General features: G+C 51.4%; 5 protein-coding genes across 6 annotated transcripts; 1 reads left to right on the forward strand and 4 right to left on the reverse strand.

The window, feature by feature from the left end:
- Positions 1 to 7,786: 7,786 nt before the first annotated feature.
- APLNR (apelin receptor) lies at positions 7,787 to 9,459 on the reverse strand. Its single transcript, XM_068556450.1, has one exon. The coding sequence runs from the start codon at positions 9,303 to 9,305 to the stop codon at positions 8,154 to 8,156; it is 1,152 nt and encodes a 383-aa protein (XP_068412551.1). The 5' UTR covers positions 9,306 to 9,459; the 3' UTR covers positions 7,787 to 8,153.
- A 47,095-nt stretch (positions 9,460 to 56,554) lies between these two features.
- TNKS1BP1 (tankyrase 1 binding protein 1) lies at positions 56,555 to 81,069 on the reverse strand. Of its 2 annotated transcripts, none has more exons than XM_068555498.1 (12): positions 80,962 to 81,069; positions 77,696 to 77,803; positions 75,989 to 76,622; positions 74,418 to 74,487; positions 69,037 to 70,395; positions 64,907 to 67,029; positions 59,260 to 59,626; positions 58,892 to 59,042; positions 58,653 to 58,780; positions 57,799 to 57,956; positions 57,490 to 57,562; positions 56,555 to 56,991 (listed from the first exon to the last, which is right to left on the reverse strand). In XM_068555498.1, exons 2-11 carry the CDS (start codon positions 77,787 to 77,789, stop codon positions 57,502 to 57,504), a joined length of 5,145 nt encoding a protein of 1,714 aa, XP_068411599.1. In that variant the 5' UTR covers positions 77,790 to 77,803; positions 80,962 to 81,069; the 3' UTR covers positions 56,555 to 56,991; positions 57,490 to 57,501. The 2 variants fall into 2 exon arrangements, with proteins under 2 accessions (XP_068411599.1, XP_068411598.1); XM_068555497.1 differs by lacking the exon at positions 80,962 to 81,069 and adding an exon at positions 78,129 to 78,310.
- Positions 81,070 to 82,125: 1,056 nt separating this feature from the next.
- On the reverse strand, positions 82,126 to 91,463 carry SSRP1 (structure specific recognition protein 1). Its single transcript, XM_068555499.1, has 17 exons — positions 91,306 to 91,463; positions 90,674 to 90,809; positions 90,060 to 90,245; positions 89,318 to 89,423; positions 88,833 to 89,023; positions 88,497 to 88,727; positions 88,253 to 88,356; positions 88,041 to 88,169; positions 87,580 to 87,801; positions 86,753 to 86,825; positions 86,205 to 86,343; positions 86,042 to 86,087; positions 84,446 to 84,575; positions 83,843 to 84,013; positions 83,608 to 83,696; positions 82,877 to 83,063; positions 82,126 to 82,627 (listed from the first exon to the last, which is right to left on the reverse strand). Exons 2-17 carry the CDS (start codon positions 90,725 to 90,727, stop codon positions 82,556 to 82,558), a joined length of 2,130 nt encoding a protein of 709 aa, XP_068411600.1. The 5' UTR covers positions 90,728 to 90,809; positions 91,306 to 91,463; the 3' UTR covers positions 82,126 to 82,555.
- A 1,893-nt stretch (positions 91,464 to 93,356) lies between these two features.
- Positions 93,357 to 120,632, forward strand: P2RX3 (purinergic receptor P2X 3). The gene is made up of 12 exons (XM_068555488.1): positions 93,357 to 93,475; positions 100,133 to 100,268; positions 100,717 to 100,788; positions 100,960 to 101,023; positions 101,739 to 101,832; positions 102,052 to 102,129; positions 102,762 to 102,903; positions 103,456 to 103,592; positions 118,761 to 118,854; positions 119,106 to 119,171; positions 119,769 to 119,846; positions 120,273 to 120,632. Exons 1-12 carry the CDS (start codon positions 93,357 to 93,359, stop codon positions 120,384 to 120,386), a joined length of 1,194 nt encoding a protein of 397 aa, XP_068411589.1. The 3' UTR covers positions 120,387 to 120,632.
- A 6,128-nt stretch (positions 120,633 to 126,760) lies between these two features.
- LOC137772320 (proteoglycan 3-like) lies at positions 126,761 to 130,264 on the reverse strand. Its single transcript, XM_068556177.1, has 5 exons — positions 130,131 to 130,264; positions 129,378 to 129,685; positions 128,558 to 128,689; positions 127,625 to 127,730; positions 126,761 to 126,819 (listed from the first exon to the last, which is right to left on the reverse strand). Exons 1-5 carry the CDS (start codon positions 130,189 to 130,191, stop codon positions 126,761 to 126,763), a joined length of 666 nt encoding a protein of 221 aa, XP_068412278.1. The 5' UTR covers positions 130,192 to 130,264.
- Between the last annotated feature and the right edge of the window lie 10,402 nt (positions 130,265 to 140,666).

Consider the following 140,666-nt stretch of genomic DNA (forward strand, 5'->3'; position numbering starts at 1 on the left):
GAATCTTTGTAGTATAGTCTGAAGTCAGGGAGCATGATTCCTCCAGCTATGTTCTTCTTTCTCAAGATTGGTTTGGCTATTTGGGGTTTTTTGTGTCTCCATATAAATTTTTTAATTATTTGTTCTAGTTCAGTGAAAAATGCCATTGGTATTTTGATAGGGGTTGCATTGAATCTGTAGGTTGCCTTGGGTAGTATGGTCATTTTAACAATATTAATTCTTCCAACCCAAAAACACAATATACCTTTCCATCTGTTTGTGTCATCTTCAATTTCTTTCACCAGTATCTTATAGTTTTCAGAGTACAGGTCTTTTACTTCCTTAGGTAGGTTTATTCCTAGGTTTTATTAGTTTTTTTTTAATGTGATGATAAATGGGATTGTTTCCTTTGTTTCTCTTTCTGATAGTTCGCTGTTAGTGTATAGAAATGCAACAGATTTCTTTATATTAATTTTGTATCCTGCTACTTTACTGAATTCATTGATGAGCACTAGTAGTTTTCTGGTAGCATCTTTAGGATCTTCTATGTATAGTGTCATGTCATCTGCAAACAGTAACAGTTTTACTTCTTCCTTTCCAATTTACATTCCTTTTATTTCTTTTTCTTCTCTGACTGCTGTAGTTAGGACTTCCAAAACTATGTTGAATAAAAGTGGCCGAGTGGGCATCCTTGTCTTATTCCTGATCTTAGAGGAAATGCTTTCAGATTTTCACCATTGAGAGTGTTAGTTGTGGGTTTTTCATAACTGGTCTTTATTATATTGAGATATATTCTGTCTATGCCCACTTTCTGGAGAGTTTTTTATCATAAATGGATGTTGAACTTTAGCAAAAGATTTTTCTGCATCTATTGAGATGATCATGTGGTTTTTATTCTTCTATTTGTTAATGGTATCACATTGACTGATTTGTAGATACTGAAAAATCCTTGCATCCCCTGGATAAATCCCATTTGATCATGGTGTATGATCCTTTGTGTGTGTACGTGTGTGTGTGTGTGTGTGTGTGTGTGTGATCCTTTTAATGTATTGTTGAATTCAGTTTGTTAATGTTTTATTGAGGATTTTTGCATCTATGTTCATCAGTGATATTGGCCTGTAATTTTCTTTTTTTGTGATATCTTTGTCTAATTTGGGTATCAGGGTGATGCTGGTCTCATAGAATGAGTTCAGAAGTATTCCTTCCTCTGCAAGTTTTTGGAATAGTTTGAGAAGGATAGGTGTTAACTCTTCTCTAAGGAGTGAAGTGGGTGGTGCATCCTTTTTCCAAAGGGCAAGAGTTGCCTCCATGCTCTTCAATCCTGGCACCTTGGGATAACAGTCCCCAAACTCTGGGTCACTGTTGTCCCTGCTGCTGAAGTCCTTTCTCTGCCAAAGAGACAAGACCCAGCCCACATAGAGTGAAGCCTGGGTCTCTCTCTCTCTCTCTCTCTCTCTCTCTCTCTCTCTCTCTCTCGTCATCAGAGGCCACTTCATCCACATCATACAGGAAGACCTCTTGAATTTATGGACATATTCCAGACCCAGAAAAAGATTGCCAAATCTTCTTGGATGCCCTTAAACCCGGCCCAGATTTTCTCAGGGACCGGAAGAGAAGTTTTCCCTGAGTATTTTTATAGAGGGGGAAGTCCAAGATTTTATTTTCTATTCAATCAGTACATCCCCACCATCATGAGAGTGGATGTCCAGACATAGATTCCCAGAAACCGTTTGACTCAGTGCTGGCTCCAGTTGGCTCAACAATAACTTCCCCCGGAAGCCAGCCAGCGTTACACAGCATCGTCCAGCCGAAGAGGCTTGAAGACATAATTTCCAACACAAACACTGAAATGGGTCACTGCAAAGCTATAACTTGAGTAATTCTGCTTACAAGAATATCAGAAGTGCCTCCCAGGACATGGTCCAAACAGTCCTGTATTCCGACTCTGTGGTTCCTAAGTAGCAGCTCTAAGAGGACTGGGATGGTTTGAGTCAGTGGTTAGTAATCATAGTATTCATCAATCCCAGTGCATCTCCTCTGGCACCGGTATTTAATTCATCTTTCTGGGCTCTTTAAAAAGCAATCAGTTTGTTTGCTTTAAACAAAACTCAGTTTTTCTCACTTTCCTCCCACACTTTCTTTATCCAGTTGTTTGATCATTTAAGCAAACACCCTTTGAGCACCTGCCACATTGCAGGCACTGGGAATACAAAGATGTGTAAACACATCGCCTATGATGGGGAAGATGTCCCTAGAGCAGAGGAGACAGGTAAGTACAAAGAGCTGTTACAGTGTAGCCAAATCAGGGCTCTTCTAGAAGCAAGTTTCCGGTGCTCAAGGGGCATCAAGTGGAGGAGCAGGGGTCTGGCCCAGTAAGATAGTTCAAGCAGATTTGGGGAATCCACTTCTGATTATCCTCTGTCCATGTAAGAAGCAGCCTCAAGTAGGCAAGAGATGAGTCATACAGCTAAATAATAAAGGACAGAGTAACATGGGGTAAGATGCCCGTTGGACACAAATATGCTTTTGACTGATGTCCCCAGGTTTCCAGTTGAATAAGAAAATGAGCCCTGGATGACCGTGAAGGTGGGACAGAATGCCAGGCATTGGAGCCCTGTGGCACTGAAGGTGGATCTGTGCGTTCAGCCCGTGCATTAGCCCTCTGTGATGACTCCGGGGGGCACACCGGGAGACGCGTGTTTGCCTGCACGGCATCCTGCACTTCGCCTGCGACGATGCCTACCACACTTTATTATTCATCGTTGAACTTCAAAAGAGCAGAAGACACTGGTATGTTATTTATCGCTCTAACCTTATCATCCAGCATGTGCCTGGTATATGGAAATAAAAAGAGATTTGTTTAAAAAAGCACATGGAACAAAATACCAGACCAGTACTCAAAACTGTCAGGGTCCTCAAAAACAAAGCCCGAGAAAGTGTCACAGCCAAGAGGAGCTTAAAGAGACACGATGACAAAATGCAATGAGGTATCCTGGATGGTATCCTAGAACAGGAAAAGGACATTAGGTAAAACGTAAGGAAGTCAGAATAAAGTATGGACTTAGTTAATAGTTATTGTATCAATACTGGTTCATTAATTGTGACAAGCATGTCATGTTAATGCAAGAGGTTAATAATACAGGAAACTCGATGTGGAATAGATGGGAACTCTCTGTACTAGATGAGCAATTTTTCTGTAAATCTAAAACTCTTCTAAAATAAAAAGTTAACAAAAATATGGCTAATCATCTTCATGCACCTTTGTGCCCTCCCCCTGCCCAGCTGGCCCTCTACCATTGCTCTGACCCTTTCATAGTCTCCATAAAAGACCTTCTCTCTTTGCTAAGCCTGGAGCCATGGAACATGCTCTTGCCTGGCAGTGAGAAGCCCAAGTTCCTTTGCCATCATCCCACTGTATGACTTTGTATAAATCATTTGCCCTCCATGGGCCTTAGTTTACCCATCTATTCAACGGGAAGGTAAGACTAGAAAGCTCTTTCAAGTTGCTCCATGATGACAAAGATGGTGTCTGGCTCCCCTCAGTATCCACAGCTCCTAAGAGAGCCCTAGGCACATAGCAGGCCCTGAATAAAAGTTTGTTGAATGAGTAAATCAATAAACATTGCTTAATATTCTAAATATAAATGGAAACTTCTAAAGTCAGCCCAACGTCTCCAAATCTCCTTTCTTATAAACTTGATTTTAAGCTCCCTTTGTGTCTTCTGCACATTGCTCATAGGGACTTTATAAGCATTTGAGCAGTAATTGAGAAGAGTAATGGAGAAGGTCAGGACCCTCAAGCTTTGAACTCCCTGGGGTTCAGACACAGTGGTACCAGCTGAGATGGCAGGGACTTCGCATCCAGATCCTGTCACGCTGAGTGTCATCCGGGCTTCGGGGGCTGGTCTCCCCAAGGAATCCACTGGCCCCTTCTCAGCCTCCTTCCCCAGAAGTCCAGCTGAGAGGGCCCAGAACACCCAGCCCCTGTTTAGGAGACCCTGGCAGATCTCTTAGAAGAAGACAGCTCAAGCCCAGGGAGGAGAGAAGCTAGAAGTCACCCAAAAAAAATCTCTGCTCCCCCCGCCCCTGCCAAGTGATCTAGAGACCCGGATTTTAGTCCCAGCCCCCAATCTGCTCCCCAGACACACTCGGAGATCTGGGCAAGTTTGTCTCTGCCCGGCTCCCCTCCTGGAGCTGGGGTGGGGTGGGCACAAACAAGGATGAGAGCTCTTTCTAGCTCCTGGGAGGGGCTGCGTTCTCTCCTACCCCTTATCTCTGGGTTTTCCTCTGCACACAGCACTGTCTCCACTCACCACCCACCCTCCACCCTTCAGAGAGCAGGCTCCTGGCATGCCCCTTGTCTCCAGTCCCCGCTGACGCCCTGCCCAGGATCATTCATTGTCTCCACTAGGCCCTCAGAACTCTTTGTACATTCCCTCTCTCAGAACTGACCACGCTCCATTATAACCATTCATCCAACTGTCTGTCTCCACCACCCAACCGGGAGCCCACGACGTCCTGTTCCCCATTTGATCCTGTACCCAGCATGCTGCCTGGCACATCGGTAATAAATAAGGACTCATTGAGTAAACAGATGAGTGAGTGAACAAATGAAGAAATGTGTGTGAACAAACAAAATTATGAAGTGCTCTATAATCTTATAATTTTGGATAATTTACCTCAAATTTCCCTGGAGAGTTGGTGAGGTTCTGTTACAGGATCTGTTTAAAAAAAAAAAAAAAAAAAAAAATCCAATACCTTGTTGTTACAGTTGTAAATTCCTGCAGGTTTTCCCTGGTGCGTTTCAGAAGAGGGAAAACAAACACAGATACCCCGTCCTCCAGCTCCCTCCCTGCCTCCCAATTTCTTCTTCCCACCTACCTCCTCCCTCTCTCCGTCTCTACTCTTTCCTCATTCTCTATCTCTGTTTCTCTTTTGCTGTCTCTGTCTCTATCTCTGTCTTCTCACTGTCTCTCTGTCTCTCTTTTTCTGTTCTCTCTGTCTCTCTGTCTCTCTCTGTCTCTCTCTCTCTCTCATGCATTTTCCACCATTTTCCCTCCCAGCCCCCGTTCCCCTTCACTGAGGGCTCTCCACATGTGCCAGGCGCCTTACAGATGAGATCTCACTTTCCATCCCAACCACCTGGCACTGACTCATTTGGACTTTTGGAGAAATTCTGGTTAAGAACGTGGGCTTTGGAGTTGGACAGAGGCAGCTGTCTCCAGGCCTGGTTCTTCCATGTACTCGCTGTGTAACCTTGGTCAAGGTACCTGACCAAACTCTCTGAGCCTCCACTCCCTTATTAGCAAAATGAGGTGAAAATGCCCCTCTCAGAGGGCTGCAATGGTTCAAGGAGAGAATGGTGGTGAAACGTTACTCTCTGTTCTACTATGGCTATTGCTTTGGGGTCATCTGCAAACATCATTAGTACCTGGAGGTCTTTGTGGAAGATGGTGACCACCTGAGGACGGCATGGATGCTCATGTGATACTGAAATGAGTGAATGAATGAATGAGTCAGTAGCAGATGATAAATGAATAAAGGGGCAAATGAATGAATGAGTGATAGGTCTTCCTCCATGGGAAGAAATGTTGGTATTTCTCCCCTAGGCCCGTGCTCTGGGCTCCAGCATGTGTGCCCACCGATTCCACGGCTTTTCAGAGCACAAAGGCTTAGCTGTTCCCTGTCCCTTTATTTCCTCTGTCTTCCCTGTTCTCACTCCCATCCTGTCCCTTCTCTGGTGTCTACTTTCTCCATCTTCTCGCCCTCCACCCCCAGCTTCCTCTCCAGTTTCCCACTCGACTCCTTTTAGGTCCCCTTCTCCCCACTGCTCCCCTCAGCCTATTTGCTCCACTTCCCACCATAACATTTGCAAACTAGGGGTCCCTTCCTCATCCCAAGACACTAGTGTGAGAAAAGGCTTCGGACACAATAGTTACACACACACACAAAAAGATTTATTTGATGAACCGCAGTGACTAACAGGGTCAAAAAATAGCATAGACATTCCAAAGAAGGGGCAAGTGGGGCAGCTGGCAGCCTCCTCCACCATCTGTCCAGGATCACCGATGGGGCCTCAGGGGGCACCCTCTTCCCTTCTGGGAGCTTCCTCCAGCCTTGACTGGATGCTTTGGGGACAGCCCTGGACTGAGAAAGTGAGTCTGTGGAAGATTCTGGCCTGAGATGGGAAGAATAAGCCGAGATAAGTCCCTTCCCTTCTTCCCCTCCCTCTGCTCCCAGAGCTGGCTCCATCCCATCCAAGGTCAAGATGTCCACTGACATCAAGCTGGGCTCTTCCTGCCTCCACGGCTCATGTCTTGTCCTTCACGTCCAGAGTCCTCCGAGAACAAAACCCGGAATACACACACCCTGCCCTCAGTGCACGAAGGCCCCACAAGCATCTTCATCCTCAAAGCCTCTCTGGCGGAGTGGCTGTCATGCCACCAGTCTTGCCGTGATGGCTCCAGTCCCCGTTCCCAGCCCCCCAAGAAGCCAAGTGGTCTGATCCTGATGGGAGGTGAGAAAAAAACCCACCGGGTGCTTTCCACCACATGGCAAGCAGGTGTCCCCCTTTAAGAAGAGGGCTACTGACCCTGGAAAAATAAAGAGTGATGAAGGAGATGCTTACAAATTCAAAGCAAGGTTGGCAGGCTTGGGAAAGCGGTCAAGGGAAGCTCCCATTTCCCTCATAGAACTAGGGACAGTGGCACAGGGACCCAGGGCACAAGACTTCCCCAAGCTTTGGGCGCCAGCTGCTTTGGGAAGGGATGTCCCTATGGGGAGCCTGGGCACAAACACAGACTTCTCTCTTAAAGCGCGGACCAGCCGTCAGAGCCCCCAAATCCAGTGGGGGTGGACTCATTTTTATTCTAAATTCTTCCCTCAAGGATATTGGGTGAAGAGCAGAGACCTGGAGAGTAGGGGGGGTGAGTTCATCCAAGTGACAAGTGACACAGGCACACCGCTATTCATGTGATGCTCATCCTTGTTTACACATATGTACACACACAAAGCAAGTGCCCCACCCCCACCAAAGTGACCCTTGGCACCCATTCACACCAGTGCCCAAGAAAAACATCCTGGAGATGTCGGGATGGGGTGGAGAGACAGGGAGAGAACTGCAGCTCACGGTTCTGGAGGAGGTTGGAGGGATGAGGATTTGGGGGGGGGAACCCAAGCAGCACTTAGACTAAATGCAGACTCCCCCTCTTTCTCCATTTTCCCTTCCCAGCTCCCCATTCATATCATGAAACCAAGGAGCCTGCTGCTTCATCAACCCCATTGCGTTCCAGTCCCCACAGAAAATAGAGGATGCAAGAAAGCGTCTAAGGAAATCTGTAGAAAGCATATCTAGTTGGCATCATGGAGGGGCTGCAGGAAGGGAGGTCCCCTTCATGGATGGCTCTACCTCCAGTGCCTGAAATGACAGCAAACCGCTCCAATTTGGAGGGAGGCTCTGGACCCTCCAGCTGCAGAGACGGGAGCAGTAATTTTGCTGATACCCAGCCCGCCTCCTGCCCGGCCCATTCCCATTCCCCCATTCCCTCCCCGGGGCACTCAGGGAACAGGACAAAGAGCTTGAACAGGGGCAGTGTTTGCAAGCTTCAGGATTCTTAACCCTTAGGAGCCCTTCAGAACAAAGAAGTAAAAATGGAAAGGAGGGACTGAACGAGGAAGACCGGCTATGGGAGAGGGGGTGGGAGCCAGGAGGTAAGGATTCTGAGTGAAAACTGCAGAGAGAAAGGGGGAAACAGAGGGAGGAAGAGGGGCGAGAAACCTAAAAGGAAATGAGGGGGGAGAAAAAAGCTGGATATCCAAGAAAAATGCTGGGGGGAAATGAACTTTTACTGAGCCAGGACACACATCATTTTAGTTTCTCCATTTTCTACACGTAGAGAAACTGAGTCTCAGAGAGTTTAAGAGACTGGGGCAAGGTCAGTCTCACAGAGACTGAGTGGCCGAGCCCGGGTCTGCAGGGCTCAATCTCTCTCCACTAAACCACAAACCTCTGAACCAGAGCAAAGGGAAAAGGGGGACAAGACGCAGGCAGGAGGCAGGGAGCAGGGAAAGGAGTCAAGTGCAAGAGAGAAGGTGCCCCCGGCTACCTGACCTTCAGAGAGCAAGGGCAAAGGCTGGGGCCGGGCAGAGGGCACCAGGCTCCCGGGATCCCAGCCCTAGTCAACCACGAGGGTCTCTTGGCTGTAAGGGATGGATTTCTCCTGCGTCGGCTCTCCGCCCTTCCCGCTGCCGGGGCCGGGCCCCTGGCTGTGCCCGGAGGAGTAGCTGGCCGACTTCTCCCCGCTGCTGCTGTGGGAGGCTCCCCCGCACCTGCTCTGTCCCCAGCAGAGCACGGAGGCGCAGGCCTGGCGGAAGCGCAGGTCGAAGAAGGCGTAGAGGAAGGGGTTGAGGCAGCTGTTGACGTAGCTGATGCAGGTGCAGTAGGGGAAGACGTTCAGCAGGAAGATGTCGAAGTCACAGGGCCAGTGCAGCAGGCTGCCCAGCATGTAGAGTGTCTTCACCAGGTGGTAGGGCATCCAGCACAGGGCGAAGGTCACCACCAGCACCACGATGATACTCAAGAGCCGCCGCCGCTTCCGCAGGCCCTCGATGCGCTCCTTGCGGAAGTGGCCCGCGATGGTCTGGGCGATGAAGAAATAGCAGGTCAGCATGATGGTGAAGGGCACCACGAAGCCCACGGCGGTGGACGAGACGCCCAGGCCCACCTCCCAGGCCCACTCGGAGCTCGGGGTGGCCACCATGGAGTAGTCCATGTAGCACTGCACCCTGGTGCCGTTCTCCACGTGGAGGATGGCGCCGGTGGAGCGGAACACCATGACCGGCACGGCCAGGAGGGCGGCCAGCGCCCACAGGACGGCCGTGGCCGCGGCCCCGCTGACCCGCAGCCTCAGCCGAGCGTTGGCCACTGGCCTCACGATGGCCAGGTAGCGGTCGAAGCTGAGGCCGGTGAGGCAGAAGACGCTGGCGTACATGTTGACGAAGATGAGATAGCTGCTGAGCTTGCAGGCGAAGGCGCCGAAGGGCCAGTCGTAGTCTCGGTACGTGTAGGTGGCCCACAGCGGCAGGGTCACCACGAAAGTCAGGTCGGCCACCGCCAGGCTGGCGATGAAGATGTCAGCCGAGCGCCTCTTCTCGCGGCTGCTCCGAAACACAGTCCAGAGCACCAGGCCGTTGCCCGTGGTGCCCAGCAGGAAGACCAGCATGTAGATGGCAGGGATGAGGGCCCCCGAGGACTTCCAGTCGGCGTACTCACACTCAGACTGGTTGTCTACCCCGTAGTAGTTGTCGAAATCGCCACCTTCCTCCATGCTGGAGAGCGAAGTCGGGCAGGGGGTCCCGGGGGTACCAGCTCCGTGGCTGTGTCGCGCCAACTCAGCCAGTGCCCTCAGCTGCTGGCTGGAGCCTCGGAGGGCAGGCGGGAAGGGCTGGAGGTGTCCAGAGCCCTTCCTAGCAGCGGGAGGAGCTGCCTCTGGCTCCTCTGGACCCTGAAGGATGCCTCCCTCCTGCCGGCTTCCCTCCACCCCCTCCTGCCCTGCCCCAGCCTCAGCTCAGACACTTCCTCGCGCCCTCCTGAGTCTCTGTCTCCTCCTTGGCTGTCCCTCCCTCCTCCCACCTCCAGACCAGCCCCTCACTTGTGAGTCTTAGGATCTTGAAGTTACAGCCCACTTTTTTTTTTTTTCCTTCTTGTCCCTGGGCAAGTGGACCAAATTGACCCCTGCAGTGCTGGGCAGGATGTTATCTGTGGTTTGCAGCCTACTCTCCTCCTGGCCCAGTTTCTCTCCCTCTGGCTTCCTCTGGTGTTTGGAGAACCCCTCCCCAGTCCTCTGCACCCTCCTGTTCTCACCCCCTCCCAGCCCCTCTAAATGGGGCAAATTATGCAGATTGAAACCCAGCCTGAGCTGGAGCCGGGGAGGGTAGGGGGCGAGGAGGGTGTGAGATTTCGCAGGATGGTCTGAGCCTCTGGCATGCCCTCCTGGTAGGCCGGTCTGTCTCCTCCGTCCTCCACCCTCCCCTCCCGCCCTCCCAGCCCCACCCCGAGCAGACTTCACTCTATCCTTCCCCTCACATCCTCCTCCTTTACACCTCGGCTTTGACCCTCTCTCTGTGGGGATGTTTGTGGTCTATAGACCCAGTTATAGAGGGATTTCTCTACGATTCATAAGCTGTTAGCAGATTGCAGTTTTCAGATGGCACAGGAAGTTTTAGAGGGTCGAGGAGAGAGTCACAGAAGAAAGAATCCTCAGACTAAAGTATCTCTAATCAAGCCATTAAATCTATGGGGAAACTGAGGCTGAACAAGGTAAATGTCTTGCCCAAGTTCACAGGATAAATTTTGTTTTGCTCTTGTTGTTTGCTTTTCTTCTTCTCCAAGCACCTAACTCACTGCCTGGCAGCTAGTAGGTGGTCACTAAATGGTTGTTGAGTGAATAAGTAAGTGGATGGATGAATTAGAGAGTGAGTGAAAAGAGGAGTCCATATATAGAAGAACGGGTGTTTGAATTACTATGCAGTGAAAACACGGATACATCTCGGTCCCTGAGTTCTTACTGCCGTACATAGACCAGGCAGGGCATGTGGGGGTCAGGAAGTCATAACTGAAGGAAGAGGCAGAAAAAGGGGTAGCCATTGAGTAGATGCTGTGGGCACAATCCCATAGAAACTGACTTGGCCCTGTCTGTTGGCCTCTCCAGGACCTCTGGGCAGGAAGGAGAGAATGATGCACAAGATAAGATTAAAAATATGCACCCCTGAGAGTGGAGAAGGCCATCTAAAGTTGGGCAAGAGTGAGACGAAGCAAAATCCGGAGATGAGTCTTGGCCACATTCAAAGCAAAAGGCTTACAGAATTAGAATCTGTTATCCCAAGCAAGAGTTAGTCAGAAAATCTTCTCCAGAGGTCTTAAAACAGGGACCCCAAACTCAAATACTCACAAGGGCCAGGCTAAGAATGTATATGGGTAAAACGAGAAGTTTGAGACAATAGGGAGTGGTGGAGACTGGCAAGAGGAGCACGCATACTCTATCAAGAGGAAGTCTCCTGGGCTCCAATCTCCGCTTGCCACGCAGAAATGTGGAACCTACCATGACCGTGCCTTCTGATTTTTCAACATAATTTCAAATTCTAGATTTTATGAGAGATTTCCAGATTTGTAAATTTGGGGAATTAGTTCCACTTTTTTTTTAAATAAGAGGGCAGGACAAGTAAGACATGTCCCCAGGCCCCCATTTGGTGCTCTTTGAACGGGAGCTTACCCAGAATAGAAGGAGGCAGAAAAACAGGAAGGATAGGCCAGGAGGAAGAAACATAAAATGCAAAGATAGGGAAATGAAAACAAGCACGGCCAAAGCCTCGGAGTGTAATGGGGAGATGCAAGAAAGGAGAGGCAGAGAAAGATAAGGAAGATCCTGAGGATCTCGGATGACCTTTCCCTAAAGGCAACGTGCACATGAGAACATGTTGGTGTTTCTCATGAGGATTAAGTATTGAGCACTTACTTCGTGCTAGACATTCTTCTAAACACTTTCTGTTTTATACGTCTTCATGATCTCTTTTAATCAGCAGAACCACTTTAGAAAGTAGGTACCCTCATTCATCTCAATTTACAGGTAAGGAAACTGAGGTACAGGGAGGTGAAGTGACTTGGCCAAGGTCAAATCAGAATTTGAACCAAGGCTGTCTTGAGTCTATGAACTAAACCACTACGTTCCCAAAGAAAAAACTCCAACCCGTTTTAAATTGGGGGATTTGCCATCTGTAGAGATTATAAAAATGTAGGATGGTGCTAGGATACCTGTGGTTTACTTTGAAGTAAGCTCTCTTGGGTGAAATTAAAAATAGATTGACTAAAATATGTTCGAGATACTCCCCACTCTTGATTAAACAGAGTATAAGACACTGCCAGGCAATAGTCTGTGCACCTTAGCCTGATCTAGAAACTGCCCTGTGACCAGCTGTTCCCAAAGAGGATTTCCAGTTGCCTGATGCCAGGTAGAAAGTTAACAGGACCAGCCTCTGGAATCGTGGCAGTCTGCAACATGGTGGTCCGGGCACCCAATAGGACCCAGAGCTGGGGCTTCCTTGATCTCACAATACACAGGGTAGGAATTGCTTGGGGCCTGCTTGCTCCTGCACGTTTGTCTAACAGAAGACTGTGCAGGTGGCAGAGTGGCTGTCATTATAACCTGACAGCAGGCTTGGGTGAAAATGATTAAACTTCAGCCGTGTTAGACTTCTTCAATGGTTACCTTGACCTATCAAAAGGGACCTAGGTGTCGTGCAGGAATCAGCTCAGGTCAGGTCACAAGAGATGGCCCTTCCAAGATAAAGGCCAAATGGAAGGAGGCTCAAGAGAGAGGAGATATGGGGATATATGTATACATATAGCTGATTCACTTTGTTGTACAGCAGAAACTAACACAACATTGTCAAGCAATTATACTCCAATAAAGATATTAAAAAAGAAAATGCAAAATAAATTTTTTAAATGACCAAAAAGAAAATTCAAGACCTCCAGTGAATCCAGAGCTTCTGTGGTTTTCTCAGAAAGATGTGGGCACTTGTGCCCTTTGCAGTTAGGGACACAGAAGGAGGTGAGCAAGTGAGCCCAGAGTGTCCCCCAAATCAGCCAGCTGTTCCTGGCTCCTCCCACTTGAATTCCGAGCCGAACAGGAGCCCAGAGACCCTGTTGGGAGAGGAGACGGATCCATCTCTGTAATCCTCTGGCCTCCAGGCTCTCTGACTCAGAGAAGCACTTAATCTCACCAGAAGAACCAGACTCACTGAGATGGGAGGGAATAGGGAGCCAAGGCTGGGAGGGGGCCATTGATTGGGGCCAGAGAGGGTGGAGTGCTGATAAGGTCTGGCCCCCAGCCGAGAAGCAGCTGGAACCAGATGGCCTGAATGCCCCGCGATGGCAGCCTGAACAGAGCAGGATCTGCCAGCCCTCCTCCTCACCCCACCTGACACCCAAGGCGCCCGGTCACCCAAAACAGAAGATGAAAGTCTAGTCAATGGGACCAGTAGCTGAAGGCTGACCTTACGTGCCCCCAGGGTTCAGAAGTTAGCCCTCTCCAGACAGAAAGTACCTGGGCAGAGCCTGCTTTTCATTTCGGTCCCCCCTGAACTTGGCACTGGTATATATCTGCTGAGTTAGAACCAAAGGAATGCGCTCAGGAAAAGGATAGAAAAGGTTGGGTCTTCACCGCAGGGCTGCTCTACTACACTAACAAGGGCACCTTTTTGCTGAACTGAGCCAGAATAATCTACCCTGAGCCATCTGGCAAAGCAGCAGCAAGGCCAGACCCTTGGCCAGTGTCCTCACACGCTCCACCGGGGTTGGCCGGCCCTGGAGAGGCCGAGCGGGTTTCCCGGGGGACTTGCCCCTCTCCTGGGTGATTTCTTTGGGATACTGTGCCGAGCCTGGCAGACCAGCGCCGCAGACCTGCTGTGGGCCCCTTGAGGAGCGCCCAGACTGCTGGCGGGTCCAGTGACTCCACAGCCCTCGCCCACCCCACCTCCAGGGTTGTCCCTGGCCTAGAAGGCAGAGAGTGGCTTGGCCCTGCGCCCGGGCCGGGTGTGACCGCGCACACTTGCGGCTCGGGCGGAGCTGCCGGTGAGCAGGCAGGACCTGTGTGCGCCCGGGGTGCGCCTGTGCGCTGGGCGCGGCACTCGGGCACGTAGCGCGTGGTGGGGTCAGGGACCTGCCTCAGCAGCCTCCTCGAGGACAGGAAAGGCGGTTAATTGACTCTCTCTAAGGGCTTGGGATGAGGGGAAAGGCTGAACCTCGCCCAGACCTGGCCCCAAGCCTGGGTGCAGGACATCAAAGCAGAGGCTTGCCTTTCTCTGCCCCTTGCTGACTTCTCACCTCCTCCCCCAGCTGCCCCCCCTTGCTGACTTCTCACCTCCTCCCCCAGCTGCCCGCTGCAGCCCCCTCACTTCACAGGTCTGCTTTGAACTCAGCTTCGGAGCTCACCCCGGGCACCAGGGCCCTGTTCTCCCCTTCCCGAGGGGCAGCAGCTGTGCCCCTCACAGCTGGTGGTGTCATCTGAGGAGGCGGGGAGGGCAGGCGAGGGAAGCAGGCGGGGTGCCCGGCCCACTCCCTTTCCTCCAGCCACGCTCCCTTCCCCATCCCAGCTTATCTGACCAAAAGCAAATGGCCAGCTGCCTTCTGACCATTAAAGCAGAGCCCCCTCGGCAGCCCCTTCTCCCCTGGCCATTTGGTGCTCCTTCAAACTCCCAGGCCAGTCTCCGGAACTCCTGGATCTCCTGAGCTCTGGGGACGGCAAATGCAGGAAAACCCACAGGCCTGGGAGCCAGGAAATATGAGTCCCAATTTCATCTTGATCACGAATCCATTCACTCAGCAAATACTTATTGAGCAGCTACTATAGTGTGAACAATGCAGACCGTGTCCCCGATCTCCCGCACGTACATCCTAGAGGCGGGAACGAGACGAAATAGACGCGCAGTAAGGAAATGCAATGAAATCTATGCATAATGACAGAGAAAATACACGGAAAGGGGATGATTTTTGACAGGATAGACCACGGGAGTGCAGGGCTTGGGAGTCTCTGACATTCTAGCTGAAACCTGAATGACTAGCTTGCTGTGTGACCCTAGACAAGGCTCTTGCCCTCCCTGAGCCTCAGTTTCCCTGTTGGTACATGAGGACATCGAACCAGCCAAAGCTAGCTTTCTGTGACTCTGGAAATTGTGGCAGTGGCTCCCAGAGGTGGTTGAAGAAGTGGATTTCCTGCTAAAAAGGTCAAAAGAGAGAGGCACACTGACTCAGTGGAAGTCAGTGATGGGCAGAGTCAGATCAGAATCTGTTCTCCCCGTCATGGCACCAAAACCCATCTAATGTTTTTTTTGTTAGACTGTGAGTAAGAGGCATCTGGAAACCTTTCCTTATCTCCTCACCCACCCCTCTCACGCCTTCACCCACCATTACCCACACCCTCCCCCCGCCACATAGCATGGCACCCTGTACATAGTGGGCATCTAATAAATACACAGGGACCATTTGGCTGCAGCCAGAAGGACCAGCATTTCTATAACTTCAGAAGCCCTATAAAGTCAGGGCTTTCTTTAAGACCACCTGGATGGAGGGCTAGTTTCCCATGACTTAGAATAGAACAGACTCCCTAAATTGCATTGAGGCCATTGATTCCCAAGCTGAGGTGATGGGCCTGAAGAGGAGAGTAATGGGGGAGAGGAAGTAGCACAGGGCCGGCATCAGCATTTCATAAAACCTTTTGGAAATGACACCTTCCCCGCCTCCCCCTTAAGGAGATAACCCTCTCTACATGTCAAGCTTGGATTTTCACACCTCGAAGTGGTAACTCTGGTGACTACTTGCTGCTCAGGATGCTTTGATGAACAAAAGCTAGAAAGATGAATTCATCATTATTTAATAAACTGAGTGGGCTAGATAAACAGAATCCTCTAAAATGATAACTCATTTGTGGGGGGAGGACAGGAAAGCAGGCAAAGTGGCCTTTGCCAGTGAAAAGCTTGCAGTCACTAATCTGTTCCATGTACTTGACTTTGCCGATGAGGAAAGTGAGGCCCGTGGAGGGAAAGGGAATTCCTCCAGGTGTCCCCACGGGATCAAGCCCACTGTCCCCTGTGCCACTCTGTCTTCCCCTCGCATCCCTAAAGGTTGCATCCAGAGGAAGGCTTCTTCCTTGGAGGCTGAGAAGAGGGCTGGCAGGAGGCAGCAGGGCAGGAAACAGCGCAGAGGCCGGAAAGAGGTCAGGAAGAGGCGGACAGGACCCGACCCCCGCTCGCACCCGGCCCTATCAGCCTTCGGGAGAGCAACAGGGTGTTTCCAAAAATATTTACAGTGAGTCTAAATTAATGAAGTACTGTATCAGTGCTGACAATGGGAGGATGTGGGGCGGAGCCCTCCAGGGGAGAAGACCAACGCAATCAGCCCAGAGGCTGCACAGGGGCGACTGAGCCTTCGGGAAGGCCGGCCTGGCACCAATAGCCGAGGAAGTCAAGCCCTTCACCCTAGGGCCAGAGCAGGAGACAGCGTTGCCCATCCAGGCTGCCTGGAGTCCACGCTTCCCAGGGACAGGGAGACATCCCAGATTCTCAGAATTGCAAAGAGCATCATTATCCTGCCACCCTGCCCCAATCCAGCGCAGAAATCTCCTCGACAGCACCCTGGTCCGAGGGCCATCATTCAGGGGCCTCTTGAATACCTCTGTTAACCAGACACCCACTCCTGCCGCTGGCAGCCCATTCCCTGTCCAATTTGGGGCACCACTGCTCATTCAACAGTGTTACCTTCAATAGAGCAGAGTGGTTCAGAGCATAGCACAGCCGCTCACCAGTCACATTGCCATGGGTGAGCAGCCCAATCATTTCAAGCCTTGGTTTTCCCATCTGTACAATGGGAGTCACTATAGTATCTACCTTATGGGGTGGATATGAGGTTCAACAAGAGAGTAGAGGTAAAATACCCGACTTGGAGGGAATGCCACGGAGGCAGAAAGACATGAGCAAAAGTGCAGAGATGCGAAAGAAAGAGCTTCACATGTCATGGGGCTAAAGTTAAATAAGGCTGGGAAAGCCAACCACCATTTTGTCACCATTAAAGTGTCACCAAAGAGCTGGACCTGCACTGTCCAGTACATTACCCACTCACCACAGTAGCTGTCAAGCACTTGAAAGGTGACCAGGGCGAATGGGGATGAGCTACAGGTATAAAATATACGATGGGTTTCAGCGTACGAAGAAAAGAATATAAGAGATCGCATTAGTAAGTTTTTATATTGATTACATATCAAATGATAATATTTTGGATATACTGAGGTAAATAAAATATATTATTAAAAGGAATTTTACTTGTTTCCTTTTTTAATGTGACTACTGAAGAAATTTAAAGTACACGTGTATGTTGTGCAGAACTTTTTGCGAATATCTCTGATTTTCTTCAGAGGAAAATTCTTTTGCATGATATCACCATGTTAAGAGAAAGAACATTTGTAAGTTGTGTAATGCGCCTCCAGGAATTTGGATCAGTTTACACTCCTAACAATAGTATGTGAGAGTGCTTATTCCACTGCACCCATGCTAACAGAGGATATGACCATTAATTTGCCAATTTAATAGCAAGCAATCTCATCTCATTATTAATTTTTTGTCTATTTGATTAATGATGCTTTGATTAAGGTTGAACTTCCGTGCACATGTTCATTAGCATCTATATTTCTTTTGTGATTAGCTTGTTCATGTCCTTTGTCCACTTTTATTTTAGAATGTTTACATTTTACATGGTGACATATGAAAGCATCTATATGTAAAGGATAAAAACTCTTGTCATGTGTATTTCAAATATTCTTCCCAATTTAAAAAAAAATAGGTTTTTTTCAATTATAAGAGCAATAATGTTCATGATGCAAAGTTCAGAAACTATGAAAAGTAGAGAGACATAAATAAAAGTCATAATAATAAAAAAAAACAACTATGCTTCAATTAAAAAAAAAGAAAAAAGAAAAAGTACACGTGTAGTTCCCAATATGTTCCTATGGGGCAGCGCTGAGCTAAAGGATCAGATCTAAGCTTTAAGACGTTCACTCTGGAGCCATCTTGGAATGGGCAGGCTCATTAGGAAACAGTTGTCTAAACCAAAGACCTGTACTAAGAGGAGATCTCAGATTTTTTTGGTCCCAAGGTAGAATCGGGAGGGATGTGATTTCTCCTTACAGGAGAGCTCCACGTAAATACAGTAATAAATAAATATAGTATACAAATAAAGTAATAAGTAAAGCTTATCACGTCCTGATAGGTAAACTTTATCAGGCACTGCAAACACATATTTAAATGCTTTTCCCAATGTAATTTCACAAAAATTTTTAAAATTCATAAAAATTTTATAAGGTATTAGAAAAAAAACTTATGGTTACCAAAGGGGAAAGGTGGGGGTGAGGGATGAATTAGGAGGTCGGGATTAATACATACACACTACTGTATGTAAAATAGATAATCAACAAGGACCTACTGTATAGCAAGGAACTCTATTCAATACTCTGTGGTGACTTATATGGGAGAAGAATCTGAAAAAGAATAGATATATGTATATGTAGAACAGATGCACTTTGCTGTATACCTGAAACTAATAGAACATTATAAATCAACTATACTCCAATATAAAATTAAAATGTTTTAAATAAAATAAAATATATAGTTCTAGTAATTAGATTAGACTAATTAGACTCTGATTAGAATAAATCAGAGTCATGAAACAAAAATATTACCGGTGGGAGAAATAAAAGGAGCTTAAAAAGTAAAAAAAAAAAAATTTGTAAGATAATTTACATTATGATTCCCATTTTACAGATTAGTAAACCAAGGTTCAGAGAGTCACATCACTAGCTGAGGAGCAAGCAGCTTCTGTGTAACAGAGGGAGGATTTGCACTCTTAGCTTAGACTCCAGAAGCTTGAATGCTCTATAGCCAGGATATACTCTCTCGATGCAGGACTCTTGCTTCTGCACCCAAATAGTGTCTGCTAGTGCTTCACTGAAGGGGGATGCCAGAGGAATCTCCTACACGGGGCCAGCTTTCTCCTGCGCTGCAGCGTTAGCTCAATTGCAAGCAGCCTGTCTGCACCGTGAGGTTGAATTAAAAAAAAAAAATTCACCTAGGGCTGTCATCCAGGGCTCACAAGAATTCACAGGACTATAATAGCAAAAGGATCATTTGCAAGACCAACATGCTTTGCGATGATTTAAAAAGTAAACTCTGAAGGCAAAAAGCCTGGTTTCAACTCCTGGCTCTGCTACTGTACCTCTCCAAGCCTTGATTTCATGAACTATAAAAGGCAGGGAATAACAGACAGCAGTGGTCAGCATTCTGAGATACAAGATAAAAAGACTTAGGTCTGTGCCTGGCACAGAGCAATTGCTCAGTAAACATTGCCTTTACAGTTATCTCACTTAATCCTCACAATAACCTTATGGGATAGGGAGGGTCCTTTATGATCAATAGGAATGATAACATTCCCAGTTTGCAGATGCAGAAATTGAGGCACACACTGAGCTCTCAAGAGGACTTGGCGGCCATGGGTCAGAGGTGAGAGCCCAGAGGCATCACAGGCAAATGTAAAGAAAACTTCATTTCAGGGCCTAAGGCTACAGTTTCACTTGGTGATGGTCCAAATTGTGTTCTGGTGACTCAGGAAGAAAAAGAAAAGAGAAAGAGAAAGAAATTGAGGCACAAAGAAATTTGTCCACTTTCCTAAATTTCCAAGTATAGGAAGTAGGATTCAAACCTTGGATGGCTGTTTCCAGGGTCTGCAGTCTTTTGGGGGGAGGAAAGCGGTGGTTGCAGTCTTAATCACCATGGTATACAGTTTGTGAAGTCATATTTTTTGAACAATTTTGTGAAGTCATATTTTTTTTCTTGCTCTTTTTAAATGACATTTCCTTAGTTTCTTGAGCTAGGAAAACTGCCTGATCTACCTGCCCAACGCTTGGATAGCATCCAGTGGGATAGTCAACCACTTGCTGCGAGCACAGAGGGGTAGCTGTCTCTGGATGCTACAGGGATCGGCTGATGAGTCACCCATCAGCTCCAGGGCTCCAGTGGTACCACAGGTATCCAATGGCAACTACCTTAGCCAAGAAGGCACGAGGCAGGTGCTACAGCATCTCCCACCTTTGTGACAACTGAGGCCCAGAAGTGGTTGGGGAGATGGAAATAAGCACCAGATACGGGTGTCCCTGCCAGACAGGAGCGCAGAGCGGCCTCCTGAGGTATATCCTGGGCCCGGCTGGTAGCTGCAATGCTTCTGACTGCTGAGCGATGCTGACCTCTGGTGGTCATGAGCTGGTACTCAGCCTTGACCTTCCTCTGAGCCCGATTCCCAGCACCGGCTTTCCGGCCTTGCCTTGGGTTCAGAGACCCCACAAGCTGAGCCCCTGGGTTGGGGAGGCTCAGGTAAGCCAGACCTCTCCTTCCTCTAGGCTCCTATGGCATCTGGAATTGCCAACCGCAGAATCTTCCAGTTCTGGGGCTGTGCTAGGAATCCTTAGCAAAGAGGACTTACAGTCAAATCGGCTGAAGATTCTGAGGCTGAGCAAGTCTTAGAAACCAGCTCCGGCCCCCAGTATCCTGGAGAATCAAGCACTAGGCCCCTACACCCAGCTCAGTGTTTTAAGCTATGTATTCTCTCCTGAAATGTGATTACATTGCACTGCAATTATCCAACATCATATTATGACACTGATAGAGGAAAAGAAATGTTCTTGTCATTTTCTCTTTGGATGGTGCAGGAGTAAAACCCAGAGACATTGAATCATCCTCAATATTATTCATGACTCTCCATCAAGCATGTCACTCTGTAAAGATACACATGAAAGGGGAAAATGTAACTCTGTCTTATTAAAGAAAATTATGGACTAGAAAGAGACTAAGGAAACTTTGTTAGAATAAATAAACTGACAATTGATTAGAAAAAGGTTGACAGTCAAATCCCTGGAGGCAAGACTCGCATTGCTGAGCACCTCGCGCCACCTTGTGGTTGCTTGTAGGATAGCAAACCCAGCCTCCACTCTGCCTGCTTCATCCACTTAAGACATACTGAGAATTTCTTATCAGAACCGTTTATCTCCATCAAATTTGTACTGAAACCTCTCCTATCACACCCATTTATTGTAGCATGAAAAAAAAGTGGAAATACAATTGAATGGGCCCAAACAAGAAGTGAGAATCTAGAAATATTCTTCATTCAACCCCTCTTAACTATTCCAGTCTTAGCTACATAGAAATTTAACTAATCACATCTCTTAAAATATGCGCATGGCTTTTTTCCTCTTTCTCTCTCTGGAAATACATTTCCCTATTTCTCAGGCACCAGCCACTCAGATAAGAAGTGATCTTCAGCACAGACAGGTGTAGGGACAGAGACAGTAAGTGACTGAGCCAGGCTGGAGCTCCAGGAGCCTGTGACTCACTTAACGAAGGTTTACTGCATTTCTCCTCTGTATGCACTAAGCTCACTGGTGAGTCAGAACACTGCATGGGCCTCTACCTCCAAAAGACTGAGAGCCTTGTCGGGGAGACAAACATCTACTAATGACGTAAAAAAGCAAAGCTGCAACTGTGGAAAGTCTTACAAGAAGAGTTCCTTTCCCATAGCCAGAGTTTTAGAGTCTGGCTCTTAGAGGCTTTAAGTACTGAAAAGATTATGACCTCTTCCATAATCAATTTAGAATAAAAACAAGCAGAATCAAAAGATAAGTGTAGGGGAATTCCCTGGTGGTCCAGTGGTTAGGACTCCACATTTTTCACTGCCGAGGGCACAGGTTCAATCCCTGTTGGGGAACTAAGGTCCCGCAAACCCGTGGCACAGCCAAAAAAAAAAATGTAAGTGTAGTGAAATTTCAAAAAGTCTTGTCTTTCCCATGATGACTTCTTTGAAATTAGCATCTTACAAAAAATTAAGAGTGACTGTGTTTCACTAATGCCTGCAATACAAAATACATACTTAGTCTGCTTCTTGGGGAATCCAGGACTGGATACATATATAATAGGAGTTTGTCCCAGTCAGGAAAATCAAGAAAGACTTTCCTGAGAAAAGGTAACTGCTCTGAGAGCTTCAAGATGAGAAGGCGGGTAGGAGAAAAGGATGGCAAGCACTGGGCAGAGCATGTGCAAAGGTCCTGTGGCAGCCTGGAGCTTCAGAAAGCCGAGGCCAAAAGTAGGCAGGTGAGGCTGGAACAGAGGACAATGAGGGGCCAGGCCACACTGGCTTTGTGGGCCACCTTGAGGTGTTTTGTCTTTATCCTCCAAGCAATGGAAAGCTGTGAAGGGTTTACATTAGCAGGGCGTGGTGACAAGATCCAGTTGATGTTACAGAAAAGCCACTCAGGCTGTATGTGGGAAATGGATATGAAGGAGGACAAGAGTTCAATTAGGAGACGTTTGTCCCCACGGAAGATGATAGAGGCTCTGATTAAGAGCGTGGTGGTCCAAATGGAGAGAAGCGAATAGATTACGGAGATATTGGGGATCAGATGCAGGTCTAAGGACAAGGGAGCTGTCCGGGTGCCTCTTAGGTTTCTCACTTGCTGGAACTAAATGAATAGGGGTGTCATTCATGGAAACAGGGTGTGGCAGAAAGTGGTAAGAGAACCCCAGTGTCTATTTTCTCCTTCCTTTAGTGATTGCATCGAGTCCTCGGATGGGCCAGTTCAGATCTCCTCGGGCTCCTCTCCCTTTTGCTCCAGCTCTACCAAGGGCTCCAGTGGACCCGCAGGCACAGCCGGATAGAGGGCTCCTCACCACTGGCCCGACCACGCCTCCTCGCCTCCCACGCTGGGGCTTCCTGTTGATACGGCTGGTGCCCATGTCCTTGCAGGCAGTCAGAAAAACAAAAGGGTTAGCACCCCAGGGGACCAAATTTGACCACTGGGAGAGAGAAGCCAGTGGAAAAATTCTTCCTGCATTCTCTCCCAGAGGGCTGGTCCTCAGGGGAAGTTTACATAACTTGGAGTAGTTGTCCTACAGATGGGCCAATTCACAATATGCATCCTCCTTCCTGCCTCACTCCTCTTGTGACTTACTCCTATTCCCTGGGACTTTATTCTGTAATAAAATAAGAGCACATAGGTCCCCTGCCTCACACCCTTCTCCTGGGAGAACCCAGTCTAGGCAGTAGTATAACCCCCCGTATTTTAACTGGGGACACAGCTGCACTAGACACGGGGTGCCCAGCCCTCCCACTACAGCTCACTCCCTATCTGCAACTTCATGATGAGTCCACAGGATGTGAGTAGAAGTGACGTGTTTTTCTGGGTCAGATCTTTTAAAAAGGAAATTGCTTACTCTTCACTTTCTTTCTTTCCCCCGCTTCCCTTGGGCTGGAACATGGGCATCAGGCAGGTGAACCAGCTTTGACCATGTGGCTGAAGACAACATCTGCAGAAGGGGCAGAGCAACTGGACACTGCGTGGAGGGGAGCTGGACCACCCATCTGCCTCTCTGTCTCACATCTTAGCCTGTCCCATGGCCCACATATAGGGAATAGTGGAACAAGAACGGGTTTGGGCGAAACCCATGAGTCCAGCTTTAGACATTCTGTATTTGAGTAGCCTTCGAGAAATCCAAGTGAAATGGCAATCGATCAGTTGGACATGGGTCTGGAATGGAGAGGGAAGGTCTGTACTGCAAATATAAGTTTGTAAATCATCTCCCTCTCATGGGTGGCTGGTAATTAAAGCTAAATGTGTCCAAGGTGTAGTGAGAAGAGAAGGGAACCTGTGGCAGGCAGCTTCCAAGATGGCCCCAGTATAATCTCCACCTCCCGGTATTTATACCCTGGGCAACACCTCTTGAATGTGAGCTGTACCTACTGACTTGCTTCTAAAACCCAGAGTATGGTAAATGTGATCGGATGTCATATCCAAGATTACAAAAACTGGCTTCCATCTTGGGTGTCCTTCCTCTCAATCACTTGCTCTGAGGGATGTCCACCATGGTGCAAGCTGCCCTATGGATAGACGCAGGTGGCAGGGACCCAAGGAGGCCACTGACCAACAGCCAGTGAGCGACTGAAGCCCTCAGTCCAACATCCTGTGAGGAAAGAGTCCTTCCAATAATCACATGGCGGAGATTGAAAGCAGATTCTACAGTCTTGGTCGAGCTTTCAGGTGATGATTCAGCCCCAACCAACATCTTAACTGCAGCTTTATGAGACTCTAACCCAGAGACACCTAGCTATGTGAGAGCCAGATTCCTGACCCAGAGAAAGAGATAATAAAGGCTTGTTGTTCTAAGCTGCTAAGTTTGAGGGTCATTTGTTTCTCAGCAATGGATAACTAAGGTGGGGCCCATGCCAGAGCCTTGAGGATCCCTCTCCTTTAGTGGCTGGCAGAGGGGAACAAGCCTGCAAAGTAGGCACAAGAGGCAGTCCAGGTGGGTGTCCAGTCACAGCGTCCAGGAGCAGAGGACAATTCAAGGAGGAGGGAACAGCCAACAACGGTGAGATGCAGCTGACAGATCAAATAAGAGGAGAGAGGAATACTTGAGGGACACTGAGATGTGGAAATCACTGCTGACCTTAGAATATAAGCTGCTCTTTCAGGACACATGGGCCTGGAAAACCTGTTTAAGGTCATTGAGGAGAAAGTTGGAAAGGAGGAAATACAGAACTTTCACTGGAACTTTGACAGTGAAAGCAAAAAGAAATAGAGCAGCAGTTGGAGCAGGATAGAATTTTTTTTCTTTAGTGGCAAAGACTTGAGCTTGTTTAAAACCAGTGGGGACTTCCATGATGGCAGGATGAGGAATTCCACTTGCTCCCCAGGAAACAAGTATAACTAATGAAAATTATTAAACCCAACCATTTAAAGTCTCTGGAAATTGTCCTAAGGGAGGACAGCAAATGAAGATACAATTATGCAAGATCTAAATCTCAGTAAGAACAGCAAGAGTCTGTGAAACTTGAACCATAACACGTTCCTTCCATCCACATCTCAACAAGACAATGAAAGCTGTAATCTGAGCAGGTGTGGTTGAGCAAATGGACCTTCCTATCCCCTAAGTTCCCAGTAAAGGGGTAAAGTATTTCACTGGGAAAGGCAAACCACTGTCATTTCTCATTCCCCCAAACTCCAAGTTGCAGGGGCTAAACTCCTGGCAAAGGTGCCCAAAATATCAGGGGCTCACTTCCTCCACCTGGTCCACACTTATAGATCAGAGGCTCAATCCCAGGCACTGCAGGCCAAGAATATGGGGGTCCTGATTGCCCCCATCCAAGTTCATGTCAAGAGAGGCAAGCTGAGAAGACTTGAGGCCACCCTCTTCATTCAGTGCCCTGCTCATAAATCAGGGGTGTCACTCTGAAAGAGTGGACCGCCATCCCTGCCCCCAGCTCTGGAGAAACGGTTCAGAGATTTCACCCAGGAGGAAAGGCAGTTAGTAAGAAGGGAGAGCTCCATAAAGCCAGACAGGACTGACATATATATCAATGGATTAGAGTACAGCCTCCACAGATAAACCCTCACATTAATGGTGAATTGATTTTTGGCAAGCATGACAAGACAATTCAATGGGGAAAGAAAAATCGTTTCAGCAAATGGTGCTAAGACAACTGGATATCTACATGTGAAAGAATGACGTTGAATCCCTATCTTATGCCATATAGAAAAATTAACTCACAATGGACCAACACCTGAATCTAAGAGCTAAAACTGTAACACTGTTCATAGAGAACATAGGTGTAGATCTCATGACCTTGGATTAGGCAACCGTTTCTTAATATGACACCAAAAGCACAAGCTGTAACAGCAACAAAAAAATGGATAAATTGAACTCCATGAAAATTAAAAACTTCCATGCTGCAAAAAAACACCATCAGGAAAGTGAAAAGACAGCCCATAGAGGAGGAGCTTCAAGATGGTGAAAGAGTAAGATGTGGAGATCACCTTCCTCCCCACAAATACATCAGAAATACATCTACATGTGGAACAACTCCTACAGAACACCTACTGGACGCTGGCAGAAGACCTCAGACCTCCCAAAAGGTAAGAAACTCCCCACGTACCTGGGTAGGGCCAAAGAAAAAAGAAAACACAGAGACAAAAGAATAGGGGCGGGACCTGCACCTCTGGGAGGGAGCTGTGAAGGAGGAAAGGTTTCCACACACTAGGAAGGCCCTTCGCGGGTGGAGACTGCGGGTGGCGGAGGGGGTAAGCTTCGGAGCCATGGAGGAGAGCGCAGCAACAGGAGTGCGGAGGGCAAAGCGGAGAGATTCCCGCACAGAGGATCGGTGCTGACCAGCACTCACCAGCCCGTGAGGCTTGTCTGCTCACCCGCCGGGGCGGGCGGGGGCTGGGAGCTGAGGCTCGGGCTTCGGAGGTCAGATCACAGGGAGAGGACTGGGGTTAGCTGCGTGAACACAGCCGGAAGGGGTTAGTGCACCCACAGCTAGCCGGGAGGGAGTTCGGGAAGAAGTCTGGAGCTGCTGAAGAGGCAAGAGACCATTGTTTTGGGGTGCACCAGGAAAGGGGGTTCAGAGCACCGCCTAAACGAGCTCCAGAGACAGGCACGGGCCACGGCGATCAGCGCGGACCCCAGAGACGGGCATGAGACGCTAAGACTGCTGCTGCAGCCACCAAGAAGCCTGTGTGCGAGCACAGGTCACTCTCCACACCGCCCCTCCCAGGAGCCTGTGCAGCCCACCACTGCCAGGGTCCCGTGATCCGGGGACAACTTCCCCGGGAGAACACACGGCGCGCCTCAGGCTGCTGCAACATCACGCTGGCCTCTGCCGCTGCAGGCTCGCCACGCACTCCGTACCGCTCCCTCCCCCCGGCCTGAGTGAGCCAGAGCCCCCGAAGCAGCTGCTCCTTTAACCCCGTCCTGTCTGAGAAAAGAACAGATGCCCTCAGGCGACCTACACGCAGAGGCGGGGCCAGATCCAAAGCTGAACCCCGGGAGCTGTGCGAACAAAGAAGAGAAAGGGAAATCTCACCCAACATCCTCAGGAGCAGCGGATTAAATCTCCACAACCAATTTGATGTACCTGCATCTGTGGAATACCTGAATAGACAACGAATCATCCCAAAATTGAGGTGGTGGACTTTGCGAGCAACTGTAGACTTGGGGTTTGCTGTATGCGACTGACTTGTTTCTGATTTTTATGTTTATCTTAGTATAGTTTTTAGCACTTGATATCATTGGTGGATTTGTTTATTGGTTTGGTTGCTCTCTTCTTTTGTTTTATTACTTTTTTAAATTTTTTAATTTTAATAATTTTTTTAATTTTAATTATTTTATTTTATTTTTCTTTCTTTTTTTCTCCCTCTTCTTCTGAGCTCTGTGTGGCTGACAGGGTCTTGGTGCTCTGGCCGGGTGTCAGGCCTGAGCCTCTGAGGTGGGAGAGCCAAGTTCAGGACATTGGACCACCAGAGACCTCCCAGCCCCACGTAATATCAATCGGCAAGAGCTCACCCAGAGATCTCCGTCTCAATGCTAAGACCCAGCTCCACTAAATGGCCAGCAAGCTCCATTGCTGGACACCCCATGCCAAACAAATAGCAAGACAGGGACACAACCCCACCCATTAGCAGAGAGGCTGCCTAAAATCATACAAGTTCACAGACACCCCAAAACACACCACCAGACGTGGTCCTGCCCACCAGAGAGACAAGATCCAGCCCCACCCACCAGAACACAAGCACCGCTCCCCTCTACCAAGAAGCCTACACAAGCCCCTGAACCAACATTACCCACTGGAGGCAGACACCAAAAACAACGGGAAGTACGAACCTGTAGCCTGTGAAAAAGAGACCCCAAACACAGGAAGTTAAACAAAATGAGAAGACAGAGAAATACACAGCAGATGAAGGAGCAAGGTAAAAACCCACCAGACCAAATAAATGAAGAGGAAATAGGCAGCCTACCTGAAAAAGAATCAGAGTAATGATAGTAAAGATGATCCAAGATCTTGAAGTAGAATGGAGAAAATACAAGAAACGTTTAACAAGGACCTAGGAGAACCAAAGAGCAAACAAACAATGAACACCACAATAAATGACATTAAAACTTCTCTACAAGGAATCAATACCAGAATAAATGAGGCAGAAGAACAGATAAGTAACCTGGAAGATAAAATAGTGGAAATAACTGCCACAGAGAGGAATAAAGAAAAAAGAAAGAAAAGAATTGAGAACAGTCTCAGAGACCTCTGGGACAACATTAAACGTGACAACATTTGAATTATAGGGGTCCCAGAAGAAGAAAAGAAAAAGAAAGGGTCTGAGAAAATATTTGAAGAGATTACAGTTGAAAACTTCCCTAACATGGGAAAGGAAATAGTCAATCAAGTCCAGGAAGTTCAGAGGGTCCCATACAGGATAAATCCAAGGAGAAACATGCCAAGACACATATTAATCAAACTATCAAAAATTAAATATGAAGAAAAAATATTAAAAGCAGCAAGGGAAAAACAACAAATAACATACAAGGGAATCCCCATAAGGTTAACAGCTGATCTTTCAGCAGAAACTCTACAAGCCAGAAGGGAGTGGCAGGACATATTTAAAGTGATGAAAGGGAAAAACCTACAACCAAGATTACTCTACCCAGCAAGGATCTCATTCAGATTCGACAGAGAAATTAAAAACTTTACAGACAAGCAAAAGCTAAGGGAATTCAGCACCACCAAACCAGCTTTACAACAAATGCTAAAGGAACTTCTCTAGGCAGGAAACACAAGAGAAGGAAAAGACCTACAATAACAAACCCAAAAAAATTAAGAAAATGGTCATGGGAACATACATATCGATAATTATCTTAAATGTAAATGGATTAAATGCTCCAACCAAGAGACATAGACTGGCTGAATGGATACAAAAATAAGACCCGTATATATGCTGTCTACAAGAGACCCACTTCAGACCTTGGGACACATACAGACTGAAAGTGAGGGGATGGAAAAAGATATTCCATGCAAAAGGAAATCAAAAGAAAGCTGAAGTAGCAATTCTCATATCAAACAAAATGGACTTTAAAATAAAGACTACTACAAGAGACAAAGAAGGGCACTACATAATGATCAAGGGATCGATCCAAGAAGAAGATATAACAATTGTAAATATTTGTGCACCCAACATAGGAGCACCTCAATACATAAGGCAAATGCTACCAGCCATAATAGGGGAAATCGACAGTAACACAATCATAGTAGGGGACTTTAACACCCCACTTTCACCAATGGACAGATCATCCAAGATGAAATTCAATAAGGAAACACAAGCTTTAAATGATATATTAAACAAGATGGACTTAATTGATATTTATAGGACATTCCATCCAAAAACAACAGAATACACTTTTTCTCAAGTGCTCGTGGAACATTCTTCAGGATAGATCATATCTTGGGTCACAAATCAAGCCTTGGTAAATTTAAGAAAATTGAAATCATATCATGTATCTTTTCCGACCACAACACTATCAGACTAGATATCAATTACAGGAAAAAATCTGTAAAAAAATACAAACATATGGACGCTAAACAATACATTACTTAATAACCAAGAGATCACTGAAGAAATCAAAGAGGAAATCAAAAAATACCTAGAAACAAATGACAATGAAAACATGACTACCCCAAACCTATGGGATGCAGCAAAAGCAGTTCTAAGAGGGAAGTTTATAGCAATACAATCCTACCTCAAGAAACAAAAAACATCTCAAATAAACAAGCTAACCTTACACCTAAAGCAATTAGAGAAAGAAAGAAGAAAAAAAAAAAAAAAAAACCCGAATTCAGCAGAGGAAAGAAATCATAAAGATCAGATCAGAAATAAATGAAGAAGAAATGAAGGAAACAACAGCAAAGATCAAAAAAACTAAAAGCTGGTTCTTTGAGAAGATAAACGAAATTGATAAACCATTAACCAGACTCATCAAGAAAAAAAGTGAGAAGACTCAAATCAATAGAATTACAAATGAAAAAGGAGAAGTAACAACTGACACTGCAGAAATACAAAGGATCATGAGAGATTACTGCAAGCAACTATATGCCAATAAAATGGACAACCTGGAAGAAATGGACAAATTCTTAGAAAACCACAACCTTCCAAGACCAAACCAGGAAGAAATAGAAACTATAAACACACCAATCCCAAACACTGAAATTGAGACTGTGATTAAAAATCTTCCAACAAACAAAAGCCCAGGACCAGATGGCTTCACAGGCAAATTCTATCAAACATTTAGAGAAGAGTTAACACCTATCCTTCTCAAACTCTTCCAAAATATAGCAGAGGCAGGAACTCTCCCAAACTTATTCTATGAGACCACCATCACCGTGATACCAAAACCAGAAAAAGATGTCACAAAATAAAACTACAGGCCAATATCACTGATGAACATAGATGCAAAAATCCTCAACAAAATACTAGCAAACAGAATCCAACAGCACATTAAAAGGATCATACACCACGATCAAGTGTGGTTTATCCCAGAAATGCAAGGATTCTTCAATATACACCGTTCAATCAATGTGATACACCATATTAACAAATTGAAGGATAAAAACAATATGATAGGGACTTCCCTGGTGGTACAGTGGTTACAAGCCCTCCTGCCAATGCAGGGGACAAGGGTTTGAGCCCTGGTCTGGGAGGATCCCACATGCCGCGGAGCAGCTAAGCCCTCATGCCACAACTACTGAAGCCCGTGCGCCTAGAGCCCATGCTCCACAATGAGAGAGGCCACAGCAGTGAGAAGCCTGTGCACCACAATGAAGAGTAGCTCCTGCTCACTGCAACTAGAGAAAGCCCGTACACAGCAACAAAGACCCAATGCAGCCAAAAATAAATAAATAAATAAATAAATAAATAAATAAATTTATTTTTAAAAACATATGATAATCTCAGTAGATGCAGAAAAGCTTTTGACAAAATTCACACCCATTTTTGATAAAGACCCTGCAGAAACTAGGCACAGAGGGAACTTACCTCAACATAATAAAGGCCATATATGACAAACCCACAGCCAACATCGTCCTCAATGGTGAACAACTGAAACCATTTCCTCTAAGATCAGGAACAAGACAAGGTTGCCCATTTTCACCACTATTATGCAACATAGTTTTGGAAGTTTTAGCCACAGCAATCAGAGAAGAAAAAGAAATAAAAGGAATCCAAATCGGAAAAGAAGAAGTAAAGCTGTCACTGTTTGCAGATGACATGATACTATACATAGAGAAACCTAAAGATGCTACCAGAAAACTACTAGAGCTAATCAATGAATCTGGTAAAGTAGCAGCATACAAAATTAATGCACAGAAATCTCTTGCATTCCTATACACTAACAATGAAAAATCTGAAAGAGAAATTAAGGAAACACTCCTATTTACCATTGTAACAAAAAGAATAAAATACCTAGGAATAAGCCTACCTAAGGAGACAAAAGACCTCTATGCAGAAAACTATAAGACACTGATGAAAGAAATTCAAGATGATACAAACAGATGGAGAGATATACCATGCTCTTGGATTGGAAGAATCAACATTGTGAAAATGACTATACTATCCAAAGCAATCTACAGATTCAATGCAATCCCTATCAAACTACCAATGGCATTTTTCACAGAATTAGAACAAAAAATTGCACCATTTGTATGGAAACACAAAAGACCCCGAATAGCCAAAGCAATCTTGAGAAAGAAAAACAGAGCTGGAGGAATCAGGCTCCCTGACTTCAGACTATACTACACAGCTGCAGTAATCAAGACAGTATGATACTGGCACAAAAACAGAAATATAGATCAATGGAACAGGACAGAAAGACCAGAGATAAACCCATGCACCTATGGTCACCTTATTTTTGATACAGGAGGCAAGAATATACAATGGAGAAAAGACAGCCTCTTCAGTAAGTGGTGCTGGGAAAAGCTACATGTAAAAGAATGAAATTAGAACACTTCTTAACACCATACACAAAAATAACGTCAAAATGGATTGAAGACCTAAATGTAAGACCAGGCACTATAAAACTCTTAGATGAAAACATAGGAAGAGCACTCTTTGACATAAATCACAGCAAGATCCTTTTTGACCCACCTCCTAGAGAAATGGAAATAAAAACAAAAATAAACAAATGGGACTTAATGAAACTTAAAAGCTTTTGCACAGCAAAGGAAACCATAAACAAGACAAAAAGACAACCCTCAGAATGGGAGAAAATATTTGCAAACGAAACAACTGACAAAGGATTAATCTCCAAAATATACAAGCAGCTCATGCAGCTCAATATCAAAAAAAAAGAAACAACCCAATCTAAAAATGGGCAGAAGATCTAAATAGACATTTCTGCAAAGAAGACATACAGATTGCCAACAAACACATGAAAGGATGCTCAACATCACTAATCATTAGGAAAACGCAAATCGAAACGACAGTGAGATATCACCTCACACTGGTCAGAATGGCCATCATCAAAAAATCTACAAACAATAAATGCTGGAGAGGGTGTGGAGAAAAGGGAATCCTCTTGCACTGTTGGTGGGAATGTAAACTGATACAGCCACTATGGAGAACAATATGGAGGTTCCTTAAAAAACTAAAAATACAACTACCATGTGACCCAGCAATCCCACTACTGGGCATATACCCTGAGAAAACCATAATTCAAAAAGAGACATGTACCACAATGTTTATTGCGGCACTATTTACAATAGCCAGGACATGGAAGCAACCTAAGTGTCCATCGACAGATGAATGGATAAAGAAGATGTGGCACATATATACAATGGACTATTACTCAGCCGTAAAAAGAAACAAAATTGAGTTATTTGTAGTGAGGTGGATGGACCTAGAGTCTGTCATACAGAGTGAAGTAAGTCCGAAAGAGAAAAACAAATACCGTATGCTAACACGTATATATGGAATCTAAAAAAAAAAAAAAAAAAAAATGGTTCTGAAGAGCCTAGGGGAAGGACAGAAATAAAGACGCAGATGTAGAGAATGGACTTGAGGACACGGGGAGGGGGAATGTAAGATGAGATGAAGTGAGAGAGTGGCATGGACTTATATATACTACCACATGTAAAACAGATGGCTAGAGGGAAGCAGCCGCACAGCACAGGGAGATCAGCCCGGTGCTTTGTGACCACCTAGAGGGGTGGGATAGGGAGGGTGGGAGGGAGACGCAAGAGGGAGGGGATATGGGGATATATGTATACGTACAGCTGATTCACTTTGTTATACCGCAGAAACTAATACAACATTGTAAAACAATTGTACTCCAATAAAGATGTTAAAAAAAAAAATGAAAGACAACCCATAGAACAAGAGAAAATGTTTGCAATCACATATCTGATAATAGAGGACTTGTATCTAGAATATAATAAAGAACTATTACAACTCAGTAATAAAAAGATAAATAACCCAATTAAAAATTGACAAAGAAGGGACTTCCCTGGAGGTCCAGTGGTCAGGACTCCACACTCCCAATGCAGGGGGTGCAGATTCGATCCCTGGTTGTGGAACTAAGATCCCGCATGCTGCACGGCACAGCCAAAAAAAAATGGCAAAGGATCTTTACAGGCATTTTTCCAAAGAAGATATACAAATGGCCAATAAGCATGTGAAAAGATGATCAACATCATTATCCGTCAAGGAAATGCAAAGAAAAACCACGCTGAGATTCTATTTCACACCCACATGGAGGGCTGCAATCAAAAAAGCAAATGATCACAAGTATTGGCAAGGATGTGGAGAAAATGGACAACTCACACACTGCTGGTGGGAATGTAAAATAATGCAGCCACTTTGGAAAACAATCTGGCAGTTCCTCAAAAGGTTAAACAGAGTTACCATATGACCCAGCAATTCCACTCCTCAGTCTATACCTAACAGAAATGAAAATACATGTCCACACAAAAACATGTACACAAATGTTCATACAAGCATTATTCATAATGGTCAAAAATAATAACGGCATAGCCATACAATGGAATATTATTTGGCAATAAAAAAAGAATGAAGTATTGATACATGGTACAACATGGCTGATTCTTTAAAACATTAAGAATGAAAGCTAAGTGAAAGAAGTCAGTTACAAAGAATCACAAGGTGTATGAGTCCATTTACTTAAAATGTCCAGAAGAGGCAGATCAATAGAGACAAAGTATATTAGTGGCTGCCTAGGGCTGTCGGGAAGGGGAGGTTAAAAGGGGAATAATTGCTAACGGGTATGAGAGCTTTTTCAGGGTGACGAAATGTTCTAAACTTGATTGTAGTGTTATTTTTCTGGATTTTTTGAGCTTATAGCATTCGTCATCTTTTTAAAATTTATAATTTGTTGTGATTTGTTCTCCTTCTAAATAAATAGTCTCGTCTGTAAAAAATAAATAAATAAATAAATAAATAAATAAATAAATTTCGTCCACAAAATCAGAAAAAATTAAATAAATAAAATAAAATAAAATCGATTGTAGTGATGGTTGCATAACTCTGAATACACTAAGAACCACTGAATTGTACTCTTAAATAGGCGAATTGTATAGTATGTGAATTATATCTCAAAAAAATGCTGTTATTTGAAAAGTAAAAGTCAACAGAAAGGATCCTGTTGAAAGAAAGTAAAACAGATGAAGGCGAAAAGGGGTAAAAGATAGGGGAGGGAGGGTTCCAAGGCAGAGGTGGAAGGTTAGAGACTGCTTCCTCACAGGGTTAGGATGGATGCAGATGTTGGGAGGTCAGAAGATTTGGGTTTGATAAGATGGTTGCTGTCATCTGACAGAAGAGCCAGAAGACAGAGGTCTGAAGAGAACCGAGAGGGTATGGAGGAGCTGCTGCGGACATTAAGATGAGGACGGCTGGGCAGCCCGCAGCCTGAGGTTGCCCTCTGACTCGCCCCTTTCCTGCTTCCCCCTGTGGTCCTCACTCAAATCATGAAAGGCTTCTCAAGCATAAGCATTTATTAGGGCGTGGAGGGGAATGGTTGTCTGACCAATGAGAACTGGACAAGCTTATCCAGATCTGGGAAGCAATGAGGGGGGAGGAGCTCAAAGGAGAGGAGAAAGTCAGAGTGAAAAGCAGAGGAGAGGGTACCGCTAGCCAGCCTGGACTTTTCTGAACCAGGGGTCACCCACACACAGGACCAGCCTCCTGGGTGCGCCGCACCTTGAACAGTTGCACAGCACCCACACTGAAAGTAGCTCCACGCTTGGTTTACTGCTTTACTGTCCCTGTCTTGAAATTCTTAACAATTTGGGGGGTTTTTGTTGGGGTTTTTTTTCCATTTTTATTGGAGTACAGTTGATTTACAATGTTGTGTTAGTTTCAGGTGTACAGCAAAGTGAATCTGTTATACATATACATATATCCACTCTTCTTTAGATTCTTTTCCCATATAGGCCATTACAGAGTATTTGAAATTCCTAATAATTTTTGAACAAGAGGCTCCACATTTTCATTTTGCAATGGGCCCCACAAATTATTCTACCCCATAAAGAAAACTCTTCCATCCAGACCATGGCCAAGAATGGCTACACGAGGGAAAAATGACTTCTATACAGCTGGAAAAAAAATTTACGAAGCTCAGACGTAGATTAACCCAAGAATGAATCCCCAGATAAGATCATCTATCTCCCTACCATCTATGCATACCTCTATCTCCCTAGCCTACTTACTCTTACTTTACCCAAAATTTCAGTGAGGAACTGTGGTGCTTTTGCTGTTCAGAAACGCTTACTGCCACTCCCTGGGAAGGGAGGGTTAGGCTTCCCACCCCACTGACAACTGGCTTGGTCATACGTTTGCTTTAGTCAAGGAAATGTGTCACTTCTAAGCAGAATCTGTAAGACCCAGCATGTGGTTTACCGTGTCTTTTCTTTTCTTCTGCTACAAGAGCAGTAATGTCCCAGATATAGGGCTGCCCCCATCAGCTGATCCTAGAGTGAAAATACCCCGGGGTAGTGCTACAGTGGGTGGAACTGTGAAGTGACCAAGAGATAAATCTTTGTTGCTTTAAGCCACTGAAATTCTAAGGCTATTTGCTACTGCAACATAATCTAACTTATCCAGACTAATACAGAATAGCCTCTGTTTTCCAGGACCACATCGACTTAAAATCAGCAAATTATGAGATCCTAGAGATCTTTTCTCTAACCTCTAGAACCTGATCTGACACGTATGTATTGAATATTTGCTGAATTCATAGTCGGGGACTTCTGTTTCCTTGGAGTAATATCCAAACTCCTTTGTCTGTATTCAGAACCCTCCACAATCAATCTTTACAGCTTTATCGTCCACTACCCCCCAAAACAACTGATTTGCTCACTCATCTCCACACACTTTTCATGTTTTCATTCATTCATTCATTCTTTTACCCAATATATACTGGTACCTACTCTTTCCTGGGGATTGTGCTGGATGCAGAAATGTTCACCAGACATGCTCTCCCTGCCCTGGTGATTCTCAGGATCCCCAGACCTTTGGTCATGCCATTTCCCTCTGCCAAGAGCATCATTTTCACCCCTTTCTGCTTATTTAAGCTGCTAACCATTCTTCCAGACACAACTTAAACCCCACCTCCTTCTGCTAACCTGCCCATCACCCCACTTACTCTGCAGCACTCTGCCCCTCCCCTCAACTCCTACACCAGTCACGTTCTCACAAATTACTTGGCAATTAGTTATATCCTGCTTGACTGGCCTCTCTCCTGTTGTGTTCCGAAGGGCTATTTAAAACTCATTATTAAAAGATTTATGCTTTTTGTGTTACATCCTTAAACAGGCACATAGAAACAGCACATTGCATGATGCAGACTCAAAGTCAAGCCTCAGTTATCTTACAAGACTTAAGTTCAACCAACTTTAGACCTAGAAAAATGGCAATTTCCTATGGTTTGATCAGATAGTTCTACTATGAAAAGTGATCTGTTGGCTCTGGAGGTCTCCGGGGGAGAACACTCACCACCTGTCCTCACAAGGTCCCGCCCGCTGCCCGTTCTGCTCTGGCCTGAAACTCCCAGCACGCAGTGACATAGACCTCCCTCAGAGAGTGCTGGTAGGTATTAGGGGAGAGGATTGTTTCTGGAACATCAGCTTCTTTCAACCTCCTGACCAAGTCCTTCCCTCTTATCCTGCGCTAGGAATATTTCCAAAGATCCAGCAGAAAGACAAGAGAAAACCAAAAAGGAGGGAAAGTAGTATTTGCTGAGCATCTGCTGTGTGCCAGCGTTGCGTGTACACATGGGCATTTACTCCTCCACGAGGACCTTAAAAGGTGAGTGTCCTCGGTTTTCCGGAGAGGGAAACAGGCTCAGAGACCGGAAGAGCCAAGCTCAAGGTCACTCATCAGCAAGCGCTAGTGTCCCCTTGCCCGTGACATCCACGCCGCCCGTGTAACGGGCGTTCTCCGGGAGTATTTTCTGGGTTGCATCTCGCCGACCCCTCACTACCATCCTGCTAGGTGGATAGGGTCTCCGTGTCGCCGATGCAGAGCCAGGCCCCCCAAGACCTTGAGCCTCGCCTCTCCCATCACGCAGGGAAGGGCGGGCAGGGCAGAGAGCTTCTTCCACGGGGCACACCAGTCGTCCTGCTCAGCCTGGCGGACTTGGCACGGCTGAGCTGGCAACATGATGCTCCTGCCGGGCGGCTGAGTAATCAGAAGCAGCGCGGCCTGAGCTTTAACCACCATCATTTTAAAGATTATTATTCCCAGTTATTTCAGCTAATTAAGCCTTGAGCGCCAGCCAGCTCGGCTTTCAGCTCAGAGAGGGAATGCAGGAGCTTCATGTCGGCTTCCGCTCCAGCTTTTGTCTTGGCGGGGGGCGGCGGGTGGGGAGCGGGACGCAGAAGCAGAGCTCATAGCTGGTGGCTTGTAAGGACCAGGGGATCCGGGGATCAGGGAGGGGCGCTCAACCTCCACCGGCACCTCTCATCAGGGAAATGAGGTCTGGTCCCTGCCGCCAAACATCCCCTGACCTTTGTCATCTCTCAGGAGTGGACAGTCTGTCCTCTGCAGGTCCAGCAGGGAAGAGTCAGGACTGGCTTGAAGTCTGGGGTGAAAGCCAGGAGCAGTGAGCAGTGAGTTGGAGTCCCAGCAACCTGACTTAGTAGCTTTGAGAATTTGGAGAATCCCCTTTTTCTCATTTGCATGCTGTCTGAAATTTAGCTTTAGTGCATAAATCAGGAGACAGTATAGCCTAGTGCTGTGCCCATGCAGTACAGTAGCCATGACCACACGTAGCTATTTTAATTTTAATTAGCTAAAATTAAATTAGATTTAAATTTTAGTCCCTCCGTCACACTAGCTACATTTAAGGGCTCAGTGGGGATACTGTGGTGGACAGGGCAGCTCTAGGACATCTCCATCATCACAGAAAGTTCTACTGGACAGCACTGTCCTCTGATTAAAGGTATAAGCACCCACGTTTGACTCACGGCTGCAAACCCCAGCGCCACCACTTACTGGTAATCTCGGGCAGGTTACTTAATCTTCTTTATGCTCAAGTTTTCTCGCCTATGAAACGGGGAATTATAGGGCCCAGCTCATAGAGCCGTTCTAAAGACTAAATGAGAAATATATGTGAGACACTTAGAAGAATGCCAAATAATGGTAAGCACTTAAATATTAGCTCCTATTATGTCTGTGGGAGCGTATGTTCCCACCGATGTGAGGCTTTCATTTTACAAAGCTATTTTGCAATTGTCTCCTGATTTGCATTTCACAATAGCTCTATGAGGCCAGCAGGGGCGTGAGGAGCCAGCTGAGCCATTTTACAGACAGATAAACCGAGACCCCCGAGATTACCCAACCTCTAGAATGGCTGACAAAACTAGGACTTGCACTAAGTTAATAATTCAACAACTAACCTCTGTGGATTCTTTCATGTCCAATGTCCTGAAACATCATGAAATGTCCTATTTCAGCCTTAGCCTAACCTCATAATGAGGTTAAGAACATTCCTCCCAATTTAAGAGGAAGGATCTAAGAGGGGAGCAGTCCTAATGTTCTCTGGCACACACACAGCATTTACTCAGTCTTAATGTTCTCTGGCACACACACAGCACTTACTCTGTGCCAGGCACTGTCCTAAACACAAATCTAATCTCCACGACAACCCAGTGGAGTAGGGACACTGAGTATTCTCAGTTTAGTAATGGGGAAGGTGAAGCACAGAGAGGGTAATTAACTTTCACAAAGTCACACAGCCAGGAAGTGGTGGAGTCAGGACATGAACACTCAAGCAGTCTGACTCCAGCCTGGCTAGAGATCTTACACTTCACTCACCAGCATCCCAGCACAGGTGAAGGCAGCAGGAGAAGGACAAAGCCCCTTTGTTCCCAGGGCCTCTTTTTCTCTGCGTCCAAGGAGAGGAGAGTGAAGGCGCCTCTTCTGGCCTCAGGGGGCTGCCTGTGGGACGTGGGAGGTGAAGCAGCCAGGAGTCCTCTCTCAGGCGTGTGGCAATGACCTGTGGCCCAGGTGCCTTTCTATTCCTGTCACTGTCACCCTGTATTAGTCTGCTCAGGTGGCCATAACCAGTTCCACAGACTGGGTGGCTTAAACTACAGAAATGTATTTTCTCAGTTTGGGAAGCTAAAAGTCCAAGATCAAGGCGTCCACAAGGTTAGTTCCTTCTTAGCGCTGTGAGAGAAGGATCTATTTCAGGCCTCTCTCCCTGGCATGTAGCTGCCCATCTTCTTCCTGTGTCTTCACATGGCCTTCCCTCTGCGCATATAACCCCCTAATTTCCTCTTCTTATTAGGACATCAGCCGTATTGCATTAGGGTCCACCCTAATGACCTCATTTGAACTTGATTACTTCCTTAAAGACTCTATCTCCAAATACCATCACATTCTGAGGTCCTGAGGGTTAGGACTTTAACATAGGAATTCAGGAGTGAGGGGACACAATTCAGCCCAGAACATGCCCTATCTCTGTCCACACTGCCTGACCCAGGTCTTGGCCACCTGGAGGAGCCAATGAGAGCAGGGTTCTCGGGACAGAGCTGTGGGGAGCAGGTGAATAAGGAGGAGGGTTCCCAGAAGGAAAGCGAACATTCTGGGAACCAAATGACAGCCCAAATCACACTTCAGCTGGGATGATCGGGATGGGACCTGAGGGGGAGGAAAACGTTATTTACTGACTACCTTCTCTCTGCCGGGCCCTTTAACACATCATGTCCTTCAATCTCCTCAACAAGCCTGCAAAGTGGGTATTGTTATCCCATTTTATAGATGAGGAAAACAATACTCAAGGTGATTAAAAAAACACGGTGGGTGAGAAAGCCATGGAGTTAAGCATCATGGGTCCTAACTTCTCAGTAAAACAGCCAAATAATTTGTTCTGTTTGTTTGGTTGCCTTGCTCCTTCCCACTCTGGAACCTGCGCAGATGTGTTCCCTTCAGCCAAGGATGCTTCCCCATGTTCTCAGTTCATTTGTCCTCGTTAATTCCTGCTCCTCCTTCAACTATTAGCTCAAGCATTTCCTCTTTGGAGAGGCCTCCCCTAAATCCCAAAGTTCTTTGAAGGTTATTCGTCCTCATAGCACCATGATCCTTCTGCACTTATGGGTTATTCTGAGAAGTCTGGTCCCCCTGTTTCCACTAGACTATCAGCTCCTTGAGGTCAGGGACCATACCTGTTTGTAAATATCTGTTTGTATATTCCCAGCACCTAGCACAGTATATGACACATAGCAGATGCTCAATCAATTCCTACTGAAATGAATGAATATTACCTCCTCTAAACAGCCTTAATTGACACCCCTGTCCCTCTGAGATCCAGGCTTCCTTTCTCCAATCAGTTCCTATGACAGTTAGTTTTTACTTTATCTCAGCACATCTTACACTGAGGTATTCTAGTTATGTTTGTCACTCTCTCTAGACCATGACTCTTTGAAGATAAGGTCCAGGTCCTATTCCTTTTTGATGCCAGGAGCCCAGCTCATAAGCTGCTGCAGAGTAAGTAATCCACCGTGAATTGAGAGGAAAGGGGGAGAGTGGAAATGCATCCTGGTGGTGAGATTTCCCCCATCTAATAGTGTTCAGAGAGACAGATACGGTTTTCAGAGAACCACTGTATCAATCCGGACTCTCAAATCACTGAAAAGTTCAGCCGTCTTTCAGATATGGTTGGATCCAGGGGCTCACACACAATGGCATCAGGATGGGGCCTCTGTCTTCTCAACACTATATTTTGCTGGGTTAGCCTTAGGGAGACTTTCTCCCTGTACTTACTAGCTTCTAAAAGCTCCAGGCCCGTATCCTCCCAGCTGTGAGTCCAGTGAAAAGAGAGGTTCTATTCCCCAGAAGTTCAAACAAAAGTGCAGAAATCAAATCCCACTTGACCAATCGGGTCACTTATCTACCCCTGAACCAACCACAGTGGCCTGGAAGAACTGATGCTGTGATTGGTCAGGCCCAGGTCACTTGCCCAGCTCTGGAGCCGGAGTTGGAATCAGCATTGCTGAACCTGTGGGTTTAGAGCTGACTAAGTAACCAGCAGGCAGGGCGATAGATGCCGGGCAAAAAAGACCCACCATGTTCACTCTGACCAGTGTTTAGAGCTCAGTTCACCGGTGCTCCTAACACTCCTATGAGGCTGCCGGTAATGCCGCTGCAAACGGTGGTCCTTCCCGCCCTCCTTGGTTCCGAGATGTAACTTCAGGGAAGCACCACCCGGCTTCCCACCATCCTGCTCTCCTCACACCAGCCCAGAAACCTGGTGGACTGCAAGCCAGAGACCCCTGGACCGTAGTGCCCTGGGATGCAGAGTCCCCCCCAACCCCTCCCCACCAAGCTCTTCACACGGGGGAGGACTCGCCCCAAGGAGAGGCACTTAACCTTGATGCTGGCTTCCTGTTGCCGCCCTTCCTACCGAGACGTCATTGGCCTTGGCTCCCTTCCTGACATTTCTATTTTTTTCTAGCTCCTGTTAAGGAGGCGGCAGAACTGTAAAAAAGTTTTTTCCAGTAACCCCAGTATTTCAGCCTTTATCTCTCTATTGGTTAGAGACATCCTCGCAAGATCCAGAGAATGGTTTTTTTTTGGTTTTGTTTAGATTGTTGCAAGGATGGATGGATGGATGGATGGATGGATGGATGGATGGATGGATGGATGGAATGCAGGCCGGATGAATCAGTTTTAGGTGCCTTCAGAACACCCTATCTCCATGTCTTGTCCTATTTACCGTCTTAGGCTCCAGATTCCTGGAAGCATAGAACACACTTTTCTTTGTCCTGATATCAGTTCACATTCCTCCCTTGTCATAGCAATGACTGAGATTTACCATGGCTGATTTTTATCAGGCACTGAGTTAAGCACTCATTCAATCTTCACCATATCTCCGCGGGCTGGTCTAGGTGCTGTTATTGTCTGAAATTTATGGTTAAGGAAACCAAGACGTAGTAGTAGTTTGTCCAAGGCACACAGCCAGTCAATGGCGGAGCCAAGACTCAACACATGTGACTGTAGCTATGCTGTAGGGCCCTGTGTGCAAGGAAACTCAGCTCCATCCACACCAGTTTTGTCATTCTCCCTTTCACATGGTATATCTTATTCTTGATGCTCTACCTGGAGTAGGGTCTTCCGTCCTCCCCTCTATGTACACTGATAGCAGGAAATACATTTGTTGGGGCCATGCTAGGCTACATCGCTGAACAAATGAGTCCCAGTCTCAGTAATTTATCACGACAAAGATCTATTTCTTATAGATGGCTTCCAACAGGGGAAAAAGAGATGGAAGGGGAACATGGGCTCTTAACTGCCTCAGCCTGGAAAGAATACGTGTCATTTCTGCTTGCATTTCATTGGCCCCAACCAAGGGATATGTGGACATTTGTTGAACACATCCTGTCTCTGCCACAAAGAACCACACGGCTCCTCCCAAGGGGCAAGCAAAAAAAAAAAAGGTAAAGACTCAGCCAGCTCAGCCAACCAGTGCGGATGGGAGTAGGGGGATGAAGGCAAAAAGACCAAGATTCTGGCTGGTGGTTGGGAAGTGGGGAGCGATGGGTAGGATTCAGGGATTAACCGAGTACCACAAGCTCCACACTCCAATGCTTGGGCGGGGCCCCGTTTCTATTGTCCCAAATATCGCTCCAAAGAAGTGAGCCAATGCTGAACTTCTTGGCTAAGACTTGGAACTCTTGTTATCTAGGTTTGGGGCTGCTAATTACAGGATCTGACCTGAGTTAAGGGAACAATGTAATAAGAATAACAATTCCTGACTTTTCAGACTTTAGAGTTTACAAATCATTCTCACAGCCATAATCTCATTTGACCCTCCCAATAACCCCGTGACGTAGGCATGTTATCTCCATTGTATGGTAAGGAAGTTTAGAGAAAGGGGATATAACGGACCAAAATCACACAAAACCTGAGTGTACTAGAGTAGTTCTCGGTGCCAGTTTTCTGAACCCACGCTCAGAGATTCTTCTACAGCTCGGATGCCCCCCATGCAAATTTCTATGGAAATTGACAACGTGAAAATGAACGTCAGCAGGATTTGCACTCAAGAAACTGGGCACTCTGGATATTTGAGAAGGAGGAATTTAAACATGCAGGTATTGAAGGCAGGCAGCCTGGGTTTGAATTCCCGCTCTGCCACCTGTGATCTGGGTGAGGGTTGGCAAGTTCATCTATCTGGGCTCAGTTCCCTCATTTGGAAAACAAGAATGAACTGTGCCTAGCCCATAAGGTTATGATGGAGGCTTAATGAGACAACGAATATAAAATGCTTAGCACAAGGCCTGGCTCAACGTGAGAGCTTAATAAATACTCGCTGATGCTGCTGAGATCCTTCTTAGAAACAAAATGCTGCCCTTATCCCTTCCTCCCTCCCTAGAGCATGAAGGTGCCTCACTACACTACCCTCTTGGCTTCAGCCACAGAACAATCTGACACCTAACCAGCCTTATAGGCAGCAGTCTGCAAGAAGGGAATGTTCTTTTTTATTATTTTGTTTTTGTTTACACCACTTTTTTGAGGTATAATTGGTGCACAAAATATTGTACATATTTAGTGTGTAAATATGAGTTTGGAGGTAAGTATATACCCATGAGACCATCACCATAATCAATGCTATGCCATCAATAGATATCCATCGCCTCCAAAATTTTCCTCCTGTCCTCATTATTGTGTGTGTGTCTGAGATAAGCACATTTAATACAAGATCTAGCCTCTTAGCAAATGTTTAAGTATACAATACAGTATTATTAACTATAGGCACAATGCCATACAGTAGTCCTTAGTATTTATTAATCTTGTATAAGCTAAACTTTCTACCTCTTGATTAATACCTCCTCATTTCTCCCTCCCCAAAAGCTCCTGTCAACCACCATTCTACTCTCTGCTACTATGAGTTTGACTATTCTAGATTCTTTATATAAATGATACCATGTAGTATTGCCATTTTGTGACTGGCTTGTTTCACTGAGCATTCTGTTCTCCAGGTTCATCCATGTTGTTGCAAATGGCAGGAATTCCTTCTTTTTCACAGCTGAATAATATTCCGTTGTATGTGTATACCACATTTTCTTTGTCCATTCACCCATCGATGGACATTTAAGCTGCTTCCGTGTCTTGGCCGTTGTGAACAAAGCTGCAGTGAACAAGGGAATGCAGATATCTCTTCAAGACCCTGATTTCAATTCCTTTGGCTATATATCCAGAAGTGGGATTGCTGAACCATAGAGTAGTTCTATTTTTAATTTTTGGAGGAATCTCCATGCTGTTTGTCTCAGGATCAGCAGTGGCCATTGCCACCAATCCCTGGGTCTTCACCTCAGTTTTGCTGCCACCCAGGGGCCATTTCACGCCATGCCAGGGTTACTCTCAAAGCGTTCCTTTTAGGACAGTGGTTCTCAAAAAGAAGGTGAGGAATGGAGGAAAGACAAAAGCACATCTGACTCTCTTGGGGGAAGGTGAGGCTTGTGAGTGTTGAAAGAGTCCCACAGGTACTTCTGACATGTACCTCTACTCTACTCCACTAGAGACCCACTGATTTAGGTGGAGCTCAAGAAAAGAGAAATGAGGGGAAAGGAGAACCAGGAGGACCCTGTCTGTTTTTGCCAGCACCAGGAAAGTATGTTGCTTCCAAGAAGTGTCAGCTCTGCCTCCAGAATGAGGCAATGTTTTGTTTCTGACGCAGTTCTCCAGCCAGTAAACACTCGATCGGGGAAGTTATGAAATGGCCTTTCCTAAAGAGTCTTAAAAATCAACGAGGAGGGGCTTCCCTGGTGGCGCAGTGGTTAAGAATCTGCCTGCCAATGCAGGGGGACATGGGTTCGAGCCCTGGTCTGGGAAGATCCCACATGCCGCAGAGCAACTAAGCCCGTGTGCCACAACTACTGAGCCTGAGCTCTAGAGCCCGTGAGCCACAACTACTGAGCCCACGTGCCACAACTACTGAAGCCCACACGCCTAGAGCCCAGGCTCCGCAACAAGAGAAGCCACCACGATGAGAAGCCCGCACACCGCAATGAAGAGTAGCCCCTGCTCGCCACAGCTACAGAAAGCCCGCGCACAGCAACGAAGACCCAACGCAGCCAAAAATAAATAAATTTAATTAATTAATTAATTTTAAAAACATAAAAGATTAAAAAAAAAAATCAACCAGGGTAAGGGACTTGTATGGAGAGTGTATAGAGAACTCCTACAACTCAATAAGAAAAGACAAATTGGAAAAGGGTCCGAATAGACATTTCTCCAAAGAAAATATACAAAAGGCCAATATGCACATGAAAAGGTGATCAGCATCATTAGCCATCAAGGAAAAGCAAAGCAAAACCACAAAGATACACCACTTCACACCCATGAGGATGGCTAGAATCAAAAAGTCAGATGTTGGGCTTCCCTGGTAGCGCAGTGGTTAAGAATCCTCCTGCCAATGCAGGGGACACGGGTTCGAGCCCTGGTCCGGGAAGATCTCACATGCCTCAGAGCAACTAAGCCCGTGCGCCACAACTACTGAGGCTGCGCTCTAGAGCCCGCGAGCCACAACTACTGAGCCCAAGTGCTGCAGCTACTGAAGCCTGCGTGCCTACAGCCCGTGCTCCACAAAAAGAGAAGCCACTGCAATGAGAAGCCTGCGCACCGCAACGAAGACCCAACACAGCCATAAATAAATAAATAAATAAAAATTAAAAAAAAAAAAAAGACAGATGTTGGTGAGATGTTGGTGGAGAAATCAGATCCTTCCTACACTGCTGGTCGAATGTAAAATGGTGCAACTGCTTGGAAAACAGTCTGGCAGTTTCCCAAAAGGTTAACCCTAGAGTTACCACATAGCCAGCTATTCCACTCCTCGGTATGTACCCAACAGAAATGAAAACTTATGTCCACACAGAAACATGTACACAAATGCTTATAAAATCATTATTCAGAACAACAATTAAAAAGGGAAAATAACCCAAACCTATCAAATAAAATGGAGTATAGCCATACAAGGAATATTATTTGGCAATAAAAAGGAAAGGTACCTGCTACAGCATGGACGAACCTTGAAAACATGCGAAGGAAAAGAAGCCAGACACAAAAGACCACATGTCGTATGATTCTGTCTATATGCAATGTCTAGAATAGGCACATCTATAGAGGCAGAAAGTAGATTAGTGGTCGCCTAGGGCTGGGGGCCAGGGGAGGGTAGAAGGTTATGGCTAAGGGGTTCAATGTGTCTTTATGGGGTGACAAAAATGTTCTAAAATTGCTTAATTGTTGCACAACTCTGTAAATATCGTAAATGCCACTGAATTGTACACTTTAAATGGGTGATCTGTATGATACGTGAATTATATCTCAATAAAGCTGTTAAAAAAATATATAAATCAGACTCTTCCTTGTACACCTGCTTGAGTTAAGAGCAGTTTCCAAGCACCTGCATTCAGTCTAGATCACAGGAAAAACAGAAAAAAACAGGGCCTTCTGGGAGGCAGGGCAGTTGTACTGCAGTGCAACCTTCTGGACCCTTCAGTGAACCCTTCAGTGGCTGCAGCCTGGCATGGCCAGCCTCACTGGGGCTGGAGGGGACGCTGCAGTGGGCTGCCACCATGCCTCAGGAGAGCAGACCAGTTCTACCAGCCTTGGACGCAGCCGCGAGCCTGGGCGGAGCATGAAGCTCTGCAAGGTCACGCATGGGCTCCAGACCTACAGGCACTTGCTCTGAAGACAGAGACAGAGTGAAAGGAGCATGAGCTTTGGCCGCAGCCAGACCCGACCTGGCACCACGTCTCTTCCACCTATTAGCTCCATGACCTCAGGCCTTTTCTTCACCTGAAAAAATTCAATAATAATGCCTATCACATCAGCTCCCCTCCCCCCATTCCATTCTGTTTTGTTTTGTGTGTCTAACACTTATGGAAGGCTTACTATGTACCCAGCAAAAACTGTCCGTGCACTATTGTTTCTTTCAGTCTTCACTGCAGCCCTGGACAAAGCAAGGACTATTTATTATTATACCCTTTTTACAAAATTGGGGGCTGCAGCTCACAGAGGTCAACTTCTCCATTGTCACACAGCTAGTAAGTAGCAGAGCAACTGTGCCAAATCTATCACTTTAAGTGCCATACTCTACTCCATCCCCACAGCCAGGATGACATTTCATAATGTAGGTAAAAAGCTTGACCCAGAGCTGCACCCTCAGAAAAGAGTTCCAAGAGCCAGGGTGCCAAAGTCCTGCTCCCCAAGCAGTGTCTCCATCCAGAGGCCACAGAGAGGACCCCTGGCCGTAGAAGAGGAATTATGATGCTTTCGATACACACATCTCTTGAGCACTATGGGCCTGGGACTTGTCATGTGATTTCCTTGCAGTGGCCGGAGATTGTCTATAGCCCCAAATATTCCATGCACTCCCCTCCCTGGGAGAGTCTGACAGGAAGGTAAAGATGTGTGGGAGGAATCACACCCTTACCAGGAGAAGCCTTTGGCTTCTGGGGTCGGGGAGGCAGAGAATTAATTGACAACTGGCCTAAAACCGAGATGAGCAGGTCTGAAGAACGGACCAGACGATGAGGCCAAGGCAGGGCTGTGAAGCAGCTGGTGGGCTCAGGAAAGCAGATTTTCTTGCCATTTCCCACCCAACGAGAAAGCTAAACTCAGCCTTCCTGAATCTACTTCTCACTGTGTGCTCCAGTTATTATTGCGGTAATAAATTATCAAAACTTGGCGGCTTTTAAAACAGCCAATTTATTATGTGCCTGTATTCCGTGGGTCAGGGATTTGGTAAATGGGTCAATCGGTGGCGGGGGGGGGGGGGGGAAGCTAAGGCAGGGAATGATTGACACCTGGGGGCTGGAACCCTCTGGGGCCTATTCACTCACATGCCGGGTGCCTGGGCTGGGTAGACTCAGAGATAGAGCACCTGCCATGGCCTCCCCATGAGGCTAGGCTTCCTCACAACATGGCGGCCTCAGGTAGTGAGACTTCTTACGTGGCTACCCAGCACTCCAACCACCAGTGTTCCAGCAAATAAGGCAGAAGCTGAACCACCTTTTACGCCGCGGCCTAGGAAGTCCAGCATCATTCTTCACACTCTATTGGTCAAAGCAGTCACAACCCCACCCAGATTCAAAGGCAGGGACATCTTGCCACGAGAAATGTCAAGGAATTTGGGGGCCAAGCTCAGGGGCGTATGTGGAAGAGACTGTCTGAGGAGGGTCTGCCCTGTTTCCTGCAGAACTCAGAGGGAGAATATCTCAGGTATAATAACGAGTGTCGAAAGAAGCCGGACGCGAAAGAGTGCATCCTGTGTGATTGCATTTATGTGACATTCAAGGACAAAACTAATCTATGGTCAGAATAGTGGTTCCTGGGGGGTGGGGTGCAAGGGATACAAAGGAGGGAGTCTTCTGGGCTCTGTACGTTCTATATCTTGATCTGAGTGGTGGTTACACACACGTATTCATATGTAAAAATCCATCAAAGCTCTATGCTTAAAATTCATAAACTGGACACACCAGGTCAATAAATGATTTTTTTTTTTTTTTTTAATTATCCAGCAGAAGTACTCATCCTCCATCCCTGCCCCAGCCAGCTTTCCATGCCTCCTCATCCTGGTTGGTGGATGGAGCAGAAAGGCTCTCCCCAGAGGCAGGGGCCTGTTCCATGCCCTCAGCTGGCCCTTCTGCCCCCATTTCCTTCTCAGTTTCAGGATCCTAAAGTCAGTGGCAGAAGGGCCAGGCCCTCTGTTTTACGGAAGAGGAAGCAGGAAGCAGCGAGATGGAGGGATTTGAATGTGACAGCGTGGGACCTCATACCTCCTCCATCGACCACGCCCCCGCCCCCGGGATGGTGAAAGCCCTAAAGGCAGAACTCCACCCCTCTTCCTCTCTGTTGAGAGCATGACCTGAACTCTCGGTTGCCCATCAGACTCTGCTTAGTGAGGTCTTTGTACAACCATGCCCACCCAGATGGGATTTTCTGGAAAGCGGGAAGGTTTCCTACTTGACGAGTTTCTGCGACCCACCCAGCTGGGCGGGGCTCCCACAGAGCCCGGGCAGAGGGACAATGCTGGCCCCTCCTTGGGGAGCGGCCCCAATGACCAGCCCTGAGGGCTGTAGGCCTGAGAGCTCTCACCCCTCCCAGAATCTCCAGAGCGTTGGGAACGAGAAGATGAGATGCTTTCACTTTCCAACTACAGAACAGGCGTGTGCACCTTTAAGTCCTATAACGTGAAGCTTAACTCTGACAGTCAAGGCCTCTCCTGATCCTGCTCTGTCCACCCTCACCCCCATCAGCCTCATTTCTCCCCTGTTCCACGGGCAACTCCTGTTCTCGCAACCTGAATTGTGCCCCCTCCAGCCCCCAGAGTCACATGTTGAAGACCTTCAGCAGCTCAGACTGTGACTGCATTTGGAGATAGGGTCTTTAAAGAGGTCACTAAGTGAAAATGAGGTCATGTGGATGGGCCCTAATCCAATACGATTGGTGTCTTTATAAAGAAGAGGCGATTAGGACACAGACACACACAGAGGGAAGCCCATGTGAAGACACGGGGAGATGACTGCTGCCTACAAGCCAAGGAGAGAGACCTCCGACAAAACCACCCTTGCCAGCACCTTGGACTTCCAGCTTCCAGAACAGTGAAAAGATAAATTCCTGTTGTTTAAGCTGCCCAGCCTGTGGTATTTTGTTACAGCAGCCAGAGCAGACTAAGACAACTCCCATCCAAATTGCTCTGCACCGTCTCACACTGTACGTATGTCACCATTATTATCTCTATGGCACCATACTTTGGTTTATCTCCTGTAGTTGTCTTCCTTGCCAGAATTTGACCCTGATACGATGGCTGTACCTGACTCATCTCCACTTCCCCAGCATGAGGAACAGATGGCTCGATAAAATGTCTGTTGGATTGCATTGCACGGAGGAGCTTGCTGAGTGTCTCAGCATAGCCCCAGCAGCGTCCCGGGCCCTCAGACCCCATGGCTTCCCCTTCCGTGCCTTTGCCCTGCTCCCTGCACAAACACTAACAAAGACTTTAAGGTCGGGAGAATTAGCATTGCCTTAGAGATTGTATATTCTAAACCAAAGCCCCAGGGAGGGCAATGCTTAACCCAAAGATATGGGTTGCTAGTGATGAAAAGGCTGGCTTCCAGGGGCTGAAAACTAGCAGACTTGGGGGGCAGGAAGGGCCTTTCCCATCTTCCCAGCACCCCAAAGCTTGAGTCAATGGCTCCTTCTCATGCTGGGTGAAACCAACCCCGATCTGTCTGTGAATCTGAGAAAGTGTGTGTGTGTGTGTGTGTGTGTGTGTGTGTGTGGTGGGAAGGGGGGTGGTTATGTGTGTATCTTGGGATGGAAAAGACCCCAAACTCACCTGTGTGGTGAAGCAGGGATAGAAGCTTCTGGAGCCCCGGAGAGAGCACAGCGCTTGAAGTTCAGACAGACCTGGGGTTTGAAGTCTAGCTCCTGTGCTGCCACCAGATTAAATGAGCCAAACACTTAGATGAGAGGGCCCAGCATAGCTCCTGGCCTTTGGTGGGTGCCCTTCATCCCAGATGTTAACCTTCTCCTGATGTCTGTCTTGCCCTGGTGCTGAGCCCGGAGCACAGAAAGCATCCTGTTTGGGGCCAGGCCGGCAGGGGTTAACAAGAGAAAGGCAGGTTGCTTCTCGAAAACAAAGGGCCCGGTCAATAGATGTGCAGCAGCAGCCATTCATCAGTGAGGGCAAAGTCTCCATGGGGAGCTGCCAGCCGGTTTCTCTGAAACATCTAGAACAGAGCAATCCGGGAAAGCCAGGTTGAGGCTTGAAAGGCCCCAAGGTATGTCTGTCCTGTGGTCGATATCCTCGGAACAGAGGGCTCCTGTCTCTCCACCCCCGGAACCCCTCGGGATCAGACTCGAATCACACCTTGTAAGAGCTGGAAGGGACCCCAGGCATCCACCGGCTCCCTTCTTAACCTGGGGTCCTTGTTAAGAATTCAGCCATCTGTGAACTTGGAGTGAGGGAATAAATGTTCGCTAAGTGTTCAGCAATGCTAACGGAAATTGAGTGTTTCTTTCTATTATGAACACAGGCATCCAGCCCCAGCAGAATTAGGAGGACCTAAGACTTTGTCACTAAGAATAATGACAAGTATCTTCATAGCTCATTACAGTCATGGCAGAATTCTCAAAACATTATTCATACGACTACCTCAAAATTGTAGTAGTGACCGGACTTACCACTAGATCTTGTTTAATGCATTAATAAATAAATGTATGTATTACTATGGCACAAATTCGTTTTTCAATATTTTGATAACTGTATGTTGATATAATTAGTTTCCTTTGTCATCCTATGTCTTTAACTTTACCAGACCACCTAAAGTGTCCAGTGGCACAAAAAAGGTTAAAAACTCCCACTCTTGTTTAACGCCCACTGTGGATGGGGAAACCAAGGCCCAGAGCAAGCAATGCTTTTCATGGATGGATGGAAGAATGGATGGATGGATGAATGAAGGATGGATAGTTGGATGGATGGATGGATGTGAAAATGAGAAAACAGCATAGTAATAACAATAACAACCCTTGCTGATTTCCTACCCTGAGCCAAGCACTGTTTAAGTAATTTAATCCTCATTGTTTAAGTAATTTAATCCTCTGAGGAAGATAATGTTACTCTCCCAATGAACAGTTAAGAAAACTGAGGCTTAGAGACATGAAATGACTTACCCAAGGCCACACAGCTAGTAAATGGAAGAACTATGATCCAAACCCCTGAGCCTGTACTCTTCCCTACAATTGCTCTTCACCAGTCCAGTTAAGCATGGTTTAGGGCTGAGCTCTGGGGTCACAGACCAAGGTTTGAATTCCAACTCTGTCACTTGCCCACTGTGTGACTCTGGGCGACTTACTTCACTTCCACGAATCGCAGTTTTCTCACCCACAACATGAAGAGAGCGAAAGTATCTCTACCACCAGGTGGTACGTGGACTAACAAGGCACGGAAGACACTTAGCACAGCGCCTGGCACATCGTAAATGCTCGAAAACTACATTTTAATTGATGAAACCAAAGCACAGACTCATTTTAAATGGCAATATGTGCTTACATGCTAAGATCTCCAGAAAATAAGAAAATAAAAACTGTCTAGGCTAGAACCCAGATCCCAGCTCCTAGTTAAGACCAACAGGTCAGGAATTAACAAGTGCCCACTGGAATTTTGCTTTCATTTTAGGAAGTGAGGGGGAAAAGTTTGAGATTGGAAACAAATATATAAAAACACCAGAGTTAGTACTTCCTTCCGAAGAGTACAGTATGGAAAGTGGGGAAAGAGTAACTTCACAGTGGAGAAATCTGACAAACACTACCTTGGCCAGCTGATCAAGGTTAAAATTAAGAGCGATAAGTCATTTGGATATCATGTACCTTTGATATGGTATCATGAGAATGATGCTTTACTTCCACCTCCCAAAAACCTATAACCACTGTCTAATCAGGAGAAAAACATCAGACAAACTCAAATTAAAGGACATTCTACAAGTACTCCTGAAAACTGTCAGGGTCATCAAAATAAGGAAAGTCCCAGAAACTGTCACAGCCAAACGGAGCCTAAAGAAACATGACAACTAAAGGTAATGTGGGATCCTGGAACAGAAAAGGGGCATTAGGTAAAAACTAAGGAAGGTGAATAAAGTCTGGACTTTAATAAAAATGTATCAATACCATTTCGTTTGTTGTAACCAAAGTACCATACCAATGTAAGATATTAACATTAAGGAAAACTGGATGTGGGTTGAGGGGAACTCTCTGTACTATTTTTGCAATTTTTCTGTTAATCTAAATCTATTCTAAAATAGAAAGTAAACTTTTAAAAAATGGTATATCTGGGTGGTGAAGTTACAGGCAATTTCTTTTCTTAATTGTACTTCTCTGTATTTTCTAAGTGGTCTACAATGAATACGTTTTGCTTTTGTCATCAGAAAAAAATTCAACAAGTTTTGTCTTTAAAAAAATGAATGAATGGGTGTTCGGCCCTTTGGAGACAGAGTGCTATATAAATGAAAGAATAATTAGAGTTGTTCCTTGGGCAGCGACTAAAACCTACTTGAGCACTTCCCTGGTGGCGCCGTGGTTAAGAATCTGCCTGCCAATGCAGGGGACATGGGTTCGAGCCCTGGTCCAGGAAGATCCCACATGCCACGGAGCAACTAAGCCCGTGCGCCACAACTACTGAGCCTGCGCTCTAGAGCCCGCGAGCCACAACTACTGAGCCCACGTGCCACAACTACTGAAGCCCGCACGCCTACAGCCCGAGCTCCGCAACAAGAGAAGCCACTGCAATGAGAAGCCCGAGCACCACAATGAAGAGTAGCCCCCGCTCACCGCAACTACAGAAAGCCGCACGCAGCAACAAAGACCCAATGCAGCCAAAAATAAATAATAAATAAATAAATTTATTTTAAAAAAAAAAAAAAACCTACTTGATCATTCTGCACCCAGGAGGCTCCAGCCACGAGGGCCTGGCACTCTCCCCAGGGTAGAGCGGTGTGCCTCTGAAACCTGCCAGCATGTTTCCTGTCTGTGATGGGCTCTCTCTGGCAGGGGAGGGGTGGGGAGTCAGGGCAGCTGCTCAGTGGCCAAAGGCTTATCCCAGGTGAACCTACACTTCAGGCTCAGAGAGACCCCAGAGGCAAATCATCCCCAGGAAAATCCCGTCCACCAGCTTCCAGGCCAAGTGTCAGCCTGCTCTGAGCCTGGGAGTCGAGAGATCCAAAAAAGGTCCTCTGTTCCCACCATATAAATAAACAAAAGAAAGAAGACAAAACTAGCCAGGACAACTTGCTCTGTCCCAGGTATGTTCATTTGCCACCATTTAGACCTCAAACGGTTCTGTAGAGGAGATCCCCTATTTTACACCTCTTCTAAAGCTGAGGGTCAGAGAGTGTCCCTGAGGGTCAGAAGCCGCAGATAAACTCTGACCTGCTCACCCCTCCACCGGAACCGCCTGTCTCTAGCCCTCTCGGGGATGGGCTGTGCCCATGGCAGATGGCTGGACCACATTTGGGGGACAGGATGCTGGAGGAAGGACAATGGGCAGCAACAGTGGGTAGAAGACTTCCCACAACACCCACCACTACCACCCAAATGGCAAAAGGCTTCCGTGGGCAACCGCCAGCTTGTTCTCAGTCTGTGACAGCCTCAGAAGTCTCAGAAACTGTCACAGCCAGCTTATGCCAGGATCCCATAGGATCCTGCCCTCTCTCCATTGGATGATGCAGAGACTCCAGGGCCCCTGCAGATGGCTGAGCCACAACAGGGAAGGAGCCTGGGTTCTGAATGACCGTGAGGTGCAGAGTGTCCCTACCACTAATCCACCCCAGACGGGGCCATGAATGGAAAATAAAACTTTGTGTTAAGCTACGGAGATTTGGGGGTTGTGTGAATCGGCAATCAGCCTACTGTAACCAATACACCCTCCTCAGTGGGTGCTAGGTGCCCAGCGAGTGCCAGGGTTCTCAGGCTTAACCCCAACCCAAACACCAATTCCAGCCTTGGATCGTAGGGAATGTGGGACTGCCCCCTGGACTCCATTCCTGTTCAGTTCCCAAAGGCTTCCTCCGTTATCTGGTAGTACCGAATTCACACGTGGACAGGCTCTGGGTGAGGACCTCGGAAGCAAGGCATCAGGAAGAGACCGTGTTGAGACGTTTCTGATTATAACGGGATTGGGACCAGAACCTCTGAGAGTCATCAACAAAAATCCCGGGAAGGGACAGTTCAGCTTTCTGACATGTAGGAAAGGATTTGATTCCTTTATAAACACGTGGATTTGTTGCCTTTAAAGCGGTGCCCTCAAGGGCTGTACACTTATTCTAGAGCTCATTCAACTCTTCAGAAATCGCCTTCAGAGCCACCTTTGACCAAAATTGATCAGCCCGCTTGACTGCCCAAAGAATTCCCCAATACAGACATCCAGGTGACTTTCAGCCATTTCCAAAATCCAAAGCCACGTTCCAAAGACCAAGACCTGCCCCTCTGAGGCCACTCCCAAGAACCCCAGGCACAGTCTGAGAAATGGCTACATGCTAAGAAGATCACACTTTTCCAGTTGTTGTCAAACACTTCACAGGCAGTTCAAAGCTCATGTATGTTGCCCTCTTCTCTCCCTGACTCCCAGCAAGGTCCCCGAACCGGTCCTCAGACAGAGGGAGAGTGTGCTGTCCCCACCCACCAGACCTGGCTCTGGCCTTCTCTGGAAGCAGGGCCCCATCTCTTCCCCCTCCCAGCAAAGCCCGGGCACTGGGACCGGCCCAGGCTCCATTTTCCCCACTAATGAGTCTTAAGTGTTTGGCTTGGGCTCCTGCCAGCCCTACTCCTATGGGTAGGAGGGAGGTGCGGTGGGAGAGAAGGAACCGGACGAAGCTTATGCCAGCTCGGCCCCGCTGGCTCCCGGGAGGGCCGGCGCCGGGGCTGTGTGGCACAGACCCACCCAGGGGCACAGCCAGGCACCCACTTGAGGGCCCCTGTCTTCCCCCTCCACTTCGGGGCGCCTCCCAAAATGCAGGTTCCTAGGCACACCTTCTAGATTGGAGTCCGGGGATGGGCCCGGGAATGTGCATTTTTAGTAAGCACCCCAGGAGATCGTGATGCAGGGTGAAAGGTTAACAACCGCTGCTCTAGTCAATGATGGGAATTCCAGCCTCATTTACGCATTTTTCTAAAGAGTCCACAGCTTTGGTCAAATTCTCAAATTAGGTCAATAGCCCCCATACTCCCTAAAAAAAAAAAAAACAAAACCCGAAAGGCTATGAAGCTCTGGTGAATGGGATGATTTCTAAATTCAGCTATAGCTACAATTTAAGTGACTCTGTTTGGCCCCCATTAAGGTGAGCCCACAGGAGACTCTCCATTTCCCAAACCTCAGGGAAAGATGATGCCAGCCCTGAAAGAGGCTGGCAAGTCTGGGGAACCCAGGATGACAGAGGACTAGGCTGAGGGACAGTAGGATGTCAATGGTCAGGGGTTTAGGGGAGAAAGGCCAGAGCTTGGGGGACATTCTAGACCGCATGGGTTCACAGGACCCTTAGGGATCACAGAAACCAACACAACGCTCCCCACCCCCGCTGTAAGAAGGGTGAATTTTTACCAATATCTGGTCCTCTCTCTCTCTCTCTGGCCACACATCTAAACTACATTTCTCAGTTTCCCTTGCAGTTAGCAGGGGGCATGAGTTGAATTTCGGCCAGTGGACTACGGGTCTCCCATAGGATCCTGCCCTCTCTCCACTGGATGCTGCAGAGACTCCAGGGCCCCTGCAGATGGCTGAGCCACAACAGGGAAGGAGCCTGGGTTCTGAATGACCGTGAGGTGCAGAGTGTCCCTACCACTAATCCACCCCAGACGGGACCATGAATGGAAAATAAACCTTTGTGTGTTAAGCTACGGAGATTTGGGGGTTGTGTGAATCGGCAGTCAGCCTACTGTAACCAATACACCCTCCTCAGTGGGTGCTAGGTGCCCAGCGAGTGCCAGGGAAGTGACGGGTTCAATGTCAGAGCAAGCTGCTGGTCGGCCAGGGCTAGAACCAGCATTTTCCCAGGTACAGCCTCAGACAGGGGACGCGGCACCATGACCACACACCACAACCTGGGCAGCACAAATTCCCAAAAACCTTTATTGTTTCAAGTGGCAAAATGGTATCAGTTTCTGTGGGGCGCCTGGCAGGGCGGAGGGAGACTGGGGGTGGGGCTGGGCTCCGCCCGTTACAAAAATCAAAGGCTTTTATAAAAAATGCTATAAACTGGTATCAAAAGAAAACCCAAGGGAGGCTGGAGGAGGAAGCAGAGAGGGAGGCGGGAAGACAGCGAAGGAGGGAGGGACCTAAACCTTCGACCGCTAACAACTGGTTGGGAGGGAGGTGTGAGGGGAGTTGGGATGGTGATACAAAGTGCATAACTGTGCCTCCCCAGACGGCCCCCGGAGGTGGAGGGGGCAGAGGCTGCAGCCTGGGGCGTGGGGGGCTCAGCAGTCTCCTTGTCGGGGACCCCACAGGGACAGGCACTGCCTGAGACTGCCAGATGGGAAGGACCTGCAACAGGAGGAAAGAGAAGAGGTCAGGCAGAGACGTGGGAGTAGAGGAGGCGCTTCGGCGTCTCTCCCCCGCCTCTCCACACCCCCTCCACCGCGCACCCGCCTCCCCACACCCGCCTCCCCACACCGCAGCCTGGCTACCCCAGCGGAGCCCGGCGCGATGGAGACCCTGCTGGGCACCTGGAGCCTAGTGAATGCACCCCAGGGTCCCAGATTGGAAGGGTGGGCAGACCACGCTCAGGCCACCTACAGGGCACGGGGGACCCTCCTTGAGCCCAAGAAGGAAGGTGGGGATGGACGTCCCCAAGCCAAGGGACCCGCCAGGTCTCTGGAACTTGGCCTCAGCTGCCTGCTTCCAGCCTCACAGAGAAAGAGGGATGGAGAGCTCAGGTCTAGAAGAGGGTCTGGGGCCTCCTGAGTCCTCCAGGGCAGGCCCTCTTCAGCCCTGAACCCACTCCCAACCCCAGACAGGCCCAAGCCCAGCTCCTGCCCTCACCTCAGTGACATCTCAGAACTTCTTCTTCTTCAACTTCAGGGCTTGCAGCCAGTTGGGCGATGATCCTTCTGACCTTGAAGGCAGAGGGCGAAGGTCAGAAGGGAGTGGTAGGGACAGAAACGCCCCTCCCACCGGGAGAGGTGGTCTCGGGCTTGGTTAGAGACCAGCACTCCGGCACCAACTGAACAGAGCAGACTTGGGTCATGCCAACCATCTCAAAGCCTCAGTTTTCCTCTCTTGTAAAGCAGGGTCTTCCTTTTAAGGCCGACGCAGTGAGGCCAGTGAATGCCCGGCGCTTAGGTCACCTACCCTGAGGATTTCTCTGGCTTGGGAGGTAACGCGAGGGGCTTCCCCAGCCCCGGGACCTTGCAGGACTTGGAGCGATAGATCACGGGCTCCTTCTGACTCGACTTGCTCTCTGTCGTTTCCCCCTCATCAGCCGAGCGGTTCCGGGAGCGCAGCTTGGCCTGAGACAAGCCAGGTGCAGACAGATGTCACAGGGGCAGGGAAGAGCATCCACAGAAGGCTAGGCCTTCTCCCCAGAGTACGCCGTCCCCAGAATCAGGCTCAGACCCCCTCCACCTCTCACCCCAGTGGATGCGAAGTCGCTTAGAGATGAGCTTCCCCCGAGAGCTGAGCCATGCCTGGCACACAGCAGGCCCTCAAAGAGACACTGCTGAAATGAATCCAGACTAACTGGGCTGGACAAAGCCAGCAGTGGCTTCCCGTCCCCGTGCCTCTGTTCCCTCTGTCTCGAATGTCTCCCCGCCTCACACCCTGCACAGCCCACTCCTCCGCACACCTCGAAGCTACAATCACAGTTCACAGGAGGCCTTCCCCAATCTACCCTCCCATCCTGCACCCACTGTCTCTCCCTCCCTCTGAGCAGGCCCACCTCTTACCTCTACCCCCCCCCCCCCCAGTGACACCTAAACTTCTCCCTTCACCAGGGCTAATGATGGCACGGCTCATGTCCCCCACCACCCTGGGAAGCTGTGGGACACAAACACGCCTTGTTCTTCCTTCCATCCCACTTAGCGCGCAGCACAGGGAGAGCAGAGTGAGAGGAAGAACAGGAGGAAGGGGATCGGGAATGAGAAGATGGATGGAGGGAAGGCAGGCTGGATGCAAGGTGGTCAGATGGCCCCGTTATCAGACGGTACCTTCAGGGCTGATGGGCTCAGGCCAGGAAAGAGGTTGACTTTCAGCCCCTTGGTCACCCGTGTCCGGCGGTTCTGAGGCTCCTCCACCACTTCCTCGTCTGAAGATGGTACCCGCGAAGCCCGCGGCTCTGCAAGGGCCCAGAGAAGAGCTCAGCACAGGCGGCAACCCCAGACATCCCCGTCCCTGCACCACCCTCAGACATGGACACGGATGTCATCACACGATACCCCGGCCCTACCTGTAGAGTCCTGGAACAGCCTTGCGTCCGACTCTGCCACCTCCGACAGGCCCAGCGTCCCCCCAGGCCGGATGGCCGGGGCCCGGTGCCCACGCTTGCGCCCCAGGTTGGCACGGCTCCGATACATGGCACTGTCAAGGATCTCGGTGTCCTGCTCGGGACAAGGGTAACACCACTGCCACCGTCTTCGTGGTCCTGCCCCATCCCAGGGGAGCCCCTAACAGCCTCGGGCCGGAGCTTCCTGCTTTCTGCCTCCCGGACTGAGACTGCTCAGGGCCCACACAGATGAGAGAGGCCCAAGGGACGAGTACCCACCCCCATACCCCCGACAACATCCCACCCACTGCCCTGGGCTCCCCTCCACTGACCTCGATGAAGGAGAAATCCTGACTGGTGGAGCTGGCGGGAGGGCCCTGGGGGGGCCGCTGGGGGGTCGGCGTCCGGTCCTGCTCGCTCCGCCGGGTCCCTGCAGGGGCCCAGGTGCCGTCCACCTCTTCTGTCTGGCTGGCTTCACCATCGGGCTGGGGCCTCCAGGAGGGCAGAGGGTCCCGGCCAGGCTCCAGGGGCTCCCCCTGGCCAGCGCCTGCTGTGGCCCCTTCCTCCTCTGACAGCTCCCTGAGGCCCAAGGCTGCCGACTCCCTCCGGGCCGCGGCCCTGGAGCTGCTGGCAGCCAGCATCTCCTCCAGCAGGCCCTGGGAGCCGGAGGGCGGGGAGCGGGCCAGGCATCCGCCAGGGCTGCAAAGGACCAGAGGCCAAGGTCACGTGGGACCACATCTCCCTCCCCGAAGGGCGCTTTCCCCAACCTCTCCCTCTTCTCCATGCTTCTCCCGACAGGCGCCTCATACAATACAGCACAGAGGGCAGCACCTGGGCCAGCCTGGCGGGTTCAAATCCCAGGTCCACCACTTACTGAGACTTTGGATGAGCGCCTTCACCTATAAAAGCCTCGGGGTCTCCTAACTACAGAATCACTGGGGGACTGGAGTGAGACTCTAAAGCCCCCAGCACAGTGCAGAGCCCTCGGTATGTGCCCTATAAATAACAGTTACTATTACCACGACCGTCGCTGTTGTTGATGTTGTCAGTGTGTCCCTCCCAAGGGCACCAGCTTGGGTGGTCACTCTCCTTGGGATAAGCCAGGCAGCGGTCCATCTGCCCAGCCTGCCTCTTCGGCCCCCACCCTCTGGGTCGTCCCTCGCCGTGCCCCAGTCTCACCGAGCACCCGACCCTCACAGATGGCTGTGTCCGACTGTGTATCTGGACAAGCTGTTCCCGCCTGGAAGGCTCCCCCACTGCCTCTCTGCTCACTCTCCCTGCAGTTCAATTCCTCTTCTGAAGCCGGCCGGCTCCCCTCCCCCAGCCAGCGCTCTCCCCAGCCCTGCAAGCCCTGGGTTCTACCTGCCCCAGCCCCTGCCTCAGAGCCCGTGGTTCTTTGTCCCCACTGCCCATCTGTGAGCAACTCAAGGGCAAAGACGGGCCCCCTGCCACCTTTGTGCTCCCAGCCCTCGGCCCAGGGCCTGGCCAGGAGCGGGACGGAGCAAATATTTGCCGAGGGAATGAGAGGCTGGGTCACCTTGCACCTCGACACAGCGTCTGCGTCTTCTGCCCGCCGCTCCCTGAAAGCATGACAAGAACACACCAGGCACAGCACACCACTCTCACTAGCTCACGTTCCTCACACGAGGAGCCTGTGTTGCCCAGCTGCCCCCCTGAAACACAGATACACCTGCACACTCTCACGGCACATCTCCTGCAGGGAAGTGTGCACTATTCATCTGTCACTCCTTCCACACACACCTCGAACCCACCACACCACAGGCACAGCAGAGCCACACCCGACACACACACACACCGTGCACACAGGCATGGGAAAGGCGGGCAGGACAGCACCCCGGAGCCAGGCCAGAGTCCCAGATTGGAGGGGAAGAGCGTGAAGCAGGTGAGTCAGTACCAGGCCAGCAGGGGATAGGGCAGGAGAGAGCGTGTGTCCGTCTGTCCTTCCACAAGCTGCTGACAGATGGAAATTAAAGCAGTCTTGGGAGGGAGGAGGCGGAGGTAGCAGCAGAAGTGCAGCAAGGCAGCGGAATCAGGAGCAGCCGTGGAGGGGGGCCAAAGCCAGCTTACCCCGCTGCTTAAAATCAGGGAGGCCAGGGAGGGAGGGGGCAGCGGCAGCACCCCACCCAGCCTGAGGAGGCCCTGCCCACAGCCTCTCCCGGGGTGAGGCAGTGAGGAGGCTGAGGGCAGGCCCCGAGAGCTAAGGGGACGTGAGACAGCGGATGGGTGGATGGAAAGATCCACCTCCAGAGCGAGACCTGGCCCGGAGCCACGTGGGCAGAGGGCAGTGGAGGAGCTCGGTGGGCTCTGGGGGTGACCATGGGGTGGGGGAGGGAAGCATTCATTCCTGCTGACTTGTCTAAACCCCACTCACCCTTCTCCCCATCCCGGGAGAAGCTTTCCTTCTCCTTGTTCTGGGAGCACCCAGAACACCTATAACCTGAGCCGCTCCCTGGCAGGGAAGCAGGTCAGGAACCCATCCTGAGCACTGCCCACTCCAGCACACATATGGACTGCGCCCCTTGCCTGTGGCCTTGGCAAAGTTACTTATCCACTCTGAGCCTCAGTTTCTTCATCTGTAAAATGGGGATAATATAAGTACCTATACTTTGCCGGGTCTGTTGGCAGAAATATACACCCAGCACGTAGTTGGCCGTTGAAGAATTTTTAGGATAATCATCCTCGTGCTCAGCACAGGTTCCCGGCCTGAGGACTTGTCTCATACCATCTCTATCCCTCGCCCACCTGGACTTAGAGGCTCCTGAGGGCCGGGACTCTATCCAACCCCACGCCCACAGCCACTCCAGGTGTAAACACGGGGATCAGCATGTAGTAGATGCACAAAAAATCAGTTTCCTTGTGTTCAAGGCTCCAAGACCGAAAATGAGAGAGGTGAGGACTGAAGCTGGAATGATGTGTCTAAAGGGGCAGCAGCTGACCTTGACCCCAGAGAGACAGGAGGAGCACCCAGAGAGACGGTTACAGGGCTGGGGCCCAAGGGAACATGAAGGAGCCCACATTCACAAGCTGTGGGGCCTTGAGAAAGTCACACGGCCTCTCTGGGCCTGCTTCCCCACCCACGGAATGAAGGAGCTGGCCTCAGTATCCCTGCGGGTCCTCTCACATTCTGTGAAGACCTCCCCGCCACCAAATGGCTGGGGGGCTTCTGCCTCGCTGCGGCCTGGGGGAAGGGGCAGGAGATGACCAGGAGGCCAGAGAGAGGAGAGGGCAGTGCAACAGCTCTCAGGAGACCCAGGAGCGCCACTCCCACCAGGACGAGGTGACCTAGACACAGAGGGGAGGGGCCTGATCTCTCCCCGACGCCGCTCTTGTCCCAGTTATATGGACAGTGGTACAGCCAATGACCACCAGCAGGGGAACCTTTGCCCCACACAGGATGATGACCAAAGTGTCTTCCAAGGCCTCAGTTTCGGGACAGCCCCTCACGTCCATCCACACTTGCAAAACAGATACAGATACTAGTGGTGAGCATTCGGTCAGTGACGACCGCGTGCCAGGCAGGTTTCTATCACTTCCTGTGTATGAACTCCTAGCCCAACTCCAGAAAGAGACATTGCTGACTCAGTGACCTTAAGCGGGTCACACCACTCCCCGACCTGCTAACCGGAGATGATAAAATCCCTTTCCCGCTTCACAGGGTAGGTGTGAAGATCAGTGCTGTGGGTGTCGGGGGTCGATTACTCCCAATTACAGACAAGACACAGGAGGCCTGAGCAGAGACGGGACTTGCCCAAGGTCACAGGGGTGGTGGCAGAATCAGGACCCAAACCTGGCACACAGGCCCAAAGCCAGCTGGCTCTGAGCTGTCCTCAAGGACTTCTCGTTACCAGGAGGACCTTCAAAATTTCCTCTAAAGAGCAACTTTCCAGAGGGTAGAATTTCCCTAAGTCAGATGCTCAGAACACCAGCCCCTTGGATATTAGTCAAGTAAGCTTGAGAAACATCACATTAGAGAAAGATATACAGGTTTCCTTACTCCTGTGCTTCAGTGCTAATATCCATACTCCTTAAGTCTCCTGTACGCCCACTGAGTACACAGTGGCGTTTTCCAAACACACAACATGGCCGGAAAAACCCAAGCATTTTCAAGGTGTGATGGGGACCGGAGCTCAGAGAGCTGAGCGCTGAGGACTCCCAGCTTCTCTGCCGATACCCTTCCCCTGCCCCAACCCAGTCCCCCAGCCAGCCTCTCCCTCCATCCTAAACAAGGGGAGATATTCTCGCTTTCCCCCTCCCAAGGCCCGCCCCAATCTTCGGGGAAAGGTGGAGGGCTGTGGGTCCCACTGCGTGGTAGTCTAAGAGCCTTGAACGCAGTAAAGACGCAGAAGTGAGAAAGAGACATTGCTGGCTCGGTGACCTTAAGCGGGTCACACCACTCCCCGACCTGCTAACAGGAGATGATAAGATCCCTTTCCCGCTTCACAGGGTAGGTGTGAAGATCAGTGAGATGCAGTGTGCAGCTGAGCATGGGGCACTGCGGAGTTCTGAGAAGTTCTGAGAGTCCCGGGAAGCGGAATCCGGGGCAACCACGGGGAGCCGACACTCTCCTCCCACCAGGAATGTTACAGCTCAGAGAGGTCCAGCAACTTGTGCAGGATCCCAGGAGCCAGTGGACTCCTGGTCCCGGGCACTCAAGCCCTTCCTGCAGGCTTCACCTCTGCCCACACTCCTCCATCTCCCCCTCAGCAGCCTGAGCCCCCAGGATACTCCCCAGGGCATCGTCCTGGCCCCAGGCCCTGTCCACCTTCCCCTCTCCCTCCTCCTCAACCCCAAATGCCACTCCTGACCCCTCCAACACCCCACCGATTCCCTCTAGACGCTTCCTGGGCCCTCCTGCCCCCCTCCCACTACCATCAGCCCCTTCCACTTCTAACACAGATCCCATCCAACACCCCGCTCCCTTCTTCCCTTCACGCCAGGTGAGAAGCTCCAGGGTTGGAAAAGGTCAAACCTGCTACTCAGTCAAGAGAATTAAACCCAACCTCAGTGGATGGAAATGTTAGGGAAATAGAAACAATGCCTTTTTAGCACCCTTACCAGGTGCAACATCATCTCAGTTGGTTTTAGAACAGAAAAATCTCAGGGACAGACTGTGGTTGGCTCGGAAAACTATCGGTTTGTGTTTGTTTTGGAAAGTTATTTTTCAGAAACTCTGTGCATGGAGGCCAAGGTCATGGGGCCAGGAGCCAGGTCCCAGTGCCCTTCAGGTTCTTTTTTTCTTTGTTTTTTAAACCAGGGTTTATCCTCTGCTGTTGTTGTTCTATTTTTTATTTTATTTATTTATTTATTCATTGGCCGTGCCACGAGGCCTGTAGGATCTTAGTTCCCTGACCAGGGATTGAACCTGGGCCCGCAGCAGTGAAAGTGCAGAGTCCTAACCACCGGACTGCCAGGGAATTCCCGCCTTTCAGGTTCTTAAACTGATGCCCTCCTGGGCCTTAAGACAAGGCAGGCAAGAAGCACAGAGATCCTACCCGCTGCAAGAAGCAACGAGTGCCACTGCCCGCTCCACCCTGACGCGGAGCGCTCAGGCCAGGACGATGCAGAGTCCTCCGCCCCAAGCCTGTGAAAGCATCCGTGTTCCCTGGTCCTGGAGCACCTGCGGCTTCAGGACCGAGAGGCCTTGGGAACAGCCACCAGAAACCAACCAAAGACAGGACATATCCTCCAGCACACTCACAATCACCAAGGAAGCCTAAAGCATGGGCTGCAAAAGTCACACCTCAACCATCACATTCATCGTTCAAAAAAGGAACTCACCTGTATGTATGTCAGAGTTCAGTTTAAAAAATAAAGCAAAAATCCACAGGCCAAACCACCTCAATTTTCCAAACACTACAAGTTCTTGGGGGAAGGCAGTTTCTATCCCCCTTACAAAGGATGCACTTTTCGGACAGCCACCACTCCTTCCCTCCCCACCCTGGGATGGCACTCCCTTACCTGACTCCAAAGCCGGGGGATTCCCCTGCCTCTGATCCGGGTTCCTCGGGGCAGACGGCCACGGAAGGCAGGGGAGTGTCTCCGCCCTGGGTCTCTGGCCCACTTGTCTTGCCAACTCCCAGCTCCCTGGCCTCCGAGGGGTCTCTGGCCTCCAGGCCAGGGGACAAGACGCCGTCGTTCCTCAGGCCTGGTTCGGGGGGCTGGCTGACCTCCCCTACCCCATGTTCCCTGGCCTCACTCCGGACCCCCAAGAGCTCCACGTTCCGGAGCCCCGAGTCCTGGGTCCAGTCCGTCTGCCCCACTCCACACCCCCGTGGCCCCCGGGAGCTCTCAGACTCCAGGTCGCAGGGCATCTCCAAATTCCTCAGGCCCAGATTGTCGCCCCAGTCCACCTGGCCCGCCCCGAGCTCCCTGTTTCTCAGCCCTGGGTCAGGTGTCCAGTCTGCCTGACCCACGCCGCGCTCCCTTGATTTAAGGAACTCTCCTGCCTCCACACCTGACCAGTCGGTCTGCCCCACGCCACTCTCTCTGGCCTGGCTGTGGTCTCCTGCCTCCCCCACTGCCGCCAAATCTCTGCCCCTCAACCCGACCTCAGAAGTCCAGTCCTTCTCCCCGACTCCGATGCCCCTGGGCTCCACAGACCCTCCAGTCTCCAGACGGCCGGCCAGCTCCACGTCTCTCAAGCCCAGGTTGTCTGCCCAGCGCACCTGCCCCATGGCATCCTCCCTGGCTTCACTCAAGCCCCCGGAACGCGCACAGCTGGACACTTCCAAGTTCCTAAGGCCCAGCTGGTCCCTCCAGTAAATGGTCCCGGCCAAGGTCTCCCCAGGAGGCACAAAGTGGCCGCCTCCTATCTTGCCAGAAGGGCTCAGGCCAGCGCCGCTCGCTCTGTCGTTGCCAATGATGCCAAACTGATGGCTCCTCTCGGCTGCCTCCACGCGGAAGTCGCCGCTCCAGTCCCGCTGCCCTGGGCTGAAGGCCGCCTCTGGCTGGGGGACAACGCCAAGGCTGAAGTCACCGGCCCAGCCTCGCTGCCCCCCGCCCCTGTCTTCCTGGTCGGCATCACCGGGGCTCTGGCCCCCTGCCTGCTGTCTTCCCTGCAGCCCTCCAACCTCCTGGCTGGCACCACCGCCTTGCCAGCTGCTCTGGTCTCTCTGTCCCAGTGCCCCATCCTGTGACTGGGGGCTGCTGGGGCTGAACAAGCCCCCAGACTCAGTCTCTTCAGGCCAGCTTACATCCCTGCTGGCCTCGCCCAGGCTCTCTCTGCCACTCAGAATCTTCTTCTCAAACTCCTCGTCCTGTTGTTGGGCTTCCTCGGGGCTGAACCCGGCACTCAGGGCTCTCACTCCGAAGCCTCTGTCTCGGGAGCCGAGGGCCGTGGAGCTGCCACCGCGGCTGTAGTCTCTCATCCAGGCGCTCTTCCCGAAATCCTGGCCCGGCTGCTCTGCACCCCGGCTGCTGCAGGTGCTCAGGGAAGCATCGCTCTTCCCGAACTCCTGGTCCTGCTCACCTGCGTCCCGGCTGCTGCACCTGCCGAGCTGGTCCTTCCTCTCCAATTCCTGGCTCTGCTCATCTTCACGCCGGCCGGCGTAAGCACCCAGAGACTCCCTCTTCCCAAATTCCCAGTCCTGAAGGCTTGCATCCTGACTGCTGTAAGTACCCAGAGAATCTCTCTTCCCGAATTCCTGGTCCTGGATTTCTACATCCTGGCTGGAGGAAGAGCCCTGGGAATCCCTCTTTCTGAACTCCCAGTCCCGAACATCCCCCTCTTGGCTCTGCGGAGTGCCAAGCTGGGCTGGCTTTCCAATCACCCGGTCCTGGCCCGCGAGCCCCCCTGGGGCCGACACTCCACTCCCATCTTGGCTGCCGACCTCCATCCCCTCCTGGCCGATGCCACACCTGCCGGCCCACTCCCTGGAGCTCCCCTCCCCCACTCCGTGCCCACACTTGTTGGTCCAGTCCCTCTCTCCAAGGCCTGGGTCCCCTCTAGGGCTCGCACCCCCAAGGCCATAGTCCTGAGAAGTGTCTTGGGACCAGCTGGAAGGACTAAAACTGCTGGGATGTGTGTCTGCTACAATCCCAAATTCACTCTGTAGATCTTTCTGGGCCCAGCCAAGGAGTCCCTGGGAATCAGGAAAAAAGAGAGAAACAATCAGGGTGAGAATCAGTCCAGAATGAGAGAGTCAGCACTGCCTAGTGCCCAAGAGCCCCACTTTGGCTACAGAAAGCCTGGGTTTGGATCCCAGCTGCGTGACCTTGGGCAAATCACTTAACCACTCTGGGCCTCAGGGTCCTCATCCTTAAATGGGGTAATTCCTACTGCGTGGGGTGGTACAAGAGGATTAAACAAAATCATTTAAGCCAAGTACTCAGCATAGCGCCTGGCGCACCATGGACACTCAATCGATGATCCCATGGTCATGTTTACAGCCCTTGGGCAACACTTGGCAAACCGCCAGGAGAGAGGCTGCCTGGCAGAATGGTCTTCACATGGGTATGGGGCTATACTTTCAGTAAGGAGAGATCAAGAACTCTAAGCCCCTCCACGACCTCCTTTCCAAGGCAAAATCCCAACGCCACCCAACACCCTTCTAGCCCCCGGGAGTTCCCAGCCCCTTCCTCCCTAAGGAAAGCACCCTCCTGTCTAGGCCTCCCCGGGAAGACCTCTCAGTCCTCGCCCACCTGCCCGCCTGCCCGCCTGCCCACCTGCCCGCCTGGGAGGCAGAAGGGACAGCCTCCTCCTGCACAGGGGAAAAGACCCAGCCGGGGCTCCCGGCACCCCACCCCACACTCCCTGACTCACTCCTGCGGGTGGGGGAGCCCTGGGCTCAGGGCTGCGGAGCCAGCCAGCCTCATCCCGCAGCGCTGCGTTGGCCAGCAGCCTCTCCAAGACAGACATGCTGGGCTCCCCGTCCCCAGGTCGGGCCATGGCCCCTGCCTCCTGCCCCCTGCCCGCCCCAGGCTACTGGGCGCGGAGGGTGCCAGGACAGGGCTGGGCCGCTCCCCTCGCCCAGACCTGTCCGATGGCTCCGGCTCTGGCTCTCGCGGCTCTGGCTCTCGCTGGCCCTGGCCCCGCTCCCTCCAGAGCAGCTGCAGCTCCGGCAGCCCCGCCCAGAAGCCAGTTGAGTCACCCACATCCTGGGACAGACACACCTACTTCAGGAGCCAGCCTGGTCTTAACTCCTTCCTGCTCCTCCTCCTCCCCCCACCTCTGCCCCCAGAGGCCCCCAGACTCCGCCCTCCTTCCAGCCCCACCCCTACCAGCCCAGGCTGGGCCTGAAAAATACATTTCAAAAGCCACCTGGACCCCAGCCCTGAGATTCCGGGGCAGCCTGGTAGGAGAAAGGGCACTGGCCCTGGAACTGGCGCTCTGGCCCTGGCCCAGCCACCAACTTGCTGGGTAACCTTTGCACAAGGCTCTGCCTCCTCGGGGCCAGCTGCCTGTCTACAGAGGCAAGTCTGAGCTTAATAGTGATAATGTTCATAAAAGGCAACACTCACCAAGCACTCGTGATGAGCCAGGCACTATTCTTAGTACTCTACAGGTACTAAGGTAACCGGCACACTACAAGGTAGAGCTCATCACTGTTCTCCCCATGTTACAGATGCAGAAACCAAGGCACAGGCAGAAAAGTCACTTGCTCAAGGTCACACGTGGGCAAAGAGCAGGGCCAAGACACGAACCCAGGCAGTCGGGGTCCAGAGCCCATAGCTCTAACTGGCTATGCTGGTGCCCTTCATAATGCCACCCATAATAATGTACTGAACACTGTTTGCCAAGCATTGCACCCAGCGCTTTCCATGTCTATCTTACCCACAATACAAGCCTAAGACGCAAACGTTATCGTTGTGAAAGGACTCTGAAGCTTAGAGGTTAGGGTATGTTCCCAAGACCAGTCAGCTGGTGGATGCTGGAGCCAGGTAAGAACTCACGCTAAACCCTAAGCACCGTCCCATACCCTCTGCTCTGCCAGCTCTGCCAGACGGTACAGCTCTGAGGGGCACGTCCTAGGTGCCCTTGATCATGGCTGGATCCCAAGCTCTGATCACATAAAATCCATGTTGAAAGAACAAAGCCCTCCCGAAGTCCTGGCTTCCATCCCAAGCCCCGCCCCGTGCCCTGTCCTCACCTCAGAGCAGGCACTTGGGGTCTGTGTGTCCTTCAGCTCAGATCCAGCTCCCCGCCTTGCACCTCCAGCACTGGGGGGCGGTGAAGCCAGGAGGTCATCCAGCCAGTGGGAGCTGCTTTCAGGGCCTGCAGGCTCGGGGGACGCCCTACATGGGTCTTGAACCTCTGTCCTGGGTTGGGTGGTCTCAGCCTGGGCCAGGGTCACGGCCTCCTCCTCGGCAGGCAGTGCCTGCCCGGGGTCGGGGATGGCGGCAAAGAAGACACAGGGCTGGTCACGGGGTGCTGGCTGCTGCTGCCCCAGGACCGGCTCCAGGATGGGCAGGGTGGCCTCCCTGGTGGGCAGAGGAAGCAGGGATCCCTGTCTGGGCAGGGGCTCCCGTTCCTCGTACCTCTCCTCTGCTTGCAGCAAGACTGGTCCAGGCGGGTCCCCTGCTGTTGGCAGGGGCTCGAGGGGGACAGCTGGGGACTGAGGATGGCTCTCCCCATCGCCCTTTTGGGTTGGGGAGGTGCCCGGATCATCCGCCTGCACCCAGGAACCAGGCCTTCCTGGGCCCTCTGGAGCTGGCGGGGCCCCTCGCGCGTGCTGGGACACTCCTTCCTGCCTGCCGGCTGCAGCCCAGTCTCCAGCCTCTGCGGCCTCCGCGGCTTCAGTGATGGGGGAGGGGGGCGGGGAGTCCAGCCGCCACACCCCTAGACCCGAGGGCCGCGTGGGGAAGGTCCATTCAAAGGACTGTGACAGGCTCCAGCTGGACTGTGTCTCACTCCCAAAGGAATGATCCAGGGCCGACTGGCTCCCCTGGGTTTGGGGCAGGGCAGCCAGCGAGCCCCCCAGCTTCTCCTGGTCTTCGCCGGGCGGCCGGAGCCCACCTTCAGAAAATCGGCGCTGAGCCAGGCTGACGGGACGGAGGTCCTCACCCTCTGTGGCCGCCACCTCCCCAGATGGCAACGTCCAAGGGAGGTCTAGCAACTCACCCCCCTCCGTCAGGGGTTGGGGCAAGGCGGCTGGGGGCTGCTCCGGGCTGCGGCGCCCCGAGAGCTCCTGGAGGGGAGGGCTGCTGGGTCTGGGGGCCTCCGGGGCTCCCAGAGAGGGGAGCCCCGGAGTAGGGGGGTGGCAGGAGCCCTCATCAGGAGGGGCCGCAGCTGGGGATGCCGGAGTCTTGGGGAGGCAGGGAGAAGCGCCGGAAGCTGCAGGGCTCTGGGCTTCTGGAAGCTGTGAGTGGCGGGGAGAGCTCTCATCGGGTGAGGAAAGACGGGGAGACTCGGGGGCCGAGCTCGAGGCTTCAACGGGGAGGCCTGGGCTGGCGGAGCCTCCATTCTCCAAGGTGGAGCCTGGACTGGAGGGGACCCGGGGCTTGGAAACCTGCAAGAGAAAGGTCAAGAGCCATCACTCACCACTCAGCTGGGTGGGGGGCCCGCTGCCACCCCCACAGAGACCTCAGGTCAGCGGCCGCCTCGCACTCTCACACTCCACGGAGGAAACCCGGGCGCAGAGGGAAAGCCACCCAGGGTGGCCGCAAGAGGCTCCCACAGGGCTTCGAGTGTCTTAAACGTCTCGGGGTCCACAGACCCCTCCTTTTGGCCCTCTCCCCACAAAATGCATGTCGCCTTATTCACACGGTACCACTCACACCACTTCAGGTGGTTCAAACCCTCCCGCCCACACCCACCCACCCCAAAGCGCACCTAAGGATCTTCTAAAGGGTCCGTGGTTCACGGGTCAAGAACACTGGCTTTACAAAGGGAAAAGGAAAACTGGGACTCTGGCTGTCTGCGTGTGCGGAGGTTCGGCCTCAGAGCAGGACTCCAGGCCCCACGCAGCTCCAGACCAGCTCCCAGGAGCAGCTCCTACCTCCCAGGGGTGGCGTGGAGCTCTGCACCCTGCTCTGTGCGTCACAGTCTCGACTCAAGGAGGCAGGCAGGCCGGCCTCAGCGTTCAGGTGTAAGGCCCAGGGCACGGGAAAGCACCTGGCCCAGAGCTACCCCTGCCCCGGCCCTTGTAAGCTGTATGCCCTCCTGCACAGAAGTCACTCCGAGCCTCAGCTTCCCCATCTGTACCCTGGGGCTGGTGGCAACCATGTCCGTCTCACAGTTAGGTGAGGATTAAGTAAGATTTGTGCACATGGCCTTTCAGGATAGGACTTAGAGAAAGAATGGATGCTGTGGGACACTGGGGCCACCAAACACCTGGCACTCCTTTATCCCTCCACTCAGCCTGTCCCCAGACGGCAAAGCGAGTCTCGCTCTACCTGACCTCTGCCCACCCCCAGAGATCACGATTCCCCTGCCGCCCTCTCGCCAATGGGGCTATTTCTGCCACATCATCACCCACTGGGTCTGGGCAGGGGGAGGCATCCTGCTTCCTTCTCAAGGCCAACTTCCATTCCCTCCACCCTCTGTCCCCTCTACAAATCTCTGGTTAATTTAAAGCTCATGCCCTTGAACTACACCAGCCAGAACCCCTCCTGTTAGAGCCCCCTACAGACCCCTCCTTCCCTCTAAAGCAGAGCTCCTGGACCACTGCCACCCTCCCCAGCACTACACGTTATAACGCATAGTGATTCCAACAGTCACACCGTCAACCCACCCAGCATCCTGGCTCCGGTCCTTGCCCTCCTCTTCTCCGATTACTTTGTGACCCACCTGTCCCCAGGATCCTACCCTAGACCTTGTCCTTACCTGTAACGACTGCTCCTCCACAAGCTCATTTTCAGGTGTCCCGCTCACCCATTCCCACCCACATCTGTCCACCTCCCTCTCTCCATCCCCCACCCTGCTTAATCCCTCAGCCCCTCTGAGAAGCGCAGCCACTAACCCTCCTTCCTTCTCACCGTCCGACTCCCTCCCTTCTCTCTTTATCACCACTGATGTCACTTTTTTACACAGCTCCCTCCCTCACCCTACTGCTTAACCTGTTTAAATACACAGCTCTCCCCACCTCAAGGCTGCACCCGGGCAGCTGTGCTGGACGTGGCTGGAGAAAAGCACGCAACCAGGACGGCTGGGCCCCCCTGCGGCTCACCACCCCCTGCCCTCAGAGGGGCCCCCTGCGGCCCAGCAATCCCACTGCACACCCCCCCACACCCCCCAGGCAATGCTTTCCCACCTGGTCTCCTCAAAACTCCATAGTTCCTCCCGGGCTCTCTCAGCTGATGGCCTTGCCCCCCTTCCCTGAGAACGCAGGGGCCGTGGGCGGAGGACACCCACACCAGCACCCACAGCCCCGCCGCCTGCACAGGAGCCCAAGCACCCTGCTCCCTGCCGTGGTCGTGAACTGTCCTTGCTCAGAGCTAAGGCCAACTCCTCCTCTCTCTGTCCTGCATCACTGATTTTTCCTACTCTACTAGATCATTTCCATCAGCACACAAACTGCTCTCGTTTCTTCTGGCTTAAAAAAAACAAAACACACAGTGCTGTTGACTCCTCCTCTCTCCCTGGCTACCACCCCTTTTCCTTAAACACAGGGCTCTGCATTCAGTATCTATCACCACAGCTTCTCTCGCCCATCCTCTGCTGAAGCCCCTCCAAATGGGCTTCTCTCCTCGCCCGCCATCCCACCGCTCTGGTCAAGGTCACCCATGACGCCCTGCAGCTAACTCCCACTTCTCAGTGATCATCCTCCTTGCCCCATGGGGAGCGTCTGACCACTAATCCGCCCTTCTCCCGTCTCCTGCCCCCCCCACCCCCCCAGTCCTGGAAGCTACTAACTTCATTTGGCTTCCAGAGCACTCCACGCTGGCTGGATTTTCTACCTCACCGCTGCTCCTTCCCGCTTCTTCCGAGCTCCTCTGCTAGGCCTCCTCCTCTTCCCTCCTCCGCCTCACCCACTCCCTCGGTGATCTCAGTTGTCTTTACTACCATCTCTACACTGACAAGGCCCTGCAGCTCCAGACTCAAATATCCCACTGTCCCCTCGACGTTTCCACTTGCATGTCTACAAGGCATCTCCAACTCAACAAATCCAGAAGCAAGCTCCTTTGATCTCCCCCGATCCTGCTTCACCCTAAGAAGTCCCCTTTTCCGTAAAGGGTAACCTTCTGATCACTCACCTCAGAAGCCCTGGAGTCACCCTCGATTCTGCTCTCTCCTCACATCAATCTATCTGCAAATCCCGTCCACGCCACCTTCAGATCCTAGACAGAGGCCACTGCTCGCCGTCTCCACCACGGGCTATACCTCCAGAGTCCATGACCCCATCATTTCTCACCTGGGTTATCCCAACAGCCCCCTAACTAGTCCCTGCTGCTGCCCTGGGCTCCCTGCAACCAAGAGGGCAGGATGACTCTTTACAACTAAAACAGCAGAGGTCACTCCTCTCCTCCAGCCCCTCAATGGCATAATCCCCTCACGCAAGCAAAGGTCCTCCTAGGGGCCTGCAAGGCTATCACCTCTGGGTCCTCCCTATCACCCAACTCCTCCTCTCTCACTGCGATCCAGACATCCAGGCTTCCTTGCCGGGAAGGTACCAAGTCCTTCATACTGGCAGTTCCCTCTGCCAAAAATGCTATTCCCCAACATCCACATAGCTCACTCCATCCCCCTCTTCGTAGCAAGGCCTCCCCCTGTTACCCTCACCCCAGAACCCTTCCAGGTGTCCCCAGCACCTGTCTGACACACTACACATCTGCTGGCTCGCAGGGATGTCTGTGTTGGCATCTGCCTCCCCGCATTGGAAGGTGAGCTCCCTGAGAGCAGGGGCGGTCTTTGTTTCGTTCTCTGCTGTTTCCCCAGTACCCAGGTCACAGTAGTTGCTCAATAAATACTTTTGGACAGACAAATGAATGGAGTCAGGTCTCCCTCATGGGGCAGATAGGACAGCCTCTGGCTAGCAAGGGCTCTGTGAGTAAGAAGGACCACCCTTCACATCACTTACTCAGAAATTCAGGCCGTCTGCCCTCTGAGCACACTGTCAGGAGAGGGGATGTAGCAGGAAACCCCCAAGAAAGGACTCTTCCTCTCTTCTGAACCCTGAGAAGGCAATCCAGCCAGGGAGAGCCGAGGACTCAGACCCTTCAGATCCTGCCTCAGCTCCTGGGTAAGTTACTTAACCTTTCAAGCCCGGGTGTCCTCACCTCTCATATGGGACCAAAGGGGCCTGCCAGCTAGAGTTATCAGTCAACATTCCTGGGATGTGCCCAGCACACAGTAGGTAATCAAGGACTGTTGTTCTGGACACTGTAAGAGCCTCAGGGCCTGAGCCACACTTAGCCAGGGTGGCCTGGAAGTGGAGAAATCTGAGTCCCAGGGCCAGCCCTTGGGCCAGTCACCTCCTCCACGGCCTCCGCTCCCCCACCTAAACTACAAGGAGGTGAAAGAGATGATCTCAGATGACCCTTCCAGCTCTAAAATAGCACGGTTCTAATTCGCAACCGGAGGGTAACTCACGTCGGTAGGTGGCTCAGAGCTGGCCAGCTGAGCCAGGTCCCCGTTGAAGGCCAGGTCCGAAAGGGGGTTCCTGTGAGGGAGAAAGAGGGGAAATGGAGGCCTAGAATGGAAAGGCCTGTCACAGGGTAGATAAGGGAGAGCTGATCACGGGTCTGCCTAAGCGACTGCAACTGCATCCAATGTTAACTGCCTCCCACCTCCCACAGGCATTTCCTACTGGGGGACAGAGACACTATGCAGTTTCCACAAAGTGCCCCAGAGACAGTGCCTGTTCCCCACCTGCACACCAAGGGTTAAGTTCCCCCAACCCCTTTGGGAAGAGGATGCAGCTTGCCCAGACCCCTCCATGGCCCCCAAAAAGATACCCGCCCCCCTTCCCTTAAGGGGTTAATGTTCTCCTGCCACCAGGGAGAATGCAGCTGGTCCCGCTGCCCTGCCAATACTTCTTGAGGAATTGCAGGGGGAGGGAAAGGGGGAAGAGGGAAGAGTGATTTTCCAAGGTTGAAGTTGTTCATTTTAAGCCTGGCTTGGAGCAAAGGAGGGGAAGATGAAGGGCGGAACCCAGTCTGGACAGGGTATGACCTCCTAGGAGCCCAGGCCTGGGACAAAAGAGTTGATAGGAGGCCCTGCCTTCCAGGCACTTTAAGGTGAGAGAGGGGAAAGGCTGGAGGGCAGGGCAGCGCAGGGTAGGGCAAGGGTCTTACCTTCCAGCTCAGCTCAGACCACAGCGGCCCTGCCCTCCACAGCAGCAGGAGTGGGAAGGGGCCTGTGGGCCCAGCAGAGCTGCCAGGGGTCCAGCTGCCAAGTGCCTCAAGCAGCTCTCCCTGCCCTGAGGATGGCCTCCATGCAGCTGACAGCCCTCAGCCTCTTCCAGTGCCCAGGGGCACCTCCTGGTCAGCCTTCTTTTATATACTGGCACCAACTCTAGGCAAGTATACCATATGCAACAGTCTCCAACCTAGCTGTACTTCCTGTGCGTTGACACTAGCTGGCCTGGCATCAAGGTGTGTTCGTGTCTTTCCTCTCCCATCAGACTCCTCCTCACAGCCAGACTGTGCCCTCCTCAAACTGACACACTCACACACACACACACACACACACACACACAAGCACCTGGCACACGGCTGCACCCACAGCACGAGCTAGCAGTTAAAGTTAAAAGCACACACTGGAATCAAACAGACCCGAATTCAAACCCCAGCTCTGTCTCTCTCACTTGCTAAGGGACCAGGGGAAGTCACTTTTGAGCCTCAGTTTCCTCATCTCTAAAATGGGTTTAATATTCCCTTCACTAAACAGCATGGCTGTGGATTAAGTGAGGCAGAGATTGGCTCTCAGTATAAAAAAAACCCTGAACATAAACTTCCATACCGTACATTTGAACTCTACTATAAACATACATCATCTCTGTATAGACAACTATCATTGTAAAAAGAACACAGTAGCACTGTCTGCTGGGGGAATGTTTTGTGACTCAGACCTAACCTAAAAGCGAAGATCACAATCCCAGATGCAACTACCCACTTTGTCCTCCAGGCTGCAACCAAACATACAGCCTCCCACCCCCTCACCTCTCCTCGGGGGTCTTGCTGGGCTCTTCAGGGCACTCTGTGGGAGACTTTGCCGGCCCCTCCTGGGCCCATTCCCTGGAGAGGGTCCCACCATCCTCATCCCTGGGACCTGTGGCCACACCATAGGTCCTGGGGCCATATCTTGAGCTGCCATCATGGTTAAAGGTGAGGCGGGAGCCCCAGAGGCGGTCAGGGCTGGCCGAGACCTCCTTCCTCGGCTGTTCCATCTTGGCCAGGATCTCTTCCACTGTGGTGGCTGCAAAGCGCTCCGAGGCTGGACGGAAGGGCGCGGGCGCCTTCCGCACACCCGTCGGGGCGGCACATCGAGCTGGAGGTGTCAAGGGGGCTACCTCTTCTTTCCCAGGCTCCTCTTTCACAGTCTCTCGGGTGGCTTCTCCTCCAGTAGGGGTCTCAGCCATAGGCCTTGGTGCAAACGGAAGGGGACGCTTGCTGCCACCATAGGGCTGGGGTCCCGCCAGCATGTTCATCTTGCGGGCAGAAGGCAGCTCGGCCAGAGGACCCCGGGGAGGCCGAGGCCCAACAGGCACCAGCAGGCTGGGCTTGGCAGGCAGGGCTGGCTTGGCGGGCAGGGCTCGGGGTTTGGGCTTGACAGGGGGTTTGGCCCGAGCGTCACCTACCAAAAGGAAAGGGTTGGTTGGGGGGATGTCAGAAGAACAGCAAGCAGAACTTCATCTCCCACCGTACAAACTCAGAATGTTCACATCCTTCTAGGTACAAGTCAAATGTCACCTCTTCCACGAAGCCTTCCTTGATTTTCCATACACATGCCAGAAACATCTTCCATCTCCAAATTCCCAAAATGTCTAGTCAATCCCCCTTATAAGCTAAAGCTATTTAAGGGTCCAGCTGGCAGCTATTTCTCCCTGTACCCACTTTGCACCTAGTACACGTTCTTAACAAGTGAATGAATAAATGAGCAAATGAGCTAATAAATGAGTACCTGCCTACCCATATCAAGTAGTCAGCCCATCATCTCCCCAATGTAGTCCTCTCCTCTTACATGATACTCTGCTATACTACCATTCACAGTAAACTTGTTATCCCAGCTCAGCTTCCCTACTCTGCCACCCTGCTGCCCCCTCCCCCAGTGCACACCCAGGCCACCTCCCCACTGTCATCTGGTGTGTGATCAGGAATGCAAACTTACTATTGACCTAAGCCAAACAGAAGTAAATCTGGTATAGGAGGAGGAAAAAAAAAAAAAAAAGACCAGAAACCCATCTTCTATGTAAGGCGTTTCAATACCAAATAAAAGACCTTGAATTACTCATGGCCACGGCCCTTTTAATAGAATCCTTCATCGCCCACTCATTTGGCTCAGGGCAAGAAAGGCGTCTAGACAGGGAGCCAGGAGGCCTGGGTTCAAATCCATAGGTGCATGCCATTTCCCCCCTAGGCCTCAGTTTCCTCCTCTGTCAAACATGTGGTTTGATCCACGCCATCTCAAGGTTAGTCTGCTCTCCTCTGCTGGAGAGCTATGATCTCAAACAGTTCTGAAGGGTCTCAGTGGGAGCTAAGAACCTTTCAGACTCATCCTGCCTGTCCTCAGTACTCCTCCCTCCCTCCCTCCCACTGCACAGAGTCATCGTTCGCCCAACCGCTCCAAGACAGAATGGGGGTTCAAGCCTCCACCCCTTCCACCCTCCTCCCAGCCACCCCGCTGCCCCACCCTGCACCCATAGGTACCTGGCTCAGAGCCAGCAGATACCAACTCCTCCTCCGGCTCCCGGGGCGGTAGGGAAGCCATGGCTGTGCCTTCCCTGAGAGCAGATACTTTCATCACATGCGGCGGACCTGCGTGAGAAGTGGGAAGCAGAGGGGTGTGAGCTGGGGTGGCTGAAGACCCAGGAAAAGAGAGAAAGCAAAAGGGTTGGGCGCTGGCAGTAGGCTCGGTGGCGAGGGACGTCTCCCACTTCTGGCAGAAGCAGAGTGCGGGACAGGAAGAGGGAACTTCGGGGGGGGGGGGCTGGGGGAGGTCAAGGGAGGTCCCCAGCCGCCACACCCTCCACACTTCCCAAATCACTCTCCAACTCTTGTCTCCTAACCCTAAAGTCCTGGAGCTTCAGGGAGCCACGCACTGCTCCCTCCCGTGGCCATCTCTCCGTGGCACCCCACTTACCTCTCCCAAGGCACCCCCCGGGGTCCGGTGGCCCCACTCGAGGTATCTACTCAGGGGCAGAGTAAGAGGTCCGCAAAGTCTGAAGTCTCTCTGTGAATCACCTCATGGGAGACGGGAAAAACCCGCTCCCTCCTCCCCAACCTGGGGCTCCGCCCCACCGCCTGCCTGCCTGCCTGCCTGCCTGCCTGCCTCCCCCTTCCTGCTCACCCTCCTTCTCTCCCTCCCTCCTGCAGCTGGGAGTGGTTCCCTCTCCCCCCGCTTCCCCCCTCCTCCTTCCACATCCCTGCCCCACTCCCGCCTCCTTCAGAGCTGTCTCATCCAAACACGGAAAAATAAGGAATAAAAAGTAAACATCTGGAATACATTTTTTTCTTTAATTTCTCAATCGCTTTGGCTTCAGCTTGGAATTCGATGAGGTAAAGTCAGGGCCTAGTCCTGTTGCCATAGCAATGGCCTCCCACTGGATTTCCAGAGCCTCGCCAAGAGGAAGGAGGAGCCGGCCCAGGCCTGGGCTGGGAGAATGGGACAGGGCTTGAGAACATCCTGGGGGTGGGGTGGCTTGGGGGAAAACTCCCTAGGGTTCCCTTTCTTGGACAGTCACAGTGGGACAGCCTCAGCCTATGAATGTATGTGGGCATCACTCACCAGCCTAGACTTGACCTGAGGGGTTTTGAGGGGGGCTGAAGTAGAAATGTTAAACCTAATGACACAACCCTATGGTAGAAGCCAAACGGGTGCCCCTCCTCTAAGCTTGTAACAGAAGCTTCAGGTCTGCTACACCAGATTCAAATGCTGGGTGGATCTACCACTTTCTAGCTCTGTGACCTTAGGCACATTGCTGATTTCTCTAAGCCTCAGTTTCCCTATGTGAAAAACACAGTTACTGAGACTGTTAAGAGGCTTACATGAGGGACTTCCCTGGAAGTCCAGTGGTTAAGACTCCGCGCTTTCACTGCACACTGCAGGGGGCACAGGTTCGATCCCTGGTCAGGGAACTAAGATCCCACATGCCATGCAGCGCAGCAAAAAAAAAAAAGAGAGAGGCTTACATGACAGGATGCACACAGCTGCTGACCACAATGCCTAGCACCTAATAAGTGTCCAATAAATGCTGGCCATTATTAGTATGATTCCATTTAGTGTCACCAATAAGCTAACACATTGGTGACCACCTCCTCCTTTCCCCAAACCACAGGCTTCCGTTGTTCCAGACCACTCCTTCTCTCCTGCAGGCCCCAGTCATGTCACCTGCTCTTCAGACACTTCACCACCTCCTCAGTTCCCACCCTGGCTCCTGAAGCACCATCCCACCCTCAAGACCCCCCCAGGCTGACGGAGCCCTGCCCCTCTTGTTCCAAAGGAAGAGAGGTATTTCCTATCACCTAGTGTGTCCACAGTCAGTGAGGATGACCCAAACTTCTCCAACCTGCAAGGGGCACTGCCTTCCTCAAAGTCACCCACTCCAGCTGGTCTGGCAAGACAGCACCAAATCCGAAGGGACCTCAGGTGTCCAACCATTGCAAAACCCACCCACCTCTCACTTTTACCCTGCCCCAGCTTGTTTGAAAGATGGGAGGGAATATGAAGGAGGTAGAGAGATACCCATGATTGTCAATCCCTTGGTCAGCCAACTACCACACAGGATGCTCACTGTGGGTGGGTGGGTGAGTAACTGTGCACAGCCGGTCCAAGTGTGCATGGAGGAGGGGCACATGATGGGGAAAAAACAAAATTAAAAAAACACAAGATTGTTTCCTTGTCCCTGAACATTATTACCAGGGACATGGTGTGGGTGGTTAGAAATGGAGAGGAACTGGTCCAGAACCGAAAAACCCTTCACCTGGGGGCCTGGTGGACACCTCAGCAGTGTGAGGAGCTGCAGCAAAGAAGCTGCAGCTCGCCTTCCCCAAGAGGAGGGGGTCGCAGCAGTTCAGAGGCCCCAGCCAGGAAACCCAGGGGACCAAGGCCAGAGCCCAAAGCTGTAAAATCTCAGTGGCTCTAAGCATTCCCACTCCGTAAGAGTCAGGAGGAGACTAGCTGACCCCTGGGAGCACAGGCCGCCAGAAGGGCAGGGGAGAGGCCAGGCAGCTCCAGCCCCGGGGCAGAGGCCCAGAGAAGCATCGCCGCAGGCGGGGTCGGCCCTATAGACCTGGGATCTCCGGCCGGATCTGGGGCCAGAGAGGTCGGAAGGGACAGCCTGTAAACTGCTGGAGGAGGGAGGGCCAACGGGAAGACGGAACAGCCCGGGGCGAGGGGCCGTCTGGAGGGGCCCAGTGGGGAGCTCTGGACACAGAGGGACGGCAGCAGCCTGAGAGGAGGAGAACAGGGTAGAAGAGGAGGAGGAGGGGGCGGCGGCGGCAGAAGCAGAGAACCTGTGCGCGGGATGTGGAGCAGCCGGCGAACAGACGAGGGACTGGGGAGAAGGACCGGGTGGGGGCGGACTGGGGTGCTTGGGGGCGTGCCGAGGGAGCCGGGGGAGGGGGCTAGCGCAGGCCCGGGGGTAGGGAAAGGCGGGGGGCCCCTCCAGCAGCTCCGCCCGCCCCCGGCTCCTCCTCAAGCCCCCTCCCCCTCCCCCCTTTCTTCTGGCTCGGTCAGCACGAGCTCCAGACCGTGCACCCACCGCCCCCGCGCACACGCGGCAGGTCCCCTGTGTCCCCCGCCTACCCCGCGCCCCCGGCCCCTGCAAACTTTCCTGGTGACCCCCCCCCCCCCTCCCTCCAATCTCAACCGAGGTCCCGACTGAAAAGCGCCCACTCCTTCCATGCCTCTCCCCCGCCCCCAATGCCGGACCCCGCCCCCTCCTTCGCCCTCCCGCCCGCCCCCGCACACTCACGCGCTCCCCCAGGATCCGGCTCCGCTCTGCTCGGGCTCGGCACCCCGATGCCAGTCTCCGCCGCCGCTACCGCCGCCGCCGCCGCCGCCGCCGCCGCCGTCACCGCGGGACCAAGCCAGTACGAGCTGTGGCGGGGCCCCGCCCCTAGCTCCGCCCAGGTCCACGCCCCCAAAGCGCCTCATGAATATCCATGAACCGGTGAAAACCGGGAGTGGATAGACCGTGCAGAATCCGCCGGGTCGTACGCAAATAGGCGCAGCCCAGGTACTCAATTATTAATGAGTCTTGCAAATCAGGGGCCTGCCACAGGCTCAGACCCCGGCGAAACTGACGCAACTTAGCTGCTAAAGAGCGCTTGGGCAAAATGGCCACCGAGACGACTGCCTAGAGAGGAGACTGCCTTAGGACGGCCCAATCCTCAGGCCCAGCGGCCTGTACTGATTGCAGCACCATAGAGTCACGGCTAGAGAAAAGGTAACCACTGGCGGACTAGAGAGGCTTCCTGTGCAAACACCTAAGAGCCTACGCAACGTGGCCACTCCACGTGTATAAATTCAGGTTTAGAGCCACCGCGGGGATGACTGGAAGCTCTATTTTCCTCGCTAATCCTCATTTATCTCCTGTTATGCTCCCTTCCCATGTATAAATTCCTCCCAACCTAAAAATGCGGCATACCCCTTTCCTCCCATAAGAAAAGCTTCACACATACTCCACACCTTTCCTGCATCTCCATCTCCATCAGACTTACACCACCACCACCCCCCCCCACACACACACACACACACACCACTCATCCTCCCCAATTCTCCGGGCTCAGGTTTCCATTACCCCTGCTGCAGGGAAGCTGGTCAATCCTGATTCCATTATCTAAAGACTCGGAAGACCCTTGACTCATAGGTGATTAAGGATGGAGCCGGAGCTGCCCCCTCAGCTTGGCTAATGGAGTGCAACTGTGAGAGAGACTCCCTAATCAGATCAGCTCTCATTTCTAGACTCTCAGGTGGCCCATCCCAGCAGAAGAGAGTGAAAAACGATGCTTGTCCAGCCAGGAACAGAACAGGATGTACCTGGAGACTTGCTTCCCAGCTGAAGGGTCAGAAGAGTGCAGTAAACACAAAAGTGGCAGCAATACAACAGGGCTAGAGAGAAGGCATAAGGACATGGTTTCCAAAGTCGGTTCCCTTTATTAAATGTTGATTTTTCACAGACCAGAAATACAAAATAAAAGTAGAAATAGGCCCCGGTTAGGAGCTACAGACCTGACCTCACATGACCCCTGCTTGCAGCAACTTGACCAGGACAAGCAGCAGCTATATCCCAAAGGCAGGGAAGGCAGGACAAGGATTTGGATCCTGCACTGCCCTGCCTCCCACCCAACCTCTCCCCTAATTATAAAGAGCCATCCTTGTGAAGCAGCAGAGTAAGACGCCTCCCCTGCTGCCCCAGGGAAGTGCATACTAGCAGGAGAGCTTGTTCAGATGGCACGGAATCCAAGGACTACATTTCATACGAGGAGAAACTGGTACCAAAACACGGGGCGGGGAGACTGGGGGTGTGACAGGGTAAGCCCAAGAAGAGAGAATTTTCCTCCTCTCTACTCATCAGATCCTGACGCCGAGTCTTCGGAGCTGGGGGGAGTACTGGCTAGTTCCTCTTCTTCAGAGTCCTGAAAACCAAAGGTCTCTTAAAGGGAAAGGTGTAGAGTCCAGGTGCGCCCCCCCAGCCACTTTTCAGTGAAGAGTCCCCAACTCCCAACCCCCTCCCTAGACTCCAGCACTAGCCTTCAGAACCACAGAATTCCACCTCTCATTTCTCTTAAGGGCCAACCACAACCCTTGGTCCAGAAACACCTGCCCCACCAACTCAGATGCCCCTCGCCCTCCCAGGCTCCAGAGTCTCCAGACTCCTGCCGCACCTCACTCCGCCTTCTCTTCTTTTTGCTCTTATTCTCCCCCGAAGAGCTCTCATCGCTGGACACAAACTCTTTGCTCTTGAAGCTCTCACTCAGCTGCCTGGACGAAGACTTGGATGATGAGCCCCTAGAGGGTGTTGATTTCTTCTCCATCTTGACCTTTACTTTCTTCTTCTTCTTTGACTTATCCCTAGATTAGCAAGAGGGGAAAGGGGCTGGGCCCTCAAGTTCCCACCCATGGTCAAGGCCAAATCTCTCCTGGCTTTAACAGGGCCTTTCCCAATCCCAGCCACACTGCCCAGCTCACTCTAAATGTGCACAGCCAGCCACCTCAGCCCCAAGTGCCCCAAGGGAGCGCATCATAAATGAATAACCGGAAGAATCAGGGGCTACAGCCTGAAGCAGCCCTATATGCAAAATTTACTTAAAACCTCTTACTTTATCTTTAAAAATCCATGTGAATTATGCTCCATAATAATAAGTATTTTTAATTTCCCCATACCTTCAAATAAAATTGACCCTCTTAGGAAAATGAGCCATATTTATCCAAGTGACTTTGGAAATTCTCTAGCACATTACCCATACTTGGGCAGCTGCCTACCCAGATCTGAGAAGCACTGCCCACCACAGTCAGAAGCATATCTATTATCTTTAACACCCCAATCCTCAACCTGGAATTGCAAACATATCTGCCAAGAAAGCAGTAACTGGGCCATTTTGCTCCCAATACTCACCTTTTAGAAGACTCACCCCGGCCCCCTTCATACTCTTTCATGGCTTTTTCATATTCCCTCCTGGCATCCTCAGCCTTGCGATCCCACTCCTGTCTCTCACACACACACACACACACACACACACACACACACACACACAGAGGAAAACCAGAGGGAAAAATGAGGCCTCTTCCCTGACACAGGCAAAACCAATACAGCAAAGTCCCACCACCCCCTCATGTCTGCTGCTACTTACCTCTTTCTTCTCTTTGGACATTCCCTTCCAGATCTCGCCTGCCTTCTTGGAAAGATCCGTGATACTGATGCCAGGATGGTCTGACTTGATCTTCTCTCGGCTGGCGTTGAGCCACAGCATGTAGGCAGACATGGGCCTTTTGGGGGCGTTAGGATCTTTGCCTTTCTTTACCTACGTAAGAACCCAAATGCCTTCGGCCGTCTATTTCCACAAACCCCCCCATTCTCCCAAAGAACTTATCTGGACAATTTCTTAGGGGGATGAAATGGAGAGAAGACCAAGTAGCGTCAGGCCAGACTGAGAGCTTCCCAAGGGCAAAGACCATGTCTTCCTCCCCTCTGCACCCCAGGGTCAAGCTCACTAGGGGCCCCTTTCCTTGGGCTCCTGGCACAGAAGAAGCCTGCCCCCAATTCACATCTCCCAGAAGCTGATTATCTCAAGGGCCAGAGTGAAAAATTTCCAAGATATTCATTCCTCAAGGCCATCATCGCTGACTGTAAAAATCAGCCCCGGAGGACCGGTCAGCAGGCCCTACTGGTGGAGGACAGGAGAAGGTAAAGAGAACGGCTTCCCCAGCGCCCTCCCGCCGAGCAGAGTCTCCACCTCCACGGGCTTCTTGCGACTCTTGCGATCCTTGGCCATCTTGGCCTTTTTCAGCTGCTTCCGTTTCTTCTCCTCCCGGTCACTGTCACCCTCGTTACTGGAGGAGCTGGCAGAGGCGTTGCTGTCAAACCTGTCAAGGAGAGTGGGACTTAGACTCGGGGAGAGAGGACAGCACCCCGCAACCTCAGGACAGGAGGAAAATGAGCCCCAAGATGCCTGCCCGGGAAGGAGAGAGGGAGGAGGACCATGGCCTCCCCCCACCAGGCCCCAACCCTGCTTCCTCCCCTTTGCTGAGGTGGCTTCAACCACACCCTCTCCAGACCCAGCCATGGCGATGGGTTACTTGCTGAATCAATCAGTGAGAAACAAATGAACCAATGCGCTTCAGTGGCTCTCCTTGGTCATGGCCTACCTAACCCAGGTCCTACACCGTCCCCACATTCCTGGGGACAAAACCACTGTCTTGTCTTGCCCAGAACATGCCCCAAGTCCATTTCACCACTTCCTTGGATCTAATCGTTTTAATCTGCCCTATAGTCTTTTCCGATGAAGAGATAATTAGGTACTATATAAAAAGTGGGGAAAACCAACTTCAGTCCAACCCAGCACCTACCCAAACAACAAACACTCCTACCTGTTACACTTGGAACTCCTCAGAAGGTGGAGCTGCCTTACACCTGAATGGTGCTGAGCCGTTTTCAAAGCATTTTCACAAGCATTTGCTCACTGACCTCGTAAGTATGCGGCAAGCAGAACCAGTGAACTCTAGCAGATTTTTTTTTTTTTTCTTTTTGCTGCCCAACATTCATTCCCAATTCTTCTGGATTAAGAGAGTTCCAGTTTCCTGCTGGGAACCACCTTGCCCCATTCAGGAGGGGCTCACCCCAACCACAGGCTCTAAGGGCGGGTAAATGGCTTAGTTCTGGCCCATCAGAGCACATCCTAGTAACTCAGACTCAGGAAGGGGCAGTAACCACACTGTTTACCACTGCTCTGAGAAAACTGGCACTTCTGGGTGTTAAACCAGTAGGATTAAGCCTGTCCAAAGCTTCTCAGGGTCATTTAACACCGCATGGGGCAAACCTATCTAAAAATAAGGAAATCAGAAGAAATAAAAAGATTCCCCACAGCTTATAAGCACCTGGGTCCAAGTGCCTGAAGCCAATTCTATCACCAGACTCTCCAGTTACATGAGCTTATAAAATTCCCTCTTACGCTAAAGTCAGTCTGAGTCGTATCTCTGACATCAGCGATCAAGAGTCTTGATGGATACGGCACGGGGAGAATACTGCCATCTCACAGGTGAGGACACCGCGATGCAACGCCTGACCCAGTGATCCCCAGCTGGGAAGCTGGCAGGCACTGATCCTTACTCCCATTCTCTCTCCACTGTCATTTTCTGGCTTCACAATGTGCCTTGCACTTACAAAGCATCTTGACAACTTCCAAAACATTTCCATGTATCACTTCGCGGGAGGTCACTTTTCCACCCTCGGTCAGTAGGTAACGCTGGCACATGGGAACGTCCAGAAATATTCTGGTCCCCTAAGTTTACAGGCCGCCACCTCACCCCCACGAGGTGGACCCAAAACTCACTCCTCTGCCACATCTTCCTCCTCTTCACCTGGGTTGAATGACTCATCTGAAAAAGAGCACAGGATGCATCAACTCTGCCCCCGTGGAAATCCCAGACGCCCAGCCCCCGCCCCACGGAAGAGCCACCCCGCCCCGAGGCACGGCACTGCCGAGGTGAGCCCACCGGTTTCTTCTCCTGAGTCATCACTGCTGTCATTGGCATTCTCCTCCCGGATCTTGCCCTCCTCCTTCATCCGTTCCAAGTAGGCATCGTGCTGGTCTTCGTCGGAGTCGGCGTATTCATCATAGCTGGGGTTCATGCCCTAGTCGGGGCAGAGGTGAGAGTGAGGGCCAACCCACCCTGGCGCCTGCAGACTCAAAAGCGCTACCCATGCCTGTGAGTAGATCAGAGCAGCGCCCAGAAGACCCTGGGGCTGGATTGTCCACACGCAGCCAACGTGCAGGGCCTTTGCCCCGGACTTCCTGCTGACGGGGTTAGTCCAAGCCCCTCCCTCTCCCAGCCCCACTGGGGGCTCCTGAGGGGCTGCAGAGACTGCTCTAAGGTCATGCTGAGGAAACCTGCACCAGGAGGGGGAAGGGGTCACACGCACCTCTTTTTTCTATAAGAGTAAGAAGAGAAAAGAGAGTGAAAAAGAAGCCAGACAAACCCCTGCCCCTTCGCCCCACAGAAAGAACAGGAGAGAGGCTCGTCCTTTCCACACACGCAGGTACCTCTTTCAATCCTCGGTTTTTGATGTTGAGTTTTTTTGCATTGACAAAATCAAACAGCTTTCCATACTCCTCCCTGTGAGGAGAGACGCACCACATTACTAGACAGGCAGGGCCAACACGGGGGTGGACCCCATGTTGTCCTGACACCCACGGGCCAGGACAGACTGTGGGGCTTGGAGCTCTTGACCGCACTATCCAACCCAACAGCTCAGAGGCTCCCGGAAGATGGCAGGAAGAAAGAGTCAGGCACTAGCCTTGAGGGACACCTACATGGTCTCAAGAGTTCTGGGAAATAAAAGGTGGGGAGGGAGGTGCACCTATTTACCAACACGCACAGAGCAAGGGGAGGATGCAGGGGGAGGGGATGTGTTCATCTTTTTACTGGTCCGTATCTCATACTTCTCAGGGTTGTTATGAGGTTAAGTGTGAAGATGTCTGTAAAACGTTTAGCCCGCGGCGAGCACTCAATAAACATTAGCTGCCGTGTTCTCGGGCACAAAGCTCATTCCAGGAAAGAGGGAGATAGCATTTCCATCATGGGGGGAGTGGAGGAGAGGAAGGGCTAGTACCAAACACATAGAGCTTTCGTAATACGGAGAACGACTTTTTTTTCAAGTACAGAAAGAAAGCAATGGAGAGGCTGCCAAAGCCTGAGCACTCCAAAGAGGAGGACCAAATTCCAGGAAGCAAAAGAAAAATTCTGCTCAAGGCCTGAAGAGTCAGGGAAGAGTCCCAACCCTGGAGAGTACCCCAGGCCATGCCAGCCTTCCCGGTCGAGGCTGGGTCAGCACCAGGATGCCCAGGAAGTGGCGGGCAGAGACTCTCACCTCTCAATGCTACTGAAGGTATACTGAGTGCCCTGCTTGGTCTCAATTTCAAAGTCAAAGGAACGTGTGGTGGTGGTACCGCGGGCAAAGTTGACGAAGGAGATCTCATCGAAGCGGATGTGCACGGGTGGCTTGTGGACGTAGATGAAGCCCCGCTCCAGTGGGTACAGCAGTCCCGAGCTGGCCTTGTAGGAGCAGGTGATGCACTGGGCCCCCGAGTGCCTGGTGGAAGGTGCAGGGAGCTCAGTCAGTGCCGCCTCAGCAGCAGGCAGCACAGTGTGTGCTCAGGCCCTCAACTGAGTAAACCTCACTAAGCTGCTATGATGGGGGCAACTGACACCATCAAGCTACAACCCAACCAGGCCTCCAAAGAGCCGCATTCCCATCCCAGGACAGGTTTACCACGGAGACACGGCATAGCCCATCCCCAGCAGGCCACGGGCCCAGGCCTGCACTCTCACCCTTGGAAGTTGCCTGGGACGGTGATCTTGCGGTTCACCAGTGCTTTCATGACCCGGCTGACCATCTCATAGAGGGATCCCGACATGTTCTTGGTGAGCCGCCCCTCAAAGCGCTTCTCCACCTCTTCCCTGCAAACAGGAAGACGTGGTCACGAGCACTGCTGCCTGCTGCTGGCACACCTGCCTCCTGCCTGGGCCAGGGACACACTCACTCATTCATGTTGAGAGTCAAGGAGATGTCCTCGTCCTTCGAGAAGAGGAGGATCAGGAAGTGGTAGCGGGTCTGGCCCTGCTTGATGGGGGGATCCAGGCTGATCTGGGAAGGAAGAGCCGACCGAGTTCAGCACCAGTCAGTGCTCCACAAGAACGTGCTGACGAACTCAACACTGGTGAGATACGTCTACTAAAGACTCGGGCAAAACCCAGGGCAATGCACCCCCAGCGGTTTCTGCTTACCACAAAAAACATCTGGCGCTGGTCCTTGTGGGGCAGCAGAAAGAGACGCAGCACTGTGGTGTAGGGGATCTTGTAGTCAAAGGTCTTGCCGTGCAGGTGCAGGAAGGTGGGGTAGATACGAATGTCGTAACGGCCTCGGGGGGTCAGACACTGCAGCTCCCGGAAGATGCAGATGGCGTCTCCGGTGGCCTGGATCACATCCGCCTTCGACAGCACATTCTGGGCAAAGGCCTGCAAAAGCACACACTGGTAATCAAGCAGCAGAGACCCCGCCCCTGGGCTATCTGGGGCCTGCTCCACACCACCTGCTCCCAAGGCAACCGGGGAAGGCCTCACCTCAACGGGGTCCACGCCGTCCTCCTGGGTGGGAGGCACATAGAAGCGCACCTCCATGAGAGAGACCTCTGCGTCGTCATTCTGGTGGAATTCCAGGGTCACCTCATTCTTGCCTGTGGTGCACTGGGACACGTTGCTGAGAGGTATCTCGAAGACCGGCTGGTCGCCAATGTCGAAGGAAAGTAGCTGCCCTGTGGGGAAAAGGCGTATCGAGCCACAAGCTCTTCCCTTGGCTCTGCGTAAACTACGTTCCCACCAGACTATACGTTCCCTAAGGACAGGGCACTGAGGCTATTTTGTTAATACTGTACCCCGGGGACCAGGCACAGTGCCTGATACACCGTTGGTCCTCGATTTAAGTACATGATAAATTACAAACTGACAGGAAATCAGAAACAGTGGCAGTAAGAGAGTAAAACAAGCTAAAGACTGAAACCCTTCATCCTTCCTTCTCCCCCCAGACCTCAATCTTCCACAGGACTCACCACCAAACTTCACTGTTCCCCAATTCCAACCCTTCACACAGAGGTCCTTCTCCATGAGCTCCAGGCGATAGTGAGTTTTGAAGAAATCAGAGAGTTTCTCAAACTCCTGTGGGTAGAGGGGAGAGAACAAGCCCAGTAAACCCCAGTGGCCTTAACACAAACTTGAACGTTCTGGGATTATCTATTTCTGAGAAACTGACCCAATATACCTTTTATCAGAAATCCATACTGACTTAAAGTCTCAGCTATAAAGTTGTTTAAAAGGCTTTTGAAAAAGGCTGTTTCTGGGGACCGGCTCTCAGGCTGGGGGAGGAGCAAAAGGACTGACATTCCTGGCTATGCACCTCACAATGGTTTTCTGACTTTGTACAGGTATTGCTTTAGTGAAAGTAGAAATGAAGATGAAGTGCAGTCTTTAACTCAAGCAGTTCAAAATGAAAAAACAAAACCCAAACTAAAGCATCAGGTAAGACCCTGAACCTGGATAGAGGCAATAGGCAGAAACCACCAAAAAAATCAAAACAGTAGAAGAACTTCCGGAGTCAAGGCACAAAGAAACTCCCAAGACTGACACCCAAAGCTGAACACTGAATGCTTAATAGCTTCAATGGTCCTGCACTAAGGAGCCCAAACTAGCACTTACATGGTTATCAGAAAAAGGAGCCCCACTTCTCTCTAGAAGGTTAAAAATCAAGAAGACGGCACAGTAAAAAAAGGGGGCTATGACAACAGGACACCTCACCGACTCCCGGAAGCCGTCGTACTTGTAGACGTGTCCGTTCTTCGTGAGCAGTTTAAGTCCGTGGCCCAGAGCTACTCGGCGCCAGATACCTTCCGTCACCTCCCCAGCCTGGATGTTGTCCACTTTGCCGGTCTTACTGTTCTTGAAAATGATGCCCTGGCGGCTCAACCTCAGCCGACCATCATTCTGTTGGAAAAACAGGTCCAAATGCACGGGAACAGCACACAGTGCAGACCAGGGTCAGTCCCACCCAGCACCCCTTCTGGGCTGGCCAGATAGCAACGCAGGAGCAACAGCTAAAGGGGTGAGAGCCAGTAAGAGACAAGTAGCCAGAAAATGTGGATTCTAATCCTGGCCCTGGCATCCAGAACCCTTGCAGGCCCTCAGTTTAGGGATGCAGGGCTGAGCAGCAGGTGTGGTCCCTTCCAATTGTAACACTGTATAATTTTTGTAGTCTCTCAGTATTGCTTCTTGTTGAGGTAACACTGACTCCTTTTCCAAAGTCACTACGTTGATAATATTGCTACATCATCAAGACAAGCTCTTGTTAGTAAACAAAACGTCTACTCCGCCTCCCTCCCTCCACCTGTATTAAAAACCCAAACCCTTCTTACCATGGAGCCTTTCACCTCCTGATACACGTCGTTGAACTCCAGTGTTTCTGCCATGCTGACCTGCCGCTGTTGGCCTCAACTGGGAGCTGGGCCCCAACTCCTGGGTAGGTGTGCAGATACACGGCAGATTGGGAATCTGAATTCGAGAGGGAGATAAATAAGTACAAAGGACAACACCTCATTCTGCCTACGGATGGAGCCAAGGGGCAACCCTTGCTGTGCCTGGGATGTCTCAAGATCTCCTCTGCCTGGGAAGCTACAGGCCGACCCTGCCAAACTCCAGGGGCCAGGCCCAGCCCGGGCTGAAGAACCAGGCCTGCCTGAAGTAGCGCTTGCATCCCAACCAGACACCCGCTCTGGGCACTCCACCGGGCGCCATGGCAACAAGCAGCGGAGCCCCAGGGCCTGCCCGGGAGGCCGCACCTCGCCCGCGCCCCAACCCAGCTCAGAGTGCAGGGTTTTCCCTCCCGGAGCCCCCACCGCGACGCGGTCCCGGACCCACAGTTCTCCCTTCCCCCTAAAATGGATTCGCCCGCTGCCCGTGGATTCCAACGCGGAATGGTCCATCACGCGCATCCCGCGGGGGAGCAGGGCCCGCGCCCTCCTGGGGAACGGGGACGGCGACCACCCACCTTCTCAAGCTGTCGCCTCGCGACGGCCCGGGTGCGGGCAGTGGGCGCGCTGGGGGACGCGGAGCGGGGGTGGGGACGCGGGGGAGGCGGGGGACGCTGGGGAGGCTTTTCCCGCGTGCGCGGCCCAGCGTCCCGCCACCGGAAGCCCAGCACAGACCATAGAGCAGACGAGCTGGCTAGAGAGATGCGAGCCCGGCCCGCCTTAGCGGCGGTCACATAGAGCGTCGTCGGCGCTGGAGGACCTGAGGGAAGAGGGGTTCGCTGAAGTCCCACCCGCTTGGCATCCGACTAGAAAGTGGGAGCGCGTCGGGCTCTTTAAAAATTACAGACACTTCAGGGGATGACTAGGTTTTGAAGAGAAATTGTGTAGTTGTATTTTATCAGACTTTCCACAAATGCGTGTGTACGTGTTGGAATGATGTGTGTCCTCTCCTACACAATCGTGGTTTCGTGGAGTAGAAAGGAGTCTGTGGGACCAGAAGGAAAATATTTCATGAGTTGTGGAGAGAAATGACCCCTCCCACTGCCTTCTGTGAGAATGCGGCTGTTGGTGTCTCTGTGACTGTACTGCCCTCCCCTGTCACATGGGATTGGATCCATTTTGAAATGAGTTCACTGCACCCAAAAACTTAACATCAGTAACTGCAAGTTGTGAGTCGCCTGGAAGGGGCTGGCCAGCGGCAGTATCAAGTTCAAGTGCTGGTGTCAGATTCACCATGGAGCCGGAACTGATCTGAAATCACATCAGCCTGGGATTGCAGAAGCCAGGCCCCCCCCTTATATAGTCCTAGGGTGCATCTTGCAAAATCAGAGGAGGCCAGACCTGGAAGACATGTTTGGGTTCGTCTGCTCCAACCTCCTTTTGCAGATGGGAAAGCTGAGGCCCTAAGAGGAGTGGCCCAGGGTCTCAGTGGGCAACAAAGCTGAAGACTAAGAATCCAAATCTACTTACCCCAGTCTAGTTCTCCTCTGTCTTCCTCACCGTGACCCTACATTCAGAATGAGTGATAATATGTGTCGTGTATGAAGACATCAGGACAGAATATTTAAACTCAAGATTTCTCTGACAATCTGACCTACTGTTACACCAGCTTGCTAACTCGATCCTGGGACAAGAGACGTGAATGCTCTGTTGCTCCCTGAACTCATAACTTTACCCTCTGGGTAATGGCTGTTACCGCACTATCTAGCAACATAAATTCAACTAGATTCAATAAATATGTATTGAGCTCTGACGCAGTGATAAGATTTGAGGAAACTAGTAAACAAGATGGAAACAGCGCCAGCCTTCCAGGACCATGTAATCTAACAAATGATTCAGATAAGTAAACTGACAGTAAAACAAAACCCAAAAAAAACCCCAGTATGATAATGCAGTGTTAGAGGTAGAGCTTCAGCCACTGCCAACATGAGCAGGAAATGGGAACTATAGGACTCTTTAATCACACCTTCCCAGGAGACCAAGAGACCCCCTCCCCGTGACCCATGCTATTAGTGGCAACTCGAGAAAGGAGGGGATGGCTGTAGAATCGAGCAGCTTTAGGAAGACGCTCGGGAATGAAGGGGATACTCAGCTCAAGCAGGCTGTTAGGTGGCTGGGGGGTGGGATATTGCAAGGGGCTTTCAGGAGAGCATGAAGCAGCTGGTGAGCCGGGCTGAAGATGCAGCATAAGAGAACGGAACAGAAACGGTAGACAGAGTGCAGATAAAACATGAGTCCCAGAGGGCCCTAGCCAGATGCATCCCGGGCAATCAGGAGCCTGGGATTGGAGACCCCACCCCTGCCATGACATCACGGGGGAGTGGGGTGGAGACGAACAAAAAGGGGGTCCCCCACCCTGGCCCTGGACTCTTGGCAGCCCGGAGTGTCAAGAGCAGAGAAAGGCTGAGAGCATTGGGCTAGGGTTGCCCGACTTAAAGGGACAGGCTCCCCATTCCTCAAGACCCTCTAAGCTGCCCCCTCCAGGGCTCCGTCTCTTGTCTCCCCATCCCTATGACCTCTCCTTCTTGAGGCCACCATCGGGTCTCTTCTGAGGGGTCCTTCTCTCAGCATGAACTGCATCTCAGATTTCTTCACCTACGAGACCACCAAGTCGGTGGTTGTGAAGAGCTGGACCATTGGGATCATCAACCGCGCCGTTCAGCTTCTGATCATCTCCTACTTCGTGGGGTGAGTCTGTGGCCCTCAGGTCCAAGAAGGAGGCCTTCCCGGCGTCCTGTCCTCCCCGTCCTCCCCTCGGTGTTGCTGCCCAGCTGCCTGAGCTTCTCCCCTCTCGGGGCCCACAGTCTCTTCCGTGGGGCCACGTCCCAGAAACTGGCTTCTGCTGCCGCCATCGGGGATCTGATCCCCAGATGCGTTCTTTTTCCCAGTAAATCCTCCGGAGTTGGGCAGTGGCCTCTAGGCACACACCCCAAGGAGGGGAGCCCTTGCCCCTGCACCATCCTCCACCAGGAGAGGTCCCAAGTGACCAGCTCCCCTCCCCTCTCTCATCTCCCCCCGCCCCAAGCCAGAGAACAGACAGAGCCCCCCCACACACACACATCTTCCCATTCCCCTCAGTCAACTCTTCGGGGGTCTCAGAAAGACAGGGGAGCCAGGGAAGGGGAAGGGAAGGCCCTGAGACAAGGGAGATGGTGACGGGTTGACCAGGTAGATGGCAGAGGGGGAAGGAGAGAACGGACCCGCTGTGGAATGAGGAACACCTGTCTGGCAGGGGGAGATGCTGAGAGAACCTGGAAGGGGAGAAGCCCTCTCTCTTGGAGGGCAGGACAAAGCGGGGCATTGGGTGAGGGCCTCTGTCCCTGGGGAGGGGTGGGGAGAAACACAGGTGCAAATGCCACTCAAGGGGAGAGTTACTGCGGAGAGAAGTGGCTTTTCTGAACATGATGTAAGGACTCCCCTCAAGAGTCCAGAAATGCTCCCCTTTGTCAGGAAGCATAAATTCCCTACCTCTACCTGACTTTGTACCCTAGAACCCATCCTGGGAGTTGCTTAAGAGCCATCAAGGTCCAAACACCCCCCCCCCACACACACACACACACACACACACAGATATATATGCACAGAGGTTCATGGAGCAGACAATGGCCGGGGGAAAACACAGGTTCTGTCCTTCTTGTGGTCATTTGCATTAGGAAAGCTGGGCAGAAACCTCGGGGATTTTCTTTCGTGGCATGCGGGTCTCTAGGCGCATGCTTTTCCCTGAGACAACAACAGTTCTGTGTGTGTGAGACAGGAAGCCACTGATGACCATCAGGAGTTAACGCAAGGAAATCAAAGGAGACCTGTGTGCATGTGGGCGGGAGCTGCGAGAGTGAACCCGCTGGTCTGCGAGGCCGGGTAGCATGTGAGGGTGTGCCTGGAAAGGTGGACAGACGTGGATTAAGGGATTTTTTTTGCTCCACACGCTGGGTGAGAGGCAGTGGGCTCCGTTCACGTGGATGTTGTAGGCAAGGCTAGACAACCGGTGCTCCTCTCGGAGACATTAGAGGAGGGATTCAAGCTTTGGGGTAGGATTAAATGGCGTTAAATGAAGTTCCCTTCCAACTTTGTGGTTTCACAAGATGTGATGTTTGCAGATGTTCCCCAGCTGCATGTCCAGCGCCTGGGGCAAAGCTGCTTCTTCAAGGCTCCCTGTTCCCATGTATATGTGAGGCTGTGTTGTTTATAGCCGCAAAATGGTACGTTGGTCCAGGTGAGTGCAAAAGCTGCCTCAGCACATTCCGGCCTGGCCTGGCTCCGTGGGCTCCAGGCAGGAGACTGATGGAGGGTAGACACAGCAGGCTCCGGCCCGCCCCCCCCCCCCGCCCACTGCCCTTGTCTCTCCCTCATCCTGATCCAGTCTGATGCCCCATCCTCAGTGCTGGAGCCCAGCCTGCTGGGGCGGGCGTGAGAGGCTCTTTGGCGTCTGGATATCCCACCCCATCGATCTCCCGGCCTGACAGCTCCCCACAGAGCAGTGCCTGGCAGTTACGTCAGTGCGCTCTTTGGCCCGGCCCCTGGCCTGAGCCCCATCTTTGTGCACATGAGCCCATGCACTGTTAGGGCTGCGCGAACCCATTGTCATGAATGTAGCAAAAAATGTATCAGGCGTCTCTTCATGACAGGCATTAGGCACCGAGGGGAGAGCAGTGGGCGAAAGCAGGAATGGTCATCACCCTTCCTGTAAGCACTGGAGGTCACAGTGCTAGAGACGGATATTAATCAAATCATCTCCACAAGCAAATGTAAAATTCCAGCTGTGGCTTAGGGTTGAAGAAGGGCCGCACAGAGCTAGGAGGGCCACTAGTGCAGAGGTGTTGGAATTTGACCCGGTCGGGGAAGTAAGGGAAGGCTTTCTGGAGACGTAACATTGAAGCCGAGAACTGAAGGATGAGTAGAAGCAACCCAGGTGAAGGAAGGGAAGGAAGGGGGTTCAAGGCAGGGAAACCCAGCTCTGCAAAGAGAAAGAGGCTGGCAAACACGGGGAAGGCAAGGTCTTTGTGGCTGGAGCAGAGAGAGCAAAGGCAAGGATGGTGTAAGATGGGAGTGCCGTCACAGGCAGAGGCCAGACCTCAGACACCCTCAGATCTTTCGTTTTTACAGAAGAGTAATGGATGTGGATGGGAAGCTCCTGATGCGTTTTAACCTGTGTGTGTGTGTGTGTGTGTGTGTGTGTGTGTGTGTGTGTGTGTGTGTGTGTGTGAGAGAGAGAGAGAGAGAGATGGGAAGATTGCTCTGGCTGATACACCAAGGATTGGAGTGGGTAGAAGTGGATACAGGAAAACTTGTTAAGGGTCCATGCAGTCCTGAGAAGAGAGATGATCATGGCTTAGACTCAAGAGAATCTGAAAGGATTTTTAGTACTTTGATGTTAATGCTTAACTTGAATCTCTTCTGTATGAGCCCAGCCAGGTAGACCAGATGCACAGCTTTACCTAGGACGTATGTGACATGAGCCAACCATTTCACACAGCAACACACCACCTACTCGACTAGACACACACACACACACACACACACACACACACACACACACACGAGAGGCCAGGACTTACAGGTGTTTCTCACATTCTCTTTTCAGGCCCAGGTCGTAATGCCCAGTCTCCTCTGGGGGTGGGACTTCCTAAGAGGCCACCCCCTTCCTGTATCCTGTGGGCCCCTGAGGTGGAGGAAGAAGATCCCTGGGGCCTGAGTCCCCAGAAGCAGCGGGGCAGCGCTTGGCCTGAGGTTGGTTTCCAGGGAAGCCACCTTCCTGGAAACCAGCAGGGAGGGCATTCCCGGCCCTTTGATGCTCCGAGGGAAGGGCCTGTGGAGGTTGAGGGCGCCCCTGACCCGTCCCAACCCTGCTCTTCCCGCCCCGTTCCTCCCCCTACGAGGCCCATCTGCACAGCCACGCACTTTGATTCATGATATTCAGCCTCGTGTAAAATCTTACGTAGCTCAACGTGCAAAGCAGTTAAAAGGGGGAGCCCCTCTAGTTTAAAGAGGGGGGCGTGGAATCCCACCTTCTCGGCCCCCACCCCTCCTCTCAGCCCAAGGTAGCCCCTGAGCCACCTGGACGGCACACCAGGTGCCTTATGGTGGGAAGAAGTGTTGAAACCCCTCCTGCAGGTCAGGAGAGAGGAGTGGTTTTCATTCTTGTGTCCCCTGCCCCCTCACCGCAGCCCCGTGAAGGGGAGACCTGGTTAGAAGCCTGGCTCTGACACCGACAGGAGCGGAGCTTGGACAGGTCACTTTACGTCTCTATGTCTCAGTCCCCATATCTGGAAAATGGGTGTGGGAATGCCCCCTCCGAGAGTCCTGGGAAGGGGAGGTGACATAAGCCAGTGCCTGCCTGGGACGGGTGACTCAGGAAGATGGTGACAGTCGTTATTTCTCAGATTTCCCCGCATGTCCCCCTTTCGCTCGGCCCAGCTCACACCTTCCTGAGAGACCCCTCTGCTCCCCGCACACACACGCACACACACACCCTCCCTGGCCTCCTCCCTGACTCCCAGGGCGGGCTGGACAGCAGGGTGCTGGGACGCTGCTCTGGCCTCCTTCCTGCACATCCCACCTGCCAAGGAGTTGCCACCCGCCTTCCGCTCTATAAATAATGAACCAGGAACACGAGAGAAAAACAAGTCAGAGCAGCAGAGTAAATGCCAAGAACTGAAGGCTCAGTTCTGCCCCATCTCCTCAGCCCTGGCCTCTGGAGACAGACTCAGTCCCTCTCTTCTGGAAATGAAGTATCCCCTTATCCTGAGCTGCCCTGATGATGTCCTCGGGCCCCCGGGGCCACTGAAACGCTTCCGCTTGTTATTTAACTCGGAGAGAGAATTCTGACGTGGCCTCACCTCCCGACTGGGCCCAAGAAGGAGCCATGAGGGTGGAGGAGGAGGAGGAAAGAGGCTGGTTAATTGTCCCTTGAGCCCTGGGCTCTTCCTCCTGAGACTCTCCTGAGCTAGGAGGTGCTGTCCCTGGTGATGGGGCAGGGCCAGCAGGACGAGAACCAGGGGCCAGTTCAGGGGGCCAGCTGTGGCCAGGCCCTGCGTGGAACACAGCTGGGGACCCCCCGGGGTGGCCGTGAGCCGCTCTGCAGCCGTCTGCCGGGGTTGGAACCCGCACGCCAGCTTGGCGAGTTAGCACACTGCTATGTGCCTTGGTTCCTTCGTTTGTAGCATGAGGATAATAACACAGGTGACTCGTTGGGTTGTGAGTAAGGATTCAAAGAATCCTCAACACGTACAGCACTCCGCGTGCTGTGTTGATTATACAGTGATAAACAACCATCTGAACTCTGCTTCTCAGAGTTCTGAATTTGACCAGACTTTAAGGACAGGGGAGGGGCCCCAGGAGACCATTTCACTGATCAACGCTCGGAGGAGTGTCCGTTCCGTGGCCAGGCACACGGAGGTTCCAGAAGGGTGTGTGGCACCTGTGGCTCCCACCCGGGTGAGGGCGCAGCAGCGGCAAAGGTGCTCCCGCTGCGACCTCCCTCCCTTCACTCCAAGGGCCCCAGCCCCGGAGCTGGTGGCGCTCTTTTGGATGACTTCACCGTTTTCCGTAATAGCGATGCTCCCTTCCCTTCTGCCAGGACGTTAGACGGCAGGTGGGATGTTTATGGGAGCCACACTCCCTTCGGAGACCTTGATGAAATCCCTCCCAGTTAAAAAACAGAAGAAAAGTGCTAGGGAAGTAAAGCACGGCAGACTTCCACGGAGGCGTGGCGTTCCCGGGAGCGTTTTACAAGCATGCGAGTAACTCTTAACGGTGCATTACTCAGAATGCTGCCTGGGATAAGGCAGCAACCGTAAAACAGGTGACAGGTTAGGAGCCCTCTGCCAGGCTGGCTGTGACCAGCCTTTCTCTCCCACTCGAGACAGCATTCAGAATTCAGGGGCCTGAGGGAAGCCCCAATGGGGGGATGACTCCGAACCCTCTCTCTGAAAACGGAACGAGGAGCCGCTTGCAAACGTCAGCCTGTGTTCCCATCAACAGGACCCCACAAGTGACCGTGACCCCGGCACGATCCGGGAGCTGCTCCCCTCTGCATCTGCCAACATCAGGGGGCCCCAGAGGTCAGAAAACTCCTGGGCTTGATGTCCTAACCCCTCCTCATAAACTCCTTGGGTCAGCCTGCAAGCTGCCCTCACCGCTTCCCAGCCTGGGAGCACCCCCCCCCAGCTTTGTCTCCTCTGTGCCACGGTCTCCGTTTCTGCCACTCAACTTCGTCCGCTGGAGTTCTGCAGCCAGATACCACCCTGGTTAGCATCAGAAAATGACCCTAACCCCCCATTCCCAGAAGTGCGCTCCTAGATTCCCTGAGATGTCACCAGTGTTTCCCCAAAGCTGAGCATACGCAGCACTTTCCAAACACATTTGAAGAGGTTTTCTCGTCTGCACAGCGGGGACAGTGAATGTGCCTCCCCACGTGCTGTCAGGAGCAAGTATTGAGGCCCCGCGTGGTTCTGAGGCCGAGAGTGGCTTGAGCCTCGAGGGCTGTGATGGGTGATTTCACGTGGAAAGGTGGGCACCTCGCGGAAACGCAGAGGGAAACAAGTGATGTATCGGCAGGCCCTTCTTGCTGCTGGGGGAGGCTTGGAGGGAAGAAGGGAAGGGGCCCCTCCCTGATCCACGTGGTCCCACGCTGGCTTGAAGCTGCAGGGAGAAGCCAGTACAGGTAAATGCCCACTGGGTGGCAGCAGAATCCAACGAATAAGATTAGAGGCCCCTCCTCCCTTCCCACCCGACTCCCTTTACCTGCCAGGTGAAGGCTTGGCAAGGCCCCTCCTTTCCTCCTCTGCCCCTTCTCACCCGACCCTTGCACAGACGGAGCCTCTGCGAAGCGCCCAGCTCCCAGGGCCTTCACTGACTTGTTTGCTGAACACCTACTATGTGCCAGCACCTAGGATACAGCCATGAACAAAGCCTGGGATGCACAGAGTCAGAGGCCTATGATCCTCTCCCTTCTCTGTCCAGATGCCAGCCAAAGAGGGAAAGACAGTGTGTTCTCAACAGGGGTGAAAATTGGTTCTTGGAGAATAAAAAATAAACTCACTCTTTTTATGTATAAAGCACAAAAACACAAACAGTACATAAATGATATCTACAGTATTAAAATTTGCAGGGGGGTACAATTAGGGAAAAAGTCTAAAAGGGCTCTTTAAGGAGGAAGTGAGGGGAAAGGTAGAGAAACATGAGTTTAAGCCAACCCAGGGCTCACTCACAGGGCCCATGCCTCCAGCACCCCCTGCCAGGCACCCCATGTCCTCTTGATTTTGACAGAAAGGGGACCTCTCCCAGCCTCTGTCTGAAGGGTCTAGCCCCTCCTCTGTTGCTCTCCGCCCCTGCTCTCCTGCCCAGGTGGGTTTTCTTGCACGAGAAGGCGTACCAGGTGCGGGACACAGCCATTGAGTCCTCGGTGGTGACCAAGGTGAAGGGCTTTGGACACTATGCCAACCGAGTCATGGACGTGTCTGATTATGTGACCCCACCCCAGGTAGGATCCCCCTACCTGCCTCGGGGCGCTGTGGGTGCCCAGACACGGGGCAGGTTGAAGGGGAGAGGGCAAGACAAGGAGAGTGCCAATGGGTTTCCCAAACCAGATTCTGTGGCATCAGTGATCCAGAGAACCCCTTCCCCAGCGTCTGGGAGGTGTTGGGGGCTTGGGCCTGCCTTCCCACTAGGCAGCACTAGGTATCGGGGAAGCTGGGTTTCTCTGTAGCCCTGGCTCAACTTGTCCTGAAATCAAGGACAACCCACAGAGGGAGCAAGAAGGGCCGCGTGGGTGGGTGGAAAGAGCCTGGCTTGGACCCCGCCTCTGCCTTTTATTAGCCCCCTGACCTTGGCCAGATCTCTTAGTCCAAGCCTCGGTTTCCTCGTCTGTACAGTGGGGATAACAGAATTAGCACTGTTGCATTTTTCCTCTCCCTTCTCCTCCTCCCAAGGGCACCTCCGTCTTTGTCATAATCACAAAGATGATTGTAACCGAAAACCAGATGCAAGGATTCTGCCCAGAGGTGAGGGGAGGACAGCATGGTCGGGGGGTGGGGGTGAGGGTGTGAGCAGAGGCCCAGGGCCCAGCCTTGGAGCTGTGTCCGGGGACCTCCACCCTCCAGAGGCCGCCGATGGGCGAGCCCCGCCCCCTCCAGGAGCCAGTGCGGGTCCTGCACGCACCTGTCTTCCCGCAGAGCGAGGAGAAGTTCCGCTGTGTGTCAGACAGCCAGTGCGGGCCCGAGCGCTTCCCAGGGGTGGGTGAGTGCAGCCCCTTCCCCACCCCTCACTGCCCCGCACTGTCAGTGGGGCCCTGGAGGCAGCGTGTCCCCCCCAGGGGAGAGGCCACCCTAAGGGAGGGGGTGGGAGTTGGCCTGTTCCATGTCACGCTGCCAGCACTGATGGATGCCTGCTGTGGGCCAGCCCAGCGGGGCTGCCCCCAGAGTTCCCAGGCCAGGGATGGTGCTGCAGACAGGTGTGCCATGAGGTGGCAAGTGCTGTCACGGAGGTACCGTGGGACCCCGGGGGGGGGGGGCGGGGAGGGAGAGAGATTGGTTCCTGGCAGGTGACCCCAAATGGCTTCCTAGAGATGGGCCCTAAAGGATGGGTAGAATTTGGCAGGCTAGAGAAGCTTCAAAAAGGGCATTCTAAGCAGAAGTAACAGAAGCAGCAAAGGCTCAGAGGCAAGAAAGAGCAAGCGGTGAAGGGGTCTTCAGGGAGACTGGGGCTTGGAACATGTGAGGGGAGGGCTGTCACCTCCCTCTGGCTTGTCTAGGGCTCAGGAGTTGAGGAGGGGAGAGCCCTGCAGGGCTAACGGACCCCCAGTCCCTGGCCCTGCCTGTCCTCTCCCTCCACCTGCGGGGTCCCTGTGTGCGTTGGCGGGGGGGGGGGGGGGGGCGTCCCTGATGGAGGGGTGGGGGGAGGAAGGGGTGAAGGGCCAGGCGTGCACCTAGCAGTTCTGGCTCCACCCTCGCAGGGATCCTCACGGGCCGCTGCGTGAACTACAGCTCTGAGCTCCGGACCTGTGAGATCCAGGGCTGGTGCCCCACCGAGGTGGACACGGTGGAGATGTAAGGACCCGAGGAGGGCAGGCGGGAAGAGGACCCACCCCAGCTCTGCTCTGCCAGCAGGGGGCGCTCTGCATCTCTGGGCACCCCCAGTACTGTCCACTCCCAGGGCAGGCAGTGCCCACTGGGAGATGCTCCCAGGAAGGTGGTCCCTGGGGTGAAAGCTCCTCCTGTTTCCCCTCTTCTTCCCAAGGCGCTAAAACCTCCTGCTCTCGCCCACAGGCCTGTCATGATGGAAGCTGAGAACTTCACTATTTTCATCAAGAACAGCATCCGTTTCCCCCTCTTCAACTTTGAGAAGTGAGTTCAAGCTCCCTCCCTAAAACCTAGAAGCAATGCTGCCACCCCACCCTCCCCCTCCCTTTCCCAGGAGGGGAGACACCCCTTCCTCCCCATCCCCCAGCTTCCCAGGGCTCCTATTCCCAACCTCCCCAGGGTGGACTCTGGGGCCAGTTTCTCTGCCAGCCTCCTGCCCTGGGGCTCGGGACCCACGGGGGTTTTGCTCAGAGCAGGGGAGGGACAAGCTGAACCTGGGCCTGGAACTCGGACGCCTCCAAAGGTGGGGCCAGAGGCGCCCCTACCATCTCTCTTCTCCCCACCTCAAGCCCAGTGTGGGTGTCCCTTTTCTCTTACTTCAGCCCCTCTTCAGTGACTTCCCCATTTGGCGACTCCTGGGTGGGTGTCGGCCACATGCAAAGCACAAGGCAGGCACAACAGAGGAGCCAAGGGCAAAGACTCCTGCCCTCTGGGAGCCCCGGCACACAGAACCTTCTACGGGAGGGAGGGGTAATCACCAGAAAGATGTAGGGGCAGAGGGAAGGGAGAAGGCGAGTGTCCAAGAGAGCGGCGGCCCCGAGGCTCCTGACGGCTAGAGGAAAATCCGAGCGTGACTGTCCTCGCGTTAACCCTGGACCTTGCCCTCTCCTCCCCAGGGGAAACCTCCTTCCCAGCCTGACTGCCGCCGACCTGAAGACATGCCGCTTCCACCCCGACAAGGCCCCCTTCTGCCCCATCTTGCGGGTGGGAGATGTGGTCAAGTTCGCGGGGCAGGATTTTGCCAAATTGGCCAGCACGGTGAGAAACGAGCCACTCTTCCCTTCCCGGGCCTGGGGGCCCTCGGGCAGGGGGAGCGGCTACTGGGGAAGAGGAGCTGCCTGTGGCAGCGCCACCTGGTGGGGGCATCCCAGGCCTGCGACCGGCTTTGTGCCTGTCCTACCCACACCTGCCCTGAGTGGTCTTGCCTCCCGCCCAGCCTCAGTTTCCCATTCCTGTCTTCATGCTTCACCTGCAGGCAGAGGCCTCAGATCTCCGAGGAGGTCTACACTGTGGGAAAGTGGATCTGTGGCCACTTTCCTGGGTTGTAGCTAAGGGACTAAAGGCACCAAAAACAGGATTTAGAGGCTCAAGGGCTGTCACCCTGAACTACAGAACTTCTTTACTAAGCAACGTGTGACAGACCGCTCTTCTTTCTCCCGACCTCTGTCCTCCACCTGGAGAATGAAAAGAAATCACTTGTCCATTTGTCATGACATGCACCCCCCCACACCGGGACCCACTCCACTCCGACCGAGGACCGGGAGTCGGGGGCTGTGGGAGGACTCACATCTGCCCCCTTTCTCCATCCAGGGAGGAGTTCTGGGCATTAAGATCGGCTGGGTGTGCGACCTGGACAAGGCTTGGGACCAGTGCATCCCCAAATATTCCTTCACCCGGCTCGACAGCGTTTCTGAGAAGAGCAGCGTCTCCCCAGGCTACAACTTCAGGTAACCCCCGTCCCCTGGGACTTCGGGAGAAGGCGGCAGGGCTGTCCTAGAGAACGACACTTCAGGCAGCAACGCATCCTGGGCAGAGACGGTCCCACTTCCCCCCCCTCAGGTTTCAGCTCAAAATTAGGAAGGACTTTCCAGCAGTCGGCCACTCGGAGACGGACAGGCCATCCTGTGAGTTCCCCGTCACAGGGAGGGACCTGTGGAGGATTCATGCTCCCAGCCGGCAGTTAGACTACAAGACCAGGGTCTCCTGAAATGCTGGGTTCTGTGATTCTGAGCCCATTCTTAGCTCCGGCTCTGAAGCTGTAGGTAGTCCCATTCGTCTCCTGTCCCTGAATTTTCTGAGGTTTCTCACTTCACAAAGCAAGAGCGATAGTTGGTATCATTTTACAAGGTGGAAATTTTGCATTTCTCTCCATAACCAGGAGATTTCATCTGAGTCACAAATAACAATTACAGTGGCCGTTAGTTTTTCAGTGCCTTTCCAAACAAGAACTCATGCCAGTCTTTAAATATCATCTCAGTTATATTCCCAATGGCCTTGAGACATAAGGGATCCCTCTCCCCATTTTGAAGAAAGGGAAAGAGAAGAACTTGGGGTAAACTACTGGGAAACAGCTGAAAGCCCTTGAAAAGCCCTTGACCTTCTCCCATCCTCATTTCCTTATCTATGAAATGGTGATGGTATCCTTATTATCTTGAGGAGCCTATCAGCCAGTGTGTGAAAAGCTTCAGCTCTCGGGAGTTTTTTTCCCTCAATTTTTTAAGATCCTGAAGTTTCTGGCAGGGCCCTGATTAAGTACACAGTGTTATATACACTAAACAGGCTAAATTAGGTAAATAGGCAGGTATCAGGAAAAAATATGTATAAGAATATATTTCAGTTATATATTCAAATTTCCTTTGTTATAGTGGTATTATCCAATATAATGGTATCCATAAGCAAAAAAAAAAAAATCATTTCACCTTTTTTCCCACCTTTATTTGTAGTTTAAAAAAATAATTATCTGCCCCATTAAGCTTTATATTTAATAGTTTAAAATATATGTGTATTCTCTGGAAAGAAGAATTTTTTAAAATTGAAAGTGCCTTCATAATCAACTCTAAACTTAAAAAAAAAATCCATAGGAAACAACACATATTTTAAAGTAGGTTAAAAATACTGTTCGGCTCCCTGGCAGAAACTGGCATATTTATTCAGTCAGTACATCACACTGAAATCAATACAAAGGATATTTGTATGGTGGCTTAAAATAGTAACAAATTAATAAAATCCTCGTGATCTAAAATGCAAGTTTTCATCTTCATAACTTCTCTCTGGCCATTGGGAATTCTTCAGTCTTCCAAATAACTCATTTGGCAGGAGAGCTTATGAAGAATATAGCTAGTTTGAAGACCCCGACTCTTGGTCTCATACAGCTTTAGAACGAAGTCTTTCATTTAAAGAAGAATTGGTTTGGAGTTCCTTATTTCCAATTTGTAGTGGCTTGGCTGACATGCGCACACACACACACACTCACACACACACACACACACACACACACACACTGCCCCCACCCTCTACCCTCTACCCTCTATCACCCCTAGGCACAGCAGGAGAGCAGGAGATGGATTTGGTCCTAAATAAGCTTGGGTTAAATTTGGAGAGACAGGGACTTTCCTGGCGGTCCAGTGGTTAAGACTCCACGCTTCCACTGCAGGGGGCACAGGTTCGATCCCTGGTCGGGGAACTAAGATCCCACATGCCGCGCAGCGTGGCCAAAAAAAAAAAAAGACAGAGAAAATTTGGGGAGACAGGTCAGAGGGTCCCTAAGGACCCTGCAAGCTCAATTCCCGGGGGCCTAAAGGAAACCATCTGAGAGGTGTGGGCCCTGGATGACTGACCCCCTCACCAAAAACCTGCAGGCCGGAGTATGAAGAGGCAAAGCTGCTGCATTTGACCCTATGGTTTAAGAGTGTCCAGAGGGCCCGAGGAGTAGCCTGGGCATGGGGGAATCTCTGTGGCCATGGCAAGCAGGGGGCTCTACCCAAGCTTCCTCAAATCCCTCCCCTGGGTGCCTACCCACTACCTCATGTTGCCTTCAAGCTGCTGGCACCACACGGACACCCAAGACTAAGTTAAGATCCCCCGCTGGGGAGGCTCCAGGCCACCCATCCGAATCCTCGGTTAAGAGAAAAAGGGTCATGGCCAGGTTCAGCGCAGCCGCGGTGCGGTTCCTGTGACGCGGTAGAATGTGTCTGCTCTGTAGAATCCCGCAAGGCTCCTTGCTAGAGGCCCGAGACTGGCCGCCCCACGTACTAAGTGTCCCGTGTGCTTTGGCTCAAGGTTCCTCACCCCCTGCCAGGGAGGAGCTTCCGTCCCCCCACTTCACAGATCAGAAAATGGAGGCTTGTGAGTTAAGTAATTCTCTCAAGGTCACAGAGCCAGCAAGCATGGGTGCCTGAACGCAAACCTATTTTCTTGGCTGTTTTCCACCCCGTAGGAAGGCTGCGGTCATTCGCCTTTGTTAATCCTCAGAAAAACACGGGCAGTGGGGTTGATACTTTCATCCCCAGTTAAAGAGGAAGCATCTGAGGTCCCGGGAGGCTAAAAGACTAGCAGCTGCCGGAGGCACCATTCCTTGCCCGGCCTTTTGTCTCCCAAACAAATTCATCTGCCTTTCCCTCTCCAACCGAGGCCAGATTTTTTTTTTTGCAACGTTCTGCTGTTGCCATTTGCTCTGGAGGGAATGGAATCATTCAGCCAAGATTCAGCCTTGTTTTAATCTGAAAACTCCGACATCCAGAGGCAGCTAGAGACTCGCATTTCCATCACTAATTACGTCTGCAGCTCCTTTCCAAATGCCGCCCCCACCCTTGAGGATCTTGAGGATCTTTGCCTGCAGAATCAGAGACTCTCAGAATTTATAGCTGTTAAAGACCCCTTGAAGATACCTAGACTAAGGCGGTCATTTAGCAGATAAGGAAGCAGACCCTCCAAAGGGGGAAATGATGAGCCCAAGGTCACGGGTGCATCTTAGAGTCACCTTAGAGGTCATTTGCTCCCAAGTCCTACATCATTCTCGGCGATGCAGCCCCAGAAAAGGTCTGTCCATCATTGACGGCTCTGATTATTGGAGAGGTGACCTCGTATTGAACTAAAACGTGTCTCCTTTCAACTCCCACCCAAAGCACCTGGTGCTGTCCATCTAAATTAACCTTTATTTGTACGATCTCCTGAAGGTTTCCATCTGTCCCTACCTGAAATTTGGTGGCAAGATTTTATTTTTACTCCTAGGTCTATTCTGCATGGCTCAAGATTCCAGGGGCCACTTTAACTTGATATTTTTATGAAGCCTCTTTCCAGGTACCTTGAGGGTGTGCAGTCGGTGGATTCGTCCACATTAGTCCCAGACAAAGTGCAGCATTTCTAAAAATAAGAACTGGCAAGAATCGCGAATTCCGTGGTGCACAGGGTGACGGGCCCCAGAGGCAGGGTTCCTGCATAGCTGGTGCACCCTCAGCTCACCAGAGCAGGACTTTAACCAGAGCACTGCATTCCCCAAAGTGCTGGGAGCAGGCAGTGTTGCTGAGGGAGTACTGAGTGTGCATTTGCCCATGAGTGGGGTGTGTGTTTGTGAATGAGTATATGTGAGTGAGTGTGGACATGTGGGTGTGAGTGTGTGCATCAGTTGTGTGAGTTGGTGTGTGTGAGTGTGTCAGTGAATACATGTGCATCTGTGTGAGTGTCTATTAAAATACTGTATCAGGGGACTTCCCTGGCAGTCCAGTGGTTAAGGCTCTGCGCTTCCAATGCAGGGGACGCGGGTTCGATTCCTCTTTGGGGAACTAAGGTCCCACGTGCCTCGTGGCCAAAAAAAAAAAAAAAAAAAATACTGTATCAGTCAGGGTCCCAGCAGGGAACAGATGGCACATGCAAACTGGGTAATTTGAAGAGAGTTGAATAAAGAGACTGTTTCAAAGGATATAGGGAAACCACAAAGGATAGCGCAGTGTCTGGGGGCAGTAACAGGATGTTGGTGACTGTCCAAGTGTGGGGTAGGGAGGAGCATGGTCAGAGGAGGTACCCAGCGCAAGTCTTGACAACTTTCCTTTGTGATATCACAGCCCTGCCGTAACTATTGGAGGTCTCTGAGCCTTTCATGCCCCCTGGTGAAAGCACTGATTGCCCAAGAAAAATGCACATATTCATACACGTGAGCAATTTTGCAGGCAACTTTGTTTTTATAAAGGATACTTTATTTCTACAAATAAGATTAAATCCATTCTCTGAATAATACATCCAAGCCAAACAGAGTAATGACATGAAAACTCTCTTCCCTCCCCCAGTCCTACTCCTTTTGCAGGAAGTTAACCACTTGGGCAGTTTGTCCATCTTTTTTCTCTGCATTTATATTCATGCAGCGTAAAATTCCAGGACTCTGAAGGCCTTTAAAAGCTTATCCCTGGACCTCAGATTAAGAGCCCCTAGAGTTAAGTTTGCAAAGCCCTTTCACACCGATTTTCGACAGGATTTATAGCGCATTGTCTACCCCTCACCCCCAAGGTAGGCTCAGAAAGATTTTGAGACTTGCCCAAGGTTACACAGCCTAATGAAGAGGAACACTGGTCCTCAAAGCCAGGGACCTGATCTATCGCCATTGCTTCTAGCACACCTTCCACCAACACATTGCTTGCAAAAGAGAAAAAAAGAAAAGAAAAGCAGCTCTAAGGGATATACCACCCCCCTACCCTCCCCCCCGCCCATCCTGATTGCTGGAATGATAGGAGAGAAGCAAAATGGTGCATTTAGCAATGTCTGATTTCTTGTTCCTCCCCTGAGAGTTCCTAAGACAGCTTTGCTACTAAAAGGCAACGCAGTTTTGGGTTTCCTCTCTCGGTGTCTGGGACAAAAAACACCCGTTCAGCTGCTAGATGTTCCTCGTGCTGTAGGTGTTTCTAGTGATCGTTTCGTGTTGGAAATGTACCCACAGCAGCTTTCATGAAGCTCTGAAATTTGGCGTGTGTTCTGCTTCCATGTTGCAACATGCAGATCAGCAAGATCTTAGGCCAATTGACAGAGACAGACTCGAACTGCACCCTTGGCTTTGATCATTCTTTCTCCAATCTGGATTTTTCTCCTTTCAAAAGCCATAAAATATGTGTTAAATGCAGCCATTTCCATCATTTCCACAGAAACATGTGAAGGCCCTCTTGGATGGGGCGTACTTGCTTGAATTCTCCCTGATCCATTTTCCCCTTCACTTTCTTTAGCTTAGGGTGAGAGGCGAGGCAATTAGAGCAATCCTGAATTTATTCAGCCCTTGGTAATTTCCATGTCTACCCTATCTTCACAACAACCAACCTTATGGGTAGAAGATATTAGCTAACACTCACTGAGCACTTAACTGTGAGCCTGGGACTTAGCAAGTGCTCTTTGTGGATTATCCCATTGACTCTAAAGAGGAAGAATTTTATAGCTGGAAATCTGAGGCTCAGAGGTTGCATTTATCTGCCCAAAACCACACAGCAAATGGTGCTGGAGCTGGAATCCAAACCCTGGCAGGCTAGCTCCGGAGCATGTGCTCACAGCCACACGTATCCTGGCAGGACCGGTATGGTTCCTCCATTTTACAGATGAAGAAACTGAGGCCAAAAAAAAGATTACTCCCAGGATAAGACAGCTAGTAACCAGGCTCTCAGGTATATCTTCTAGCTCTGTGTCCATTGAGCCTTCCCTGCCTCATTAAAGACAGATTAATAGTAATATGTTAAATTTTTTTTAAAAAGATCAAACAAACCATATTTTAAATGTCTGCCTTTGAGGTGGATTAGATTCCTAGAACATGAGTAAATCCATATAGCTTGGGACCCTTCTCTAAGGGGAAGAGTCCCGCCTGCTGGAAGGATGTTGCCTCAACCCCATGCAATGCATCTGCCGGGAGATATTTTCCCATCAGTATAAAATCAACTGTAAAAGTATATTTCAGCTGGCAAAATTACTTCCCACCAGGCAAAAGCTTTGCTGAGAACACCACCTCCCTCACTTAGACGCCCAGATTCCAGGCCCAAGTTTTCCCTCGCAGGCCCAACCCAGATCCCGCAAGTTTGTTGCTGTTTTTCCTGCTGTTGTAACAGTTACGGTGTCCCTGCTTTGGGAAGGAATTTCCACCACTTCTTGGGAGATGGATCGTTTCTAAACAGATGTCTGAGAGCTTCCAAGGGATTTGAATGTGGTGATAAAAACCCTTCTCCATTCAGCTTATTGACTGCCGACGACTACAAATGTCAGCTCAGCGTGGGGAAGCGCTGCTAAGGGTTGGAGCTGTCCAAAGCTGAATTGGGCTGCTCCCGCAGGTAATGGCTCCCTCTCACTGGAGGTACGCAGGCAGCGGCAGGGAACCTCTCGTGGCTAAAGTGGGGGAGGGCTTTGAGGATTTCTTTTAACATCTAATTATATCATGTGCTGGGCTTTGTGGCTGACCCAGAGATGAACAGGACCAGTTCCTATGATCAAGGAATTTTTAATCTAGTGGAGATGGTAAGCCTGAACCCAAATAACAAAAATGTTTATACAAAAAACATTTGATGCTGGGGCGAGCCAAGAATAATTAAGATGAGGCAGAGGTGAAACACCAGTGTCCAGGCTGTGGGTCAGGAGACACAGGCTACAGTTCAGGCCTCGCCACAAAAACTCAGTGTGATTTTTTTGACAAGTCTCATTCCCTCCATGGGCCTTAGTTTCCTCCTCTGTAAAATGGGTGGGTTGGTTAAAGGTGATCATCTCTAAGCTCTAAAAGTCTGAATCAGTGCATGTGGGCATCTGGGGAAGGGCTTTGGAAACTTGGGCTGCTGAAGCATGCACTCTTATTTATAGACCTGTGATATATATCACAGTGGAATGTAGCTTCCACACTGCCCTGCAGCAATACCTCTGACAAGTGACTTATTATGGTAATTGACATTTGTAACTTACTCATTCTTTATCTGTTGCTGCTTGAGGCACACACACACACACACACACACACACACACACACACACACACACACACACACACACACACACAAGCTTCTCAGTACTGTCAGGCCTCAGAAGTGTTCGATTCAGTCCTGTGTTGGGGGCTTCCTGTCTGGTCACAGGACAGGTATCTCAGTGAGGGGCCTGGTGGGAAAGCAGGCTCAGCTGGGGTTTGTGAAGAAACTCACACACAGGGCCTAACAACGTGGGAGCTGTTTCCACCCCTAGTCCCCCAGCCAGTGGAAAGGATGGGAGCCTGGCCGAGAGCTGGGGTCCCTGGCAGGAGCAGCCACGGAGCGACACAGCCTCAGGCAGAAACACAGCGAAGCAGGGAAGCAGCAGGTGGAATAAATACCCCGCCTCTCTCCTTCCCACCCTCTGATCCCCGGCCGGTGCTGGCCAGCGCTTCCCATTAACCAACTCACCCCCCGCCCCCCCCCAGAAACCCGAGGCAAAGAGGGGCAGGAATGTGGCCTGCAGAGGTCAGCCTTCAGGGGCCCACGATCAGAGACTGGGTGTTGGGATCGTGGAGAGTAGTCAGCACAGCAGGTGATCGTCCCCACTTCATTCAAACACCCGGGCTCAGGGGGCCTCCCAACCCCCATGGCCATCCCTGCCAGTGCACCACCGCCCCCCGCCCCCCCCGCGCCCCCCCCCCCCCCCCCCCCGCCTCCAGGCTTCCTTCCCTTTCCCAGCTCAGCACTTCTTCCGTCAGCCATATAGAACTTGTTATTGCAGCTATTCTTATCCAGACTCCTTGAAGTTACATAGGAGCCACCGCTTTAATAACTGCCCAGGTGTCTGGGCGGCGTCTGGGCTCTGATCTCTCCCCAGATAGTTCTGGCATCATCACAGTCAGAGCCACACTCTTCTTTCCTCCACAGCTGCGGTGTTTTCTCAGGCACCAGCTGAACAAGCTCCCTGCCCGCCGCTGAGGCTGCAGTGAACTCTCTTTTCTGGATCTTCTCTCAGGGAAGCAGCAGTGGGTGAGCAGGCAGCTTTGGATTCAAGAGGCCTGAGTTCAGATCCCAGCTGTGCCCCTGCAGGCCCAGTAGCCTGAGGAGAGCTGCGATGCTTCCCTCCAGCCTGGAGAGTCTGGACAGCCTCTGGTTGCCTCATGGTGATGGATAATATTCACAGAAAGCTGCGAGCCGGGGGCTGTGCTCAGCCTTCACCTCCAGCAGCTCATGGAATCCTCTCTAGTAAGCCTGCAGCTGTTGCTATATTTCCATCTCACACCTGGGGAAACTGAGATTCAGAGAAATAAAGCACTGTGCCCCAGCTTAGGTAGCTCATTCGAGTGGCAAAGCCAGGATTCCAGCCCAGGACTGTCTTCGTTTCAGAGCCCCTAAGCCAGCAACTATGCCGTGGAGCTGTTGTTATGAGGCCTCAGTGAAATAATGGGTGTGGAAGTCTCCAGCCTAGCGCTTAGCTGGAGTAAGCGCTGCACGTATATTATCTCCCTACTCTTTTCCCCATTTCCCCTCCACAGGGGCTATTCCCACCAAGAGCGCCTACTTTCCCACCCAGCCAGCTGCCAGATCTAAATGTTTCTGCTGGGGAGAGAAAGAGCCTTTGTTACCACCTCGTACTAGCTCTACAGGAAGAAGGGGGAGGAATGCAGAAGCCCGAGTCACTAGGAGGAAACCTGGAGGCTGACATCACTAAACTCCATCTGTGAGATGTCGAGAATCTCCGAAATCCATTTATCCCTCCAGCAAGCATTTACCCCACTCCTTGCTGCACTGGGAAGGCCCTTGGGCAAAGACAGACAGTGAGATCTAGCTTGTAGTCAATAGTCCCAATTATTAACTACAGTCTGGTGCGGTAGGTACTGGAGTAGAGGCCTGGATCCCAGCAGAGACAGGAAAGGTAGCCTAGGGGGATTTTACAGCCTCAGTGCTACACTGGTAAGCCGGCTCTCCGGAGAAAAAGAAAACAGCGCTGATTTGTAGTGCTTGCCGAATTCCGTAGTGGAAATACTCCACCATGATCAATTTCAAGCTAAAGCATGAAGTCCCTGAACGTGGAAGTGGGAAGAGAGACACACTGGCTGTGGCAGCCAGGGCCAGGTGTACCAGCCACGGCCACTGCCATCTGGCTCTGTCCTCCACCCACCAGGGCTCTCTCTGAGCTTCTTCAGAACACCACGTCCTTTCCCTTGACAGGGCTTGCAGATCCCTCAGCCAGGAAAGCTGCCCCCGCTCTGTCCTTCTTACCTTTCCGCTCTCCATCCTTCAAGTCTCAGCTTTCACGTCACTTCCACCAAAGCCTTCCTTGACCCGCCAGCCTCCATCCAGTGTCTTGACTACCTGTGCTCTAGAATGGCGCTCTTCTCCTTCCTAGCCCTTATGTCCGATTTTACCTATTTATGGGATTGCACGGTTCATTCGTATTTCTCTTCCTCGCATGAGAGCAGAGCTTGCCAACGGGTCAGCAGTGCCTAGCACCACGCCTGGCGTAGGGTGGGGTGCTCTAAAGATCTGCTGAATGTAGAAAAAAATGAGAGGCCACGGAGCTGGGCCCTAATGGATGAATAGGAGTTTGCACGGTGGAAGAGGGGAGGAGAGGGGAACAGAATGGGCAAAGGCACAGAAGTCTGTCTGAGTGTGTTCGGGGACTACGGGAAGCAGGTAGGGTGGTGTGTGTGCAGTGAGAGGGGTTCCGCCGATGAGGCTGGGAAGGTGGGCCCAGCCAGGCTGGGGGGAGGGCGGTGTTCCAGGCCAAGGTGTTGGATGGAGGTATCATTCTCACCAACTCTACTTCCCAGACAAGAAGATCAAAGCCAGAGAGGTAGAAATCGGAGGATTTGGGAGAAATCAGGGCCCAGGCATGGGGTAGCTCAGCCCTTTTATGTATTTATTTATTTGGCCACGCTGTGTGGCTTATGGGATCTTAGTTCCCCAACCAGGGATCGAACCCAGGCCCACGGCAGTGAAAGCACCGAGTCTTAACCACTGGACCACCAGGGAATTCCAAGCCCTTCCCCCCCACCCCTTTTTTTCCCCCTGTTGCAAGAGAGTTTATTGACGATAAGGAGAGAACAGAGGGAACACCTCAAGAGAGAGGTGAGCCAGGCCAAGGAAGGCCCCTTCCCCTTTCTAGATGAGGAGGCTGGGGTCCTTCTTCGTACACTTCATGGCTCTCCTATGCTTTCTGTTCTACTCCCACCGGATGACTCTGGGTCATTTTGCAAATGCAAAAGGGGCTCCCAGCTGGGGAGAACTTGAAAGAAATTAGCCAGGACCTAACAGAAACCAGGCAACAACAAAAAAAACAGTCTAGGATACTGGCTAAGAGTGTGGGCTCTAGAACTGGACTGCCCTGCTTTGAATCCCATCTCCACTCACTGACTATTGGTGGTGTGACCTTAGACAAGTGGCATAACGTCTCTGATCCTGATTCTTCATCTGTAAAATGGGAATTGCAGCAGTACTGGATTTCATGGGGTGGTTGTGTGTATTAAATGAGTTAGTAGGTGTAGAGCACTTAGCACAGTGCCTCACACACAGTAAGCACTCAATGTACGTTGGCCATTATTGTTACTAATGTTATTATCTCCAGGAGGCCAGAGAGTGTAATGGTTCAGACAAGTCTAGATACTATTATTTCACTTTACCTTGATCTCAGGATAAGAAAAGAAAGGGACATGCCTTGAGCACGTACTATATCTGGGCACGTACTATATCTCATCTCATCCTTCCTGTAGCTCTTTTTACTCTCATTTATCAGTCAAGATAAAAAGCTCAGAGAGGTTGAGTGACTTGCCAGGGGTCAAAAGCCTAGTTAAAGACAGCCATAGAACCACACGTAGATCTCCTGGACTTTCTTAGAAGGTTTATTCCTAGGGATGTGGTATCCTTACCCTCTCTCTGTCTAATCTTGAATTACTCCCAATTTTAACTCATTCTTTGTCCTTTAGCAAATACTTCTTCTCCCTGAGCCTCAGTCTTCTCAGCGATAACATTATAAGAGTTTGTAATGGTCAGCGTAAACATTGCTAACTGCTGTAACAAACAGCCCCTCCCATCTCAGTGGCTCAGCACAAAGGTTTGTGTCTTGCTCATGGCACAGTGCCCTGTGAGTCAGGGTGGGTGGGGAGCTCCGTGCAGTCATTCAGGGATCTGAGCTCCTGCCACCTATGGATCAATCTCCTCTAGGGCCTGAGTTCTCCCCTGGCTCTTGAGCACCTGGCCATGAGGAAAGGGAGGATGAGGAAGGCACACAACTCTAACACACGTCAGCCCAGAGGTAACAGACCTCACTTCCATTCCCAGTCCATTGACAAGAACTAGTCACAGGGCCCAGGCTAGATGCGAGGCGGCTGGGAAATATGGTCCAGCCGGGTGCCAGGACAGAAGATAACCCAGACCCTGGTGAATGCCAAGCCCATCTCTGCCACAGGGTTGGGCCAGATTCTGTGATCTCCACTGGCCACACTGAGTGCAGAAGTCAGGATGTCTGGGTCCTTCCCCTGTCTGCAGCGGGGGCCTCCCCCCACCCACCAAGAGCTGTCCCTCCTCCTGCCCTCCCGGGTAGAGAACCAGTCCCTGCCAAACCTCCTCCAAGGGTGTGTGGGTGGTGAGATATGATCTTATCATGCTTATTGCCTCTTGGAAGGCAGGTGCTGGAGGAAAACCAAGTCTGCTTTGGTTTTTCTCCCTGTTCCCTTCACATTCCTTCCCAAGATAAATTTAGCCAGCCCTGCTTTGAACGGCAGTGCCCAGGATGCTGACTTTTTGTTCGAGTCCGTGTCAGAGCATTTTCCACGGCTGCAGCCTCAGGCCGGGGATGTAGCCCTCAGGATCACAGTCCCAGGCTCTGCCCGGCCCTTAACATCTGTGACCCACCTCTCATCCTTGCCTGGTCCCCATCTCTTAGTTGCCACATGTCTCAGACAAGGGCCCTGAATTCTCCCATGATGTGAGACAGAACACAGACTACAGAAGGGCTTTGAGATCCAGCACGAGGGCTGCCTGTGTCCTTAACGACCACTTAGAGCTCAGAGGCAGGACAGTTCTGGGTTAAGAGCACAGATTTTGGAGTTGTAAGGGTGGATCAAAATTCCAATTCAGGCAAGTGACCTTCTTATCTGTCTCCCCATCTACAAAATGGGCCAATGGTGCCTTCTTCATGAGATTACCTGAGCGGCTTAGCTTAAGAGACGTGCATATTTTTCTGGTGCTGTGTAAAAGTGGGTGTGGAGATGGCAATGGTTCATACTTAGCCTCAGGCCAACCTGAAAAAGCCACAGTGAGGACTTCCTGAAGCCTTCTGCCCATCCCAGATACTTCTTTTGCAAACTTCTTTGGGAGAATTATCTTCTGGGGCCTCTTCATCTTTACAGAAACGATTTTCTTTCTGGTGTCTGTCCTATTCTTCTCCTTCTGGTGCAACTTGAGTTCATTGCATTTTGCCTTGGTCTGTGAAGCTCTCTGCCGCTGCCACCCAGGCCATACTTACCATATTTTTAAGGATGGTGTAGCCGCTGCCCGCTTTCCTTGTCCTCTTTTGTTCTTTTTTTTTTTTTTTTGCCGTGCCGCACACCTTGCGGGATCTTAGTTCCCTGACCAGGGATTGAACCCGGGCCACGGCAGTGAAAGCACCAAGTCCTAACCACTGGACCGCCAGGGAAGTCCCCCACCAAGACTTTGTTCTTAGGGTTAAGCAGTTGCCCTTCCTCCGGCATCCTTCCCAGGGCCACTCTCGGTTTTCCTCTGGTCTCACTTTCAGGAAGATCATCCTGCCTCCCCTGCCTCTCCCTCCAGCCGCTAAGCCCACAGGAAATACATTCCCAGCCCAGGCTCCCCAGAAACTACTTTCTCACTGAATAGTTTACAGCCTTTTTAAGGCCTTAGTCAGGTAACAGGTGCTTTACTTGGGCACACGGCTACAGCCCTGCCCAGGCACAGGCAAGACAGAAGATGGGCCGCCCTCCTCCTGCACTCCTTCCTGACCCACATAAACCTCTCCAGGCCTGAGCGTCCCGCTCTGTAAAATGGGGACGGTAAGGGTCAGTGTCCTGGCGGGAAACAGTCAGTGGTCTCAAAAGGGACGACTGTGTGCAAAGGTGCAGGCAGTTTGAAGGAAGCTAGGAGCCTGGGGAAGGACCAGAGCGGCCACCACAGGAAAGCTGCTACCAGCTAAGCTGGCAAGGCAAGGGGAGGGAGCAGTCACAGAACTGGAGAGGGGTGCGCCCTACAGGCTCTGGGCCTCAGGAGGGAAGTCAGCTTTGTTAGAGGCCCAGCAGAGGAACTGGGAGACGAAACGCCCTCCCCCTTCTTCCCTCCCACCGTCTGGTTTCCTGTGGGTGCCTCCCACTGGCTGAACCCAGCTGGAACCAGAAGGCAGGGAGGAAGCAGTCTTTGCAGACCCGGCTGCCAGGCCCCGCAGAGAAGGGCAGAGACTGGGTGTGGAGGGGCAGGCAAAATGTCCAACATGGGAATCGGGAGATCACCTGCCTCGAAGGGCTGGTCTCAGGGGTCACCCTTCTCGCTAACAGACCTGCAAAGGGGGCCTGAGCACCCCCATCTTATAGACGTGGGAAGTCAAACCCTGAGGGCTAAGTCCCATAAAAGGCCCCACACTGCCAGCAAGTGGTGCAGCCAGGATTTAAACTCATTTCTGCCTGACCCCAAAGTTCCCTGGCAGCCAGAGCAGACAGTGGCCGGTACTTACAATTTAAGGAGGTTCTTCCCCACCACAAATGACCTTCCTCCCCTGCCTGTGAGCTCTCCATTATTTATCCCCTTGGGCTCAGCACTTCATTCTCCCTGCTGGACAGTTTCAAAGGCAAACATCCCTGGGAGGGGCGTCACGTCAATCACGGAACACTTCCAGGGAAGGAGTTTCTCAGGCGCCCTCTTTGTGCTGGGAGAGGCCTGGGACTGGCCTGGGAATCTCTGGGGAGTGGAAACACTGAAAGGGAGGCACCGAATAAGACCAATGTCGACGCCACACAGTTACAGAGGTTTCTGAGTTCGTTCTCGACCATCCTCTCCCTTAATCCTCACCATTTTCCTGGGATGCTGGCATCAGGAGCCTGTGTTACAGCTTTGGGACAGTAGCCCAAAGAGATTGCACTTTGCTAATGTTAGAGTTTCGCCCGTGGTGGGCAGAGCCACGTAAGGGGAAACACACTGGCTTTAGAAGCCAAAAGCCAAATGCAATTTGAATCCTTACTGACTGTAAGGCGGGTCCCTTCACCCCACAGGCATCTTCCAAATGGGGGTATGAACACCCACTTCACTGTGTTTGGTGAGAATTAAATGCAATCATTCTTATCAGTCTCCAGCACGGTTCCTGGCAGCCAGCAGCCCAGGCAGAGAAGGTACAGAGGACAAATTCTTGAACTGGGGCAAATCCAGCACCAGGTCTCAGCCAGTTGGGTAACCCTGGACCAGTCACTTAACCCCTGGAGCCTCATTTGAAAAACAGAGCATTCACATCCCTATCCCACAGGTTTGTGAGATGAGGTGTCTAAAGGCACTTTTTAAAACTGCTCTGTAAACTGCTCTAGAAATCAACGTATCTTTTCAGCAGTATCAACACCAGTGAGCATTTCCTGGGTGCTTACTTTGTTCCAGACACTATTCTAAACCCCTGACACATGCGGTTTCATTCAGTTTTCACGGCAACCCTTTGAAGCAGGACTCCTGTATTATTCCCACTCACAAATGAGGAAATCGAGTGTCAGAGAGGTTAAGTAACTGGCCCGAGTTGCACAGCTGATAAGTGGCAGAACCAGGCTTTGAACCCAAGTAGGCTGAGAAGCCTGTGGAGAGGGGAGCCCCTGCCGGGCCCTGGGATACCCAAATAAAGAGAACTGAAGAAGCTTGGAGTCCAGCTGGGCTCCAACTTTCATACACATCAGAATCATTTAGGGAAATTATTTAAAAGACAGAGTCCTGGGCTCCACCCACAGAGATGCTGATTCCATGGGTTCAGGGTGGGGCCTGGAAATCTGCCTTATGAACAAACCCCCAAGGTGATGCCTGTGCAGGGGTTCAGCTCACCACACAGGGAGGGCCACGGCAGGTGTCCCACCAAACCATCAGTAAGGGTTGCTCGGTAGGTGAGGGTCATAGGGCTCTAGAGGACGCTGAATTTTCAGGCAAGAGAGACAGGAGCCCACAGTGGGACCCACCTTCCCCTCTGGCCTTCAGGTTTGCCAAGTACTACAAGACGGAGAACGGCAGTGAGTACCGCACGCTTCTGAAGGCTTTCGGCATCCGCTTCGATGTGCTGGTGTATGGGAATGTGAGTCCTTGGGCCAGGCAGACACGGGGGATAGGGGAGGAAACCCGGACCCATCCTGGGCCCTAAAGAGGCTCCTCTGGGGGCAGGGTCCTGCCACTGACCAGCTCTGAGACCCTCGCTGGTCACATGTCCACAGCAGGTGAGGCCTGCTGGCTCCACGGTCTCCCCGGCTGGGAGTCCAAGCTCCACGTCAGGCCTCGCCCCGGCCCTGCTGGAGCTGTGCCCACTCACCTGGGTCTTTGCGCACACAGGCTGGCAAGTTTGACATCATTCCCACGATCATCAGCTCCGTGGCAGCCTTCACCTCTGTGGGAGTGGTGAGTGCAGCCCCTCTGGGTTCAGTCCGGAGGCCACTCAGGGTGCGGCCCCAGCTGGCAGGGTTTGGGCAAGCGGTGACCCTCTCCTTCCCAGACCGTGAGCCCAACCTCTTGCCCTCACCTCCCTGCTGGGCCAGCCCTTGCGTGAACATCTCCAGTCCTGGAGAGCTCACTCCCTCCACGGCAGCCCCCGACCTGCTACAAAGTCCCCGCTACAAAGTCCCCGTGCGCCACTGTGAAGGGGGGGGGAGGAGACTCCAGGGTTCCCAGACCTGAGAGCCCAGTCAAGGAACAGAGCCCAGCTGGCAAGGTGGGGACAGAGCCCCGTCCCCAGGGACTTGTACCCCCCCGGTCCCTCTGCTTCTCCCACCAAGTCCTCCCTCTGCACTCTGGTCTGGGCTCACCCCAGGAGCTGGGGAGGTGGGTTCTGGAGATATTCTGCAAAGCCCCTCGATGTTTTCCTAAGAGGAAACATCAGCCAGGTGTCTCTGGAGGACTCACCCTGACCCCGAGGGCAGTCCTGCCCAGGGCCCGTGCTTCCCGCCACCCTGCTCCCACCCTGAAGCCCCTCTGAGCCGCCCTGCTCTCCTCCTCCAGGGGACTGTCCTCTGCGACATCATCCTGCTCAACTTCCTCAAGGGGGCCGACCAGTACAAAGCCAAGAAGTTTGAGGAGGTGCGTCGGGGAGGGTGGGGTGCGCCCACGAGAGGCAGAGGAACAGGGCAGGGAGGGGAGCTGGACCCCGGACTCTCAGGGGCCCACCTTCTGGGGGCTGCTGAAGGGGAGTTCACTGGGCCTCAATGCGTATTGGGGACCCGACAAGAGGGGGTCTGGCCAAGAGTGGGCTCTGTGCTCATCGCTGTCAACGTCTCCATCCACTCATTGTCCCCTCTTTGCTTCGGGGAGGGACAAATCCTGCTACTGGTTGGCTCAGGTCTGTTTGCCCTTGAGGTGCATGGGAAGAGTCTTGGGGTCACAGACTCGCTCTAGCTCCCCTATGACCGGGCTGTGAGCCCCAGAGGCTGAGTCTGTCCCACGGGGGCCCACAGGAGGACCCTGCCCACAGGCAGAGCACGATCATGCCAGCCCTTCTGCCTGCAGGTGAACGAGACCACGCTGAAGGTCACGGCCTCGGCCAACCCGGTGTACCCCAGCGACCAGACCACAGAGGAAAAGCAGTCCACGGACTCAGGCGCCTACTCCATTGGCCACTAGGGCCTCTTCTGTGGGCCCCCCTCTCACCCTTGGGCTCCAGGCCTCCCAACAGAGGGTCCCACCTGGGCAAGGGGAGATGGGAGAGGGGAGAGGCTCTCATTTTTGCTGCTCACCCCTTGAGACCACAGCCGGGACCGGGTGTCTGGCCCTCCCACTGCTCTACAGACAGGTCCTGTTCCCACTAAGACCTCAGTCTCACCTTCACCCCTCGCCTCACCCCTCTGTGCTTCCCAGAACCCCCAGGGCAGTGGTACCTGAGTCATCCCCTTCCGAAGAGTAGAGCTAATAATAGGAATAACTAGTGGCCACAAGGGCCTACCAAATGCCAGGCACTTTCACACATATTATCTCATTTAATCCTTAGAATAATCCTACGAGGTAGATATTAGCTTCCCTATTTTGAAGATACACTGAGGCTCAGAGAGACTGAGTCGTTTGCCCCAGGCCACACAGCCAGGAAGCGAGAGAGCTGGGATTTGAACCCACGTCTGACTAACTCCATCGCCCACACCCCACAAGGAGAGAATGAACCCCCGGGGGGCGTCTGCCCTGCTGCTTCAGCCTCCTCCACCTTGACCATGATTAGTTTCAGCTTAGTCAAGAGTAAGCCCCATGCTGTCCCCAGGAACGCAGGCAGGCCCCATTTTAGGGGAGATCAGTAGGACTGGGGTGCGGGGTCTCTCTCTGACTTGGGTGGGTCCCAAATTCAGAAGGAAATAGGAGGCGTAACTGTCAGTAAATTTTTCCTTCCCTCACCCCAAGCGAGAGAAGAGGCCATTCTCATTTTCTCTGGGACCTCCACGTGCTCATACATATTCCAGGCCCCTCACTCCGGGAGCCCATTTAGGCTCCCCCAGAGCGGGACGGGATTCCCCAACCTGGTGCCCTGTTCCAGGAGATCAGCAAGTCTCCTCCAACACATTGACGGAAAGGTCCGGTGAGACCCAACGCCCGGCAAGCAGCCGGTCAACAGGCCAGTCCCCGTGGGGCCCTAATGAGGTGGTCCGTCCTCTAATGTCAGAAACTAAAGGGGCTTTAGGAACCATCTTGTCTGATTCTCTTGCGTACAGATGAGCAAACTGAGGCCAGAGAGGGAAAATGACTCGTCCAGTGTCACGCAGTTAGTGGCACAAAGAGAACCAGGTGTCCCGCCACTCAGGGAAGGAGGAAGGAACAGGCAGCTGGGAAGGCTGCTGAGAGCACGCCAAGCCCACCCCGTCTTCCTTTGCCCCGACGCCCCCTCCCCTTCTGGGCTCTTCCACAGTGGAGGCCCAGAAATCTCACCAGGGCAGAGATCAGGAGCAGATCCAGGTTTTATGAAGCCTGAAGCATACGCAATGTGGGTCATCTTTTAGGATTAGAAGAGGCTCAGGCAGGTGAGTGGCCCTGGAGTGTAAGTTTCACTAGCTTCATGGTAAATCCCTGGGAAAGGTTGGCTCGCAGGCCTGATCATGAGGTCTTAGCAGAGATGAGCTTAACTGTACATAGCGGGCTGGCCCCTCTACAGAAGGTGCAGGCAGCTTGGGGGGTAGTTCGGGAAGGCCCAACCCCTCTGATCCCCCACCCCAGGGAGAGAAGGGGTGAGATTCTGCCACATGAGGCCCATCACCCCTTTCCCCACTCTGCCTTCACCCCCAGCCCCATCCTCAAGAGGATGGGGTAACACCTCCCCATGGGTGGCCTAGGGAATCAGGCAGCATCTGGAGATCTGACCAGCAGAGACATCAGTGAAGACAGTGCTGAGCTCTCCCACCAGGAGCCCCGGTGAATCCAGCTCTCAGGACGATGGGCTGAGGCTGGGGTCACAGGGATGCTCTCTGAGGAGGAGACAGAGGCAGCTCTGTCCTGGAGGGACCCTCTCCTCCAGCCCCTCCCTTTCCTCCAGACTGGGGTGGTCCTCCTACAGGTGCATCAGCCCGTCCTGAGATTGCCAGCCCCTCCTGAGCCTGAACTCCTGTGTGTGTGGGCCTGATGTTGTCTTCCCCACGGCTGAACTAGGTTATGGCTCCCTGTGCAAGACTTAGGGCTGATCTCAGTAGTAATACCAGTAACTAACTCACCTCCGCTGCATCACGTGTACTCAGCACAATCACCAACATAATCACGTGACCCCTCACACCAACCCTGGTTAGCTTGCTATGGTTTGTCGTTAATCCTAGAAATAGAAAAAGAAATTTGCAATACGTGGATATTTGACCTGAAACCCACGCTCATTCCTAACAAACAGCTCAGCATCAAAGCTAACATCTAGTGATAACTCACCATCGCCAAGCAATGAGTTAAATGTGTGACAGGCATTGTCTCATTCAACCAGCATTTTATAGAAGAAACTGAGGCTGAATAAGGTTTTAAAACTGAAGTGGTAGAGCTGGGACTTGAACCCAGACCGTTATGACTCCAGAGTCTGGGATCTTGACTTCTGTGCCATATCTGCCTGGGAAAAACTACGAAATTTGTTGGCAACTTCTTTTCTATATGTGTTAGGCTAAAGCAGATTTTGGTGCAGTAACAAGTTAATTGTGAAATCTCAGGATTTAATACAACAAAGTAGGTCAGTCAGCCACTTCCACCTGGCAGCTATGCCATCTGAGATACATGGACCCCCAGATCACTGTGGCAAGGAAAGTGAGAACTGGAGGGTCATGGATGATCATAGGGGATCATATAAAGGCCAGGTGTGGCCTTTATATCACATCCAACCACATTGCACTGGCCAGACTCGGTATCATGTTGCAGAGCCCAGGTTTACTGCAAGGAATACTGGGGAATATAGTCTTCCTAGGTCCCCAGAAAGAGAAAACTGTGAGCACAGCACTCTCTGCTTCATTATCTCCTTTTTAATAGCTTTTCTTCTCCACAACCCCCGACCCATGCACACTAACAGTTACACACATTTTTCCCTTCTGTGTTCCTTCTCACAAAAGCTTGTTCTCGGCAAGTTACCAATCAATCTTCCAGAGGTATTAATAGGCAACACACTCAGGAGTTTCTTGTCCTAAGAATATTTGCTTTTTAATCAAGGGCTTCAAGTCTGAAAGGCCTTAAACAGCCAAAGGAATGAATATATAATGGTTGAAGCTGAGGCCCACTAACACACAGTACTGGATATTTGAAGGACATCTTTTCTTCCCTGGCCTGCCTCAAGCAAGCTTCAGTCTGGAAGGGTCTGAGCACCACCCCACCTCACCCCTTTCTCTTCCCTCCCTCTACCTCTGATCTTGGCTGGCAGTATATTTGGTTACTGGGATTAGCTAGAGCCCATTCCCCACCAAGGAGATAAGTGGAGGCTGATAAGAGGGGGCTTGCCATTCAGCAAGTCCCAGAAATACCAGTCCCAGAGCTACCTGTGCAAAGCTCATCCTTCCCATCCGCCACTGCTTCTGCTTCTTTTAGAAGTACAGCATCACTATTAGCTTGTTGCAGTACACAGTGCAGGGACTTGGGTAGGGGCCTGACCTCAAGGCAGCTCCCCTTCCATGCCCTTGGGGAGACTGACATGCTGTGATTAGGAGCTTCCTGACCCAATCTCTATCCAAGGCAGATGGACAGACCCCTCTACTGAGGACAGGCCTCTTCACCTAGAGGCAGTCCCCGGAGCCCAGCACTGGTGAGGTTCATAGCAATGTCAAGGCCCCGATCCTGTTGCCAGAGGCCTGCTCATGTTCAAGGGACTCAACCCTGCCGCTTCGTCACCAGCCACTTCCCCTGGGGTTCTCCGATCCTGTCCAACTCCAGCATCTTTAGAAACAAAGCACATCTGGCAAAACTGGATTTTCTGTTCCAAAAACTCCACATCTGGTGGGAATGTAAATTGATACAACCACTATGGAAAACAGTATGGAGGTTCCTTAAAAAACTAAAAATAGAACTACCATACGACCCAGCAATCCCACTACTGGGCATATACCCTAAGAAAACCATAATCCAAAAAGAGTCATGTACCACAATGTTCATTGCAGCACTATTTACAATAACCAGGACATGGAAGCAACCTAAGTGTCCATCGACAGACGAATGGATAAAGAAGATGTGGCACATATATACCATGGGATATTACTCGGCCATAAAAAGAAACGAAATTGAGTTATTTGTAGTGAGGTGGATGGACCTAGAGTCTGTCATACAGAGTGAAGTCAGAGAAAAACACATACCGTATTCTAACGCATATATATGGAATCTAAAAAAAAAAAGATGTAGACATAGAGAATGGACTTGAGGACACGGGGTGGGAGGGAGAAGCTGGGGCTAAGTGAGAGTAGTATCGACATATATACACTACCGAATGTAAAATAGTTAGCTAGTGGGAAGCAGCAGCATAGCACAGGGAGATCAGCTCGGTGCTTTACGATGACCTAGAGGGGTGGGATAGGGAGGGTGGGAGGGAGGCTCATGAGGGAGGGGATATGGGGACATATGTATGCATATGGCTGATTCACTTTGGTGTGCAACAGAAACTAACACAGTATTGTGAAGCAATTAAACTCCAATAAAGATCTATTAAAAAAAAAAACTCCACATTTCATCAGATAGCTGTACAGATACACACACACATACATGCACAAAGGTAGACCTGTACACAGGTATGCTCAGACACACTGACATGCACACATACTCCCAAAGGTACTGGCCAAAGACACAGCGGTACACACATATGTATGCATATACAGATTCAGGAGTATAAGGTACAAAGCTACACAGATACACACACTCAAAGATGGACACAGACATACAGGCATATCCATAAATAGAGATGTATAAAACGTACACATGCTGACTCACACACAGATTTATGCATATTTACAAATATAGATTCACATATACACAGGTATCCAAAGACTGACTCTTGTACACACCAAGATACATATACACACGTGTATGTGTGCGCCCCCAGAACTACTTGTACATTCTCCCTGTGCCCCATGTAGAACTACACCCCCAAGAAGTCTCTCTTTCTATCCCTCTCTCTCTCTCACACAACCTGGGGCTCTCTGTCCTCTGAATACCCAGTTTCCAGTGTGAGTTTCTCGCTTCATCAAGCCCAGATCCTTCCTGGAGCCCAGCCTGGAACAAAGTTAAGAGCAGCAACAATGTTCTCAGTGTCCCCAGGATCTGAGCAAATGGGAGAAGCAGAGGAGACCTGGGGCTGTAGAAACAGCATTGGAGCCACACAGCTACAGATGCCCTGACTTTGGCCCCAAGGCCCTGGGATGAGGGACTTCCCTGGTGGCGCAGTGGTTAAGAACCCGCCGGCCAATGCAGGTGACACGGGTTCGAGCCCTGGCCCGGGAAGATCCCACGTGCCGCAGAGCAACTAAGCCCGTGCGCCACAACTACTGAGCCTGCGCTCTAGAGCTCGTGTGCCACAACTACTGAAGCCCGCGTGCCTAGAGCCTGTGCTCCGCAACAAAAGAAGCCACTGCAATGAGTCCCGTGCACCGCAGTGAAGAGTAGCCCCTGCTCGCTGCAACCAGAGAAAGCCCTCGCGCAGCAATGAAGGCCCAACTCAGCCAAAAATAGAAAAATTTTTTAAATAATTTTTTTTTAAAAAGGCCCTGGGATGAGAGGCAGCTCCCTCCTGAGAATGTGGCCCCTCTAGGGAGGGGGACGTAGGCTGGGGACCGGGGAGGGGACGAAGGATTCGGGGCGCAGTGAGGACAGCCGCCCTCCTGGGAACGGGGTGGGGAACCATCTCAGAAGAAGTTGGGGCCTCTGAACTCACGCAAAGGCGGCTGGGAGAGTGGAAAATAGGGGCCATTATCCTAAGTGAAAAAGACACAGGTCTAGAGAAGCCGGCTGCCCCGAGAGACTACTTTCTCTTCCCCGCTATGTGGTTACCCGAGGTGGGACCTCAATGGTCCATCCAATTCTTGAATCGGCGACAGAGCCTCCATTTTGGAAAGCCGCCACTCCCACCCCGCTCCGCACACTTTACTGAATCCAAACAGAGCAACAGGGTCAGTTCCCCACCCCCTCACCAAAGGAGTTCTTCCTCCCAGAACCTGAGGGAGCTGGGGCGCGCGGGGTGGAATCCTCGGAGCCGGAACGAGAAGGACCGCCGCCTGGTACACGCTCCGCCCCCAGGTGGCGCTGCAGACACACCCCGGCGCCCCGCCCCCCCGCCCCCCCCCCCCACATCTGGCGCGCTACTCCAACATCTTTTACTTTCCCACCCCACTCCCCACGAAACCGGAGTGAATGCTTCCAGGATCTTCCAACCCAGAGTCCAACTCCTCTAAAGTGCTCAATGAAGAAACAAGAGTCACGAGATGCTGTGGGAAGTCTGGCTTTATGATCCGGAGAGGCTGGGGACAAGTGCCAAGGGTAGGACAGAGGCCACCAGGAGGGCGTGAAGGGAGGATCTCCGTGCCTCTGGCTTAGAAGGAGCAGACGAAGGGCAGACGGCTTCTGCATCGAGCTCGTTGCCAGTGACCCCCTAGCGGTAGAGAGCACAGTGATGTCAGCTGCCCACCTGAGTGTGGCCTGTGCTCCCTCCTCCCCTCCTCAGGCACCTCATATGTCATCTTTGCCTGCCGTCGTCATGATCCGATGGCCACAGGTTTCCCACACATCCGGACTAGCCATTGATCTCTTCCCTTGCAGAGGCAATGTGCTAAGTGCTTTATATGGACTATCGTTTAATCCTCACAATGACTCTCCAAGAGGTCGGTGCTATCATCACTCCCGTTTCACAGATGAGGAAACTGAGGCTTAGTGGGAGTGATAACTTGCCTGTGTCTCAGCTGGCAAGTGGCACAGCTGGGATGTGAATCTCGGCCATCTTACTCCAACCCGTATGGTCCAGCCACTGTCATAGGTTCCCTCACATCTGGCAGCCATGCTGTTCAAAGCTGGCAAATTATGTCAGCCATCCTTAATTCCCACATCTTCACCTCATCCCTCATCCACACCTTGCATTCACATCTGTTCCCCCCATCTGTCCCATACTCACTCCTTGTCGCCATCATACCAGAGGAAGGAAAGGAGTCCCCAGGCCCTGAGCCTAGCTTTGCCTGGGAGGATGGAGAGTCCCCATCTCTCCCCTGTACCGGGAACCTCATCACCTGGTCTTGCTCTGAGGAATCCCTACATCTCAGCCCTCCTCACGGACGGGGACATTGGTTTTCCAGCTGGAGGGAGGGTGTGGGTTTGGGGAGGTGTGTCCAGGCAGCTCAAAGGGACATGTGTGGGAGTCCACCTTGCCACCCCTTCCCCTTGTCCTGGTGCCCGGCCCCCCTCACCTCTGATGCGCAGAGCCACACAGCGGCCTCTCCCATTCCCAGGTTGCCCTGGGGCCCAGTATCCAAAATTCCAGCTACTGTCATCCGCCCAGGAAAATCTGTTGCCCTGGAATTAGAGAAGAGAGAGGCCGGGTCAGAGGGCGGAGATCCGGAGAGACAGACAGATTCTGGGTCTCCAGAAAGCCCACTGAGTATCCCTTCCCGAACACTGTATATATAATCTCCTCTCACTGCCCACCTGGCTAGTATACCATTGAGACCCATCCCTGAGGGTTCGCAGGCAATGACAATGGAAGAGCAAACATCACTTCCAGCTATCACACAGAGTAGGCTTCTCAAACTTCACTGGGCACACAGATCTCCTAGGGATCTAGTGAAAAATGCAGATTCTGATTCAGGAGGTCTGGGGCGGGGCCCAAGATCGTGCATGTCTAATGAGCTAATGATGTTGATACTGCTGGCCCGTGGACCACACTTGAGTAGCAAATATAATGGCACTTATTTGTCCACAGTCCCAAAGCCACTCTGAGAGAAGGACCCCACTTTAGAGATGAGGAAACTGAAATTTGGAGGCAGTCATTCAGCTAGTAAGGGACCAAACTAGATATAGAATCTATCTCCTGACGCCAGGAGTGTGCTGGTAAACGTTTAACAACCAGCTTTGGGGGAAGGTGAGAGGCTAGAGGGAAGAAAGAAACCTGATTTGTAATAATTGTCAATTTCCTTGGTGTAAATACAGCCACCATGGCAGATTTCAAGCTACAAGCATGAAGCCACTGAACATGGAGTTAGGAAGAGAAGCACTCAATCATCAGTTCTCCTAAGCCGGTATGAGCCAGCTTCAGCTGCCGGGACGAGGCTTGATGCCAGCAGGTGGTCCCTTGAGGCAATCAGAAAGACCTTCATGTACCTGGGAGTTGGCCCCTTGCTTACCCAGCCCCTGACGAAGCCTCCGATCCAGACCTGTGCTTGGTTGATCCTACTGACCCAGCACTGGATGCGATGGTTGAAATTGTAGTTGTGGATGGAGACGAGATTGCCTCGGTAGCACTTCCTGCATATATTCTGCAGAGAGAAGAGGTGGGGTAGAAAATTCACTGTTTTCTCTCAAGTCCCTGAGTCTCCAGGAGAGACCCCCTCATCACTTTCCAAGTCAGAAATCAGGGATCTATTGCCCCCCTGAATCCCGTCTCTTGTTCCTTTATTTGGTGTCAGGAACTTCTTGCAGAAAAGAATAATAATACTCAGAATAACTACAGCCACCATTTATTGAGAGTTTACAATGACCCAGGGACTATTCTAAATACTTTCCATGTATTATTTAAATCCTCACCACAACTCTAAGAGGTGGTACCATACACCTCCATTTTACAAATGAAGATACAGGAGCCCTGAAAGGTGAAGTGACTTGCCCAAATAAAATGGCTGGTGACAAGCAAAGCCAGAATTTAGCACAGGCATATCTTATACCAAAGCTTTTTATCTAAACCAGTGGTTCTCAAAGTGCGGTCTCCCGGCCAACAATATCACCACCTGTGAATTTGTTATAAATGCAAACTCTTAAGCCCCAAACTTGCTAAATCAGAAACTGAGGAGATGGGGCCCAGAAATCTGTGTTTTAACAAGACTTCTAGGAGACTCTGATGCATACTAGGCTTGGAGAACCATTAGTCCAAATGATAGGGAACAGAAGGTTTTTCTCCACTCTTGTCTCCTCCACCTGGTCCCCCATAGTAGCCTCCCTGCCATTTACCTGAGCTTTCCTAAACTTCTTCGGGGTCCGCACCAACAGGATTCTGCAGGTCTTGCGCCCAGGACTGCCTGGAAGTTGAATTGTGTCCTCTTCCTTAGGGCACTGCAAATCCTTGTCTAGGGCAGCTGGGTCTGACTCCATGGCCTCCTCATCCTCAAACGCATCTTGATAGCTGGAAGCCACAGCCTCCTCTTCCTCTGACTCAAGCACTCCATAATTCAGGGCCAGCTCTCCCTCCTGTTCCCCCGAACCTTCCAGATCCTGGCTCAGGTCAGCCTCTCTGCTGCCCAGATGGGAGGCATCGTTCTCTGGAAAGAAGAGGTAACCTGCCATCAGGCCGGGCTCTCTCTTCTTCCAGGACCACGGACAGCTCTGATGGCCCCACTCAAGCCTTCCTAGGGACGCCATCTGGAACCAAGACTGGACGGATCCCTTGGGGGTTGGGCAAGCCAGAATTCCTGCATCACACACCCAAATGCATGAGCACCTGGCGGACACCACATGTGGGGTATTTTGGGAGTGGGAGGAAGCACCTGTGAGAAGCCCTCATCTTCACAGGTGGGTGTTTTTCCTTGCAAAGGAGCCCTGACAGAAAGTTCAGGTCACAGCTCTGAGTCCAGGAGAAATCTAACTAGAGGTGGGCTGGGTCAGCTGAAGAGGGGAGGCTGTGGCCCTGGCCCACAAGAGCAAAAACAGATGCAGGAAAGAAGAGAAAAGAGAAAAATGGACGAGGAGGGAAAGGGGAGGACTTACCCAGATAAAGAGAAGAAACTGTCCCCAGCAGGAGAAGGGGCAGGAGCAGGGCGCATTTCATATCTTCTCAGTCTTGTGACAGGGACACAGCTTCACCTTCCCTCCTTGGGGACTTCTCATGTCCCCTCCACACAGTGGAGATGCAGTGTTTGCTTAACTGGTGGATTAAAGGGCAAACTAGAGAGCTTCCTTCTCCCCCCGTGAACAGACCCTGAGCTGGAGAATCAAGAAAAGAACAGGGGGTTGTCAGCTCAAGTACGAAAGACCCTTTTTCCTGAGAGCTCCATCATTGCTCCCTGGGACAGCACTTAGCTCAGATGCTAGCTGCCATGGGAAAAGGTCTGCTCACATTCAGGGCCAATTTCACTCACACTGGGGGTGAAAGGGGAAGGATAGTGGCCATTATGGTCCTAAGGACAGGCCTCCAGGGTGTTTGCCATATAGGGTCTTGCTTCCCCCAGCCCTGGACCTCTCTTTCCCGGGCAGCCGAGGGAGCACTTACCTCCCCAGAGTCTGGAGCCTCCACTCTCAGTGCCTCTGGCTGCTGGGTCCCAGAGGCAACCCTTATACTGGGCTTCTGGGGAAGTGGGAAAAAGCCAGGACGATTGCCCCAGGCTTGGGCTGGGGGACGTGACAGTGGAGCTGATAAGAGGTTAGCTCAGTCCTCCCACCCTTGGGCCCTGCTCTCTGCTGGGACTTCAGGGACCTGCCTCCTGCCATATGTAGGTGCCCAAACACCCTAGTATGCTCGAGAAAGCCCCAGATGACTACTGTCCAGGCATGATTATCAGCACCCCTAAAGGGTCCCAGTCTGAACAATACTCTTTAGCCCCAGGAGCAGCCTTCCTCCGGTCAATATTCCAGCAAATGAAGTGGAGAATCCCAGGGAGAGGGAGACCACAGGAGAGGAGGTAGGAGATGAAGGGCAGCCTCAGCCCTCCTGAGCTCTTATCTAGACCAAGTACTTTATGTGCATTGCATCCTTGAATCCTCACCTTCCTAACCTCAGTCCCATGAGAATGTATGATTAGCCCTGCTGCGCAGATGTGAAAAATGAGATACAGAGAGGGAAAGTGACTTACCAAGGTTATGCAGGAAGTGGGGGAACTGGTATTTCTAAGTCTTTGGGGCTCCCAACATTCTCTACCCACCCCATCTCTCTCTCTCTCTCTCTCTCTCTCTCTCTCTCTCTCTCTCTCTCTCCCACCCTCCCTCCTTCACTCTCTTCCTCTCTCTCACTCTCCTTCTCCCTCTCCATCTCTTTCTTATCTTTAATATGTGAAAAACTTATGCTCTTTCCTTTATGCTGTGGCTCTAGATCAAGTTTCTCAACCCTTGCACTATTACTATTTGGAGTCAAATCATTCTTTGTTGAAGGTTGGGGGAGGGGCTGTCCTGTGTCTTGTAGAAAGTTTAGCAGCATCTCTGGGTCTCTACCCACTAGATGTCAATCGTGCCTCCCCAAATCATATCACTCAGAAATGTCTCCACACTTTTTCAAATGTCCTCTGGAAAGAAAAAGTACCCCTGTTGAGGATCACTGATCTAGAACATGCTATTTTGTCCAACCTTGAGGCATATCTTTCTGGCGGGGAGGCAGCAGCTGGAATGGAAACCTTCACGCAGAGTCATTCAGATGCTCTGTGGGCCAGCCTCCCCGCACCACCCCGACTCCCCATCTCCCACCAGCCCTCTGCCACGACCAAGGTCAGGACTAAGGGGAAGAAGGCACTTGCCTCAGTTGCAAAACTTAAGGGGACACTAAAGGACTCAGTAGTCAAGGTAAACAAATATTTAATGCAATCTTTCTTAAAAATCAGAATCGATGTCAAGCTACCATGATGAACAAAACGTCAAAATATTAATCAATCAAGTTCCAGCCACATTCACTGCAATCCAAGGAGAGGCCAGCAAGTGCTGAGCCTTGATTTTGCCAGACATCACTGCCAAGAGCTCGTGGCCCTGTCAGGGTGGGTGACTCTGCTCTGTGATATCCTAGCTGGGCAGTGCATGTTTGTTCCTCGGATTCCAGCCCAGTCCTCCAGTGCTCAGGGCATCAGGGACACGTCACCCAGAGGGTGAAAAGGCCTGGATTCCTTCCACTCCTCTGCTCTCTCAGGGGACCTACAAGTGGAGAAGCATCTGAGAGGTCACTTCTGGGCCTGAATGCAGAATAACAGTATCAGCCATTATCTCCCTGGCCCAACGGGCAGAATAACGGTATCGGCCGTTATCTCCCTGGCCCAACAGACGCAACCCTCAGCTCATCTACCTGACTTGAGGGTTGATTGGCTAATTCCAGGGCCCAAAAACCTGGTCTCCAGAGTTCAAGCAGGAGACTTCCCTAGCTGGGGAGGGGTGGAAAGCTAGCTGCCCTCCCCATTATTCTCCCCAGTCCTGGGGCCCAGGCCAAGGGCCTCATTTCACTCAGCGGTTGGGATGACCAATAAGGTCAGCTCCTCCCGTTAGCCAGCACCACGATAAGCTTTACAAGCATTGTTTCATTGAAACGTCCCTGTATTGCACATTAGGAAACGGCATCTCAGAGAGCTTAAATAAGTTACCCAAGATTACACAACAAGTCAGAGACAGGCCTAAACCAAGACCTTTCGGCTCCTTAGCTACCCCACGCCTGCCTTCCCTCTACTTCCTCTGACTGGCCTCCCATCTCTCTGGCCTGCCCCTGCCCGGAGTTGACCTTGGGCAAAGACACCCCAGGGACTTCAGGGCCCTCCTCAGTCACCACGGTGATGTCTGATGCAAAACTGGAAATAACTTTTTTTTTTTTTTGGCTGCGCCGTGCAGCATGCAGGATTTTAGTTCCCCGATCAGGGATTGAACCCACGCCCCTCGCAGTGGAAGCGCGGAGTCTTAACCACTGGGCCGCCAGGGAAGTCCGGAAATGACATTTTTGAAGGTCCACCACAGTCCAAACACTATGCTTCATTAAGGCTTTCACATCCATTATCCTACTTACTTAATCTTTACAATCATCCTGCCAATTAGACACTGCCATCCCAGTCCGCAGACCTACCACAAAAGCTCAGAGAGGTGAAATAACTTGCCCAAGCCCACACAACTAGTTAGAAGTGGCATGTCTGACCCTAGTCTGTTTGACTCCTACATCCTTGCTTTCTTTTATTCACCCAAAAGTGTTAGTCCCAGGCTAGCCAATGGTGCCCACCTTTTCAGCATCCATGAAACGCCAACTCTCTGGCTTACTGTTTGCATCTATATTCATAGGGGTTTCAAACTCTGCCTCTCGTCTCAAATTTCCATCCAGCCCCACATTATGCAGAGGGCAGCATAGTGCGACGTATTGATAGAATGGAATCACCAATCCAGAGTCAGCCCCTCTGGGTCTCAGTTTTCCCATCCATAAACTGAGGCTAATGACAGGACCTACCTCGAATGAGATCAGCTCCAGTAAAGCCCTCAGAAGAGTACCTGGCACGTGGAGTTGCGGGTAGCCCTTGTCAGGAAACTGAGACTGAACTGTGACCCTAATCAACAAGCAAGCACTGAGAGCTGGTTGAGCTCCCGCTCTGGGTACCGCATGATGCTGTAAGGAACGCTAGGGATACCATTGTAAAGACACGAGCTGAGTTTCCCAGAGCTTAGTTAGCACGATTTTGGACAGGAAAAATACCACACAAGCCCTTATTTGGGGACATAAGGCCAGTCCTCTTATTTCATTTAAAGCTTTTCTTGAGGATGCATCTTTAACATGCATCCTGTAATGTGCACTGTAGCGTGGACTGCTTGAGGCGTGGTCACGGAGGGAATGCACCCACGTAACCCAGGCCAGGTCAAGATACAGAATGTTACCAGGAGCCCAAATGCCTCCTTCATGCCCCCTTCTTGACATTAATCCCCCAAAGGAGACCTTTGTGGACCGGAAGTCACACTTCGGTCACAAACCACCGCCAACAGGAGAGATTTGTGAGGCATAAAACAAGGTCCCACCTGAGCACAAAGTCTCTTGGTACAGACCCTGGCACCTATTTAGTGCTTAATACATGAGGGGTTTTAAAAAAGAGGAGATGTGTGTATACGTATGACCGATTCACTTCGCTGTACAGCAGAAACTCACACACCGTTGTAAAGCAGCTATACTCCAATAAAGATCAATAAACAATGAAATGAGGGATTTTGTTACTCTTTATTAGTAGTACTGGAATAAAGAGAAGCAACGCCTCGCCACACCAGAATACAGAGTCCATGAGGGCAAGGAGGGAAAGTTCTGCTCCCACTGCATCCTCCACGGCACCCAGCACAGGGCTGAACTCGTAAGAGTGTGTCAGATTTCCACCGTCTCTGAAATCAAGAGAACAGCAGTTACAAAGGACCTCAGTGTGATTTCTGTCTTTTTCAACTTCCTGTGCAACCTTGAATAAGTAGCCTCTTCTGTCTGGGCCACCAGATAGAATGGAAGCCCTGGGGCCATCTGTACTTCTGAGAATTTGTGGAGTCCTGGAGGAAAAGGGCTTCGGAGCATTGATGCCTTACTTTCTGCTCACCTCCCCATCAGGGGGAGGGTTCAGAATGCCTTCCTTCCTCACCTCTGATTGGGACTCCCTCATCTCCAGCTGGGTTGGAATCCAATGCCCCAAGATGAACCCAAGGGTAGATGAGTCTCTTGTGCCTCCCCTCTGTGCTCTGTCCCTATATGATCATGTCCTGGAAGCAGCCAACACTTCCAGACATGAAATCCTAATGGTTGAAAGAACATGCTCTGGAGATACTTGAATCACAGCACAGGTCACATTTAGATGTTCAGCCTTGGGTAAAAAAACAGGTCATAGCTTCTCTGAGCCTGGTTCTGTACAATGGGATAATAATTACTGATCAAACAAGGTCATCTTTGTAAGATGCCTGCCACAGCAGGGGGTACTTTGTGGGTGCACAGTAAGCAGTAACAATTAGTAGATGCTGTTGAGCTTGTATTACAAACATCTGTACCTTCCCGAATGGCAGGGGGCTGTGTCTTGTCATATTCCCAAACCTTACATAGAGTTGGACATATAGCAGTTTGTCCTATGTTGAGACTCCCCGGAAACAGACCCTGAGGCAAGGATTTGAGTGCAAGTAGTTTATATGGGAGGTACTGGGGCAGTAGTAGGGAAGAGGAGAGCTTCTCATTGTGGTGGCTTCTCTTGCTGCGGAGCACGGGCTCTAGAGCACAGGCTCAGTAGTTGCAGCGCATGGGCTTAATTGCCCCGCAGCATGTGGGATCTTCCCAGACCAGGGCTCGAACCTGTGTCCCCTGAATTGACAGGTAGATTGTTAACCACTGTGCCACCAGGGACGTCCCCCATTTCCTTTTAATAAATTCGTTTTTCTCTCAGATCAGCCAGGGAGAGTTTCTTTTGGCTGCCACTAAAAGCCCTAACAGATACAGCATTTAGCACAGAAACTGGCATTCAGTTACTGCTCAACAAATGACAGCTACTTGTGTAAGTGACTGAGGTCTTTGGGCTGACCCACATTAATCAAGTTCTCAAGAGACCGATGTCTACATCTGGTACCAATGATATAATTTAGGTTGACCTATATCCGCAAGGGACCCACTTAGGGCCCTCTGATCAGCATGTTCTCTCCCTGCATCCCAAGCTACAGTGTGCTCAGTATACCTGAATTTTGAATGGAAGCAGAGAGCTGGAGGTCTTGGGGCCCAGTGCCTTTGAGTCTCAGGTCTGCCTTCTTCCCCCAAGAAGTGTTGGACAACCACTGCAAGATCCTGAGTCTTAGGAATCGCCCTTTCTACCCCCAAAGTTACTACAGAGCTTGGGTGACCCTAAACAGACTCCGTCATCTATTTCCATATCAGAACTCCCATGGGGGATCCCAGCAGACCACCCCTGCATTTCATCTTTCCTGATCTCATTCTCAGGGACTCCTCCCAACTTTAGGCTCATGGGACAGCTTGCTGTAGCCCTGGTACAGTCTGTCCAGGGGCAGACCTGGCCCTGAGACATCTGCCCTGCCACAAATGTGCACACGTGTCTACAGGGCACTGAGCAGAGGTCACCTTGGCGAAGGTGGCCAATACCAAGGAAGTCTGGTTTATGTCCTTCCCATGACCAACACAGAGCAGCTTGAAGGTAGAAAGCTCTGCAGCTCCAAATACCCAACTCACACTGCCCAGCCCTCATCTCCACTTGCACCCTCCCCACACCCTGCCCCAGGGTTTATCAACCTAGAAACAATGAATGGATTCAAGGGCCCATGAACTCTGCAATCATAGACAACATATGGTGTGATGTTTCTAGGGTGAGTGTTCAAACCATCCATGAGATTGCTCTATGTCCTCCCAAAAGGAAAGGGACTTCTCACTCTACTGGATGATTTGTTCTCAAATTGCCAGGAATGACCTCCAACCTTCTCCACCAAAAAAGTCCTCCTTGGCTCTCGTAATCAGCAGAATTCTAAGACGTCCCCAAAGATCCTTCTCCCACTCCCATGCACACATGGTGCATAATCCCTGGGACTGTACATAGGTACATAGGATAGATTTTACTCCTATGGTTGTGTTATATTATATGGCACAGTTGACCTTATGAAAGGGAGACTATCCCAGATGAGTCTGATCTAATCAGGCAAGCCTTTTAAAGTGACTGGGCTCTTTCTGAAGTCAGAGATTACAAACATGAGCAGGATTCAACCCAAGGGAGGTTCTCCATTGCTGGCTTTGAGGACGGAGGGCAAGGAATGTGGAGCAGCCCCCATGTGACAGCCAGCCAGGAACAGCAGAAGGAACAGAATTTTACCACAACCATGTGAGCTTGGAAGAGGACCCTGAACTCTAGATGAGAACACAGCTCAGCCGACACCTTGATTTTAGCCTTGAGAGACCCTGAGCAGAAAATCCAGCCATGCCATGCCCACACTTCTGACCTACAGAACTGTGAGCTAATAAATGTGTGCTGTTTGAAGTCACTAAATCTGTGCCAATTTGTTATGTGGCATAGAAGACACATACAACCCTCGAGGCCCATTTCCTTCCCAGGATGAAATTTACAGTTGGTGCAATTGATGGTGGGGGATTGATTGGCACAGGGGAGTGTCCCAGAGGAATGGGCTGGAGGACCTTCTAAAGAACCCAGGGACAGAAGGTCAGGAAATATGGACAGGGAGAAAGAGAGGTTTGATTCCAGCCAGAGGTCCCACCACCCTTCCCCTCAGACCATAAGGGGCTGGTTAGCCTCTTCTAGCTCCAAGTTCTGCCCTCAGAGAAGCAACGAACTGCAGGAGCCAGAACTTCAGAGCTGATCAACTGCCTGCTGCCTGGGCTTAGCCAACATCTCCCTGGGGGCAGATAAGAGGTGGTGAAAGGACTAACATCATCCCAGGGGTAAGCAGCCCAGAAGATAGAGACCTGGGCCATTGCTCTGTGAAATCAACCTTGATTTACAGCTCCTTTGACACTTCCCCATTTGGATGGCCCAACAATTGACATAGACCAAGGGCTGGGCTGCTAGGGCTGGAAGGGCCTTTAGAGATGATCCAGTCCAGTCTCCATGCCTAAGATATGGAGGACTCAGATGCCCTGACTCCCAGTTCAGTGCTCTTCCTGCTCCCTTGGTGAGATAACCCCCCTTGGCCTCCAGGCATCTCCTCTCCCAGGGACTGTGTACACACAGCAAGGTTAGAAGGAATATGTCTTTGCAGTCAGTGCCCATCCCCCTACCCCAACTTCCACCTTCAATACTTCCCCAGACCATCTACTTCTCTCCATCTCTGCTGCCACCTCCCTAGCCCAAGCTGCCAACGTTTGATAACGTACATCCGAGCCCATTATCCCCATGCTTGCCATTCAGTGTCTTCCCTCTGTGCTAGCGATTCATCCAAACTCATTACCATTGCCTTCAAGGGCCTCCATGGTCTGGCTCTTGTCTACTTGTCCAACCTCACTGGTGTGTGTGACCCTTGTCATACTGGTTTCTGCTCCATTGGCCAAGCTAAAGTTTGGTACTGGCTCCTCCTCCTCTAGTGGGTCTCGGCTCCAAGTTCGCCCCCTCAGAGAATTCTTCTCTGAGAACTCTTTCTAAAGAAACCCACCCCGGGGACTTCCCTGGTGGCGCAGTGGTTAAGAATTCACCTGCCAGTGCAGGGGACACGGGTTCGAGCCCTGGTCAGGGAAGATCTTACATGCCACAGAGCAACTAAGCCCCTGTGCTGCAACTACTGAGCCTGTGCTCTAGAGCCCACAAGCCACAACTACTGAAGCCCATGCACCTAGACCCCGTGCTCCACAACAAGAGAAGCCACCACGATGAGAAGCCCGTGCAGCTCAACGAAGAGCAGCCCCTGCTCACTGCAACTAGAGAAAGCCCGCGCACAGCAATGAAGACCCAACTCAGCCAAAAGTAAAATTAATTAGTTAATTAATTAATTAAATTTTTTTTAAAAAGCCCACCCAACCCATTCGCATATCTAGTTACTCTGGTGCACATCATTCATTTACTTCCATCAGAACATTTGCCAAAGTGATACGATCTTTCTCCTTCACTGGATTCTTGTTTATTGTCTGTCTCTCCCAGTAGGAAGTAAGTTCTAAGAAAACAGGGACCTCGTCTTTCTTGCTCACTGCCTAGAACTCTACCCAGATCATAGAAAGAGTTTTTCAATTAGTTGATTAATCAACTTGAAATGTACTTCCTGGAGAAAGTCCAGCTGAGTTAAAGTCGAAGTCCATTAATTTCAATTCTACAGGTGTCTTTCTGAGCCCCACCTGCCATGGACACAATCGTGGGCCAGGCTCTGTGCACTGGGTCATACATTCATTCATGCAGTAAATACTCAGAGATGGTCTCTAATCTCAGGGAGGCTTCATGTAGCTGATAAAGCAAGAATAACAAAATGAACCTCTTAGTAAAACAAGGCACTGTATTGAGTGGACACTTAGAAGGATAAAACTTTCACCTGCTAGAAGATACCAATTTTCTGTGCTACCAGAGTCACATTAAGGGCAAGGGCAGGCAGAGAGGGCTTCCTTGTAAAGGTGTTCCTTGGACTGGGCTCTGAAGGATTGACAGACAGAATGGGAGAGGCAGGAGAGAAGTAGGGGGCACTTCTAGGAGCCAAACCATGGCCCTGTACTGCTGGAATTTGAGCCAGGATATGGATGATTGGTGTTTCCTGGAGGTTAAGTCAAAGAATGAGGTGGCTTCGCTTCTTGGCGCCAAAGCCAAGCTCCTCCAATGAGCAGTGTAGACTGGCTGGCCAGATCTTCAACCCCCTCGACTCCTTACACCATAATCATCTGGTTTCTGCCCACCCCGCATTGCTCCATGGAAACTACTCTTGCCAAGGTCCCCACTGACCACCTAATTGCCAAACCCAACAGACATTCTTCAGTTCTTGTCTTATTTGACCTCTGCAGTGCCTGATACCTCTTTACTTCCTCCTTCTTAAAAACAGCCTCTTTTCTTAACAACTTCTCTAGCCATTCCTTCCCAGTTTCTGCTGGTGGGCTCCTCTTCCTCTTCTGGAATTTTAAATATTGGCCATCACCTGGTTTCTTGGTGCCCTTCTTTCCTAGCTCTACACACGCTCCATGGGTTATCTCATCCACCCCCACGTCTCAAGCTATGAAATATATACTGATCACTCCCAAATCTTCATCTCCAGCCCCAGACCTGCTCCTCACCAGGTCTGGTCCACAACTGCAGACTCACATATACAGCCACCAAATAAGCTTCCCAACTTGGATGTCCCATGCGCATTATGAATTCAACACATCAGACTGACTCATCACATACACGCGTGCACACACACCTACACAGAACTGCTCCTCTTCTCGTGGTCCCTTTCTCAGGAGAACTCATCACCTTGCACCCAAACCCCCAAGCCAGGATTCTGGGGCCACGTCCTCCGCAATCTTCTCATCACCCACACATTCTCAGTCACAGTGCTCCTGCTTCCCCATCTCATCCACCCACCCAACCTCCCTTCCTCGCTGCTCTCCTAACCAACTGCTGACCACGTTTCACCTGGATCACTTCAGTGGCTCTCAAATCACTTTCCCTTCCTCCTCTTACCATAACCTCCCCCATCTCTCTTTTTTTTTTAATTTATCTATTTTTTTTTTTATTTTTTATTTTTTGGCTGCGTTGGGTCTTCGTTGCTGTGCACGGGCTTTCTCTAGTTGCAGCGAGCGGGGGGACTACTCTTCGTTGCGGTGCGCAGGCTTCTCATTGCGGTGGCTTCTCTTGTTGCAGAGCATGGGCTCTAGGCACGCAGGCTTCAGTACTTGTGGCACATGGGCTCAGTAGTTGTGGCTCACGGGCTCTAGAGCGCAGGCTCAGTAGTTGTGGCGCATGGGCTTAGTTGCTCCGTGGCATGAGGGATCTTCCAGGACCAGGGCTCGAACCCATGTCCCCCGTATTGGCAGGCGGGTTCTTAACCACTGCACCACCAGGGAAGTCCACCCCTCACCCTCACATCTCTGATACATTGTCTGTCTGCTGCCAAAATGAGCTCCTAAAACCCCGAGTTCATCACACAAACACTTTTCAGTTACTTCTTCTTGCT

This window comes from Eschrichtius robustus, chromosome 11 (genome assembly GCF_028021215.1).
Source record: "Eschrichtius robustus isolate mEscRob2 chromosome 11, mEscRob2.pri, whole genome shotgun sequence".
Classification (NCBI taxonomy): Eukaryota; Metazoa; Chordata; class Mammalia; order Artiodactyla; family Eschrichtiidae; genus Eschrichtius; species Eschrichtius robustus.

Excerpts from the sequence above, each read along its gene's own strand:
- APLNR (XM_068556450.1), bottom strand. The coding sequence starts at position 9,305 with ATGGAGGAAGGTGGCGATTTCGACAACTACTACGGGGTAGACAACCAG.
- TNKS1BP1 (XM_068555498.1), bottom strand. The coding sequence starts at position 77,789 with ATGAAAGTATCTGCTCTCAGGGAAGGCACAGCCATGGCTTCCCTACCG. Across the intron at positions 76,623-77,695 it reads ATCTGCTGGCTCTGAGCCAG|GTGACGCTCGGGCCAAACCC; the intron begins GTACCTATGGGT and ends TCCTTTTGGTAG. Across the intron at positions 70,396-74,417 it reads GCTCTGAGCCACCTACCGAC|GTTTCCAAGCCCCGGGTCCC; the intron begins GTGAGTTACCCT and ends TTTCTCTTGCAG.
- SSRP1 (XM_068555499.1), bottom strand. The coding sequence starts at position 90,727 with ATGGCAGAAACACTGGAGTTCAACGACGTGTATCAGGAGGTGAAAGGC. Across the intron at positions 88,728-88,832 it reads ACGGCGTGGACCCCGTTGAG|GCCTTTGCCCAGAATGTGCT; the intron begins GTGAGGCCTTCC and ends GTGCTTTTGCAG. Across the intron at positions 86,344-86,752 it reads AAAACCGAGGATTGAAAGAG|GGCATGAACCCCAGCTATGA; the intron begins GTACCTGCGTGT and ends TGCCCCGACTAG.
- P2RX3 (XM_068555488.1), top strand. The coding sequence starts at position 93,357 with ATGAACTGCATCTCAGATTTCTTCACCTACGAGACCACCAAGTCGGTG. Across the intron at positions 102,904-103,455 it reads TTGCCAAATTGGCCAGCACG|GGAGGAGTTCTGGGCATTAA; the intron begins GTGAGAAACGAG and ends TTCTCCATCCAG. Across the intron at positions 119,847-120,272 it reads AAGCCAAGAAGTTTGAGGAG|GTGAACGAGACCACGCTGAA; the intron begins GTGCGTCGGGGA and ends TTCTGCCTGCAG.
- LOC137772320 (XM_068556177.1), bottom strand. The coding sequence starts at position 130,191 with ATGAAATGCGCCCTGCTCCTGCCCCTTCTCCTGCTGGGGACAGTTTCT. Across the intron at positions 127,731-128,557 it reads GAGGCTTCGTCAGGGGCTGG|GGCAACAGATTTTCCTGGGC; the intron begins GTAAGCAAGGGG and ends CTCTAATTCCAG. Across the intron at positions 126,820-127,624 it reads TGTGGCTCTGCGCATCAGAG|GGGGTCACTGGCAACGAGCT; the intron begins GTGAGGGGGGCC and ends CTCTACCGCTAG.